This window comes from Galendromus occidentalis, unplaced genomic scaffold, assembly GCF_000255335.2.
Source record: "Galendromus occidentalis unplaced genomic scaffold, Mocc_1.1 scf7180000075584, whole genome shotgun sequence".
Classification (NCBI taxonomy): Eukaryota; Metazoa; Arthropoda; class Arachnida; order Mesostigmata; family Phytoseiidae; genus Galendromus; species Galendromus occidentalis.
This window is the reverse complement of record NW_003803574.1, coordinates 1-128,780: the sequence shown is the minus strand read 5'-3', so window position 1 is coordinate 128,780 and position 128,780 is coordinate 1. Positions and strand designations below refer to the sequence as shown.

The window sequence follows — 128,780 nt, the reverse complement described above, 5'->3', positions numbered from 1 at the left end:
TTTCGCTTCTCGCCTTCGCCTGCTCTCGATCGGGTGACGGGCACGCGGGAAGTCCCCGACCCGAGCTCGATCGGATCGTTATTTTCCGAGCACGGATCATTGGTGGCACGTACGAGCGAATCCGACGGCAACATTCCGTCAGAGAAGAGCGTGTCCCCTTCTAATGATCGGGACCTGCTCTCACCGGAGTCTCTTGATATTCGTGTACCGAACGCATGCATAATAGGCATCTGCAGCTACTTCCAGATAGCGACCCTTTCTCCGGGCTGATTGAAAGTCGGATACATCTGAGGTCAGCCGAACGCTATCGAGATTCGAATCACAATGTCACACGACGAGTGATCACAGCGACCAGAAAATAACACCCGTCCACCGCTCGATCGGGGATCCATGTATTCTGCTACGCGAAAACTTCTGCCGGACAGCAGAAGAAGCTCAGGACTCAAAGCTAAGTCCGGCACCGAGAGCGCGGACGATGTTTCCCGGCAGAAGATCACGCCGGTTTCTGCCTATGCAATAACCCGCTATAGTGTGTTCTGGATCATTGAGGACGGCGAGGCTCGGTCATGGGTTTGTACTGTGCCTGCACGATGCTCAACGATCCAGTCGAATATACGAATGATAATTAGAGTTGCGATATGAGAGGACACGTCCTTTTTTGTCCGCTTTGAACGCTTTTTGGAGTTATTTCAGAAATGTCCGCTTTCCGGAATTTTCAAAGAAACACCGCTAAATTCAATGGAAAAAACTGAATTTCTGCGCTATTCTTCCGCCGAGGTACCGAGGTCTTGGCCGCACAAGGGTGAGCCAGAGGCGCCGGGGGCTGGGTCGGAAATTTTGATCTCAGCAAATTGTCTCTGAACGATCGTTTGGGCATCGAAGTTCGGTCGAATATTGCTTATTAGGAGATTGGTTGGAGAGTCAAATAAATTCCATGGAAAGGGCAAAAAACATGGTAGTGTGTCCGCTTCTGATGTCCGCTTTCTATCCCGATGTCCGCGCGGACATTGTCCTTTTTTCGGGAAATAAATGTCCTCTCATATCGCAATTCTAATGATAATCCACACATTGTAAACCGTTGACTATCTGTGTCGGAATCTTGACTGTCCAGGGAGACTCGGCGGGACACGCAGTCTCATTGAGACGATCTGCATTCGTACGTATGTGTATCGACCGTCCGTATTTCGGATGCGGAAGAAATCTCCGACGTGCCGGAACTCGACACCGACGGAGTCGCAGAGATTTCTGCTTCCATTGAGATGGGTCGAAGGAAACTTCTGTAGATCGGTGTGTGGTAACGACATAGGTCGGTATTGCGCTTCATTACGTATTACGGTTCATGACCACGACTTCAAGACTGGTTCCGAGAGAAGCGCCATCGCCACCAGAGTCGGCTTCAGTCATCACCTTCCCAATGGCCGTCTCTCTTCTGGAAGGCATTTGAAAAAATTCCCCGACGGGCCAGAAGTCAGCTCTTCTCCCCAGAATGGAAAAAATAGTGCGCAGGTTACGCAATCGAATCATAAATTACCGGCAGTAAATGAATGAAGTTTTTCTGGGTATCTCCAAAATCCGTTCCGATAATTTTTGTTTCGGAACCTGTTAGGGTTGTCATCCGCACCGGAAGGCTTGTCAACCTTCACCTTTCTCGAGATTCGGCTCGTTCCATTCCGGTCGCACAGGTACGTTATCTTTAGACTCGGAACCGGCACTGAAGATCGTTCCAACGCTCTTACCGAACTTTGAGCACAGATCTGCTCAAGTGGAAAATTCGGAGACCCATGGCAGCGCAGAGAAAGTGAGAGTGTTCGCGTGAAATAACTGCTGGCCACCGTCTCGGATCGATGGCTCCAGGGCGCGAGCAAAGTAATTCTGACAAGAGGATTCCGCTCGCGCTTCCTTTGAAGCTCCTCGGGCTCCATCTCGGGTTTGCCCGTGAATATGACTTCCACGGCTAATGCCAGACTCGATATCTGCCGAAGAGCTTATGGGGGAGGGCGGGAGAGGCGAATGGAGATCGAGGCTAAGCTGGCAATTTGTCGTACCCGCGATGGATTCTGAGAATTCGCAGCTTGTTGACGGCTTTTTCGATGAGAGGAGGATTTCCATGAAAGATAATGGAGGGATGAAGAAAGAGCGAAGATGGCTTGGAAGTTCGGCACTCCAGGCCCTGCATGTCCCTTTGGAGAATACCGGAGCCGTTTGGGACGCTCATCCCTCTTTTATGGATATCGTCCGAGCGCTTGTTATCGAGGCGCATCTATTCACGGCCGTTGGGGAGCCATGATATCCACAATGAGAATCGAGGATCACGATCGAGGAGCCAAAGCAGCGCACGGCATCCCAATACCACCATATACGCATTCCTACGGAGATTGCCCGTGGGGACCAGCGTGAAAACTCCGAGCTCAAGGCGCCGACACTTTTCCCGGCCGATTAAATTGTTTGTGGTCTATGTTCCCGAGTCGAATTCGACACCGAGCAGCTAGATGAGACTCTGCATCGGCAGCTTAGCGTGTCTCATTGCGCGTATCTCCGACCGGCACGGCTGACAGCTTTCTGCGTAGAATTCTCCGAGTCGAATCGACAGTGTATCCTCGGTAGTCTATGGGGAATTCCCCTCCGCGGGAACTAGGAGTCGATGTACGCCGACCAGATCTTACAAGCATCAGATATGCCGCTTACGCGGTTCCGGTCGAGTGTCACTCGTTCAAGGAGGGAATCCCGAATACATCGAACCCAAAGGGCGGTTTCGAGACAGGCTGACTGGGGCGGGTCGGGGACAGGAGGAAGAGCCTCGGGAATTGCCCTGGAGGGGCTCGCCAGCGTACATGAAATATTGAGGGGCCGAGCTATTGACGTCGTGAATGATCCTCTAAATTATAATTCATCCCTGAGAATCGATAAGGTTCTCCGGGAATTTTTCCAGCCCAGACGTCAGATCTGCCCCCACCCGTCTTGGTCCTCCAGAATCATCGATTGAAATTCCTTGTTCCTCTTTCCTCGTTCCTGCAAAACTTGACTGACGTCACAGAATTCAAAGGCTGCGCACGGACCTCATGCTCTTCGGGGAGGGGGTTCCGAGTTTTTCCAGCCTAAGGACAGTCACCGATCGAATACGAACTCCTACCGAGGCGGGGGACATCGGAAATCTTCAAGGCTATTCAAGAATCGGAATTCACCCTCTTGATGGATGTCAAATCGACACCGAATGCTCCCCGACGACGCGCGGAGCCAATATCGAATCCAATTCATCCCAGATCTCGTCGGATAACAGAGTCAATCTGCGGTGAAAGTTTCGCGCGGCATGGCATTTACCCTTCGACTCCTCCGACAAGAGCGAACGTGAGCACGATTCCGGGACAGATTTGAGTTTAACGATGCCGGACAGAGATCCGAAGAAAGATATTCTGTGTTTTCCCTCGTATTCGCTTCGATGGAGTATCATATAACGCTCCGCTGGATTCCGTCGTAATTCCGAGGACTTGGCCGAAAATCCGGAGATTCCGTCAATGTCGCTGAGATGGTCAAAAAAAGAATCGCCACCGATATGGCCCCCAGTTCGAAGCTCATTTCGCGCTGACGGACGTCCCTGCGGTCGTCGCTGACGTCACCGGACGTCTTCATGACATTTCCGAAGTTTGGATGGTTTTCTCGAGCACGGTGGCCGTCGTTCCGAAGCTGTAAGTGCATGCATTCACGGCGGTACCATCGCCGCGGCGGATTTCCAGCGCCGACTTCATTCACAGCTGCTGCCCTCAACGAAGTGGACGCTATGGCCCTCTCCCTATCCCCTTCTTAAGTAGCGTTTCGCATTGAGCTGCAGTACTTTGAGTTGTGCGTATCATCGGTCTTCATCTTGGTCCTCTTGTTCTCCGTCAACGCAATGACAACGCTCAACACAAGTGCGACGGCCGCGTACTCGGCCTCGGAGATGTGGACTTACTTCTGGCAGATGGGCGACCAGCGCATCATGCATTGGGGCCTGATGGGATCTCCGCTCAAAGTGCTCTCGGTAATCGGATTCTACCTGCTCTTCTCGACGAGACTAGGCCCGTATCTGATGAAAGATAGGCCACCGATGAACATTCGACCGATTGTGATAGCCTACAATGTGTTCATGGTCCTCGCGTCGTTCTACTTCTGCGGACTTACAGTGTATTACGCCTACTTCAAAGCGCAGTACTCGCTCATTTGCGCCGGAAATGATTCGTGGACGAACCCATGGGCTCACAAGATGTTCCATTACGGATGGTGGTACCTGATGCTTAAGGTTGGCGAATTGCTCGACACGGTCTTCTTCGTATTCATGAAGAAAGCGACTCACATCTCGTTCCTGCATCTGCTGCATCATTCACTCGCTCTCTGGACCGTGTGGCTGGACTTGAACCTCGGCATCTCGGGCCAGGTGGCTCTGTTCCCCATCCTGAACACGTCGGTTCACGTGGTTATGTACACCTACTACGGACTCTCAGCTCTGCCCGTCCATATGCGGCCAAACCTCTGGTGGAAAAAATACGTCACGCAGTTCCAAATTGTGCAGTTCTTGATGCTGATGATCCACGGGGCCGTCCCCCTGGTCTATGACTGCAACTTCCCGCGATACTTCGCCTCCCTCATGGTGTTCGAGGCCGGTCTTTTCGCGTACCTGTTCAGCGACTTCTACGTAAAAACCTATTTGAAAGCGTCTCCGAAAAAGGTCGAATAGTCGATTGTCGTTCCGACGGGAGCGGAGAGAAAATATACAAAGATACGTCGTTGCGTTGAGATTATGTTTCCACAGCTCCGACACACAACAATTTAGGTACTCGCTAGAAATGTGTTTCCCACTGTAATCTATTTTATTAAAATGCCAGTTCGGTTTATCTCTGCGTTTTCTCTACGTCGGAACCTAGCAGCGTCGGAGGATGCGGTTTCCAAGTCCGATGACGCGCTCGACCGCGAGTCGACCGGGGCTCATCTCGGCTCCGACCGGATAGCGTATTGAGCGATACAGAACGTCGAAGCCCAGTCCCGACGAATCCGCGACTCTGTTGGAACCAAGTTCTGTTCTCTTGATTTTTCTCGCTGACCCCTCGGCTCTAGGGTTAGTCTCATATCAATCCTCGGAAACGCGCATCGAATGGGCAGTCTTCGGCCCGGAGCATTTGCATCCCTGCGTTCTGATTTTCCATCAAGTCGGCTTCGAAGACGAACAATTCTCGGGAGACACTTGGTGTAGAAGTATGTTTTTCCAATGAAACTCGGGGGAAGACACCAAGCAGTACGTCACGACCTTGATCTCATGTAAATGTCGTTAAGTAAGCAACAACACGGCAGTGTCGACTTCACGAGGGAGTACCCGTGTGACACGCGGGCCTTGTCAATGAAAAAGCTTCAATCAACCGTTTCGAGCCGCGGGAACCAAAGTTCTGTTTGACGAAACCACTCTTTTCGCTTCCAACTGGGACGATTCTGAGCGGATCATCCGAGCTACTCCCATGGTTCGATCGCCGCCGCACGGCACGCACGAGTTTCCGTCCACCGATGTTCCGTAAGACGGGCGATCTAATTTGTTCACAGATTGAGAATGCACTCGACTCCAGAGCTGAAACCCCCCCCCCGCCCCCTCAGCCCCAAATCAGAGTGCAGCGAGCCAGAAGCCAGAACTTAGATAATGGCACGGCGGGACAAAGTTCCAGAAGTTAGCCTCGAGGTCCTCCCCCCTACGGGTGCTTGAATCGCCATAACCCCTATCGGGGCAATCTAATCGGGTTAAAAACGGTAGACTAGCTATCAAACATCCTCGATCACGAGAACGGATCGAAATAATCAGGATCGGCTACTTGACGACCTCTCCAGAGGTCGCGAGCGCGGTGTATCCCGGGCATATCGGGTACAAAATCCCTGCGAGAATTTTGTGCCCGGCCGAATGAATTTTTCTGTTCACCTCAGAATGCATAGCCCCCAGCTGTCGCAAATGACGGCATTGAATCCTTGATCAGAATTTCATGTCCGGCTCATACTGATGTGAGAAGCGATCAAGATGACCTTTTCCATGACGTGTCGTCTCCATCCCCAGGAAATTAAAGCTCGTCCGAAATGTTTGCTATGAACATCTGTGCATATGCAGCGGGCTTGTCTGCATTGAGAAGAGAGCTCTTCTTCCCTGCGTTAAAAATTCACCACGATAGTTAGTGCGTATCAGCCCTTCTCGATCTCTGTGTTTACCTGCACAGCTCCGTTCCGGCTTTTGTTCCATAGAGCAGAGCTTCAGTGGGCTCGGGTCCGTTGCCCTTCCGCGAGAATGACGCGTTGGTGATTCGATTCTCTGCCGCCTAGGTAGCTAATCAAATAAGAATTCCCACGCCATGCAAGCCCCCCGGCAATCATGGGCATGGGAGACCTCGGTCCAGCGCCGGACGATTCCCGTCCCCCTGCAGAGTTGAGATGTCTGTTCGGCTGAGGACGTCAAGTCCACTGTTCCGGGTCGCGCACCGCCGAGTGCCAGATTCGATCGAGATGGAGGCGGAGTGTCACCGAGTCGTGAGAGACATCGTGGGACCTGCTCCTTGTGATTGCTTCGCGCCAGCGACATCAAGTTTCCACCACGGTGGAGCTCGCATCGCGGCGATTAGAGCCGTAGCTGCAACATCGCTCTACCACGTTCAGTGGACATGTTGCAGACATTATTGCCGCTCGTAATAGTGCTCGCGTGGATTCCCGCTCGTACCTTCGAACATATTCCGCAAATGCTCGCTGAATCTAGGAGCGGAAGAGCGAGCTCCTTCGCTAATGTGGCTCCTCCGCGGAACCCAGCACACGTCTAACCTTTTGTGAGGGAAAAACTAATAACCCACCTCCATTGCACCCAGCAAACGGTGTGCGTGGGCTTTGTTTTGCAGACACCAACATACTTGCGAGTGCGCCGGATCCCGAGTGGGACCGCTCAACAGCCTGGCGTTCGGTTTCCTCGTCCGATGTCCCCGTGGAAATGAATGGGGACGAATTTTCTCGTCACTAAACCAGAATTCACGTACAACAAGTATCGGTTGGAACTTTTGCCCTCCGAGGCCAGTGCTGGCAGGCAAAACGAGTCGCAGTGTCTCCTGCAGCGAATTCATCAGTCAAAACCTCCCGGGGCTACCGGGGACAAAAACAGCAGAAGCAGAAACAGAAAGGCGTCTCCTGGGGTAGAACCAGCCTCGGTTTCTCATCCAATCCCAAAGAGAGTCCCCGTCTTTCCATTTGTCCGATGCGTCGTTGAGTTCGAGTCGAGACAAACTCAGGGAAGCCGAGAGCAAATAAAGCGAGAATAGAATTCAACAGAGTCAATGATTTCCGCAGAGTGCGTCGCTGGACCGCTCCACATTGGACCGACTTTGCAACGCGCTCGGCCATGACCCACTGGTTTGTAGGTCGCCAGAGTGAAGAAGCAGGAAGCGTCGAGCACGTTTCCCCGAGAGTTCGACCACCCAGCCGCACTGCCCGATCAGTGCCTCACGAGAACGATCTGCGAGAGAGTCCCGATTATCATCGCAGAGCGAGGAAAACACAGAATAGTGGGAGCTTCTTCCTCAGCCAAAGAGGCAGAGCTCTTTCTCTATACGTTGAGCAAGGGGTCCTGACTTCCGCTCGAGCGGATTGATATGATTCGTGTCCGCTCGCGATCATCCGAAAGTCAAGAGGAGAGCCGACCGGGAAGAGGATCGGCATACTGTCTGTATGTGATAATGAGATTCCGTAAGCTTGTACAGAGCAGTATTGTAAGCATTTCCCTTGGAAGAAAAGGAGCGAATTTCCCGAGAAACCGGGAGGTCCCAGGACCCCCTGGCTCGAAATGTGCTATGACGGTCAATACGATAAGTTCATTGTATTGGAAATATTCAAATCGACTGCCGGATCTACCGAGGAGGGAGCTCATTCTATGAGATGTGAGTCGGGATCATCATGAACGTCTAGATGAAGTTTCTCTCTCGGATGAATATCATTCCGAGCAATTCCCCCAAAGCGCTTTCGAATTCTCGCAACTTCATTCGAAAGAGACAGAATCTATTTGCATTGGGTGGCTCGAGGGTCGATCACCGATTCGAGCGACCAACTCACGAGGGATCTCCGACCAAGCTTGCCGCGAAGGGATCACCGGAAATCGAATCCCTGGATTCCCACGACAGCTATAGCTCAATACGAAGCAACGCGCCGTGCGGCAGATGCGATGAGATGCCATTCTGTTTTTTGCGTATTGATTTGGAATGTCTTTCCCATGTCCGATGATATCGATACCGTGTCAACGAGAACGCTCATCGCTGAATTGTTCTGAGCTATGCGCTCGTTGTCGCTGTCAGAGAGAGAGGGAGAGGGAGTGGGAGGGGAGGGGGGCGGGGGCTATCGGACCCTCAGGAATGTTACTGCTCCTCCGCTCCACCCAGGGTTCGCTTTCTTCCGTTTTCATCGGAGGATCTCGCGATCGTTCCGGATCGAATCCTTTTGGTTGCGTAACTTTTCGCCTTCTGCAGTAATCTTCTGATATGATTCGCAGTAACCTTCAGATATTTCAGAAAAAAATTACAGCGCACATCTTGAGCGTTTCATCTTCTGGCTATGTCGATAATAATCGGTGGTCCGTTTCCGTTGATAGCGACGATTGTGGCTTTTTGAATTATTGTTCTCAAGGCGTCTCTCCCACATGTCGGATGGAATTCTGTCGAAGCTCTTCCAGTATTGATCGCAATCGAATCATTCGTCTGGATCCGAATCCTGATCAAAGAGCTTAATCGTCGTCGTTGTTCTATTCCTAAATGATTTCTTCTCTGCATGACATGAAAGCTCTTCACAAACGATACTAAGAGCTGGTGGCTGCGATACAGAATGCTCAAAGCTGCGTCACGAATCTTATTTTTTGACAGCATAAAGCCAGTGAACGTCACTGGCCGGTCCGAAAAGAGGGTGTATTTCTGATAGGTTTGACACCAGACAAGGGTCACGGCGACCTTGGCTCCGCGTCAACTTCACAGTCGTCGTGAGTATCCACGGATTCGACGATGGTCATTCTCCACCCTAAATGCGGGGAAATCCCGAACCGAGTACACTCTATTCTCCCGATCGACTCTTTCCGTCTCGATCGCTTCCGAAGCCCGTTCTATGGAGAATTTCGGCGAAAGTGTCGCTCAAAGTCAAAACCAGATTTTCTGCCCTGCTGATCCTCGAAGTCGTATGCTAGGTATTTGATCTTTGCCGGCGAGTCTGCGTCTGACAGCCAGAGGCTGGAGGCTCTCGTGGCGACAGAGAGGTAATTCCTCTGATAAGAATACATCGGGAGAGAGAGTCGTAAGATATTGCTGTGGAGCGGCTGTTTTGCATGCGTCGCTGCATGCCGCTGCCTCCGGAGTCGTCGCTCGTAGCAGATCGTGTCATTCGACGGAAAAAATCTATTGACTCTTGTCGCTTTGCTACCGTCTGCAGTATTTGAACAGCGTTCGATTCGCAGAAAAAGAGCTCGCAGATTGCAGACCCCGATGCTGGACTGACTACATCCGTTCTTTTGTAACAAGTAAACCTCCCACGGAGCCGATGATGAGCTAGCGGTCCGTGCTAGCCATGTCCATCGAAGTATGTCATCCTGTGAGCACCGTGACCATACACATGGACACGGCATGGAGGGAACGATGGGGGATGGAGCTCCCCAAGATGCTTGGTCGAACGCCGAGTTCCCCGTCGAGTCTCGAGTCAGGATGGAATCTCGAAGGAATAATGTCTCCAAAATGGGCTTCTGGTAAGACTGATCGTAATACAAGGGCCCGGCTGTTCATCTTTCGCTGACATCTCGAGTAGCAGAAACGATACCATAGTTTCCAGATTGCAAGAATCGATCGAGAGATCTGAGTATGTTGCCGCTCCAAGCGCAAACATCGGGAACCTCGGACTAGAGCGGGATTATCCCCAGCGAGATCACCCTCTCGACGAGCAGTGCAGGCGCTCTGCGTCCCACCAAAAACTCGCACATGGAGAGGTCACTCGGCGAATTAGAAGTATGGCTACATGTATCGGAAGTAATGGGATCCATTGGAGAACTACCCGCTTGTTTGCACTCCTCCTCGGAAGACACTTCACGATCGAGGTCCATCCGTAGGTCACGTGTCATCGTGCCTCGTTCAGGAAGAGATGTGACGTCACTTTTCGCAATGGAAATTCTGAATCGATGTTTCGAGGGATGCCGTGACCCGAGACTCAATTACCTGGGCTCTCGAAGAAATTCTCCGAAGAGCTCGTGGGTTTCCGCGTGCTAATTGTTGCATCCGCCGAAAGCTACTTCCAAAACATGTTTCGACATGGGTTTCGCTCGATTCACGGCTTCGGCGTTTATCTTCTGCGGATTCCCGGCCAATCATCTGACGCCGGCATCAGCCGCTGATCCGTTCGGATATCAATTACGCAACTCTGTAAGGTCTATGTCAGGAAGCACAGAATGCTTGCTACCGCTTCGATGTGCAGTGCCGCAGAAAGCTCGGCCGAATGCAAATGACGTGGCTCGATGACGGCATGTTTCGGAAGGAGATCTTCGGGCTTCAGAATTCCGGTCAATACTCGAGACGTGCGGAAATGACGATCCCATGTGGATACTCACCGCGCAGATCATGATGAAGTTGTCGAGGAAACCGAATCCAATGAATGGGAGGCCGTTGTGAAAGATGATTGCCCTGAGTTGAGCGGCAGTGGGAGGTTCGTGCTTCTCTTGACCTGCAACAGGGATAATGTATCCATATTCGAGCCATCCGTTCTAGAAACATAAGCATCAATCCTTCCGCGATCCTCCAAGGTCGCTCAAAACATCATTTGTCCGGCTGAGAATCTCATTATTCAGGGGTGTAATTTTCCGCTCCTCCGGAACTGCCGAGTCCATTCGTAAGCCCCGGAGGCGACGAGGAGACTCCCGGATTAGAGGCGGAAGTGGGGCCCGCTCCTCTCCCTGACCTCTTTCGTAATTTTCAGTGGAATCGCTGCCAGATAGACGAACAACGGATCCAAAGGACGGCAGACAGTGTATCGCGAGATGACTCAATATCAGCTCGGCCACGTATCGAAGTCGACTTCCGGGAATACATTGCGTACAAAGGGCGACGAGAAACGGTAATCTTATCGGAGAAAATTCGAAAGTAGTCTTTATCGTCCGAGGAGAGACTTCCTCTTCTGCACATATGGGGCGCTTCCGCAAAGATTCGGTGGAGAAATTCAACGTAAACGTTCCATTAACCGTGACCAGAGGCTGTTGTCCGATCAGTTGGTGGCGAAAATTATCTCAGAAATTCTGTGCAAGGGCTATGATGAAATCTCTTCCCGTAAGACGATTAGCGATAATATCGCGATTAATGTCCGAAAACCCGTTCGGAAGTCGGATCAATAGCTAACTACTGGTCTGATAATGGGAAGTCGTACTTCGTATCAAGTTGAGCAGAGCATACTGTGAATTTTTTTTTCGGCCGGCAGCTTTTTGTGAGGGATCTAGCGCTTCGCGTGGTTTGTCTTAAGTTCACAGCGAGCCCGGGACAGAGGAGGACTCCGGAGGATGCATCGACTCCTCGGTGCGCAGAGGAAGGTATACGACTGAATCGCTAAATCGGCTGAGCATGCCCAGCATCTGACTCAATCTCCTAATAGGGGAATCTCTCCCCCTAGGGGGCTGCGGGGTGAGAGAGCTTCGGATCTGACCTGACGTTCAAGAACACAGTCAGTCCGAATTCGGGCCCAGAATCCGATCGGAGCTACAGCTCTTTGATCAAGCAAGTTATTAGAAGCTCGGCCTCACTAGAATCAGCCCAAACCGAAGCGAGACTCTTCACTGATAGATAGCCTCGGAGGCGATGGAGGGTAGAATCAGCGGGTATCAGCCGACGTATTCACGCCCTGGTTGAACGGTGGGGGAATCATCAAAGGTGGAGGGAATGTGATCCTATCGATAGCCCGGAGTGGGCTCAATAATAAACCTGTCGAGAATTTTTACGAAAACTTTCCGAAACTCCAGGAGAGCGCCAAGACGTCAAAGCTCTTGCAAATGGGGGACTCATCATTCAGCAGATTGAGCGGAACCGGATACCGCTGAACGATGTTTTCTCTTTTTCCAGTCCGCTTGCTGGATCTGGGTCTCGATCCTGAGGGAACTGTATTGCGTCTAGCTTCGGTGAAACTATTCTGATACAGCCTCCGCGGAGAGGCTCTAGCATATGCGTACATCTTTCTCGTGCTCGCTCATATCTCCCCCTTCCTCCTCGATTCTTCGACAAGGATTCCGCGGGCAAGCTGAGGTTCCCTATTATTTCTCTGAGCGAGTCCATCTGAGACCGCGATGTGCTGCGAGTTTAGAATCCAATGCTTAACTCTCCCTCCGAGAGATGAAACACTTTTCCCTCTCCGAGATACCGACGCGAGAGAGCTTCGCTCCCTATCGGGGCTTGCGTCCTCCGTCGAGAGTCTAAGAGCTCATTTCGTGAAAATGAGGACGGGAATTCAGAGGAACAATTCTCTCAGATCTATTGGCTCAGACAATAGAAAAAAAAACAGCGGGAGAAAAATTGGGCATTTCCCGAATCCCCATCTCTCGCTCATGCCTCGGGAGACCGATATCCGCCCCGATTTCTGGTTCGAAGTGAAGCACAACTTTTGCAGGTCTACAATCGAAAACTTTATGTCGGAATCTAATCTCGGCGAGAGCTCGTTTTGGCAGTCTGCTTCGGAAAGACTTCCCTTCTGGGAACGTATGGGTAGGGAATTCCAGGCGGCTGAGACTCCCGTGATGGAAAATGCTCATTAGGATAATTTTGGTTCCCTGAGAGAACGAGCTCGACTAGTGAGCTTTCGAATATTTATAAGACTCAAGAATTGCGAGCTGGCCTTATTGCGGATCGGGAAAAGTTCGTTCTTTCGGAGGGCTCATGCGAGAACGTTGCTGGGCCTTCGCCCTCTGCGCAAATCCCGCTGGGAAAGCGTCACCCGCAAGTGTTGTGCAAAGAGATGAAGCTGTGAGCTGAAAGGGGCCGGCCGCGAGAGAGACTTTTGGCAATCATATCATCAAGGGGGCTAACTCAGCGTTCCGGCCTTAGCTTGAGTTTCGCTGCCTCTCTTGAAAGCGCCATATATTGCTCGGGGAGCGTTGGATCAAAGCCAATCCCTACAAGTGATGATTGCCGGATTCATTTGCTGTTTACAAAACATCTACTGGACCCGCCCTCGGAGCTTGGTGATTGGTGACTACGCGGAAGCATGAATAGAGAGAGGGACTCGTCCCAGGGAAGCTCATGCAATAACAGGTCAAACATACGGAGCCTGGACCTTCTATATTCGCTGAGAGACAGTTCTTGATCGAGCCTCGCTCCGGTATGCCTGAGATGTCGCATGTACATATGTATGAGAGATCTTCGTCGAGCTCATCATTCCTGTGTGATTTGATCATAGCCCCAAGGGATTTATCGATTGAGGCGGAACTTTCTCTGCATGCGAAACTTCGGATCGGCACTGAGAATCCCAATCGAGACGAGACACGCCTGCAAACACGAATGCACTCGTCCAAGATCGATTCCCCGATCGAGCAGAACAATCCAATAGGTGCCTGTGAGCAAAGGGGCACAATTAGCTCCCGGAGTTCACAGGACGTCGGCGTCGCACCGAGGAAGTCTTATCCGCCGCTCATCGAGTCCTACAAAGGAGCGCATCTCATCGTCTCAGCTTCCCTCCAGAAGCCAGGCGACAATTTGAGCGGACTCGCCTCGATAATAATTTTTCATGCTCGTCACGAGAGCCTCCTCCACGAGGCACGAAGCCATCGGCGAGGGGTCGGTGTCCAATACGTTACGCGTGACGGAAGACGATTATGGTATAGCGTACCTCCTCTCAGAAGTGTCGCTCTCAGATGAACAAGCTACTTAACGACCTTCGTATTCGGCTTAGCTCCGCCATCAGGGACGGGCAGACATTTAATGATTTGCCGTCAATATCTGCGCGCGGAGGAGGGAGGGCAATGGGAGAGATGCGGAGCTGTTCAATGTTTCCCGATTGCTCCCCAGATGACGAGCAACGGAATGATATATGGGAAAAGATTGAGAGCCGCCTAGAGATTCCATCGAATCACTCTGATCGCCCTCGCCGTGTGCACGACGCGACGCTGTCATGCCCCTCGTGCTAAACGGGTCTGCCCTCTGCCCATTGAGGCCGCCAAAGTCGCTTGCCGAGCTCACATTCTTCGAGCCTTACACGCTCCGCCACGGTGTTTCTAGAACAATCGCATACGCTTTCGCGACATTTAACGTGGCATCGTGGTCCCCATGGCGGCTCTGAGCGCAGTAGATACGGTGCACCATATCTACTGCGACCACGAAGAAGCGAGCCGACCTGGCCGCAGACATTTACGTGGGAATCTCTCTGACGGTAACTTGTGGGCAAAGGGTGGATCGAGAGCGTAGGTCTGCCGAAAGCGTAGCTCGCTTGTCAGAGCACACCTGTCAGCAGCATGAGCAGCGGAAACGAGCGGAATTTCGCACACCCTTCGCTTGAAATAATCTCGAGCAGATCTCTGCACTGGACTCGACAAAATGAGTTTAGATGGAAATACGTTTCCGAGGCGTTCTGATCTTTTTCCCGGGATCCAGCTCCCGAGAACGACTCTGCCGAAACAATTCCGAGCTTGGAGTGGCGTCCGGGTCTTGCAGAGTTACGACAAATTCTGACTTGACGGTGTGCAATAACTCGAACTGGACGTGACGAAAAACGCCGCGAATCCACCGGGCCCTCTCGTGTGTGCTACTGGGGATTGGATCTCGACTTCCGCAAAAAACGCTCCGCTTTCAATTATCCCTGGTGGGAACACCAGTCGCCCGCCTACGACCCCTCGGAGGGAGCTTGTTTGTTTGTTCCTGAGCCGCGTTCACAAGGCATCCGCTTGCCGTGGTTCTTCCTAGTCAATAATTCATTCGCAGAGAGCGAGACAAACCGTAACCCGCGGTCTTTCGCACACCATTTCATTTATGATCTGTCCCGGCGGCACCGACTGACTGTGAAAATTTCCGTGGACTTATTTCAGAGCCGTAAGGAACAGATGAAGGATTACTCTACCGACCTCGGTCGGGTAGGTTCGCGATCTGCCATCCTCTAGCTGCAAGAGCATGCGACTCGTCTACGGAACGCTTCGAGCGGTTCGGGGAAGGGTCCCGCAAGGAAAAAAGTCGTTCGAGCCTCAAGTCGCGGAACGCTTGATGAGGGATCGCGGTTTCAGTCGCCCGCTCTAGGGACCATAGGGGCGGCTGACGCAAGTGCTGAGTCGGGACAATGCTGTGTCGTTCAGCCTCGCGAAGGCTGGCCCGAGCACGTACCGATGAGGAGATTTCCGGGAAAAAAATTTACATCTGCTTTTGCGAGCCGGAAGGGCAAGCTCTCAATCGTCAGTTGAAAAACATTCCCCAGACCAACCCGGTGACTGGGGGAGCTGGTCCGACGGGTTAGGAGGTTTGGGGGGAGCACCTCATCTAAATGGTCTCGGGCGCTAATGCAAGAGACATACACTGTAATTATCCACGAACGGAAGCTCAGCCTCCTCGGGCAATGCAGCAGGCCGATTCCTCTTGCTCTCCACTCCCATCTAATTTTCGCTCGTCTGCCGGAATTGCAGGACTCCAAAGTTTCGAAATGAGGACCTAAAGAATAATGGTTATTGGATCCGGGGGGCTCACCAAAGTTTCCTAAGCGAGCACAGGTGAGCATCCGAGAAGATCGTAGAAGAAACGCGACTCGATTGAGCAGCTGCGGTGGACTGGAGCCGAATCGAGTCCATGGAAAAAGTCTCCGTCCCGTGTAGCCCCTGTCCTCGATGAAGGTCAAGAGAGCTTGCGCTGAATCGGAAACTTATCATTTCCACGAACCGGACTGCACGAATTCACTCGAAGGAATTCTCACGAAGCTTTGGTCCTCGGACGTCGAAACCGATCTTCCTCTGCCAAGATTGGAAAAGCGCTTTCACGAACTAGTGCGATGTCTCGATGTACAATGTTGTCCCGATTTTCCCTTCGAGAGGTTGAGAGAGAGGATTTTTTGGCACCGAAGTGTACTGTCACAGATACGATTTGTGCTTTGGACGCGGAACGTCACAAAAGGGAAGTCATCTTCGTTCCAGCATGAGTCCCATGGTGAGTCGTCGGAAGAAATCCGGGGGCACCGCCGAGGTCAAGCTCCTCTATTGCTCCACGATGAAAAATTCCCGAGAAACAATGCTCACGCGCAATAGACTCGCGCCTCGAGGAAGAGAAACAGTCTCATAATATTGCATTAGCTTGCGAGCTGCAATCGGAACAATGGTCTTCCTGGACATTCGGATGGCAGCCTTAGGCAGAACACAAAATTCAGCCGAATGGTGTGCTCCGAAAACAGTCAACTGGTCGTTTCTTCAGCTCCTGAGTTTTTGGGCGATATAAGACTCTACAATGGCTGCAGAATCCACCTACTATGTCGCAAACCTTCGGCTTTGTAGAGGATGGAGATGACTTTGATTAAACTTTTTTCCTCGTATTTTTTTGCTTAGGACATTTTCTGTAATCAACACGGATACTTGAGGAATCTTGCTCATCGCGAAATCTACCCTATGGTTCTGCCTTGAACATCCGGAGCTTCCGGCTTTGGTCTGCCCGTTGTTTGCAGGCGAAGATTCTCATCCGTATCCGCCGAAACGGTATTCCTGCGTCCAAGAGACAACTGCTCCGACAGATTTGGAAACTTTGGCCTCGGGTGATCTCTTCATCTCGTTCCTGCAGAAAAGGGGACCCCGAAGTCCCATTCGCGCCACACAATGTCCACCCCCACGACGAGCTCTTTTCCGGATCAAGGAGCTGAATATTCCGTTTCCGCCAGGAGCAAGGCCGGTGCTTCATGAACGAAATGACCTTGAGCGGAGGCCGTTCCCAGCTCTGCGGATAATTTGGGAACAGGAGTCGTACGGCACGGGCTCTCCCCTCCGCTCCATCATTGAACGGAGACGAGAGAACCCTCATCATGAGAATCAAGTCGAAACCAGAAAAGGAGAAATCTATCCATCCGTATTGCTCCCTCTCGTATCCCGACGCGACACGTGCGCTATGACGGAACGCCCCCCGAACGCTCCATCGCACATGAACATTGCGGGCGAGCGTTCACGTCGAGGGACCTTGACTCCAGAGATTCTTCTGCCTGCTACTTTCCGTTTCAGAGCTGTGCGCTGAAGGATTTTCGGCGGCAGCGGGCAGGAAAACGGGCGGCGGTGGCGGACTTTCGGCGATCCCAAGGACCCCCGGCGCGCCGCGGAATAGGTCGGAAGGGTCCTCAGGAATATTCACGTCGCGACCTCGCATTCGACGGGGATGGAAAACTATCGGATCGGTGCCATACTCGGATCTACTCAGAGATACTCGGATCCGGGGCGCAGCACCCAGCCCTTTTCCGTTTCCTGACAGCATTCCGAATCTTGAGCATCCAATCGGAGGAAAGTTTCGGAGGAAAGGGGCCGCCTTCGCCGATAAGCTTCCCGTGTGACACTTTTAGTGTTTCTGGACGAAGAACGAAATTCCTGTCCACCATTCGCCCCGTGGACAGACAGGCCGTCGCTCAATTTCAGGATCGTTCTTCAAAAGATTCGATTCAGCGGAAATGTATTCAGGTGAGTGGCATCCTGCTCCAGGCCGGTTTCCAATAGGGAGACCAAGAAAAAGATACTCTCCCAACGCGCAAGGACGCCTTTTTGGGGAAGGTAGGCGTTCGTCCTCGCCTCACGACAGCACACAACACGAGCGAGAGCCGGCGTTCGAGAGTGATACTCATTTCAGAAGGAATGGGGTACTGTTCTCCCGAGAGCAGTTTCCCTCGTTCCGGACAGATTCCGATCCTCACCAGATCCCAATCTGAGCACGTCTCCCGCCCATTGCTGAATTCCTTGAGGTTCGGATCGGCTTCTCCGGATCTGCCAGCTGGACTCCGGGAACTGCTCCGCCGTCGGTTTCGTCGATAGGATCGGAACCTTTTGAAATTTCGAAGTTTTCCATTCGGCCTTAGAAGTCTCGGATTATCGAGAGCGGATCCCGCCCCGTTGAGCCTCCTGCCAGACGACGCTCCCGCGAAGCTCCGGAGCGAGGGAACTTTTTCAGACCGCGGTACGAGTGTGTATCTCACGGGGTTCTGGGGTCGGGAACCTCACAGACTGCTTATCGAGAGTAAGGAGCTCGTAGAGCAAAGATCCTTGGAAGAACATCCCGCGGAAGGCCATGTTGCCATTTTATTCCGCGTTCAATTCGAGGCATGGTTCTCTCGATCCGACCCTCGAGACTTTCGTGGAGATGATGGGCTTCTTGTTCTCTACCAGGCCATTTTCCGAAGCCGTGATCGACCCTTGAAGTTCCGGAAAATAACGTGGATTCGCATGATGTTATTCAAGTGTCGGGCATTTCCTATTCATTCAAGATTTCGTCACCCTGCTGACGCAGGTTTCGGGTGGTAAGTTAAGGACATCTCCCTGCCTATAGACCGTAGATGTTCCTCCCGGGCACCGCGATAGATCACCGACGGCCTGCTTCAGAAACAACCATAAACACCCAGGGCTTGACTTCCAACTAGCGTCGGCCGCTGTTTCGCCGTCAAGGACCCTTCCATTGAGAGGAAATTATGAGCATGGAACTCCTACCATTTTCGCTCTCGGAATTCTCCACTCATTTGCAAGAAGACCCGAGAATGAAGCCGGAGCGGAACCGCGTCACTCAGGACCGGATCGGGGCGATGAATGCTTATGGCGCATCGATAAACAACAAGGAATCTCACGAGGTTGTACTTCCAAAATTAATTTCCTGTGAAACACGACGCATTCCGGAGTTTTGCTAGCGGATCCGATGCTGACGACTCTAATTGATTGAGACGCACCTCAGAGAGGATAACATTTGAGTTCCCGATAATCTGATCCATTTTACCGATTGAGGTATCTCTGGAGGGACCGAGAGCGCAGAGCCTGGCGGCAGCGGGAATACCAACACTCTCAGAGCGGCGCGCTGACTCGATGACTCTCTTATTTACTCTTTTCTCATTTCACTTCACGCTCGCAGTGAGACTGGCTTCGGTGTCACCTCTGACTATGACAGCTCGATTCGGTGCATGAGAGACATGGCACGAATTTTTGTTTGGAGGAGGCTTTCGTCATGATCACGGGCTCCGTCAGCGGATTCGACCCTGAAGCGCGTGCACCGGCTCTGGCGCGGCAGTGGGTTCGAATACCCCGGAGGAACTGGGTGCTGCGGAAAAATATTCGAATCTGCAATAACAGAACGAGATACGAACGAGCGCGCGTTCTCACCCCTCCTGAGAGCAGATCGAGCCCCACACATGTCCCTCGTCGGGTGAACCTCCGATAAGCATCTCATTACAGCCCTCCCTCTTTTTATCAACATCTACTCTCTGAAGATCTTTAATCGAGTTCCGAGAGAGGAATCCGGCTAATCAATTAGAGGGAGCCGAGCTTGATCGAACACACAGGTGAGATTGAGAGGAAGAGGTTTCACTCAATCCGCAATGGAGATATGCGGAGCGACTCGAGAGGAAAGACGCTCAGTTACCCTTGCCTCACCTTGCGCGTTCTGCGTGTTGTATCGCTGCAGTTCCTCCAGGAGGATCCTTCGCTCTTTCTGATGGAGTCGATAGATGAGATCCTTGGCTTGATGCCTTGTGATTAAAACTTCCTCGTCTTCCGGTAGTTTCTCAGAGCAGAACACAATACACGACGTATTGAAGAAACGCCTACCAGCCGGCTCGAAGCTCGCAGGCAGCGACACCGCGAGCTTCCTCAAAGCCGATAACATCATTGATGCTCGACTACACGGACATGGTGAAAATATCGCACTCCAAGCCTCTAACTCAACACAATCAGCTGATGCGACCGCGGCCTTCCCAGCAGCGAACGTTCGAACTCGGAGACTCGAAGAGCTTAACGGCGGAGAGTCTCGCAGCCGGGAGAGGTCCCTCAAGAGGAGGGTGAGGGTACGCACAGAAAACACACTCACTTATATTGGAAGGGCAAAAGGAGACACCTGCAACATAGCTCCTAATATCATCCTGCACGGTCAACACACAACGGCGGGCTGAGCGGTGAGGCGCTCGCCGTACAGCGCCAGAGATGGGTTTCTCCGAGGAACTTTACGCAAGATTCTGCAGGGAGGCTAATTAAAAAGGCTCTGGCCGAGCCTGGGAGAACGAATTCAAGCTCTCTGGTGGCTGTAAAAAACTCAAACCTTCCGCTAATAGTCGTTGCCGCGCTCATGCACCAAGGTGCGCTAGGAAGCGGTACATTTTTTTTCTCGATCAAATCGATCTCGACTCCTCTTGCTGTTTCCTTGGGAGCTCAGTGAACCATTGCGCGACATCCTGACGTAGTCTCAGGTACGTATGACAGGGATTGCTCGTGGGTCCCCATTGTTTCTCGGAAATGCGTAGGTCCATTCAGCTCAAGCTCACGACTGCAACCGAGGCTGGAGAGGATTCCTCCGGAGTGGAGGAGGCGGAGCACTGGTCGAAGCCTTAGAAATCAGACGCTCCGAGCTGAAGAGAAGTCTCCGATAAGCCATCGAATACGTACGACTCAAAAGATGATTCATTTGATGATGTACATCGGATCGACGGGGATTTAGAGTTTGATATGATGAATCATACGGCTCGATTTCTGCTGCGACCTTGTGGGATCCGATGTGTCGACTCGAATCTTCCAGGTCAGGTTACAGCGCCGAGTTTCAAGAATTTAGATCTTATCGTGACGTCGCAACTCTTGGATGTTCCAGAGAGAGCTGACAGCCAATCATCTTATACTAGCATCCAATGCGAAAATTTCGGAGCAAAGTGGCGCGCGAGAGCATCAATTATTTTCGGATGACTTGGGATGACGGAAACTCGGACGGGAGCCCGGGCGAAAACCCTGACGGTGTGCCTCGCCAAAACCCAGGTCATTACCCTGACCGAGACTCTTCCCGCAATGTTGCGTCTCGCCTCCGCCGCATATTGTCCGCGAGACGATTCGCGTGATCAGACTCACAGGTCACTAGACCGTCCGTCATTCGTGATCGGCTTGATTGTGTTTATGATTGTTTTCTCTCTCGCAGGACCCGCTTGCGGCTCTGCTTTGGGGAATCGACCAAGGAAAACTCAGTCTTGCTTTGAGGGGTTGAGTTTTCGACTTGTCGTGATCTTACTCGGATAGAACGCGATTTAATATCGGGACAAATCGTGTGCCCCTCTTCTCATCCGAACAAATCAAATTTGCTCGGCGAGCATTCGAGTCAACATCGAAGTTGATCCAGATCAAAAGTTAGTGCGAGACAGAGACTCCATCATCGCAAGAAAATCAACCCACGAGGCTCTTGGAGTCCTGCCAACAGTGCGCAATCGTCGCTCGTAAGGTATAGCTCGAGATAGCTGGCAGAGAAGTAGCTGATCCGCGTCCCCCGACCAAAAGCTTAAACCACATCGGACAGCTCAAGGCTTGATAATTTCGTAATCCACTCCGATCGGATGTCTGACCTTCGTCAATGTTCGAGGAAACGCTCGTGAGGGCTTGGGCTCAGCATCCGTCTTAGCGGTAACCAACGCGAACGAGAGGATCACCTTCATATGTACATTGCCTCGAACAATTAAATATTGGGGTTCTTCCCCATCACGGCGCGGCTTTCAGCATTGCAGAGCTCAAAATTGGCGTTGAGTTGAGGCTTCTCAAGTCGGAATCGGACTCTAAGACTCCGAGTCTTGCATGCCCATGCGAGAGAAAAGCTCACCAATCAATTCGAATGAGGCGCCTATTCGGACCGATTCGACGCCTGAAAATGCACTCGTGTCGTCCGGATCGCGCTCTCAGGTGATGATCATGCGAAACCTCCCTAGGCGTGTGCGAGTATGGAGCTCCCCTGAATGCCTCACGCAACTGCACGTCGGCGGAGAGCGATTGGGAGTGAAGAAAAGTCGAGATTCGATTCAGCCAAAGAGGAAAAGAACGGGAACGGGTCGGTGCCCTTGGGACAGCCCGCGGTCTTGGGCCTTGGGACCGCGGCCGTCGTGAGCCAGACAGCCCTTTCATCTTGTCCTGGAATAGTGCACCATCCCCTGAGAATCGAAAATCTCTTAGACTTGACGTTGGTTGTTTTGGTTAATCCTGACTCGAAGCCTCGAGGTCTGCGTAAATAGAACCCGGGAGGATCGGCTACGCTTGCGCCGGAGCTCCTGAAGAATGAATACCGCTGGGCTGAGTAATGCGAGCTCTGGTGCCATTCCGGCTCGGTAGCTCGAGTCGGCATTCTCTAGGGGACTATGATGCCATATTTCGTAGGGCTCGTGGACTTCCGACAATTCCAAAATCGTTCACCATCTAAGTTCGCTCAGGCTTCTCGATGGTTCCGGTACCGATATTTAATCTGCAGATCAGCTCTCAGTCGGTCGGCAGCTACATTCTTGCCGTGGATTTGCATAAGATCCGTCTAGTCCTACATCCAGCGGGTGATCGCAAACATTCAGCGATACAGTCCTGTCGCATGCGGTCCCGCCACACCGATTCAGTGGCCATCCCCGCTCAGGAAATGTACATTTTAAAGCATGTCCTGGGTCTGAATGAGTCAGATTCACCTTCAGATACGTTCTCCCCCGGCGCCGATCATCGGTGCTCCTTCGCGTGTCACGGTAGGGCCATGCGGATCTACCGGCGAAGGCGGACTATCTCCAAAACATCGGGGGGCGATATCACCAGAATCTGCAGTGGTAGCGTCGATCATCATTCGTCTCCAAGTCTCAACAAGGGGGGTCTCATTCTCGGAATAGTGATCATTCTTCCCGCTTCCCACAACGTAGGTACTTCAATGCCCAGTCGTCAGTGCCCATCTTCTCGTCTTCGAGCGCTGGGACTGGCTGGAACGCATCAATTGGAACATGATTCCCAGACGTGCTCCAGGAGGCGAGGGGGGAAAATATCTTCCATAAGAAAATATCCGCCGTCTCCAAGGCTCCACGGGAGTATTGAATGAGGTCGGTGGAATGAATCCCTCCCTAAGACCGAACAGACGAGTTTTGCCTCGATCCCCGGAGGGTGGAAAAGCATACTTCCATGGACCATAGGCATATGTTCTCCTTTTATGAGGAAGTAAATTTTTAACGTGGCCCACGGGTACCTGTAGCGGTCGAATGTGGCCCACCAAAAATTTAAGTCCGACACCCCTGTCCCAGGGCACACATATCTATAGCCACGGAAGCCTAGAATGGGGAACGTGGGCTCCTCCTGAGACGCTCGGTCTAAAGAGCTCATTCTCTTTGTCCCCCTCGTCGTGGATACTAGCGGTCCCATTGGCTTCCCGGTCGCCGTCAGAGGGCATCGCGGTACCTCTCTCCGTTTTGAAGCCCATGAAGCATTCCGGCGCAGCTCAAAGAGACGCCGACCCGACTAGCTCCGAGCCGGCGCATGCAGCACGATAAGTCTCGCAGCACACGCAGACAAACGATGAGTGCTCGTTCCGCGCCTCAGCCTCGGAAAAATCCAGGTCTTATCATGGTCGTATCATGGGCGCGTGGTCATTCTCATGCCCGTGTCAATGTTGATGTCCAAATCATGCCATCGTCATGGTCATGAAGTTCCGTATATCGTTTGCAGTTTGATCCGTTCTGGATCCGGCACTCGTAATCATAGAATCCTGATTTTGGCAAAAGCTCTGAAATCAATGATAACCATTCGATCATGATCGGTCTGGCATAGCGAGTATATCGTGATATCATGATTCCATCTAGCGTTGCTTCCGGGGAGTCGGTGACAATGGTCGCCGATTTTCCCCTTGCTTGAATGACCATCGCGAGAGCATATCGACTTTCAATAAATGCGTGAATCGGACACATGACGTTGTGAACAATTTACTCTTCCCAATTTATTGCCGAACGAAAATCGAGTACCCCACAATTAGACATCAAGGCTTATGTTCCGCGCCAACCAGTGGTATAATTGATACCAACCGGATGTAGATACCAGAGCTCGCGAACAATGATTGGCTCATGAAGCTGTGAATTCTTCGGAGCCTAATTTGAGGTGCTGAAGCTTTCGCTGATTGTCCCCGGTATCGCTGACATTATGCTCTTCTCCCATGTTGCGCCTGGATGAACAGTGGATACTTAGTGCCTCGTCTAAGAAGCACAGATGAGATCGTTATCTCATGCTCGAAATCGTAGGAGCACGCCTCTCACCAATTAGGCAGATGAGGTTTGATGAGCTGAGCTCCTCTCGCCCTCCACGGCGCCGGCGCGGCATTCTCCGGTGGATTACTTCGGAGACTGCATAGGGTTGGAATAATGATAATTGGCGAGCTCCTTCCTTCTATTGTTACTCCCCTCGGAATACGCTGACCAGTAACCTTGCGAAGGCCGAGCGATCCTCTTGGAATCCATCCTCTACTCGGGAATCCCTTCGATCTCCCTCTCTCGCTTCGGGCCCGTTACTGAATCATTCGAAGGGGGTTCCGATGCAGCTTAAGCCCATGTGACGGGGACCGATCTTGAAATCCGGTGGCAGCGGACATCGCGATGATCGAGTTACTTCCTCCCGATGTACCATTTCCTTAGCAATCTACCTCGAGTTGGACAGTCAAGCGGAGAATCGATCCTCAGGAGCCCAGCGTGGGTGGGGTCCACGGAAAACCGAATTGGGAGGTCAGAAGACCTTGGAAAGTCGTCATCCAAAAATTGGACTCGAGAGGGCGCTTGAAGATGATATGTGGGGATATGCCGTTCTCTTTGAGATATCGGCTACTCACGAGATTGTGGCCCGATACAAGATGTGATGGAGACAATCTACCAGAATGTTCAGATGAATTCCTTTCTCCGACATCACTGGTCAGTCTGCCACGTGCCAGTGTGCGTATTCTTCGCGTTGATTCTTGATGGAGTCTAGGGTATTTCGCAGCCTCTATTGTATCTCGATGAAGTATCAGAGAAAAACCGCGGGGACTTGCAAAAATATGGCGGTCCGTGAAAAATTCACAGGCCCTAGCCATGACGGATCTGCGGGACGGACAACCGGAGAGCTTCGACAACACCTGCTAAAAGCATGGGTTCCGAGTTCCGGCCATCAGGGGAAATGCTAGGCACGAGAAATGGTTTCGTGTCCCTCGTACCCCCCACACTAAGTAAGAACCCTTTCTTGAGAATTTCTGCTTCTTCTGACATCAGACTCTTATCTCTCCCCTATTCCCGAATTACTTCGTTTCGTGGAGGACCCCAACAAGAGCGGCCCGATAGCAGCGCGGCGCGATACACTCTTTTGACGCGTGAAATCTTAGAACTGAAGGAGATGAATTGTGCTTAGGAGAAATCCATCGATGCTCATGCTTCAAGCATCGACGGCCTAATGAATGGCCTTCGGTGAGCTTAGCTTGGTTGGGGAATCCGAAATATTTTTAGCTGATGGAAGCCGGGGAACTCAATGAGTTTTCGAAAGTTTAATGCAAGATAACCTGATCAAGCTCGTTCATCTCTTGCTCATCCGGACGTTTGTACTTGTGAATTCTTGGATCGATTGGAAAAGCACAGTTAACTCTTTAAGGTCCGTGATTTTAGACCTAGAGAGGAGCGCACCTTCCCGCCTGCGGACCGCTTCGGTGGGGGCCGGCCGCATGAATGACTCTGACGAAGGCTTCTCAATAACGAACGACATCTACAGATGCAAGATGCCCAGTTCCCTGTCGTCACAAGAAACCTGCGGAGAATTGTTCAAGGTCATGAAATAAAAATCCGCCCGAGTCGCTTGACATCCCGTGGCTGTCGAAGCTCTCTCGCTCAGCCTTGTCTCGGAATCAAAGCACAATTGGGGGCGCGATTAGGTGGCAGTCCCAAAAAGGGCTCCGTATTCTGCTCGGCTCCCTATTACTCGGGAAACCTCAGAGCTCTCAGAAGAGCCTCCAAAGCTTCGTAGCACATCTAGAATCCGGAAGGACCATCATCGCGCCGAAGCCGACTCGCGGGAAGAAGGAGCTCCTCCCCCGCGCCAGTCGGATTTCGCGAACGGGAAGACTTTCGCGGCCCAAAATCTCGATGTTACATAGAATTCTGCTCGAGGCCTCGTCTCTATGAGTGAATATTCTGACCGCCCATTCTCAAGTTTGCTCATACTCCCCCAGTGGGGGCCCCTTCCCGGGAGCCTTGACTCATGACTCGGGCCTTGAGTCAAGGCCCTTGACCTATCGAACGCACCGTTACCCTGGGAGCTCCACGGTCATGCTCCTCCGACGGGGTGGACCCTCGAAGCCGGATGGTCATATCCCCGCTCAATCGAAGAGCTGACTCATCAGGACGAACGGATGTCAAGAAACGATCGTCGGAAATTTCCTCTGCGCATTTTGCGCTCCTCCAAATCCTCTGAAAATCACGAATGCGCTCGACGTGTCGGGAAGCTTCGCGCGCGATCCATCCGAGTTCCGTGTCTCGCCCCCCAGGTGGAGCCACCTGTCCAGTGTTTTGCTCTAGAACATTCGAAGAGCATAGAAGTCTGCTACTGCCTACGACCGTCACACATTTTCGATATACAAGGTCTCGGGACAAGAAGTGAAAATCGCGTTTAACAAACGGTGTTTTTGGGAATATCCGTTCAGTGTCACGAGGAAATATTCTGTGCGACTTTCTCACCGTAGCATTAATTTACCAAAATCCTGGTGAAGATTCGATTTTTCTGAAGAGGTAAGTCACCAACTTTCACTGCTCTCGATCGAACATCCTCTGATCAAAGCACGAAGATGCTGAACTATGGGACGCTTAGCTTCCGTCAACTTGCGTTACGCGGTTTCCCTTTTGCTAAACCGCAGACCGCTCGAAGATGTGGTGAAGCAAAACACCGTTAGGAGTGGCGAATGTCTCTTTGACGTCATTTGACGACAGTGGTCCAGAACCGCTGTTTAAGGCTGTAGGCTCGGAAGGCAGCGCGACCTACATGCTTTCTCTAGAGCTTGCCTTCAGACATCAGACTGAAGCTTCGCGCGCACGACGGACACAGTTTGATTATTTGTTCTCGACGGGTGTAAGCCCTTCTGGTAGTCGATCGAGCCACGTTCGAGACGGATTTGAATCTCAGGTGTGTCTCCAACCACGAATCGGCGGAGAAAAGCATGGACATCAGCGCCTGGAAAGACCATAGGATGGAGTTGAAGTTTATTTCGATTTCTGGAGTGGGATCCGGACGCTCAGATCGTCGGTTTCCGCGGTCGATTGAGGAGGCAGTGATCGGTCGAACTCAGATGCGGAGCCGGGATTCTAGCACGTCCCGCGCTCAAGTTCATTTTTCCGCGAATTCGACTCAGCAGAGTTCTGATAAACCGCGAGCTTTCATCGAGAGAATTCCCTCTCGTTGGAGCTGGAGCGCTTTGGGACCCGCACAGTGTACAGAGCGCCAATCTCTCGCTGGATGGAGCTAGCACGTTCTGGAACATTCCTCTTGTCAGCTGGTGGCTGCTTCGATTACGATCTTTCCTTTACACACGGAGTGCATTCCAAGCTCGTCGCCCCCGATGAATAAAGAAGTACCCATTCGGGGTGCTTCGCGGGAAGTGATCGACGACCAGTTGAACCTCGAGATGTTGTTTCTGCTGTATGTACTGCGTTTTGTGTGCCTCTGCTTCAGTCCGCCGGTCGTAGTTCTCTTTTTGGGCAACCGACTCGAACTCTGACGTCTGAGCTGTTTGGCGGGCTCTTCCCCGATGGCTGCTCGAAACAGAGAAGACACAGCGTTTCGCCACCACCCCGAGATGCTGGTCTCTCACGAGTTACTCACGGCGCGCCTCGTTGCGCAAATTAGCTGCTTCACGTGAAGCGTTCGGACGGAACGGTTGGGAACGACTTCTCGATTCTATGCTCCTCGATACCTACATGATTACTGTACCGGAATATCATCAGCGATATAATGAGCCGGATACTGTACCGGTCCGATTGACCCAGAATTAGAAACCATGAAGTGGCTCAGCGTTTGTGCGTGGGAGATAACGGAGTCGTGCCGATTCCTCCCGGAAGCTTCGGGAACGTTACCTGATTGTATCGCGGAGCAAAAATATGTCAGGAGGGATATAGGGCAGAAGCGGCACATAAATTTTCCAGAGCTCACTTATGACGCCGCTCGCTAGAGGTTCGAGTTTGTGAATGATGTTTTCTTGCCAAAATGTATCCAGAGCTGACGTCGAGGTTCCGGATCCGTGACGTTCAATGAGGTCATTGGAGGTGCTATTGACCACCTCGGCTTACAGACGGCTGGTCGCTGCTCGCCAGAAATATCCCACGAGGTTTCAGAAACTGAGTCACAGCCCGTCCTCTCTCTCCGGTGCAACGTGAACCCTTTCTCAAAACTGCAACGTTGCTCGAACATCGCTTGGCCGATATTCATAGTAGCGTACACCCCGAGTCAAGAGACAGTTTGTCGAACAAGGCGTAGCCATGGTCGTAGTGAGTTTCCAGGTCTTAGCTGACTGAGCGGGAGATCGTTTGTGCTCAAGGACTCTGCCTCTAACCGTTGTGTGTTCGTTGACTTTCAGAAAATGGGAAAAGATCTTTACGCAGTCCTAGAAGTGCCCAAATCTGCGTCTTTGGAAGAAATCAAAAAATCGTACAGACGACTCGCCTTGAAATACCACCCAGACAAGAACAAGAGTCCCGATGCGGCCGAGAAATTCCGAGAGGTAAGTAATGTAGCGATGAGGAAAGGAACTCATCCGTTCCCGCGAAGAGTTTTTATTCTGATGCGGAGAATTCTAGTGCTTTGGACTCAACTTGATTCCTCGATTTCCGCAGGTGTGCTCGGCTTACGAAGTTCTCTCAAACAAGGAGAAACGGGACACATACGATCGATTCGGCGAGGATGGTCTTCGACAGGGAGGAGTAGGCGGCAATGGTGCTGGCGGCAGAAGCGGGACCTCGACGCGCTTCTATACCTCCACCGATCCCATGTCCACATTCACTCAATTCTTCGGAACGGATAACCCCTTCGAGAATTTCTTCAATCTCGGACGGGGTGGTGGTTTCTCCACTTTCGACGATCATATGGACATTGAGGGCGATCTCTTCGGTGGTGGAAGGAATAACGCGTTTAGGTCCCAATCTTTCACCGCGGGCACACGGAGGCCGGCAAAACAAGATCCCCCAGTGGAGTACGACCTATCTGTCAGCCTGGAGGATATCCTCAAGGGTTGCACCAAGAAGATGAAGATTTCCAGGAAGGTTCTCATGCCTGATGGACGCGCGACAAAACGCGAGGAGAAGGTTCTTACAATTAACGTAAAACCGGGTTGGAAGGCTGGGACGAAAATCACCTTCCAGAAAGAGGGAGATCAAGCACCTGGAACTACTCCCGCCGATATCGTGTTTATAATCAAGGACAAACCCCACGACGTCTTCAAACGCGATGGAACAGACATCAAATACACGGCCACCGTGACGTTGAGAGAAGCTCTCACCGGATGCAGGATCGACGTGCCGACGTTGCAGGGAGGTACCGTCAAGCTCAACTACAACGAGGTGATCAAACCGACCACGATAAAGAAGCTCTATGGACAGGGTCTCCCGTATCCGAAGGACCCCTCGAAACGAGGAGATCTGGTCATATCCTTCGACATCAAATTCCCTGATTCCATCAACGAATCGACGAGGGAAATCCTCTTCGATGCTCTCCCCGCCAAGTGAAAATATCTCATATTGCTTTTCCTTGCTGAGAGCTGTGAAGAGTCAGTTTCGATGTCATAAAGCTTGCGTCCGCGGTTTGAGCCCCGACTACGTTCAAGCAGAGTCGACTGTTGTCCTTATCGTCTAGCTGAGCGGGTGATCTTTTTTGACATGATTTTCGCAATTCTCGCTGATGCAAATGGAATGTTTCAACTGGGATGCATAGATTCACCTAGATCCTATTCTAGGCGCGCACAAGTTAGACGCGCGCGCTCATTGACTATATTGTAAATATGTAAGATGTAAAATAGAGAAGTGATGGTACTTCTTTCTCTGTTTTCGTGGGAGTCCAAACACTGTCATCGGTTATAGTGTGTCTGAGTGAAGAACGATATAGGCTCACTCAATAATAAAGTGTTGGAGACCAAATCGATGGAACTTGGGAAGAGACGTGTCCTCAATAATTAAGCTGTCGTTCTAGCCAGGCGGATGGATCACCGATTGTGTGGCTTGTATTTCTCGTCTTGAGTTATTCGACCATTCGTTTTAGCATTACGAAATCCCTCATGCATTTGTTCCTTGCCCCGACTCGAAGCTCGCCGATGCCAAGGGCGCCCCGTTGACGATTCGCAGTCCAGATGTGAATGTTCCTCTACTCATCGCTGTCGCTTGGTCCTGTAGAGAGTTGGCAAGTTTTCCGAAGTCATCGCCCTGTGCCGCTCTGACGTGCAAGCGAGCCAACGAGTGAGGGCTGTACGTGTTTCGATAACTCCTACGTACGAACCAGTTCGTGGTGGGCGCTGCATGGAATACTACTTGCGAACGTCGCTACAGCGCGACGCTCACTGCTTCAGTGAAAATCTGCATTCTTCTTCTTCGGATTTATTCCATACGACTTGGACACAGAGCCGTGCGCGCTCCCGAAGCGGCTCGAGACACGATGTCGGCCCTCACGGGACAACTCTCCGAGCCCGTAAATAATTCCATGAGCCTGAAGACAGTGCAAGGGGGCCTGGCGGACTCCAGGGACCAAGGTCCCTCATGACAGCTTGTCTCTGTAATCTGTTCGATATGGCTCCCACGATCCCAACGGAGCGAGATTTCACCAACGGAAAAAATTACCCATGGACTGATGATCAAACCCGAAGGAATACCGTGGACGTATTTAGTTCCTTTTGCGCTTCGAAAACTGCGGGGAAGTCCAGCGGAACCCTCGATGCGGGGGATTCCCTCATCGTTTGGCGACACCGCCCGGTGGCTTATCATCAAGTTCGAGGGGAGTGACCCGACTAGGAGGAGGATCCTCGAGATCCGGGAGAGTGCCGGTCGTATCTGGCGGAGCCAGCGACCCATAGAGATTCCTCAAAGATCGGATTTCAGACCCGCTTGACGTGACTTGGGGGAGGACCGGGGCGGAAGAAGGAAGGGAATCTCTTCCTGTCCCTGGAAAAAGGAATTTATACGTTTCTGTCCTCCTCAATTCGTTCGATCCGACGGTGTGCCTCCGTACGTTCAGCCAGTCAGACAGCCTGTCTGTCACTGAATGAGTCAGGAAGAGAACTGTGGGCGTTCCCCACTGAGATCTTCCAAGCAAGAAGCGGTCTATCCGTTGTACCGTTTTCTCACGGCGATCTAGGTCACTGTGGCGCAACAAATGTGACTCCTTATCGATGCACGTCGGATGGAGAAGTGCAAGTGTATTCACGCACGACTGCATGAATGGCGTTCCCTTTCGAATTTCTCAGTCCGTGATGCTTCGCCCGAACAGATGTTCTACAGAATCCGATTTACGGTCACCATGAACGACCCCTGTTCCGAAATCTCACTCCTTTATTCGATCGGCATAGACTCATTCCGATCTCGGAAAATAAAGATATTCACAGTTTGATAAAAAGGACGATCGGTGGACCAAGATATGATCTCCGTGTTAGGGCGATGGAGTCGCTCTTGATATTATTTACAATCTTTCTCCTCATCCTGTTTCGTCGATTCTGTCGGCGTCATTACGGTCCCGTTTTCGGTTTTTACGTCTTTACTCTGATGCGCGAAATCGTTCTTCTTGACTGTCGCGTACCCGTTGGCGATCGATTCTCTGTTTAAGGATCCCGAACTACTCGCGATCTGGAGGAGCTCTCGTAGGACCTGAGGGAAGTCCCGCCTGGATTAGCATCTGAACAAATTTCCGAGCATGAATCAGCATGCAGGCATCGAAAGATGTAGTCACCTCATTCTCTTTCTTATAGTGGGCCACCTTCTCCTCGGCGCAGTTCGAATTGTTTTCGTCAATGTCAGCTGCGAGCCGCATCACTTCAGCCATCTCAGATATCTTATCAGCCAACCGGTGCATGTCCTGGGGAGATGAAAACAAGTTCGTGAGCTCATTCTTATCTATGCTCGGCTTGAGGTCCGAATGCGTGATCCGAATGCGGACCCGTCGGTTCTAAGTCGGGTGAAACCTCACCTGGGTTGAGTTGAGCTGTTTCGCGCAGGCGTGTTCCACTTCCCGGTTTTTGGTCAATTCAAGAACTTGTTGCCTTCAATGATACGAGGGGTTAGTTCAAAGTTTTCATAGGAATTCTCATGACACGCCGAGCACGGATCGGAGAATCCGGGAGTTATCCTTAGGGAGTTGCGCCCACAAATAATGATTGCCGAGCTCATTCTAGGAGATCTCCCCCGACCTCCGATGCCGATCTTGGGACTTTTTTAAGGGAGTTGCTCCCGAGAAAAGACCGCCTTTGGCGGCGGAACTCTGAGAGAACTCTCGAGAGGGCTGACGAATGTCCCAAAGCTGTATAAGCTCACGGATTTGGTGATTCAGAATGCAAGCGTGGACGAAAGCCGTAAAGCAATGTTGGCCACTAGAGGGGTGCGACGGTACTCCGTTGATGCTCCGAGACTTAGCGAATACGAGCGCCAGCGTCGGAATTCCGGAAGACCCACCTATATTTCGACATGACCATCTGCAGGGTACTCTGATGCTCTTCGAGGGAGGCCACGAGCTCCACATTCTGTCTTTGAAGATCCTGGAAGAGGGGAAAACCAGTGATTGGCTCCAATCAACTAGCTGGACATCAATTGATACTCTCAACAGCATCGGGGTCGAGCTCATCGAGCACTGGAATGGTCGACAGCCTGTCGAGACAGAGCGACTCACGGAAGATGAGAGCAAATTCGTCGCACTCTGACCGACTGAAAAACTGAAGACTTGTGGCGACGGAGTAGGAGGACTCCCGTAGCATCAGAACTATGCTATTTGATTGTTTCATGAACGAAAATATTGGCCTTGAGTCGGATCGGGAGCACTTACCTTAATTTGGCGGTTCTCTTGCTGTATCGCAGCAACTAGAGCGCTCCTCGGATGGGATGGTTTCACAGCGTTTTCGATGCTTGCGACTTCGTCATTATATTCCTTCATGGTTTCCAATTTCCGTAAAATTGACATTGCCTTGAGGAGAAAGGATCGGTCAATGACAGCGACAGTTAACGCGAGCTAATGGGCTCAATGCATAGAATTCATCCAAACTTACATCGGTGTGCAAATCCTGGAGCGTTTCATCGTCTTTTCCCAGGTTCAGAACCAGCTTCCGGGCACTTTCCACCAGGGCGGACATATTCTGCGAAGTCTCCATTCTTGATTTCTGAGACTGGGTGCTTGTTTGAAGCTTCGATATCCCTCAACCTAGTTTCACCCTACGGAGATTCAATATTCGACGCCGAGAATACCGAACACAGGTGGATAGCGATCACATTCCCTTCGGAGCGTGGGGGTCCGAGGGGTGGCTTAAAGCTCTCACAAGCACATGAGTCGAAGTAGAGAAGTTTCTTCGCAAAGATCTCTGCTACGCAAGACCGGGAGTCACTGCACACGGAGAGGCTGTGGTCACGGCGGAGGGGTTGTCCGAAAGGAAACCAACCCTCAGAGTCTCCAGAGGAGTCTGGTAGTATCCTAGGCACCAATAAAATGGTAGACGCCCAGCGTACACATAATTACTGCATTTTGCCTCAGCCTGGATTTTGGTCAGATGATCATTCCCACACTCGGCTGTCGTCGCATCAAGAACGCGATGATTGATCCGGAGGGAAGCTTCTATGGACCTCCGAAATCTTCCCTTGCAGCCGATGATGACCTTATCGGGTTCATTCAGTCCAAGGAGGGATTACGAATTGTGAGCATTAATTGCACATTCCTTCCCGCCTGATCCCGTCAGCCATCGAGTCGAATCTCAGCAACGTTCGAAGTAGGGTCGATTTATGAGGGACCGCTCATAGAAGCTTTGTATTGATGATAGCCTGTGCAGAAACGCAATAACACACAAGGAACCGGTGCTCGACGACGGCACGGGGACGCTCCGTCATAAGCCCCGGGAAGCGTTTCTCGAGGAGGCTCGTGGTAGAATCTCCGGGCGGTAGGGTCATTGTCTGGGTTCCTCAAGTATTTCGGCGAAAAAATTCGACATTCGACGTCGGCAGCTGCAGGAGACACTGCGACTGGCAGTCGACTCGATACGGACAGTGAGATAGGAAAAATCTGGAAGGCTCGCACGGTGGATTCTATGTCGAGTCTATGAGGGACTTTCCGAGTTCTCAACGAGATGAAACTTTCTGGCCCCTGATTCCATCATAGTTCGTGGTCGTCCGTCGTCGTCAAATCCTGAAGTCTGGAGCGATGATGACATTGATCCGTATGGGCGTCATCAAACGAATCGGGCGCTCCGCCCCGTTCAATCAGGGCTGAGCTAGGTATAACTGTGTTCTTCGTCAATTAATATCATTGACGCGCTAGATTGCAGCATAACTCGCCTACAGCCCAAGGTTTTTCCGCTGGCTGAAGTTTCCGTCCGAGTGAGTGGCTTGTAACTTCGTATGAAAGGTATATCATACCGCCCTGGCTCCGTGGAGCAGCGCCCGAGTTAAGCCCTCAGTGTGTTCTGATTAGAAAGTGCCTAGATTCAGAAACCTGACGAAGAGTCAGTCTGGTTTATCGAGCGATGGAGTCGGGACAACCGGCACCATACCATCATGCCCTTTGAGAAGCGATCAGTGATTGCGCGATTCGCCATGAGCATAACCTTCCCTCGGGAGGAAACGCTCCCCCGCCAGCATGATATCCCTTATAATCGCAGTCTTGTCGGTGTGATCTGCGAGTCGGAGTGAATCGCGATGCGATTTCCCCGGCCGACGATAGATTTCGATGAAGGTACACACTGACTGAGGCCGCCCGATCCTACTCGGGTAAAGATCGTCGACATCATCGTCGTCGCTCTACTGCTGCTTGTGCCGACGGATTTCGTCGTCTTTCCGAAGGGGGGATCTAACTCGAATGCCGATGGTCCCTGTTCTCAATTTCGAGGAACCTTAGCGCGCCAGCGAATTCCCATGCCAGATCGGAAATAATTTCGGGAAAAACACATTGGAGACTGGAGAGTGGAGAGAGAGATTTTTGGTAAAACCGTCTGCTCGGTGTCGGCTGCTCGTAGCAACGGCGGCCACAGACTGTGAGAGAGTGCATCGAAAAGAAGAAGAGGAGAAAGTAGCAGTTGGCTCGTTTACCTACTCGCTTACTGGTTAAGTCTCGAGAGCTGTTGACTCGGAATAGGATAATAATTTTTGTATCGTGTTGTAAATTGTGTGAAAGCCTCGCTGGCTATTCAAGTTGGAGTTTTTCGGTGGACGATTCCGAAGTTGAAGGAGCCTGGGTTCGAGCCTCAGCTGTTCGCTCGTCCCTTCACGCTGACGTGAGCTCGCAGCAGAATCTCTCACCGAAGAGCGAAAAAGATTTGTTGTTGCACCCGAGAGGAGCTCTGGCTCAAAGTTGCTCCGATTTTTCCGACCTCCAACGGTACAGGAATATGGCAGACGGCAGTCTGGTGAAGAGACCCACGAAGGGAATTCTCAAGGCCAGCGGAAGCTTCGAGTACCACGATCAACGCCGACAGTAAGCTATTTCATCTGCTTTGCTGAAATTCATACAAATATCGATCGAATCCCCATTCTCGAGTGAAGAATCTGCACTCATCCAATCCAGAACGCGTCGACCAACAAAGTAGGAAGCTCTATTGTCGTGATCTAGCGTGTAAGTGTCCAGCGGTCGTTGCCCGCTTCTTGCTCGCAAAACACGCCGCCGCTCTCAAGCTGGCCGTCTATCGATTTCCGAGTAGAGATTTGGAACGGCAAAGAGTTTGAGCCGGCAAGACGATTCGGCTTCCTGCTCATGGTTGCACGCGGCTGGTGGTCGTCGTCGGCGGTACGGCGCGGCGCAAGCGACGTCGACGGTGGCGAAAACCGTACGATATCCACAACTGCAGATCATATGCGCATTCGTTACAATCGGACGCTGCGGTTGCGATTTTGTGGGATGGCAGTCCCATTGCAGGATCAACAAGAGGTGGGAAACAGCTCAGGTCACGCTAGGGATACAAAGTCGGAATGAAGAACATTCGGAATCGCATTCATCTAATGATGATCACGATCCGAGAGGGCTCCCGTCCTTTCGGCAGCAGACTCGGTGATGGGGGGCATCTGCAACTGTGTTTGCATACGACGGCCATCGGTCGAATCACGATGTGCATCAAGTCCCGGATCATCAGCAGGCGAGGGCATTCCACCGATCCTGGCGTCTAAGTGAATTACGTTGCTTATCAGAAAACGAATGCTCATCGGATGAGCAGCAGCAGCAGCAGCAGTGCTCAACGAGCCGTGGGGGTTTAATTGAAATGAGAGAGGAGGTCTTCGTTCGCTGTTAAACACAGAACTGACACCGGTCCCTGCTTTCCAGGAGTACTCAAGACATCAAATGGGATGAACAGAATATCCTCGCCACATACCACCCTCCGGATAAAGACTACGGTCACATGAAAATCGAAGAGCCGAAAACACCGTATTCGTATGACGGAGTTGACGGTGTCGATGGGGAGGAGATCGTTCCCCGTACCGAAGCTATTGATCCAGAGGTCGGTATTGAACCTACTCCGCTTTTGGACTCGCTCTTTCCGTCGTGATGGATATATAGTACATGACCCCGTTCAAACGCTGCCAGAGTCAAATTAGATTCACAGACACGCCACTCGGCGGCCGAACTGGCAGCCGCGACATCTATCCGTCCAAGGCTCCTCATCAGCCTCCTAAGCTGATAATCTCCTTGTTGTACATCTGCACTTCTTTGATTGCGGATATGTCTCTCATGGCTGTTGAGAGACGAGCGGGGAAGAACCTCATCCCGGGTCGCACTTGTGATGTGATGAATTCGACTCTCGATGAGTCGCTCCTCTCTCTGCGGCCAGCTAGATCGACTGTTCGGGTGCTGGCCGGCTATGGTTCAGTGAGAACTACTCCTCTAATAGTCTGGCCCCTCAAGCATGAGGGCCTGATAGTTGCATAGGACGGAAATATTTCGCGCGGTCGGTAACGAATAGTGGCGATCTCGAAAACGAATATGCAGGATTCTTTGACTGCGGTTTGTCAACAGTGACGAATAAAACATATTCGGGTCACACATTCGGGTCTACAGTCCGACGAAGCAAAATGAGCCCCTCATGTTTCCCCGTTACCATGAGCCTTCTGGAGAATCCGAAACTTCAAGGGTACACACGTACATGCCTTTTTTTGGTAGAGGATACGGTAATGACCTGGCCTAGAGGACAAAAACGTGTAACTTCGAGGACAGCTTAGACACGATAACTATAAACCTCCAGCAACAGACACCGCAGAAAAATATCCGACGGTTACAATATCAGTTGGATCATCTTCTTATTTTTATCGTCCAGGAACTCGCCGAAAAACTCGATTCCGAGCGGCCGCGGTCCCCAATCGATCGGGATACGCCTGATGAGCTTCTTACCGAAGAAGAACGAGTAAGTTAATCCCCTACGATGCACTCCTTCCATGCGGTACTGGGTTCATGGAACGGTCCTGTCGGGACCGGATCTCGCTGAGCGAGAGTCGGACAAGCTAGATCATGAGATATCGTCATTACAGGTTCGGAGAAAATCTTTCGAAGAGAAACGTCGCAAGCACTACAATGAGTTCGACGCCGTCCGGAGAATGCGGGAACAGAGGAAAAATGTGACGGCAGAAGACGATGAAGATTCTGAGATGGATGAATGAATCGAATTAAAAATTTGAGTACATTGAATCATTCGTGAGAACGCATCTCCAAGTCGGAGTTGCAGTTGGATGGGCCCGAGGGTGGATCCCCATTGTTATTTACGGAGATTCGTTGATCCTGTGAGGAAAAAGCCAATACAAAGCTCGTTTGGGTCGAACTCATGTTGCTACCGACACCTCTATAGTTCAGAAACTCAATCACTATGCGTCCATCGAGCCGGTTCTAAGCGATTATATAAGGAGGGCTCCATGTAGTTCATGTAGTTCCGAAATCTTCCGCTCCCCGCTCCCCCGCTATCGTAGATAAAAGAGAACAATCACTTGGCCCCTATCATCAACTACAACTGTTCAAACAATCCATCTTAGACGGTGCTTCCCCTTCTCACTCAGTTTTTATAGCGCTCGGTTCGTTCGAGTATTTCCCGAAAAAACTCCATTTAAGCATAATTTTGGTGGGTCTGCTAGTTCTCCGTCGCTCGTCCGACGACATTGTTTTTCTCTCCTCCCGGATGCCCGAGGATGAGTTCTATCATTTACTCAAACCAAAAACATGGAAACGACACCAAACACGCGTACCTTGTGCGGGCAGAACGCGGAGCACTAAGGTAGCTTATGACGACTGATCATTGACTTCGAAGGTTCTGACAACTACGTCTGTGATGTTAATGATGACTGAGGGTGATGGTGTAACCATAATAGCAACGATCGGAAATCACGTTCCCCGGTGGCAGTCGGCTGCCAAAAAATCCGCCGATGTTAAGAAAGAGAATTTCACATCCTCGTCATCGCCCAAAGTAAGAATCGCGAACAAAAAAATTGGAGAGAGATGAAAAATCTGGAGAAATACAGTGAACGGTCTTGTACGAGAAATCGATATCGTCTCTTCCTTCCTCGCTTTTCCCTTCCCTCCCCCGCTCGGTGGCTCGAAGCCGATCGCCGGAATGTCGAGTGTCGTCATGCTAAACGCACGATCGAGGGAGCCGATCGCTTCCGATAGGCGTCTGCCAGAGTCATTTGGCTGGAGCTAGCGCTTTCCAGACGGAGGACGCGCGTCCGTATACTTCGCGCAGCAACCCGATAGTGGCCTTGGATCACTAAACACTACATCTCAGACGAGACTACAATACGGGCTTCCGTCATCTCGTCATCAATTAGATCAGGCTATCGAGATGATGCCGAGAGAATCATCCTTCCATTTTTGTCGGCAATAGTCCTGAAAGGCCTGCGAGACATCGGGGGAGCCCCGGGACTTCACGCATGTCGACGGCGACAGAGTTCACCTCGATGTGGTTCCCCGAGGAAGATGATTTCCTATCCGGATGCCATCATTTGCAATGATGCCTCCTCCAGCCCCGATGTGCACACAGGGCCCAGCTCCGACAAAGATCTGCACCAGCCTCTTGATTCGCCCCTCCGGGACCCCATGATAAGAAGACCTCGATCGGAGCACGAGCGTTACATGAGCGATCAGTCACCGGCCTCTGTCTGGAAGCGGACAACTCGAGCGCTTAGGCCGCCCTGTTTCGCGTGCCGTGTGTCCGCCGCGGGGTCATTCTCCGGAGATTGGAGGCGAGAATCGCCGAGATCGCGAGTATCGAACCGCTGATGATAATTATTTAGGGCTTTGTCGGACCTCTATCCGGCTCCCCGCTCATTCCAGATGGGAATCTCTCACCGAGAGGCCCTGAAGCATTCGTCGATCATCCATGAAATTCGGATCGCTCCTGGGACAATCGAAAACCTGAAATATCTGGTCTCTGGTTGTTGAACTCCATTTAGGATCATCTGATGATCGTCGGTTCCGAATTCCCATGAATCCCTGAATTACGAGCAACTCGCTCTACTAGATTCTGAAATTCTAGAGCATCGCACATCTCTGTACTTGGAAGTGAGGCGCTCGGGTAGGATGGACCATTGGTTGTTTATCTATATATACTTTCCAACTTGCTCCTCTGGAAGCAGTTGGGAAATAAAATCTTCGACATCTTTGTTGAGGATCAGCACCGCCCTCTATTTGTAGAACTCGTGTTCGCACTCGTCCTTCTTCGTGTTGTTCTTGTAGGCTTTCTCGAAATCTTTCGGCAGAACGACGTAGCGGTTTTCACGAACAGCGTGCATACCACCCTCCTGTGGGAAATACTTCATGTATGAGATCGACGAACGAATGATTCTCATTCGGAGAGAGCGGCGGGCGATGTCGATCTCAACCTGACAAGTTCCACCTCAGGCATGCGTCAAGTCAAGCATTCGTACGAGGGGTATCGTTCTCACCTGACATATAGCATTGATGTCGGCTCCCGAGATCCTGTCGGGCCGCGCGACGTAGTCCTCGAGATCGACCTCATCCGAAAGATTCATTCTCGATGTGATCGTTGAGAAGATGAGCCGCTTCTGTCGGCGGTCTGGCATGGGGAATTCAATTTTTCTGTCCAGACGACCTGGACGCAAGAGGGCGGGATCCAAAGTGTCAGCTCGATTGGTGGCCATGATCACCTATAATAATGGATATTGTTCAAGTCCGTAAGATTATTTGGCGATCATGTTCGAAGTATTCGCCGAGTTTCCACGTCTCTTCCCCTCTCGATACCTTGACGTTCGTTGTCTGGTCGAATCCGTCCATCTGGTTTAGAAGTTCGAGCAGAATTCTCTGCACTTCTCTGTCGGCTCCGGTCTGGGCATCGAATCTCTTCGTGGCGATGGCATCGATTTCATCGATGAAAATGATCGCCGGTGAGTTCTCCCGCGCGAGACGGAAGACGTCTCTCACCATTCGAGGACCTTCTCCGAGATACTTCTGCACGAATTCCGAACCGACGACTCGAATGAAACTCGCCGTCGTATGGTGAGCTACAGCCTTGGCCAACATAGTTTTTCCGCAACCGGGGGGTCCATACATGAGAACGCCTCGTGGAGGATCGATTCCGATCTGCTTGTACAGTTCGAAGTGAGTCAGAGGCAACTCGACGGCTTCCCGCATCTCCTGTTTCTGGATGTCAAGACCTCCGATGTCCGCGTAGGAAACTTCAGGCTTCTCATCGGGACGCAGCATCGAGATCGAACTGTCGGCTTCCGGCGGGAGAACGTCCACGAGAGCGTTCGAGTGCTTGTGTAAGGCCACCGATGCCGACGGCTTCAGGAGCTCTCTATCGATCGTGCTCAGGATCCTGACGTAGTAGTTCGAGCCGGTAGTCGAGCCTACGATGCCGGTGTTCTGATCCACAGCCTCGAGGAACTGTCCGATGACCAGCGGCACACTCTGGATGCGTTTAACCTGCGAAGGATTGTAGTCAGAGCTTGAGGATTGGTCGCTTGTCTTCTATCCCTCTTTGATCGAGCCTGCTCGATTCCTACGGAACCCCTGCTATCCGTCCGAGAGACATCGAGTCTGCCTGGGTGCTCACCTCCTCCTGAGCGTGAAGATATTCCTTCTTGAGATTACGCTGCTCATCTTTGATGTACTCTTCCTGAACTTCCAGAAACTCCAGCTGCCGCTTCAATTTCATGTACTTGACGTAAATGTCTTCGAGCTCGGCATCGTCATTCGCTGACTGCACGGGATCAACCGCGGCAACTACCTGCTCTGCAGTCATTTCCACTCGGCACAAGATTCAATTTGCGGAACTGAGTGAAAAAATTGCTCTGACACCTATATTTGAGATGCCTCGGTGATTCTGCAGAATTTATGTTCACAAGCGGTATATGTCAACACTACGTTGCAGCTTACCCGAACCGACTTATTGACACGTGAGAGAGCGGGGCTCGCCTCCATCGGGAGGTCTTTAGGAAGATATGACCGACACCCGACGACGGCATCGCGAGCTCATAGAATTCCCATGCTCTCATTTTGAATTAATGTGAGCTAATGATATCGATCCTGAAGGACCTCGGGACTCCCGAGGTCCTCCTCGGGAGTCGATTAGAGAGAAGCGAGGGCGGAATCGATGCTACATGGGACAGACGCTCGCAGCGCGCATCATTTTCGACTCTCTTATCCGCGGGAACACCGGTGCGCATCGCTGCTTCAATATCCGACGGCTGTCCGATACTCAAGACCCATTTTGAGCCTGAGCGGTGGGTAGAGTCTTCGTCCTCATCTTGTCCGGATCGACCACCACCGTACTACGCTCATGGGAGGAAAATTGCGTGCGTGAAGGGAATGAAATGCAGTCATTTATCTCATCCGTTGGCTAATCCGTTCCCGCTGTGGGATATATTCACATTCTATCATACATGGGCACATGGTTAGAAAATTATTACGATTCGGCAAAAGCTCCTCAGTACAAGTAGACGACGATGAGCAACATGCATATGCATGTCAGAGCCATTCCGCCGAAGAGAACAAAACGATCTTCGGTTCCGCGTTTCTCGATCAGTCGCATCACAGTATTGCTCAGTCCCAAATTATTGACCACGTCCAACATTCGTTTCCGGGCACTTTTCAGGGTGGATCGTTGGTGTCTGAGGTTTTCGAGCACGCTCCCTCCGTGTGCGATCAGGTCATCGACGCCTCGATTCGCGTTCTGCGCGCTCGAATGGAAGTTCAGCATCCTGTCCATGTCTATGGTGGTATCTTCGTTGGCTCGAAACGTCCGATGCAGCAATTCCTATAATGAGAAGACTGGTAATCCTTTTGATTGCAGAAACATCGAAATCAAGGAGTCAGAATTTGAATCTAAGACAAGCTCGAGGGAGAAGTCTCTGGAGTTCGATGCGAAGGCGAAGTCAAGCGGAGGGTCTCTGCGGGAGTGTCCGATGATGAGCCGACGAGCTCTCGAATGTCTCAAAGAGAGATACTCACATTCCTGTTCTTTTCTTGCATCAGTCTCTCCTCGCGTTTCCGCCGTAGGTTCTCTTGAACTGCTTTCAGATGTCGCACGTCATACTTCAGCTGATCTACTTTCAACTTAGCAACATGACGGCGCGAAGCCGGCTCCTTGTGGACGAGGATTTCGAGCCTATAAGGGAGGATGGAATCGCTTCTGATTAGCCCACTTTAATTTTCAAAGAACCATAGATATCGCTCTTGCGAACGCTCGCATCTGCCGGCGCTCCGCATCAGCGAGGAGCAAAAAGTTTCCCCTGGTCGTATCGAATGCTCCTCTTCCTAAACTCTATCGAGCCATAAGCGGTCTCTTTCCAGCTGCTCGAATGCAGCTCCGTCGGCTCAGAAAGCTTCCGGTTCCCTCTGCTCGGAACAGGTGTCAGCGAAGAATAGCTTCGCAAATGATGCAATCAATGTTAGAAGAATCACACTGACCTGTCACAGCTCGTGAAAATATTCTCCATCTCCCCCTGAACCAGTCGATCGAATTCCTCCTCATTTCCCACGGTATCGAACCTCTGGAAAGTACCGTTGAGTTTTTCGATGGTCAATCTCGTCCGGTGATAGAGGTCCTCCATCCTGCTCCGACGCAAGTATGTGGGAGACAAGTCTCTAGTCGGAGTCTTCCTCTGGACAGTGGGTTCGGAGTATGGGCGACCGGAGCACAGGCCTGATCACTGATTCTCGATGGGTAGGAACATCATTTCTCTGAGTAGAGAGGATGGATAAATGACGTGGAGCTCGACGAAGGAACGATCGGCATGAATTGTCCCAGACACGCGCTGCTTCCCGACACAGCGATCGCTAATAAGGCGCGACACCGGCTGGCTGTGCGGAGAATGGGAAACGCTCGCTCGATGACGCCCATTCACATAATGATCCCCGCCTGATGAGACGGAATATCGGATGCTGCCATCCTACCCTCAACTCTCTCGAGTCTGGGATCAAGAAAATGGATCGCGTGTTGCAGAACGAGCCTAAGGTTGTACCCCATAGGGAGAGTCGGCTTATTGAATCGCTGAAGGCAAGGGGCCGGAGCTCGGCCCCGGAAGCACTCGGCACCGGGAAATCAAAACTGACGAACATTCAAGCGTTCAGCGCCCGTGGATACGAGCGAAGCCTCCGAATAGAGAGAGCGCCACCTTGAGAGACGGCGTCGTTTTTCTCGCTCCTCCCTCCTTACGACTCCACTGCGAGAAGCCCCGAGAGTCTGGGTGCACTAATCGATGCTTCGACAGCTCCCACGACAAAATTCGCGAATATTCCCTCGAACTCAAGACTTCTGACACTCCGCATCTCCGGAGCTCTCCTTGGAGAGCACATCGGAGCCGCAGCGCCCTTCCTCGATGTTGAAAAAAGAGAAACTATCTCATGATTCAAGATTTCCGAGCTGAGCGAGCATACCTCCATGAGCAGTTGGAGGATATCTGATCTCAAGCCACAAATCAGGAAATTCACATTGCTTAGGCTGCGGGGAAATACTCTGAAGTTCCGCTTGATCGATTAGGCGGGGAGCGTCCGTGAACTCATGATTGCGACGCCGCGGCAGGGTCACCCCGACAACTCGACTCCGGGCCTCTCTCTTTGCACGTCATTCGATATTCCTGATCTTTTTCAGTTGTTCCTCGACCTCTGTGATCTCCTGCTTTGGGAAACTCAGGAAGCATCTAGGGAAGATTCAGTCTCGGGAGCACCATGTCTGAATACCTATAACTCTCAGATAAAAAAGAAAATTAGAGACACCCAGGAGAGCGTCTGAAGACAGGACATGATGCTGAAATCAAGCCTAGAAGTTTACCGGCAAGGCAAGAACAGCCTCGGTATCCAAACCTTCCTCTACGGAAACCGAAGAGGGGACACTCTCCTGGCCTCGGCCAGAGCGGGAATGTTACCAACGAAAAGCCGAGGTAGGTCTATTGACCCACAGCAGGAGGACACCTGCCCCAGATGCGGAACATTTGAAGAGACCGTAAAACATGTGATCTTCGAATGCAACGACGCATACTACACGGACGAAGATTTCGTCTCAAGATTAGGCCTCCAAGAGGAAATACAGGACCCTTCGATCGTGACAAAAACCAAACGAATCCCAGAAAAACGGGAGAAGGAGACCAAAGATCTGCTTAATAGCGCCTGACATGAAAGGCTGATGCGCCATCTTGTAATATACATAGAAGACCCATCTAGGTCAATAAATTACCATAACCATTACCATTACGATAAATCCCAGCTTCCTCGGGCATGATCTCTCTGAGGCCTCTAGGCGAGCCACGCCTTTGCCCCTGGGCAGAAGCTTATTCTGCAATTAATTGAGTCCTAGGCTTTCGAGGATCCCTCGGCCAGTTTCGTTCCAGCTCTTTCATACGAGTCGGATGAAAGCCTGAGAATCTGTGGGAGTCATTCAGAAGGTGTTAGAACGGTTCTCAAAGCGACGCCGTGCCGCGGCGAATACTGCTATCCGGTGCGTAGGAGCATCTTTAGTGCATGACAAGGAAGCACGAGGCGTGTCGCGTCATTTTTCTCCGAGACATTTGCCGTCTCGGAAGTAAGCAAGAGCTTACCTAAACCGACGTCACGTCAGCGTCCGACAACATTTTCACGCTTTTGGATTCGGTGCTTATAGAAGGAGAAGCCTTCTGAAGACCGGATTTCATGTGTGAGACACTTTTCCCGACACCGGCGTCTGTGCTTGTTCTCCGACGCAACAGAAGTCCCGCAGATGCGGGCTGGGATTCTTCTTCGTGAAGAAGGTTTGCGTGTCGAGCATTTCCCCCCTACGGAACCAACTTATGTCACACCTACTTGGAACTCATTGCGTAAAAGTCTACAAGATTCACCTCCGCCGGCGGTAGTTCGGTGATCTTACCAGGAGCGTTCACAAAACTCCCCCCACTCGAGTTCACCGTCCATCGGTTGCGGACAGTTCTCGTCCCGGACGTCAGACCGACCTGCTCGTGCCTGAGGTCTGCTTTCATGATCGAGCCTCGAGCTCAGGTCTGAAAGCCGCTATTGACGTTTACAAGCAAGCGCGCGATGAGCGCTTCCGATATGGCAGAGTTTTTGCTATTTCTCATTTTCCTCGGGCGCTGATAGGAATTCCCGGAAGTAGCTCCTCCGGATCGAATTGAATCGAATCCTTCCTATCACATATCATCTTTGAATTTTGATTGGCTATTCGCTCCGGGAACGATGGGATCTGAAAGCAGCTGTTCTGATACGATTTTCGAAAGTGAAATCTGGGACGGAAACGTCCAGGGGCGCCAGACTGCCGCTCGCCCTGGCAGACACCACTGCTCCGACCGGACCTGATCCTGGGTTCCGAAGAGCGATCTCCGGAACGGACGACCCTGCTGAGGACTCCATCTCAGTTAGTCAGAGGTCTCGCACAGCTGGGTTCCAGCTGAGCGTTTCCGTACACATAGAACGATCACACAGGGTACGGGAAGGGAAGCATGGAGCCTGGGAAACTAGGGACACCCGTACTCTGGTCTCACAGGTTAGGTAAATCCCCTCTCCATATCCGTGGGATGGGAAATTATTTATCGATCGATCTATGGAGGGAAACTGTTCGGGAGAGGGGCAGAATGAGTAGGCAGATGGTTCCAGAATGAATTCCTTTTGTTGCTTCCTTCGAAGTTCATGGCTTGGAAAAAGATCTTCAGAGGTCTCGATAAAACGTTCCCGGCCTGTAACTGAATGGGTCAACCTATATAAAGTGACTGCATGGCCTGGCACGCTCCACCCAGAGCGAAATGTCAAACTTAATGCAGCTTGAGACTGTCAGGGAGAAATTGTGGCCGGATCGCGATCGATTGCAGTCGGAACAGCATTCGCAATACAGAAATGTCATCTTTGGAGTCAGTAAAGCGTTCTCCCCTCAAGGTTTTGTTATGGGGAACAGCTTCTGCAGGAAACTAGCCAAAACTTGACGGATCGATGGCTGAAGGGCGTGCTAAGCAGAATGATGCCACACACCAATGAGTCGGCTTTCGACGGGATCTTCTACAATCGCTGTGTAACGAGGATCGACTTGAGCGGTTTAAGTCACACTGACCGCAGAATAAATCGGAATCGCCAGCTTGTAACTGCGGGAGGAGCGACCATAGGAGTTTACTCAATGAAATGGGGGAGCGATAGTTCCCGGAGCTCTCGATTGAACTCCGTGGCGAAGAGGAGCGCCGAAGTACTCTTGATTTTCGAAGCCTGGAGGTCTAACTTAGCTCCAGAGAAGGAAAGTTCGGCTGAAGCTTTCTACGGGCCAGATGGTCCCGTCGGTTACGTCCGACGGGCATGAGTCGGTGAGCCGCAGACTGAGCTAGAATTCTCCTCCATGCAGCATGCGGAACCTTACATGCAACCAATGAATAGGCTCGAATACACTGGATGACTCGTCGAGATAGGACTCGGGGGGGCATCCGATTTCCCGCCGCGTCACTCACGACATCTCTGACCCGCACAGCCTCGAGGGCCGTGAGTTCTCTCCTCATGAGCCGCGATCTCTCCTCTTTAAGCCCGAGAGCATCTCTCCCGACGTTCGGTGCAGAGTGCAGCGACAATTTTAAGAACCTTACGGGAGCCCAAGCTCGGAGTATTGTTTCTTGACGGAAACTCTCGGATCAAGAGGGCTCTCGAGAAGGTAATTCCATAAACTTCGGTGTCAAGATCGGCCAATCATGTCTTTTCTCCTTCTTCCCATCCGTTGCTACGGTCTGAGACCCGAGGACAAGGAAGGCACAGATAACTCTTCTTCCGACAAAGAACGGACTCTCTCTGGACTCACTCCTTTCGATCACAATACTGGATGTGCGTCTCGCCCGTGAATTGAAGCTGTGCTCCAGGTTAGACCGAGAATAATGTCGAGGAGGGCATCCTCTGTTCGGGAGGACACTCTCCGACAAGCGGGCAGCATAACATGTTGCTTGACAGGAGCAGGTACTCAATGAATACAGCCTTTTCTTCGTCAGTTGTCGGATCGGGGATACAAGCTGTCGGCCTCTTTCGCAAGTCAGGCCGAACCTCGCTTCGATCCGAAGCCGAGCCGAGAGTGGCCCTGATTCTGCATCGGAGGAAAAGGAGGATTGGTTGGCGTAGCATGGGACGTCAGAGCCAACAATTATTGCATCGCACTCCGTTCTAGCCTCGAGGGGTCTTGTTAGCGGGCAGCTTCTCGGGTAGCTTCCGGAGCCGAATCGCAGTGAAGTGACGTCTCTCCTGCGCTCGCTGATGATCTCCTCTTTCTCGATAAAATGTTAGTCCGGGACCTCCCATTTCTTAGTTCATGAGTTGCGAGCAACTCCGCGGGACATTCTTGATCGAATACATGGAAGTTGATTTCGGAGAGTCTGCGACGTACGCTGTACATTGCACAAAGATCACCGACCACCGGACGCTCGTCGGTCCTTGCCTCGCCAGAGGCGGATCGCGAGAGTCCCCCGGAACTCCTCTGCAAGGTCCATGGAGAGGGGTGCGTACACTCAGCGCTTATCCGGATCTAATGCAGCTTTGTCTGACTGAGCCGTATTCACGTCCCTTCTCTGATATTACAGAACTAGAGTATCACGGCCTGATCAGCTATGATGAATTACGAGGACTCGCCCAACCCCGAGTCGAGAAAGTTGCAGAGCGGTACGAACTTCCCGCTGACCAGCTGAGGGGAATCAGACTTCCAGTAGATCGTTTGAGTGAAATCAATTTTTATATCTGCTGAATCTGTTGAATCACAGACTTCTCCTCCTGCGGGCCTCGCCCTTTCCGTGAGCTATAAAACTTCCCGGTGGAGCACCGAGGCTCCATTGTTGTTCCCAGGTCTCGCAGTCGCGCACAAGACCGACAACATGATGCACACGGTGTTGAGGAGTGAGCCATCGTTTCTGGTGTTTCTTGTGGTGCACACGGTCCTATCGTGCTCCAATCACTCTAATTGCGTCAACAGCTCAATCCAGGATAGAGTGAGCAGTTTGACACATGCGAATTTCACATCCGAGAAGCCTCGAGTACGCAAACTGACATCGTTCGGCCAGACATTGGCAAACATCATGAAGGATAGTACCTCGCGGCGGGGTCATAGGATACATTCGATCAGTGAGCAGAATTCACCGGGAAACGATGCTGACAGGGACGATCTCGGTAAGGAGGCCGAAACCCCAGTGTTTCCCTTGTCTTCCACGGCCGCATCCACTCACAAGCTCATGAAAGCTGTTCATCCGATCTTATTGTCGTTGCTCGGGACGCAGGCGGTGTCGACGAAAGGTGTTCTGGCAACTACACTTCTTGCGAAGCTGCTGAAGAAATACTTGGAGGAGAGAAATTCCCACGGCGACAATCGTCGCATATCACGGAGAAACGGTCGAAGTTATTTGGATTCCGAAGCTATCGTACTCTTCATCTTGGGCCTTGGCATCGGGTCGATAATGGGACTTGGGTCGGTGTTGTTGCCGCTCGGTTTCTACGGCGGATACGGCGGCGGTGGTTACGGCGCTATCCCGGTGAATACGCAAGTGACCGGGAGGAAGCGGAGAGAGATCGGAGAGAAGTCCGATCTGAAGCTCAGAGAGATCAGCGAAAACCTCAGGGAGGCTCTAGAGAAATATGCTGAAGGTGATTAAGTAGTTTCCGCGTGCGTCATCGGTGTATATACTGCTGTTCCATTCTGTGATATAATAGTCTTCGAATTTCTTGTCATAGATCGAAGGGTGTCGGATTGATTCATGTTTGAATGTAAAGAGCTCGGAACATTCCGATTATTATTTATTGGAGAGAGACAGGTGAAATTCCTCCATATTTATTCCTAGGGCTGTGTGAGGCGTTCTCGTGGACCACCCCGAGAACTTCCGGTCTAGGCAAGGAACGTCAGATCGAGCATCCATTCTCGCGCTTTCACGATTCCAATATGTCAGCTGGTTACTGAGAATAAAAAATATTTCCCGGGGACTGATATTTCCTTTCCATGGAGTTCGCGCGAGCAGACAGTGTGGCTCTCGGCGAATGGTTCCGTCGAATGCTTCATGCATTGGTGAAGCTCGTAGATTTGCTTCGGAGTTCCGACGACCTCCCCAGCATCATCATTGTACCCTCTGCTCGATGAATGTATCGGTCGCCTGTGTAACTCCGGAAGAAGAAAAAATCGGGCATCGGGAATAATTCTGATATTTCGACATGTGTGACGAGCCGCGGAAAAAAATGCGGAACTTTTCCCAGAGGGGAAATCGATTCCTTGAGCTTCTCGACGCAGAAACTTCTAGTGGTTCGGAAAGCTTCGGGCTTGCGAAGTGTTGTTCGATCCACCAGAACCAGACGCGATCATTTCTCCAGATGTCGCAACCGATTCGGGCGTCACGACATCTGGCTTGGGGACTGGATTCGTTCTCCGGGGACCTGTTGAGTCGTTTGGATCCGTCTTCATTAGTTCGGGAGGCAACATTTCTCGGAGATCACGGTCTTGAGATCACTTTCAGATGTCGCTTCCGACGATTTTCTTGCTCCACCCCAGAGCACGAACAGTATTCGAGCGGTTATCTCCTTCCACCGAGAGCTTGAACATCGGCGACATCTGGACCGCCTAATTCTAGAGGGGTATACCGCCGGATCCCGCACCGCTGGGCGGTCTCGATTGGTCGACAGAGTACGAATAGATTCGGAGGCGCTTCAGGGAATCGGAGGAGCTTGTTCACACTGCGAGGTGTGGGCTTTATTATTATCAGCGCAACACAGTTTCTGTCGCTGGGATGACGGAGAGGTCCGGTGGCGTCGTACTGACGGTATGCAAACCCAGAGATTTCACCCAGTCTCGAAAATGGAGGGGATGCGGAATTAACTCACGGAGTCTCGTCACGAGAATTCAGGATGAATATCCAGCGTCGCAGTCATTCGGAGAGCAACTTCCCCGACTCCTTGCGGCTCGCCTCGTGAAGTGATGCCCAACGCGTCACAAAATCCGAAGGGGAATTTTCGCTCCTCCGATGATACGGATACTGGGACGAAGCTTCTATGAGGCTTCCGTCGGAAGCTGCGACAGCACCAGCTGATCGGAGAAAGCTACCGGTACGATAAGATTCCAATATTCTAATTTCTTGACGGAATTCCCCATGTGAATCTGTAGAGACCAGCGGAGCTATTCTCCGTATGTGAATGTGTGCGGAAGTTATTGAATTGCGAGGCGGATGACGATGGCGACACAAACCGTGTCCCTCATCAAGTTCAAAAGCAAGTTGACGAGCATATTCTTCACGAAAGATGCGCCGATTGAAGTTCATTCCGAAGAGTACGACAACTTCTGGAAGTTCCTGGTGAAGTTCGAGAAACGAGTCAAAGATCGAACAGAATCATCAGGTGAGGAAGCAGGACAGGGTGATCGAAGTAGAGTATTTGGCCGGAGCCGCCAAACGATAGCTGATTCTGGCGGTATCTCTCGTTGGACGTCGAATCCGCGCACTACTTCTCCAACGACAAAATATATTACATACTCCCGGAAAGCATATGTCACTCCTCTTATGTCACTCGGGGATGGGGATAATGCTCAGCTCCAGCTGCTAATCGGCGCGGAGTTGACTTCGGCTTGAGAGATGAGCTTGTTCCGGGAGAGTCCATGGAGAAGCGCTGGGAGGGTGAACCTAATTTCGAATTCTGATCGAACATTCGAAAGACGTTCACCCTGCTCGAGCGGATGCTGTGGCTGGAAGTGGAATTAGGGTCTGGATGTCTCATCGGGGACTGTCCAACAAAGATTCGAAGATGCGGTCAGATCATGAATCAACTTTCAGATATTAGCGATCAGGGAACTTGTGACGCTTTCCGTTTTCTGTGCTTCCTCTGATAAAGCGGAGAGGCTTTCGACCCTCCGACGGGATTCTCGATTTTAAAGGAATCAATCATCTCTCGCAAAATATCGATGGCGTTTCTCCAGGTTTCAAGGATGACAAGAAGCCGCCATCGGTGCCTTGTTGGGATAAATCGACTTCGGATTTATTGCACCGGATCGTCATCGACCAAGATGAAAAATGGGTACTGACCGAGCGGGACATCGAAATAACTCGGGACGCTCTGCTAACATATGTAGCGTTTCTGAGGAAACAAGAAGAGAGACGTCGCGAAAAACTCAAGCATTTCCAAGAAGGCTTACCTATCGCTCAATACCGACAGACCTTAGTCGCTTCATTGAAGACAAACCAGGTGAGTGGGCACAAATCCTGGCTTCAAATGCCAAGGATTATTCCACGAAATGTCGGAAGATGCTCTCGGCCGAGCAGCGATGTATCGATTCTAATAACCTGCCTCCATAGGTCATCCTGGTGGCAGGTGACACTGGATGTGGGAAATCTACCCAGGTTCCCCGATACTTGCTCGACGAAGGATATGAAGGCATCATAGTAACGCAGCCCCGAAGATTAGCGGCCATCGCTCTTGCATCCCGGTGAGCGACCCTAGTTGAGACTCCAAGGCCCACGTTCAATCGCTCCTTTCCAACTCATTTCTCGACTCTTATACAAGAAGTCTATCCAACAGAGTGAGCTTTGAGACGGGTACGGAGATGGGGAACCTGGTCGGCTACCAGATCCGTTTCGAGAGGAAAATCAGCAAACACACGAAGGTTCGCTCATCCCACTCAGTCGGTCAGTCTCATGCTCGAATAGAATGATAGGCCTCAGGGCATCGCTAATTCAGCCATCTTCGCGTTCCAGCTGACTTTCATGACCGAGGGGCTCCTGCTGCGATTGCTGTCCACGTCACCCTCGGAAGTCATGAGTAAACACAAGGTCATCATCCTGGATGAAATCCACGAACGTCACATTTCATGTGATTTTTTGCTCGGTTTGGTGAAGTGCCTCGTCGCACAAAACGAAGATCTCAAGGTCATCCTCATGAGTGCCACAGCGAATTTACAACTTTTCTCAAATTATTTCGACAACAGTCCCGTGATCGAGGTGAGTACGCCACCAGCTCTGGTCGAAGAGGCGACCGATCAAATCTCCCTCAGGATCTTATCAGTCCATCGGAATAGAGCAGCCCGGCCCTGCTTGCGCAGTGTTCTCTTGGAATCTGGGCTTGTTAGAGCCGGATTCGTTGCCTGATTCCGGCTCGCTTCTCTGCCGCGATGAATCGGGTTTGAGGAAGAACTCGTCGGGGAGAAGGAATCTTGAAGAGCGGGAACTTGGTAGATTGGTGAAATCGAGTCGGAACTGCTTCGAGCCCTGACGGAGTCCGCGATTTTCGTTTCGAAAGCAACGGAAATACAAAACGTTTCGTTCGGTCGGAAAGGAGGAAATCTACCAAAACAATGCATCTCACACCGAGCCGTCAATTATGATTGCAACCGTTGGAGGACGCGCCAACCGCGAACTTCCCCCGCCTCGCACCCGTGAACTTGACGAGAATTCGCTTGGCGATGGAGGAGAAGGCTCTCCTCGTCCATGTCCGCCGAGTATTGCATCAGGCCGCAGACAGTCTACGAATCTCTCGAATTTCATGAACTTGAGTCTCGGAATAGGGGCTTCTTCTTCCTATCTGCGAGAGGCGAGGAGAAAACGTGGTTGCCCGTGTCGATGTCGATTTATTAGTGCCGTGTTGAGCATCCATCGGTCCGGGATCCTGTCAAGCGTAGAGCGCGAAACACGGTGCAGTTCTCACACATGGAGCTCCGACGATGAGTCAAAGTAAATATTGGATATTTTTGGAGAACAACGATTTCATTCCCCGATTCTGATCATTCCAAACCTGGCCGCCAATGGATCCAAGCTCAGAAATTAGTCTCCTAGAAAATGGAGAGACCCTCAGAGGACGATGGACGATAAATGGTCGAATCGGAGGTGGTGGATTCGGACAAATCTACGAAGCCTTCGACGAAGTCAACCGGGAGTTCGTAGCCGTCAAAGTTGAGCCGCGAAACGCTTCGAAGCCCGTTCTCCGAATGGAAGTGGTTGTTCTGAAACGACTCCACGGTTCTCCCTACTCATGCAGCTATCTCGGCTGCGGACGTACAGATAACATTAATTATTTGGTGATGCAAATGCAAGGGAAGAATCTCTCGGAGCTGCGGCGGGCCCAGCCAGCTCAGAAGTTTTCCGTATCCACATCTCTACGACTAGTCTACGAAGCCTTACATTGCATCGAGGCCGTTCATGCGGAGGGTTTCCTGCACAGAGATGTCAAACCTTCAAACTTCGCAATTGGCGCCTCGAGCGCTACATCGAGAAAAGTTTTCATCTTGGATTTCGGTCTCGCGAGACACTTCATCGATAGTCAAGGCAGACTACGGAGCCCACGGAGCAGCGTCGGGTTTCGAGGCACGGTTCGCTACGCATCCCTAAACGCACATCGAGAGAAAGAGCTTGGCCGGCACGACGATCTCATCTCTCTGTTTTACATGGCGGTCGAGTTCTTATTTGGTAGCCTCCCGTGGAAACGCCTAAAGGACAAAAGCCGCGTGGCAGCCTTAAAGAAGCAATATACGGCGAACTGCTTACTCGGTGGGAAATTCCCGGAGCTCGAAAGCATCTACAATTATCTAGAACAGTTGAACTATCATACGAAGCCAAATTACGAAAACGTCAGAAAAGCCCTGTGTCGGTGCATTTTGAACAACAAGGTTCGGTTCGACGACCCGTTCGATTGGGAACAGCAAGACCAGCAGTCGAGCTACTCCTCGAGTTACTTCGAGTCCACGGACGGTGGGGTTGGTGAGGGAAGGGCACGCGGTTTCGACTCTCATGGGAACGAAGGAAAGTTAACGAATTATCGTGAGCCAACCCCCTCAGAACGAATGCTGATAGATGAGAATCCCTTGAATGACGCCGAATAAATATCGATGACAGCCTCCTCCTCGAATGGTGAAGGATATTGCCTGATTATTTGATTAGACGTTGCTGATCACTCTGTCTCTCTGAATTGGATTCGTTCGATTCTTTACTGACTGGGGCCAAGTACAGAGTCACTGTCCCCGACTCCCGCCATGGTTATTCCCCGACTCCCGCAAAGGTTATTCCCCGACTCTGACTGCGAGACCTTCCGTCGGAAGAAGACGAGCTCGGGGAGCCTCTCTGACGGAGTAGTAGCCAGTGAAAGATTCCCGCTCGTTCGGATTCTCCGAGCCTACAATTCACGGGACACGGGGAAGCGTCAAGCAAACCTGACCGTTGATCGCTTCGCATCTCCTCCGATTCCTGACATCGATTCTCATAATCTCGTCCCGAATGCATTTTCCCAATGATCACGAAACAGTACATATTTCCTGATACAGGTTCCAGGGCGTCTCTTTCCTGTGGAGGTTAATTACATTGCTCCGGATCGTGACAAGGACTCGGGACTCTCCAGGAAAAAGTCTAAAATCGATCCAGGACCCTTCGTCAAGGTAAGACAAGCTGTTTCCTGTCCACCCGTCCACGGAATCAGAGTGCTACGGAATCCAATAATCCCGGAAAGTCGGCTAGAGCTCTTGGTAGATCTGAGTTCGAAACGACGGCTCCCTCTCTCGCAGGTTCTGAGTTTAATCGAGCAGACTGTGGCGAAAGGAGAGAGGGGAGACGTTCTGATATTCCTCAGCGGCGCACAAGAGATTTCATGTCTCCAAGAAGAATTAGAGGGGCGTGAAGGTTGGATACTCCTGCCCCTGCATTCCGCATTACCAATAAAACAGCAAGATAAAGTTTCCTCGCCGCGCCAGATGGTGAGTTCGATACCCCTCGCCAGTCTGGGGCGATTGTCTTATTCGTTTCGCTCGGAGTTCGACTCTTCCAGATCGTCTCTTGTCCAAGCGGGAGAAGCCGGCACTGACGACTCTCATAACTCGCTCGATTTCCCAGGAATGCGCAAATGCATACTCTCCACCAACATTGCGGAAACTTCCGTGACCATAGACGGTATACGCTTCGTCGTAGACTCCGGGAAAGTGAAGGAAATGACCTATGACGCTTCGTGCCGAATGCATAAGCTCAAGGTGCGTCACGTCTCGATCCAATCAATACGAAATGTTTCGGTTTAATAGAATCGTCTGCCATAGAATCCGTGACCCTCACCGGCTTTCAGGAGTTCTGGTGCTCGAAAGCCTCGGCGCAACAAAGGAAAGGTCGGGCAGGGAGAACGGGTCCGGGCAAATGTTTCCGACTGTACAGTGAAAAACAATTCGAAGAGATGGACGACTATAGCGAGCCCGAGGTTCGTCGTGTGCCGCTGCACTCTCTTGTGCTCCAGCTCGTGCAATTAGGCCTGGCCGATGTCCGGTACTTGTTCTTCTCGGTTTCGCTCCCGATTTCCGCTATTTGCTATGGTAGCTCCGCAGAATTCCGAGATGACACGTTTTCTTCCGCTTTACAGACAGTTCCCCTTCTTAGAAAAACCGGATATGGAAAGTCTGGAGCATTCCATATGTACGCTTGTCAGACAGGGAGCTCTAGCATCAGACGAAAAACTCACGGCCATGGGGAAAATCCTCGCCCAACTACCCGTAGATCTCAGCGTCGGAAAAGTGAGTTCCGATTTCGAGCGGGTGTGTTCGGTCTCCGCACTTCTGCCGAATCACTGAGTGCATCCATCTTACGATGAAATTCGATTACCGTAGGTTTTGCTCCTCGGCTGCATGTTCCGAGAGCTCCTCGAAGCTTCGCTAACTCTGGCAGCTGCTCTCAGTATACCGAGCGCCCTCTCCCAGCAAAGTTTCCGTGACTTCGAAACAATACGGCGAAGAAAGTAAGAATTCCCCTTCCGATATGGCCCCGGTGTACCTGCAAAGCTTCTCCCATCTCGAACACTACGGAGGCGGCGCGGATTGGATGACTCCGGGAGGTTGTCGCAGGCTGGCTAGAGCTAAGGTAGGCTGTTCCATCCTTCAGAGATCTCGAAGATGATCGTGGTGATCCTTTTATGATCGTGCGAGTCTACCACGAATGGCTGCAAGTAAAACTCGACGACAGAGAGTCTTCTCAAAGATGGTGCCGGAGGAGGGGCGTTGAGGAGCAGAGACTCTACGAATTGACAAAACTAAGGGGACAGTTTTTACGGATCCTGAAGGTAAATCTGAAAATCTCGTTTTCCTCTCAGAGACTCCCTTCAGGAGTGAGCTGACTGATTCGTTCCCCTAACTGTGTTGAAATCTTGTAGGAAGCGAAGCTTTACGATATTCCCGAGGCGTCTATGTCTTCCTCGGAGAGGGCCAGACGGCATGGGGAAGTTCACCATCTGAGAGATCTCCGCAAGGAAGCTGTGGTGCACGAGAGGAAGAGTCGGAAAAGGAAGCTCAATGAGGAATCAAACGTTGACGATGAAGACGACGATGCCTTGGACGTGAAAGATATCGACTTCAGACTCGCACAAGATGGTAATGTTCCCTCTGAAGGACCTCGCTGTTTTTTCCCCGAATTCGCGTAATGAGCGGTGCTGTCGTCTCTCATCGAGCGGGCACGAGCCTTAGAGCCCAGCTTGATGTTCCAGCCAAGACGATGCGACGGTTGCTCCGGAAGAGCTCCGAGCTCAGTACCTCGGAGAGGGCTACGCTGCTGTGGATCTTGACGGCTGGACTGTATCCTCAAATTGCTCTGAGCGATACCCATAACAGCTACAAGAAAGACGCCGATCAATTATTCCATACCGACGCCAAAGGTAAACCAATTTTAGCTCGGTGTCGAGCCAAGGAGCCTCTCGGGAGCCCTCCTGCAATTCTGCAAGGAGAAATCCGAACATTGGAAAAGCAATGATGAGCATTTATAATCGTGAACTCCTCGAATAGGTTTCGTCACCCTGCATCCGAACTCGGTGCTCGCTCTGAATCCTGACGTCCTCCGACTCGATGACCTGGACATCGAGGCTATCGAGGGAGGCTTGAGTGTGTCGTCGAAGCATCAGATGCTGGCGTATATGTCCCTCCTCGAGACAACAAAACCCTATCTCGTAAATTGCGTCAGACTGCCTACTCTCCAGTACATTCTGCTCCTGGCGGGTAAGATTTTGAGCCGCTCGCAAGCTCGAATTTCATTCCTCAGCCACCAGGAGCGTCGTCTGAAAGTTTTTCTATTCTAGGAGAGATACACGTTTCCTCCTGTCTGAAGAGGATGGCTTTCGACTCCATGGTGGAAGTTCGAATCTTCGAATCTCCCGAGACTTGTCAGCGCCATGGTCTGCTCCTCCGAGTTCTACTGGCGCGCCTCATGTTCCAGAGGGTGTTCCAGAGGATGCTGCAGGAGAGCTCTCAAGAAGCGGCTGAAGGAGAAGGAGGTGTGACTTTCGAACGAGATATTTTTTCGGCTTGTTCCCCCGCCCACCTACAACATGTAGAAAGAATGATGGAATCTATTCAACCCTCAGGTGTATCGAGTGAAACACGGCGGTTGTCACGTCGTTTGCTGAAGTATGTGGGCGAGGTTCTGCTCAATTTCAAAGATCTGTGTTATACACAGAAAAGGTTGCTGCCAGCTGACCTGAAAACGCTCTTCGTGAACGATCCGCTCAGCATTTGTGGGTTTCTCCGATTCGGGAGGTGAGCTCATCGGTGACGAACAATGCAATGCAGATTCAATGAGTCAGAGTTTCATCTGTCGAGAGGAATGACTGTGACGTGGGGACCCTCCTTCCAGCCTGGAATCTCTCGATGACTCGGATGTCGGAAAATCTTCAGCAAGCTCTTCGATTCCGAAATTCTCTTGTCCGATCTGCGATGAGACTCACGGCACATTTGTTTCATGTGCGGCGCACCTGGAATTCTGTGTCCTCGACGACAAGAGCTCCCAAAAGATCACAGCGGAGGAAGCTTCGGAGTTGAATGAAGGATATTTCTGTAAAAACTGTCAGAAAGCGATAGGTAGCGATGCAACCTTCGATATCCTCAGGCACAATCGAGAATGTCTAGGGTAAGACTGAGAATTCCCTCGTCGTCCGTCACTCTATCGACGTCCCCATCCTCGTCTTCACAGATTCCATTTGAGCTGCCAGTCAATGTGAATAAACCTCGATCGCCCCCAATCTCGGAATGCGAGATCTCCTCATTCGTCAGGCTCGATTAGAACACCCAAAGTAGAGAAGATCACCGACGCGGGAACGAGTTCCGATATCGAAGATGCAGCAGCCTACTCGATGAAGGCATGGTATCGGGCGCTACAGTGTTGCAGATCAGTTCTCTCAATCGCAGATTGGACCGGGAGCTTATCAGAGGCTTCAAATTATAAACCCGGAGAGGCTCTTCGCTAGAGTCACTGACGAAGCATCTCCGATCTCCAGGAGCAATCGCGATTAATACCGACGTACTGAAAGCTCACGCTCCCCGAGCCGAGTGAGGGAGCTGACCGGCTCAGAAGAGAGAAAGGAGAGCCAATGCGGATTCGGACTTGAATCATACGACGAACCTATATTCGTCGTGTAACGAAGAACGATTCCCGAACGGACACCGAAAGTATGATAGCCTTGACAATTCACGGTAACAAATAGATGTTTTATTGTAACGGGGAGCCGCGGACGAAATTGTTGATCATTGTAAACCGACGTTGTTCTGAACCGTCTACTGGAGGTGGTGCTTTACAATACAAACCGTGTTACCCCGGTCGCCACCCCGCACCCCCTTGCGGGTGCACGATTCCAGTTGGTTTGAATCGCGGTACCTAGGCCGTAACAGCGGTAACAGCCTCCGTTTTCGAGGGCTCGTCGAAGTTGTCGACAAGGTCGGGCACATCGTCTTCAGCCTCGTTGCTACCATCCTTATTGTCACCACCGGCTTGCGCCGTCGCCAGCTCCTTCAAATGTGTCAGAGATTCGGGTCCCAGTTGCGACAGAATGCCCGGCAACATTTCCGTGATGCGGCGATGATCAGCGTGTCCAGAGATCGCGAACGTGTTGTGAGGCAGTGAGCCTTGCACTTTCGGATTGTTGAAGTGGATGACCGTTCCGTCTTCTTTGATCATATTCACCTCCTCGATTCCGGGGATATTGCTAACTGTGAGTTTCTTGAGAGAACTCTGCAGCTTCTTCTCGTCGGTGTTCGCTGTGCGGTGCACAACCTTCTTCTTACGTCGGACGGCACCCTGGGGAGGGAAAATGAGCTTCAGTATAGGCAAGTTCTTCATGAGTTTTGTCAAATCTCGATAGTTTGGATACTCCTGCATATTCGGCTCGTCGAAAGACTGTACTCACCTTGCCTCCAATCCGGACAGTGTCGGCGAGCTTTTTGAGCTTCTCTTGGTTCATTTTCTGAAAAAAAAAAACAGCATTCAAATGTTTGTTACCGATCGGAATCCCCTTGTGGAAATGAGATTCTCCGATCACAGGTACCCGGTAAGGAAGTACACGCGGTAAGATTGGCATGCGTTCGCGCGGGACTTTCTCCACTTCCCAAATCCGAATTTCTCGAGATTCTCGGTCAGGCCGCCCGAGCAAGTCAGAGCATGCGATTAAAAATGTCCGCACCGGAGATGCGAGTGCGCACGCTTTGCAGTCGGGCGGAGGCGAGGACGCTCCGTTCGGAGCGAAGTGCTCCTCATCGGTGCTTCACCTAACTCCTCGAGAGCAATGCTCCCGAATGAGCATCCGAATTAGCGATGTCAAGCTGGGCTTTCGGATGCTCGATTTGAATAAGGGGGCCGCACTACGGTCGAAGGCTCAAGCCGAATAAGGGAAAACGCGATTCTCCAACTCGCATGGAGTGATCGTGGATATTCCCAGTCGGCGAGCGATGAAAGCTCCGGAGTTTCCCACCGAAAACCGCTCCGGTATGGAGTACCTCGACGGCCCATTACTCGGGGGAAAAATGCAGACGAGGAACGCGACTCCGCTTTCTCTCGCGCACGCGGCGTGGTGGTTAGGGTTACTTAGCAAGTTTCGAGCTTTGATTGAGATCCAAGACACGAGGAATTCGAAGAGGTGAATCAGGGGATTCATACCGGAGATCCTTGGTTTTAGATTAGGAGCCAGTAGCGCAGAAACCGAAGATAAGTCGCGCGAGAAGCGAGCCGAAAGGGACTTACGCTTGGGTGGTGCGTATGCTGCCTGGAATGGGCCGCCGCGAAAAAATGGAGAGTAGCACGAGGTGGTGTTTCGAAAATATTGTTAGACCGCGGAACCCCTCCTCAATGAAAGGAAATGTTTCTCCGACAGAAACCACGGTGCTTGAATGGGGGAATGGAATTTTCAGTCCGCCGTCATGAAGAATTTATGCTCTTGGCTCTCGTTACCCTTCCAGAGATGCCTTCTTAATCGATTATTCAACTTTTTACCCGAGAGCAGCGAACCGCCCTCGTCCGCTTGACGTCTGCTAAGCTTTTGCTCGGAACTCGGAACAACACACAATATGGATCGCCTTCGTATTTGTTATTGCGGCTGCCCGCAGGCAGGAGAGGCCTGTCACTCGAGCGTTCGATAATCTCTCCTCCATCTGACGGAGTCGGCGAGCGGGCGCTCCTAATTACGGTGAGATTTCTTTATCAATCGCTGTGTTGGTTCTCGTCGGGATATCAAGCTCTGGCACGATGATCAGAGAGTTAGGACGACAAAGATTCCGAGCACGATCGTCTCCAGATAAGGGATCGACTCTCCGCAGCCAAGCGCGCCTCTGGACCCAAATGATTTTGGAACTTAGGACGATCGTATGACGGGCTATATTCTGAGAGTCCGAAATGCCCAATCACTTATCGGTGATGTACAATTACCGTTGAGTGAGAGAGGATTCAGGTCGGAGAGATGAATCTGTGACTGAGGATTCGAATCTCACTGGCTTATTCGATATTTCTTCCGGTCGGACGACGGCTCGCGGCTTCATATAGCTCAGTGCGGTGGCGACATTGAGTCAGAGAAGATCTAGCTTGAATTCTCCGGCACCATTTCAGAAAGATGGAGCAAGCAGCGGATAAAATGTTCAGCTCGACTGCAGACTTTCTGCGAACGGAGTTGAACGCAGCTGTCGACGATTTCCAACTGCTACAAGCGATGAATAAGGCCGCTTTGCACAAGTATAAAGATCTGACGAAAACGACGCAGGTAGGGAGCCAGTCATATGATGTGTCGCCCACTAACCCCCACCCCGCAGGAGGCTCATTCCAAACATTTTGTTGCAGGTGATTGGAGGCGCCCTTGAGGCCCTCGAAGATCAATATAAGGATTTAGCCCCTATCCTCGCTCAACTCGACGATATCGAGGAGAACGTCAACAATCTTGAGCAGGCAGCTTTCAAATTGGATTCATTCTGCAAACAGCTAGAACAGAAACTGAAGAGTCTCGAGACAAAGTGATCGATCGTGATATGTCGACCTTAAGCGTCGTATATGTTCAAAAGTGTTTATATATACTTCTTCACCCTCCTGCGAGCAGTAAATACGATTTCCCATGACTCATTCTGTCGTGATTTCCGAGTGTTGATCGGATCTTCAGTTTTGGTTTCTGAGCTTGATCACCATAGGGGGAGAAACACCATGTGTTTCGTGTATACGAACTCAACGAGCAGAAGGTCCGCCTCATCATGTGACAGAACTAGAGCCCATGGTCTATGATCATGGAGGATCTAGAATCTAGATCGTTTCGAATCTGTTTCAAAGGTTCTGCTTTGAACAAAAAGGACGCACGTAAACGAAGTTCACGACAAGAGCACGAAGAGCATTCGCGCTCCGAGGGGAAGGAAAATGATTACGGAAACCAATCTCGTTCCGATTCTCGAACACATTCTGCACAGCTCTTGCATCCGAAGTGTACCGAAAGGCATCATGGAGGAGCTGCATTGGTCAATCGGGCCTCCTGCCGTCTTCATCAATTATGAACCCGAGATACTTGATCTGCTTTTGTAGGAAGGAACATTTCTCCATCCGGATACGGAATCCACCTTTCTGGATTTCAGCCATAACTTTCCGAGACTTCTTAGATGCGTGTCTGGCTGTTCGTCCATTTTCCCGATCGCTCGCTGTCTTAACGCCGCGTCCCCTTGGTCATTCAGAGCAGAGATGAAAATGAAACACTTCAGGTGTTCCGTCGTGAAAGTATTTTCGTCCATTTCGGCCCTCTCGAATCTAGTATTCACGACGCCCAACTGATCCGTGAGGGTCCTGCCCTCTCTTCGCGTCTGGAAGAAATCTATACGACGCGAGAAGAGCGATACTGTGGGCTTGAACAAGAATCGCAGGACCTGTTGGGTTTGTTTCAACGGGACCTCGTAGATATCGGTGGGCAGCATATACGTTCGGAACTGGGAATGTTCATTATCGCCCAATTTGTCGATAATGATGGCTGGTTTTTCAGCCTCCGTTAGGTGGACGCCGTCCCTTTCGATGACTTTCCCCCATCGGTCAATCCAGTTGTCAAAGTACTCGTTTGCTTCTTCGTTATGACGGAAGACGGGAATCAATCGGTTCAGATTCGCCTTCACCTCAGTCTTCAGCCTTTCGTCGAGGATCGCTGTTTCTGCCATTTCGAGGTTTCTTCTAGTCCTAGGAGTGACCCACAAAAAATCGTCTCTCATACGTTTTCTTCCGATGGCCTGCTGCCTGTTTGGATGAGCTCTGTCCGACTTCCGGACTCGAGCCCTACGGTGTCTAATGTCACCACCATTTCCGTAAACTACACGACATGTACAATAACCAATATCGTTGAGTGGGAGAGGAGACAGCCCGGAGAGATGAATCTGTGACTGAGGATGCGAATCTCACTGTCTCATTCGATATTTCTTCCAGTCGGACGACGGCTCGCGGCTTCATATAGCTCAGTGCGGTGGCAACATTGAGTCAGAGAGGATCTAGCTTGAATTCTCCGGCACCTTTTCAGAAGGATGGAGCAAGCAGCGGATAAAATGTTCAGCTCGACTGCAGACTTTCTGCGAACGGAAGTGAACGCAGTTGTCGACGATTTCCAACAACTAAAAGCGATGCATAAGGCCGTTTTGCACAAGTATGAAGATCTGAAGAAAACGACGCAGGTAGGAAGCAAGAATGATAGTCATATGATGTGTCGCCCAATACCCCCCACCCCGCAAGAGGCTCATTCCAAACATTCCGTTGCAGGTGATTGGAGGCGCCCTTGAGGCCCCCGAAGATCAGTATAAGGATTTAGCTCCTATCCTCACTCAACTCGACGATATCGAGGAGGACGTCAGCAATCTTGAACAGGCAGCTTTCAAATTGGATTCAGACTGCAAACAGCTAGAACAAAAACTGAGGAGTCTCGAATCGATCGTGGTATCCCGACCTTGAGCGTCGCATATGTTCAAAATTGTTTATATATACTTCTTCACCCTCCTGCGAGCAGTAAATACGATTTCCCATGACTCATTCTGTCTTGATTTCCGAGTGTTGATCGGATCTTCAGTTTCGGTTTCTGAGCTTGATCATCTTAGGGGAAGAAACACCATATGTTTCGAGTATACGAACTTTACGAGCAGAAGGTCCGCCTCATCATGTGACAGAACTAGAGCCCATGGTCTATGATCATGGAAGATCTAGAATTTAGATCGTTTCGAATCGGTTTCAGAGGATCTGCTCTGAACGGAAAGGACGCACGTAAACGAAGTTTACGACAAGAGCACGAAGAGCATCCGCATTGCGAGTGGAGGGGAAATGATTACGGAAACCAATCTCGTTCCGATTCTCGAACACATTCTACACAGTTCTTGCATCCGAAGTGTACCGAAAGGCATCATGGAGGAGCTGCATTGGTCAATCAAGTCGGGGCTGGACAGAGATACAGAAGTTTGACTGCGCAAAGCGATTACTCGCTGCCGCCGCCGTCATTCCCGAGGCGTTTTCTGATTCGCGACTCCTCATTGCATTGACCGCAGACTCGACCCGAATCCTCAGCACGGTTCAGCACCCTGTCGATCGCATCGGATTCTCCGGACTCGAAGCATTCGAACGGGACCCGTCTCGGACTCGCATTCCGTATTCTTGACGATATGGATCGTGGAGGAGGAGGTAAGGGGGAATGCTGTGCTTGTTTTATCATTTATTATATATCGATTGATCGATCGATCGCGATCCTCTCTATTTACAACAAAGCTCGTGGTGGGTTTCGTGACTCATTGTACAGCCGGATGGTATTGCGTGTACGCGTTCAGTGGCCCCATCCCAAGCCCATTCCTCGCTGAGTGTGGGTGCTCTGTCGGGCCTTTTGGTATTCTTGATCGAGAGTCCGGAAAAGCTTGTCCTGTGCGGCGAGGACGTCCTCCCCCTCCGCTGGCTTGACGCTGACATCCGTCTCCTTCATGCCCATCAGTTTCCTGAATTTCGCCGATACGGAGCCATCATCACCTAAAATCAATAAAGCCCACGGTCAGTCAAGCGGAAAACCGACGACCACCCTCTCCACAATGATTTTCATCCCGACCGCTGGATTCGCCCGTTCGCAAATGAAGGCTGTGTCACCTTAATCCTCGGATCCTCGTTATCGACTGAGCGCTTCGGTGGTGAGCTGCGCCAGCGGGAATGTCTTACTTACCACAGATGAGATCTTCGTTCAGTCAGGCCCTTCGACGGCTCGAATATCTGCCCAGTCGCCAAGACAACAATAACAAACTGGTTAAAGTAATTGCTCGATTGGCAGCAAAATTTCCCTCTCTCCGGAGAAACAAAACCCGAGGGAACCCAAGGATTCCTGCTGACCCAGAAGCCTCACCTCTAAATGTAGCTTTCGCCCAGTGCTGAACGGATCCCGGACGCGACTGCTCGGGCGAGCTTTTGCTACAATCCACAGCTGGGGCCCCGGTATCCTCTGAGGTCTCTGAAGGTTTCGCCCAAAGCAATTTCCTCTGCTTTATTTGATCGACGATCCTTGATGTGCTGACAGGATTCAGATTGGGCAGCTCTGATGTTGTGGGCGCATCTGCGACTGGAATCCCGGTCGGAATGCCTAGAAGAAAATTGAGATCCATTAGCGGATTCCAGCTCGCTCTTCGAAGCTCCGTTTGATGATCATTGGGTCGCTGAGGATTTCAGAAGTCGTGCATGGCCGGCTCACTCACCTAATTTCTGAGCTCTCTCGAGGAACTTGTTCTTTTTAGGCGACGGGTTCCTTTTCCGGTTTCTGTCCCGTCGTCGGTCGCGATCAACGCGCTCGTGCCGGCTTTCCCTCCTACGGCAAACCAAGGATGAGTGAGAACCGATAAAATTGAAAAGCTCTCGTGAACGGGAAAGGAGTTTCCAGAAACCCGAGAACTTACCTGTGATCTTCACGAATTCTCTCCCGACTCCTATCCCGGGTGTGGCCGCCTGTTCGGCTGTATCCAGGAGATCTGGATCGCGATCGACGTCTATTACGAGACCTATCTCGCGAGTGATTCCGGTGGCGATGGTCTCTGGAAGCAGAGGGAGAAATTGAAATCTGGAAGGAACCTACTTTTGGAGCCAACTTGTTCGGGAAAACTCAGTACGATGGATATACCTTCGTCGTTCGTCACGCTCGCTGTCGCGCCCCATTGCTCTCAGGTCTCAACAAATCGAAGGGACTCCTTGATGAGCTATTTTCGGAGCGCTCCTGACGAACGTCTCCCACAACTCCCAGAGACGAGCTCTAGAAGGAGAATATGAACGAGACTAACCTCCACGGCGGCCGCCGCGGATGTAAACACTCAATGTTGTATGCTGTCCGCTAAATTAGCGGCCGCGCGCGAGAATGAGTCGGAGGACGAGAGCCCAAAGATTCAGGCTCTTGCCTGGCTTATGAGTGTATGAACAAGTCTTGAACTCTCCGAGCAGAGGAGAGATCGCTCACATCCAGCGAGATCTTCCGCGGAGCGGCTCAATAGTTGTGGAACGGGAGTGCAAGGTGAAAAAAACGACGGAGCATTACGGAAGCCGGGACGGATGGTTTTGCGCAAGCGTCAAATCCAGCCCGTACGATGGAACAGCGTTTTTCGTCCGGTATCACTCGAGCGATTGTACGACCTTGAGTTTTTGAGTGCATGTATGGAGGAAGATCGCGAGATAAAATTCTCCACAAGGATGAAGCTTGTCGACAGCACAAAAAGAGAAAGGAGACAATGATGTCGATGATCTTTGCTGAAAAATCCGCTCGGTTCCTCTTGTGCTCACTTCATCCTTCGGACATTTGGCCGCATTGAACTCCGGATTTAAGGAAGGCTCTTCCAAGGGACAGAAAACGTCGGATCACCTCAAATTACATTTGGATCAAATCAGATCTGATCTCAGTCTGGATCTGATGCTGAACCTAGGTTATATGACGAAGAATTCCCACACCGCTCCTCCTTTTGAGTCGGAGCGTGTCGATTTCCGACTTTCCGGGGTTCTGTGGGGAACGCGCCCATGTGTACTGGAGTCCCTGGCCAAACGATTCCTCCCGCATACCTGCATAGGTTGCAGGGCACGTGCTTTTGATGCAAAGCGGAGCGGATCTATTAATTTTCCCTTGAAAGTATGAAATGCGTTACGATACATGGGATACGCGATACGTACATGATTAATCCATTAGTGGCAGCCTCATGACTGCCCCCAGTTAATCGACTTTGTTTCGCTAAAATGCGTCATGTAGGATATTCCACCCGTACCTATAAAGACACTGACCATGGCTTGAAATATTTGCCTGCGAATGGTCAATTAGAAATTGATTGCTTCCACTCAAGTAAGCTTTGGGTTATATGCCTCGGGACCTCAGTCGAGAGGCGGGCTCATTCAGGTCAGGCGAACGCAGGCTTTTCTGTGCTCTTGACAGCAAACGAGTCGAACAGGTCGATTCGGGAATCAACCTTGTTGCAGAATGACAGATTTCGACGCTGCTTGTCCAACAGATGACGGGCGGCGGTCTGTGTCAACGAGTTGCTCTCTTTCCTCGGACGGCCGACTCCCTGTTGTTACTTGGCTTTCCGTTGCCGACAGAAGCTCCACGATCGGCATTAGGCATGAGAATTGGATTCCGCGGAAGAATCCTTCTCGAAAGCTACGAAGGAATTACTGCTGCGCTCACCGTGAACTTTTCACCGATCGTCATCTGCAATGCGCGACCGCATAAGGGGAATCGTGGAAGCCCGAATCCGTGGGAGCTCGGATTTGAGGGGCAGAGGGAAACAACAAACTGTCAGATGGACGGGGCGGGTAGGGAATAGGGACCTCATACCCCTTCGTATTGTTCGCTCGAATTACAGCCGACGCCTTTTCAACTCACACAAGTCGACGCTCCAGTCACGTGTCGCCTGCTGTGTCTTCTGTTTGAAATAGAATATACGCCTATGGCGTGCTCCATCAGGGTTGCCGGCGCCGTTTCGAATTCGTCTTCCAGACGCATCAAACGCTCGTTCAGGATCCTTTACTCAAGCGATAGCTTTGGCGGGGCCCGTCCAGCTCGGAGCAGGAGCCTACCCGCCCTTTCACTTTCTTCCTCTTTTTTTCAAGAACTTGATTAGCTCGGAAATATCCTGATAGTACCGCTCAGGGCGCCATGTCGAGCCCCCGCGTCGTGCGCGCGCCGAAATTGCCAAAGTGATCCCAACTACTCCGTGGGGGAACCGAGGCATTTTAGAGCCAGTTTCGGATTACATATCATTTGGAAGCTTCCACGCGCTCGTCCGCCGGGTGGTCCGCAGGGGGAGAATTCGCATCGACAAATAAGCAGGCGACATCGATTCTCTTCAAGGGCACCAGGCTGAGGGCCGAACAGGATCGGTCCAGTTTCTTGACGAGAGGATCGCTCTGGTGCGCTCCGAGACCCAACGATTTGACTTTCCAGAGACATTGATTGAAGAAAAAATTTCACTCTTCAAATGGGTCGAATTCGTGCTGAATGGCGCGGACGGTGGCTACTTCGAAAGCCAGCTGGAAAGTTAAGGAAGAGAAATTTTCCCCAACGAAGACGCGTGGTCCTTCAACATCCGCGACATTCCACAATATGTTTCTTTCCTCTTATCGGAGAAAAGGAAAGATGCTAGGGGACTCGAACTTCACAGAAAGACTCATCCATTGAAATCGAGAACTCCTCTCCCTGATTTATTCGTGACGTCGATCGGAACAGTGTCGAATCGTTTTCGATGATGGGTCTGTTCTGTTCCTCGAAGAAGGTGGAGAGCATTTTTTGGCTTTCGAAAGCTGAGGGCTCCCACTCAGTGAGCGCAGCGACTCTATTCGGGATCCCCTACACCCTATATCTAGAGTTTCTTGTCTGCCGAACTGTCTATCGCTTTGAAGAAAGTGTCGGATTGCATGGTCCAGAGCCATTGTGGAATGTGCTCCATCGCCCAATACTGTAAAGAGAATGAATAGTGCTGCGGAAAATCATTTATGGCTTTCCCCATTTCCAAAAGCCCTGAATATCTCACCAAGCTCTAAGATTGTACTGGCGAGCTCACCTGGAGGCCATGCGACCAATAGCCCGTAGTGCGCCTGGTGTATCCGACGGTGCTGATCGCCGAATCGACGAAGGTTTTCGCGTCGGGAACGACGAAGGAAGGCGTAGACAAGACATCAGAGAATTTCACCAAGTTCGTTGAGACGTAGGATGGAGTCAACGTTTGCACCTCGATGCCTTGTGATCCATACTCGACAGCTAGAGCTTGCGAGAACAAATCGACGAAACCCTGTGGCAATTTCCCTCGTTAGATTTGTGGTTCACATACACATTGGGACGAGCTCGTGTCTAATCCTCTCTCCGAATCGGCTCTCGCGTATTTGAGAGCAGCTCTCGTTTACCTTGGATGCAGAGTACACAGACATGTATGGCAGCGGATAGAAAGCTGAAAGCGACGACATGTTGACGATCAGACCTTTTTTCCTGAAAAAGGAGAGAGAAGCTGGTCACGATCCATCCCTAATGGGCAGTTCGATTTACATTAGAGACATTACGCCGTCTGCTTAGTCACCTTCGCAGCATCTGTGGCAAGACCATGAAAGTCAGCATCATAACCGCTTGCATGTTGACCGTGATGTGCTCCTCGAGCTTCTTCAATGGCACGTCGCAGAACCTGAGAACGGAAATGCATTGATGGGCTTCCGAACACGTCAATCATCGTTGGCTGACGAAAATTGAGAGACGAGAGGAATGGAAGAAACAGAGCGAGTCAGAAGACTTACCGCGACGGTTGGTCATACATGACACCAGCGTTGTTCACCAGAATTCCGATTTCGAGGTCTTCGATCTGGGACCGGATCTCGCTGAAGACCTCGGCACCTCTGGCTAGATCGGCCACCACTACCCTCGTTAGGACATTGTGGGTATATTCTAGGAGTAGAGAGGGTTCGGTCAGGCTCTGATGCTTCTCTGCGGGTTAGAGGGGCATCCAATGGTTTGAAGGAGCTTACCGAGTTCTAGCTTCAGAGTTTCCAACTTCTCCTGACTCCTAGCGACAAGGACAATATTGATTCCTCGGGAAGCCAATGCCCGCGCGTATTCCCTACCGATCCCGTCGGAGCAGCCAGTCACTAGAGCCCATCTCCCGTATATCTTCAAATCGGTCTTCCAGAAGCGAGCCAAGAAATGCACCCTGAAGGCTTCACATAGACGGACAGAAAGGCCGCCCGCAATTTTCCCGCAGTAGAGGAGGCCGAGGAACGCGAGGTACCTCTGCGAGTTAGATTTGATCCCCTGGAATCCGCGATTAGCATTCTGAATGGGGAGTCGTTTGCTTTCGGCTTCCACACTGTTTCATGACGGATGACGAGCCGATATCTATCGACACTCGGTCTTCATCGTAAGGAGACGGTATTGAGCTCACCTTTCTCATGTCCCTCAGGAGTTCCATGACGAGTTTCATCGTGTCTTGATTTCCGCCCGACATCGTGTAGAAGTTTTCGATTGCGACAGTCTCTGGAACCTGTAAATATTCCGAAATCGATGGAAAAAAGTCTAGGGAATTGCAAGGGAACTAAATTTCCAATTTCCAAATGCGTAAATCGTTCACCTGACTCGGATATCGGAGTACTGAGCGTGCTCTGAGGCTGTTTCTGATGCTCACAAGGCTCCGTCCCGAGGCACATCTGAGTTTATTTATCGGGTTCGAGCTGCACGAGAGCGTTCTTCACGGCCTGTGCGCTGGGCGGCTGAGCACCCATCGGGCGTCGGAAGGTTGGGGGTCGGATCTCTGATCCCGACTGACGACCTCGGAGAAAAGTACGGGGTTCAGCCCAGGCTCGCTCAGAGGCATCGGGTTCTCAAAATCCGCTTCAATCCCATTCATGCGGGATTACTTTCGACGGGGATTCGAAGGGGGATTGAAGCTATCTGCGAGATTTCTGGTGCCTGCTGAAAGAAAGGGGAAACGTCCGAGGCTGTTGAGGAACTCCTCGTTTCACTCGACTATTGTGACGTAAGGTTAATTTCTAGTATCTCTGGAGACGGTATGGATCGACTCCTGTGGCGAATAGCCATTGGTATTTCTAGGAGGAATAGTTGCGGGCGGCGTCCGGGACGGCGGCGGGCTCGTCCGCCCTCCGTTGTTCCAGTGCTCGAATCACACGGTGCACGAGTTCGCCACCGGTGGGGGGAGTGACTGGATCCCGGGGGCGAAGATCTAAGGATGCTCTCTTCTCGACGCAATATCCGAGTTCCAATGGCATGGCGCACCAGGAGATGTCGCGCGCGTGGACTCCCGATCGGGAGGCAGGCAAAGATCATCGGATTCATTGTCAACGCCTATAAGTAATCTTTGGATTTGAGAAGCGTTCTCAGCGCCATAGACCGCATGCACCCGTTTCGGCGCAACTTCTGGTAGAGCTTCCGCCTGATTCTAGAAAGCTGTGCGATCGCTGCAACCGGTGCATTCGTCTGCTCAGATTTTGGGCATGGGGAGAGTTTTTCGTGTGGGGTTTGCTGGAGTGGAAAGGGCCGCACACGGAGAGTCGAGTCGCGCACGTGTTCGACCCGTTTTGGCGGGCGAGAGATGAACGATCGAACGAGAATACATGGAACTATGGAGGCGACCGAAGAAGCTTTACTCTAGGACAGATTATTGAGGTCTCCGCCGTCCCGAGAAAGTCGTCATTGCGAGCTCCACACGCAGGATGTTCGATCAACTGAAGCGAATGAACTTGACGAACCGTAAAGTGATCGAGAATGACTCCTTCGTCAGATCGATCGACTTCAATGGGTGAGTCGGAATCGATCGCAAAGGGAGCCCACCATTTGACACTTGCCAACAATGATGGACCGAGATAAGGAATTCCTGTCGGGTCACGCTGGCGCTATTCACTATATACGCGCGTGCTCGAGTCATTTGCGGAGCCACGATTGATGGTAATCTCCCGAATCTGACACTCGGAGCAGAGACTCAGCAACGTCACTCATCATCCATACCTCCTTCCTTCAGGCATGACAGTCTAAGCGCAATAGTCGCCTTGAAACTACAAGTTCTCGATGCTCTATCGCTTGTTTCGAAGAGAGAGTTCACTGTGAAGAAGCTGAGCGTGGTGAGTTAATTTAAGATGGAACAGGGCCTTCTGCGGTTGCGATCACAGATTTCTGCACCGTAGGAAGAAGCTTGGACATTGGTCACATTTCAGGACAACGCTCCCTCCGGCATTCGGTACGTCAATCCGAATTGCTTGATATCAAGCGCGGCCGACGGATACATTCGGGTGTGGGATGAACGAACTGAAGAACCCGCCCTGACTCTGGCTAGCAGTGAGTTCACTACATGAAGCTGAGTTCGCTCCATAAACAGGCTCCACCGAGGCGAGAGCTTTGACCTGGGGGAGACTGACAGAGCCGTCGGCTTTCTGAATACATACATAGATAGGAAACTCCATGAGCGAGAACTGGGATTCAGACGATTCGGATCTCCGATAGGTTTCCCCATTTCTGATCTATCTTTCTCGATCCTACACCCATTCCATTCCAGCCACACGACCAGAAGCCAACGAGGAATTGAAACCTTTGCTCTGCTGCGATGCTAGCTTGGACGAATGTACGGTGGCTGCTGGGAGCGAGGCTGTCAAGGAGGATGCTTTCGTTCTGTTCTGGGACATCAGGATGTCGAAACAGCTCATGGGCGGATACTGGGACAGCCACAGCAAGGATATCACTCAAGTAGGTGCTGTGAATTCTATCCCGTGAAGCTCGCACGAATCAGTGCTCACTTTACTAACATTAATTTTCCTTCCGTCTGGAGGTGAGGTTTCATCCAGAAAAGAAGTTCGTCCTCGCGACGGGGGCAGTCGATGGTCTCGTGAACGTCTTCGACCTCGAAGAATCATCCGAAGACGATGCCATCCAATACACCTTGAATGTTGAATGCGCCGTCGTAAGTCGTGGAGGTCGCAGCGCCGTTGAGATCGAAAAACTGTGTTGGGTATTCTCCTCCCACTGATCCATCTCAAGGCTGACGGATCATTCTAAGGATCGCTCCTCCTTCAGGACAACCTTTCATGGCTTCCACAGTCATCTCAGGGAGTCGATCGTCTAGGGGTGACGACCACAGAAGAAGAGTTTCAGCTGTGGGAAGCCGAGGAAGCCGAACCTTCCTTGAGGCACAACAGGGAAAGTCTTCAGAAAGGAAACATTGACGTAAGCTCAAGCTCCTTCCAGCATCCGAACACCATGAGAAACGTATCGAACATGGTACTTTCAATGCGAAGGTTCTCTCGCAGGTTTCTGTCGACCACATCGTATGTTCTTGCAACATCGATTCCGATATCGGTTTCATCTCATCAAATAATGACGGCTGTGTCGACATTTGGAGCGCTACCGGGGTACACGTTTCATCCCTGGGGAATGGGTCTCAGAAAAAATCTTCCAGACACAGGGATCTCGTGAAAACCGCCGTTATTCACGCAACGGATGGATCCTGTACCGTATGGACGTCCGGCGATGACGGCATAATCTGTAGGTGGCTTTCGGAGACGAAGCAGATAGACGCCGAGCATAATGAAGACAGAAAGGTTAGTTAAAGATTCTCATCGGCCCCTTTCCCTGTCGGTTCCCTTTCTTTAAGAACAAAATCATCCTTGACGCTTCCGATTCAAACCCCTCTCTTCCGCAGATGGAATCGGAGCCGAAAGCGAGGATCAAGAAGAATCGGTCTAGACCTTACTGATGAGCGCCTGTACATAGTGTTCCCGAGTATGATGACGCTGATCAGTCGAGCTAATGGGCTTCTTCTCGCCATATACACATGGAAGGCCCATCGAACGCGAAGCTGGATACACAGACGCGGAGGAGACGGGCTCTGAGCTTCTGACTGATTGCCCGCGAGAGCAGATCCTCTCCGATTGAACATTCTCCGAAGGATTGTGGAATGTCAATGTTCGATGTAGCCCAATATATTATTTGTGCGCTTGACGGGACTCGTCTCTATTCCAAGCTTTCATTCTGAGGTTGTCGTTCTTTGTGTGTGTGTGAATATAGCAGGAGAGTCCACTCCTGACCGTAATCGCCGTGCCCCGATAAGTTGTGACAAGCCCCATGGATTACGAATCAGAGCCGGCGTTCGAAGATTCGAGCGCCATCCCCGAGATAGATGTGTCTGGCGAGCAACCCTCAGGCGCTGCCTTGTTGGAGAGGAGAAAAGAGGATCTTCGCGAAGAAGTTGCGGCGCTCAAAAAGCGATCAAAGGAGTTCGCCGAGTACCTCGCAAATCAAAAGCCACGCGCATCGTCCGGATCGAACGACGAGGAAAAGATCAGATTTGTTGATTACGAAGTGAGGAACTTGCTCTATCTGAAGAAGAGGCTCGAAAAGAAGATAGGGTCAATCGAGAGCTTCTCTGATGAGGACCGAATCCGATCCGAAATTAAAGCCGAGATGGAGAATGATTGGGCAAGATCGGAAACGTCCGCGATCGCTTTCTATCGCAGGATTCTCCGATTCCGCCTGAAAAATGAGATTTTCGATGATGAGGAACTACCCTCCATCGACAATCTGAAGGAAAGACTGAACGAGTGTTTCAATTTCTTCATGGAAATTAATCGTCTCCGGGAAAAACTGTGTGAGAAGTCGATTGAGGATTTGGACTCGTCCAAGGAGAGGATAGAGTACAAACAAAATTTCAGACAGTACATGAGGCTGATGTTACAGTACTACGAAGTTCAGCTCCACAGAGTCCGATCAGTCACCGCGAGGCTCAAGAAAGCAGAGGATTCGGAATCCTGAGGTGTTCTTGGATCCCTCGTGGAGACGGGCCCGAAGAGTGTGCAGCGAGTCCTCTAATAAAAATAATTCACTAAGGATTGCTTCGAGTATTTCTTCTGGGAACTTCTAGCGCGAGCACCTGTCTCTCGCGTGTCAGAAGGAATCGGCGCGGCTAGGCAAGGATTTCATAGATGACCGCAGCGGCATCGAAAATGCGATTAGCGGAAGCATGGGTTCGACCTTGTAGAGAACCTCGGCAATATTATAGGGCTCTCGCTTCCGATCCCGAGGACTTTCAACGAATGACTCCGAGCGACACGGACAGCAGCGAATCCCGAGAAGAGGAGCCACGCTTATTCACAGATAGCCACGAGAGCCTCCGGAGGCTCAGGGAAGGAAATTTCCGATTCCGCCGAGCATCCGAGTACCTCTTCAAAAAAACGGGAGACAGCATGAGTCCAACCCAGACCTGTTCCGAATCATGAGGTCGGGCCATGCGAGGGAGGAGCGGTCGAGATGTGGACTCCGGGTAGTGCGTCCGCAGCACTCGAGCGAGAGTGGATCCCCGAGAGACAATTGGCGAGGCCTCTCGGGAGCCCTCGCAGTAATTTCGCGATGGGTCTTCCCCCGTCCAACGTCGCCTGCGTGGATATTCAGTCAGTACGATCCGGGTTTCTCGCGGACTCTCGCATCAGCGAACAGAATTTTCGCCTCTTGCAAGCTCACAGAGTTCATCCTGTCGAGACGGCGGATATGGAAATCTCTTGATCGTTCGTCCGCGCGTTTCATGCTTTTCCTGCGTCGGAATAGAGCTGCGTGATCCATCTCTCCTTCTCAGAGACGCATCGGAGACTGCCTGATATCCGCAGGGGAAGCTTGTTCGACGTCGCACGAGGTGTAAGTTGGAGAATCGCAACGCTCCAAGTAGATTCGGGCTCATATGCATATCCGCTTCGAACAGTCTGACATGCTTAAAGCGAGACAAAAATTACATCCTGCTAGAGGTGAACTGATCGGAGAGATGCTGCCGGCAGAGAATGGGGAGTCAGCTGTTTTCCAAACACGGCGGTTCTTGAAGCAGAGAGCTCCGTCCATATCACGATAATATTGGAGGTCTCTTCGATTCTTCAGGGAGCTCGAAGCTAAATACAAATGGAGGTACTCCATCGGGAATGGAACAGATCCGCCCTCCATTTCATCGCAGAGGCTTTGATTTCGAATGGTTACAGTTAGGTTCACCGCAGCAGACGATCGTCTTTCCCTCCTCTCACTGGGCATATCGCGACGATGGTGCTCTCTCATCAAAACGAGTCGTCTCTAAGCCGGTGATCATCTCTCGAGTCGGAAATAAGACGTGTGTGTCGGGAAATCAAATTCCAGCTGGCGCTTCCTGAAACAAATCCGCGAAGATCACGCCGTGAGTTCTGTGGAGAGAGAGGCGGAGTCCGTGATCTTTGAGGTGATTCTGTCGTCGTCGGTGCAGAGCACTGGAGGGAACCGAAGCATCACCAAAAATATCGCCATCGGTCCTTGGAATGCATTGCAAAGTCCGCCCGGTCGAAGTTCGGCAACTCTTGGCAAGATACTACTGTTTCTAGGAGGATACATCGGAGCTTTAAAGCTATAGAGCGATTGTCGATCCTCAGGTGGAATTTCGGAAAAGTTTCCTGATTCAATCGTCTTGCTGCTCGTACACTCAAGATGATGCTCAGACGCGTACTGACAATGAGCAGGCCTCTGGCTATGCAACAGAGAGGCACCCATTTCTACGGTCTAACAGAAACACATGAAATGATTCGGCACACATGCAGAGACTTCGCCGAGAAGGAACTGAAGCCGATCGCTGGTAAAATCGATAAGGAGGAGTTATTCCCAAAAGAACAGGTGAGCTCCGGAAAATAAATTTCGAATCGCTCAGATTCTCGGAGAAGAAGAGAAGGTCTACTCCTATCGATGGTTTTCACGACGCCTCATTCGTGTTCCATGTCATTCAAACGTATGACTTGATGGAATTCTCCAGATTAAGAAACTTGGCGAACTGGGAATGCTGTCGATGATGACACCAGCGAAATATGGAGGGGCTGAGCTCGACACTTTGTCCTATGCGATCGCTATGGAAGAGATCTCCCGAGGTTGCGCCACAACCGGAGTCATAATGAGTGTCAACAACTCGTTGTACATAGCCGGCATCCTGAAGTTCGGAACAGAGGAGCAGAAGAAGGAATGGGTCACGCCATTCACAAAGGTTAGTATGATAGTACTCAGAGGTCAGATTATGCCACATGAGGACATTTGCGATGAAGTCGAAATTTCTCTCCACGTCAGGGTGACCACATCGGCTGCTTTGCACTATCGGAGCCCGGAAACGGTTCGGACGCTGGAGCTGCGAGCACCACAGCGAGAGTCAGTGGAGATAAAGTTGTCCTGAATGGGACCAAGGCCTGGATCACCAACGCTTTCGAGGCGGAGGCCACTGTCGTATTTGCCACATTCGATAAGGCGAAGAAACACAGGGGTATCAACGCGTATCTAGTTCCCATGCCAACGAATGGCCTCTCACGCCCTAAGAAAGAAGATAAGTTGGGAATTCGGGGATCCTCGACCGGACCCTTGATTTTCGAAGACGTTGAGATTCCGGCAGCGAATCGGTTGGGCAAGGATGGCGAAGGGTTCAAAATCGCGATGACCATCTTGGATGGTGGTCGAATCGGTATCGCAGGGCAGGCTTTGGGAATCGCCCAGGCGGCCCTGGATTGCGCCATCGAGTACACCGGCAAGCGAGAATGCTTCAACCAGCCTATCCACAAGCTACAAGGAATCCAGTTCAAACTCGCGGACATGGAAATGAAATTGCAGTCGGCGCGCTTATTGACCTACCAAGCATGCTTTCTCAAGGACCAGGGCAAGAAGTTCACCAAGGAGGCGGCGATGGCGAAGTGTGCCGCCAGTGAAGCCGCCACGTTTTGCGCTCATCAGGCGATTCAGATTTTGGGCGGTATGGGCTACGTAAGAGATATGCCCGCCGAGCGACATTACAGGGACGCTAGAATCACCGAGATTTACGAGGGCACGAGTGAAATCCAACGAGTCGTTATAGCGAGCAACCTCCTCAAAGAATATGGGGTGGTTTGAACAATAGGCAAACTTGGACTGTGGCGATAGCTCATTCATGATCGGAGACCCTTGTAGATCTACGAAAAGCAATGAACTCGAATAAAAACTTCGAAACTTCCTCTACCGCGCGTTCGTGGCGAGATATACCCGCTGCTTACTCTATTTACTTCTCTTTCTTATCTTGGAGCCATGTCTAGATCCGTATATTGAGCTCGAGACGACTGTGATGGACTAAAACTTAATATACTTTATTAGGACTGCTTCTAATGAGTTTTAAGCCATTGTTTGATTTCTTCCATCTCCTCCTCGACCTCCTTGATGTACGGCTCAAGGTAGTAATGGTCAGCATCGTAAGACGTCCACTCTTTCTCCGGCAGCAGCGTATGAGTCAAGCTCAATTGGAAGGCTCGCACGATGCGGTAGTTCCGCTCGTCTTGCACCTGTAATGGAAACTCATGAGGGAACCGCGTCGGGAAAAAATCTAGTCCGAAAATCCCCTGACCCTCCATCCGTCCATCCTCCGGATCCCGAATGTGTCAACTTGTAGAGATTCCGAGCTTCGACCAGGTAACTACTGTTCCCAAGGATGCCGACCAACCTACTTTCAAGGGCTCCATCTTCCGGAGACCTATCAGTATATTATTCAGCTGTTAATCGTAGCAAAGTGCGTTACCCGAACTGTTTCGCGACTTCTTAGAGGCTTTTGATACCATGTATTCTTTCGGGCCCCGAACATTGGAACACCGCGGGTCAGCCCGGAAGAAGTTACGTTCTGCGAACTCCCGCTAATCTCCGTAGAAGCTTCCACTCCCGACGGTATCCGGATATCTGGGCGACAGGACGTTTTCGCTCGGAACTTCACATCAAGGGCGAAAGGGCACGAGGCTAGCTCACCTTCTTCGGGAGACGACGCACGGCTTCATCAATCAGAGGTGAATCTCTCCACATATCATCGTGCAGGCAGCCCAGCCGGTGGTACCGGTCAGCCTTGTAGAGTACTTTCTTCAGATTCTCGGGCAATTTCGAAGTGAGAAGTCGGATCAACATTTTGCCTTTTGGCAGCTGCAGGGAGAGCCCTCACACCAAGGAGAAACAACAACAGAAGAGCGGAGATGCGGCTCAGTACAGCTGTTCGGGTGGCATTGGCGCGCGAATTCAAAATTTCTCCACGATGAAGGCGGGTTGTCGCTGCCTCCATGGCGTGACTCGTGACCGAATTCAAAGCGAGGTCCACTGAGCCCACGACTCCCGGAAACCTCGGAATCTGCACGAATCTCCAGCATTGGGGCTTCAATTCCAAGTTCCCCTCCACATGCCGTCTTCTAGAGAGGAAAGGCGTGGAAACTTGATATTGCTCCGCCGACGGAATTTATTCAGTGAAGCGTTCACTCACTGCACTTTCCGATTCGCTGAAGTATGTATATTACAAATAATAGCCATTTAGATGCTTCAACGAGTCTCGAGGGTCTATTTTTTTGAATAAAACGTTTGTCCGGCAACTTTGAAAGCTCGTGCATATTTCAGGAGCAGGGAGTTGACGTTCTGCAAAGTCAAATCTTCGATGTAAGGCTTGATTTCATCTAGTTTCCAGGCGTTCTTCAGACGTAGTAAAGCTTGCAGCCGTGCTGATTCTTGCTCCGGAAGATCCCAAAATGATAAGTAATGTATCGTTGCCCTGGCAGGGTTGGAATCATCACTAGTGTACGAGATCCCGTACAGACAGCTGAGATCCGGATCGAAACCTTCGGGTAAACTCTGTCTCCAAGTCTCTACAAAGTCAGTCAATTTGAAGCTCTCGCCGTTGCGCAACAGAGCTTCGGCTTGAGTTCGGCACACTTTATCCTTATCCAGGCAAGCTCCACCAGGCTTCAGATACATGTTGAGTATGCTTTCGACGATAGATCGGGGCTCTAGGTCGGAAACTTCGCTGACGATCGTTTCGACGTTCAAATTTCCGAGATCCATGGAGTTGCTCTCGATTGACGTGAGGATGAACTCCAAGACGCGACACTTATATTCGAAGTCGAGTAGACGGTATTTGCCTCGGTGGGGGATCGCACCGATGGATGCCAGCATCGCCTCAAGTTCTCCTCGGGAAGATTGCACAACATCCAACAAGTCTTCGAAGGAAGTCTTCGAGGATTCTGACTCATCATGCTCATCGAGAACCTCTCCGCGGTACATGCGGCGCTCGAGGATCCTGAAACGATGAGAAACGGTGAGATATGGTCTCCGACGCGACGGCACAGCCTAACTTCGACGGAGAAGATTGCGCTGACTCATCGGACGGGTCGCGTACAGCAGTTACCAATTTATTCTCGAGGAATTCGGCATCTACCGGATCTTACCTGTGTAGTTTCCTTGCCGACGGCTTCATCTGTTTCGGCTCCCAATAATGATGAAAAGTTCTGATGACTCGCTTCGACTCTAGTCCTTCGCTTCCCGGGTTTTCTTTACTCAAGATCTCCAAGTGAGGGACCACGAGCAAAGAATTCGAAATCTCGGCCTCACGAACGGAGTATGTTCGGGACTCTGCAAAGAACCAATAAGAATTAGGGATTCCTTGCCGGAGCCCTCTGTCATCGATTCGCAGCTTCTCTAACAGTAGGCTGGATTCGTGCATCGGGATCGATCTGACGTCAGTCTGCGAAGAAGCGTACCGAGCGCTTACCGGTACACACTACCAGATCGTCCTCGGCTTCACCACGTATCGTCAAGTTTTTCCCGAGTTCTTCCATAAGATGAGAATCCATCTCAATCAGTATGAGATCACTGTTGTCTTCAGGGTGGAAGAACAGACTCTGACTGAGAGGCGCCAGATCCTTGCGGGAGAGTTTCGCCAATTCCAACTTCGCTTCTAAATCCTCTGCGGTCCTTTCCCTGGCCATGCTGAGTCCCTGGACCAGTTTCAGACACCGACGAAAGTAAGGCGACAATCCTCTGCGTGGTATAGTGAATGTTCATCCACGTCCCTAGGCACGGCAGCCGGACAGGGTTTCCATCACAGACGCGCGATTGAGTGCCGGATGCAGGATCGGCTCACGAGATTCCCGGGCTGGAAGAACATTCGATTACCGGAATGTTTTGGAGCAGTTCTCACTTCATGCGAATTTCAGGATCCAGAAGCAGGAGCGATACGATCATTGAAATTTTGAGTTTGACCGCGCGAAAAGCGCGCCATTTTCCGGATGGAACATTTTCTCATTCCAAGGCGACCTGTCGCTCACGTCAGGGTGCAGATGCTTCTGAAAGTCACCACGCTCGACTTCTCCGAGTCCCATGCAGTGTTCCTTATCGATTTTACGGGGGACTTCAACCGAAAAATTCTCGCAACAGCGCCCTCTAGCGAGCAATAGGCGAAGGTATTGAAAAGTTGCTCGAAATTTCTCGATAAGTTTGCCGGAGTGTCGCGACTCGTGTGCGTCCCTCGACTTTCCTCAGCGCGTATTTCCCTACGAACTATCATCTCAGGTAGGTGAGCTCGATGATCGGGTGAAGCATTCTGGTACAATGGATACGGAGAGGAAAATGAGTCTCTCGCGCGCGTGTTCCCGGTCAAATCCCGGAACCGGCGTTGTCAGTCACGGTGGGCACGACAGCGTCCAGACTCGCGAGAGCCCCTGAAATTGAATCCGGCTCCGGGAGCCCTCATCAGTATATGCTCGTGAATCTCCCGAGACCTTTACACATTTTGTCGTATATTTGCCTAAACCTAGTCCCCGAGCGCTAGAAGGCTCCATAGAACCCAGGGGACCCTCGAGCGAGCACGATGTCGGAGCTCGATCGAGGCATTCGATCGAAATAACTCTTGAATATCCCTCCACCCCTGTCGAATATTGATAAGTTTTCAAAGAGAGCTCTACCCTCCGCCTTCTGATGGATGAGTATCCATTTTCCCCACCCAAAACGTCGAAGTCGTGAAGGACACCCGGAAGATGAGTGTCTCGAGCTCCTCATCGGAAAACTGAAACTCTGAGGTATTTTTTGCCTCCTTGCAGCAGTGGAGATGGCAACCCCGGTCGACCTGACTGAGGAAAAGGATGGAGGAGTTCTCAAGGAGGTTCTCCGAGAGGGAGAAGGCGACTCGTCGCCTTGCGAAGGTTCCACTGTGTACGTCTACTACCACGGAACTCTCGAGGATGGAACAGTTTTCGACAGCTCCAAGGACCGCGGAGAAGAATTCAAGTTCCAGTTGGGAGTCGGCCAGGTCATAGCTCGAACCTCCTTACCGCAAAGTGTCATGATTCGATAATTATTTGTGGTTTTCCGCGCAGCCGTTGGCTGAAGTGTCGCTTGCTCCGCAGGTGATCAAAGCCTGGGACATCGGTGTCGCTTCGATGAAAAAAGGCGAACTGTGCCGGCTGACCTGCAAGTCCGAGTACGCATACGGCGAAAAAGGATCCCCCCCGAAGATTCCGCCGAACGCGACTCTCTTCTTCGAAGTCGAACTTCTCCGCTGGTCCTTCGAGGACATATCACCCGATAAGGACGAATCCATCCAGAAAAGAATCATCACCAAGGGGGAAATGTACTCGAACCCCAAAGACCTCTCGGAGTGCACGCTGCACCTCAGAGGGCATCACAACGGACAGGTATTCGATGAACGCGATGTGACCTTCCTTGTAGGGGAGGCGGTTCTCAAGGACGTCCCCGAAGGAGTCGAGATAGCCGTTCAGACAATGAAGAAAGGCGAGAAAGCTGAGATCATCTTGAAGGGCAAGTACGCGTCCGGTCCGAAAATCCCCGCTGATCTCAAGGAAGTCTCGTACACCGTGACTCTGCACAATTTCGAGAAAGCCCGAGAGAGTTGGGAGATGGATCTGGATGAGAAGCTCGAGACCGGTGAGAAGGACAAAGCTCGAGGCACCGAGCATTTCAAGGCAGGTCGCTTCAATCAAGCTCTGAAGTACTACGAGCGGGTTCACGAATTCATGAAGAACGAAACTCCGACTGACGAAGAGAAGCTTGCCAAGCGGAATGCTCTTCATCTGTCGGCGCTGCTCAACATGTCGTTGACTCATCTGAAGATGGATGAGCATCTGAAATGCATTGCCAACTGTGAGGAGATAATCGCCATGGATGGTAAGAACGTCAAGGCGATATTCCGTCGCGGTCAGGCCAAACTCTCCATCAAGGAGTACGATGATGCCGTCGAAGACTTCACCAAATGTGTGGAATTGGAACCCGACAACAAAGCTGCGCAGTCCCAACTCCGAATCGCCAAAGCTAAGCGGAGAGCTCAACTGGAGAAAGAGAAGCATCTCTACAAGAACATGTTTGCCAAGCTGTCTGAGGCGGGCGCCGATGACAAGGAGGAAAAGCCCGAGGAAGGAGTTTGGACGAACAAAGAGAGTTCCGGTGACTCCAAACCGGAATCGGCTTGAGCTCCTCCCAGCTCTCCGCAATTCAATCGAATGGAAGTTAAGCATGATGGAGCACCATGAGGATGATGAATTTTATAGAGGCGGGACTAACGAGGAGAGAGGAATTCATTCCATGTAAATAAATTCCTGTGCTTCATTCGAAATCTGAGATCTCATTTTTTTGACCGAACTTCCGTTCGACGACACACAGAACCGAATGAATATCCGAGCCGTCAGCGAGTCCCCGCGGCTAGGCTCTTGAGTCTCGAGCGTTTGTGGTTTCACGCGAGCATTCACGAAAACGATGGGGAATCTCCCAATCAGTAGACCGAGCTCGGGTTTCCGGCGAGCTCGATAATTCCTTTTTCGGATTTCAAGCTCATTCCATTCGAACGCTTCGGGATCGGAGCGCGCTCGCGCATACCTCGGAGCTGACTAAAGACCTCCCGATCAGTAGCGTGCGGCACTCTGGTGTTTTGACGTTCTCGAGGGACGATAGGATGTTGTGGCGGCAGAGGTTTGAACGTTCGACTCTTATGGTGCGGACACTGTTTCAGGATGTCTCTGGATCAGCGATCGATTCCTTAATGGGATTCACGAGTTCATCGGAGCGCATGTCACTGACAGAGAGCTAGGAGCATCAACTCGGCGCGCTCGTCCTCGAGAACTTCGATACAACTCTAGAGGATAGGTGGGTTGACCATAGGCTGGACATGAGCGTGATCCCGACGCGGTACTCCCACGGGAACTTCTCACTCGGGGTTCCCTGTGTCCCTCCAAGATGTGGGTCTTAGCCTCCGGTCGATCCCAGCGTGATTCCAAGCGATCATCCAGCCGGGGGATGGGCTCTGACAGGGAGCGAGCATGTGCTCGAACAGATCGCCAGTTTTCCAGAGGTTTCTTCCATTCTCCAGAACCCTCCCATCCAGTTCTATTTATAGACTGCACCTCCTTTCCCTCTCTGCCGGGAGAAGCAGCGCGAACCCTGTGCCGGTCACTTCCTTGTTTGAGATTTCGATGTTAGCTTCGGAGGCTCCCGTCATTCGGAACACAGAGTTCTTGCTCGGAGTACTTGTGACGTCCTGAGCCACCCGCGGTCGACGAGGATTCAAGGAATCGCAGGCGGGCATCGTTGGGGGCTACGCAAAGAGATCGATTCGAAGAATCGAGGTGTTCTTCGACAAGGCTGGGAGACCGTCGTACGTTTCTAGAAATCAGTCCGTGTTCTTCCTCGAGGGCGCAGCTCGTAACATCGATCTGGTGACTTGACATGAGAACTTTCTCCCTTCTAGACGAAAGAAAATGGTCACGATGAGTGTGGACGAGCTAAAAGAGGAGGGCAATCAATTGTTCCGTCAGCAAGATTATTGTGCCGCATTGGAGAAGTACATGGAAGCCCTGAAGATCACTACTGAGAGCGATTTGCCCAACAAAGCAGTGCTACACAACAACAAGGCCATGGCGTACTTGAAACTTGACAGGTATGCAGCTCCTGGTGTACGAAGTCTCTCCTTATTTCCACAAAGAATATTTGACATCATTCTCGGAGCCATCAGTCAATCGAGACCTCTAACTGCAGGTTTTTGTTTTTTATTTGAAGGTTCGAAGATGCCCGGGAAGAGGCTTCGACTGTCCTCCTGCTGGATCCGAGCAACGTGAAGGCGCTGTTCCGAAGAGCGCAGGCATATGACGCTCTCGGGAAAACGGATCTTGCGTTCAAAGATGCGCGACAAATCCTGCATTTGGAACCGAAGAATCAGACCGTCCTGCCACTCCTGGAACGACTCAGCGCCAAACTCCAGGATATCGCGAAAGAACAATCTAGCACGAAGAGCAAAGCTGAAAGCATGCTTAACGTTATAAAAGATCAATCTCAGCCCCTAGACAAGAAGATGGCAGCTGTCAACAATCTAATTGTCATATGCCGAGAGAGAGTCGGAGCCGATATCATAACGAAGCTGCAGGGTGTTCAAACTCTGCATTCGGCCATGAAGAGTTTCAAGAACGAGGAATTCAATCACGCCGGTGTGAGAATATTCGGAGAAATCTGTAAACGGGGACCTGACCAGAGCCTCATGGTTGTGAAGATTCTGGGTAAGGAGTCGTCGAATGCTGATCTTCGGCGATCTAGCGATTCGGAGTCGGTGTCGAATCCGCTTCGAATTGCGGCTATTCTCATGAGAGATCCATTACCATCTCCACAGGTTTGCCCTACCTGCTGGACTTTTTCTGCTCAAAAACGCCAGCTTTCATCATTTCCGTGCAGTTCATGGTTCAGCAGATCATGAACTCCATATCCGGAATGACATTGGAGAATAGCAAAGGCGACAAAGCTATAATGAAGAAGTTCAGCAAAGAAATCGACTCGGTTTGTATCCACCCAACTGCTGCCTTCGGTGAATAATTCTTCCTCTTCAAAGCCTCAACACTCGTTTTCTTCATGGAATCCTCTCCCTCCCAGGTGATGCTGACGCTGGTGAAGACCGTAAATTCCCGAGTGATTTCCGGCATTGGCCGTGACGCGATTCTCGAGCTGCTCACGAAGAATGCCGATTATCACGCGCTGGATTGGGGTCTGAAACTGGTCCAAAGCGACGGCCTGTACCGATTGATGGACGTCGCTTCGGAGTTACCCGAAGTTCGGTACGAATCATCGATGGAGGTCACATCGGAGACGAAGCCAAAAGTATCAGTCTGTCTCGATCGTCTCTGGTATTGCATGGATCACGACGCGGCGAAAGATCTCTACCGCGACAAGGTCATGAGCTTCGTTGACGAGAAGCTGACTACAGGCGACGCCCTGGAGCCGAAGGTGGGTTCGCGAACTCCGACTCCCGCGCTGAAATGACGCCCAGGTTCACACTCTAAATTGATTCCGAGCGAGAAGTTACATCCTGGACGCTGTCTCTCCGTCTTTCAGATTCGCGCTACCGCTGCCATAACGGCCTTGCTCCTGGGTCCTCTGGAGGCGGGAAATAGCGTTCTAGCCCGATCCGGGGTCGTGGAGATGATGATAGCCATGGCGGGATCCGACGACGAGGTTCAACAGAGAGTCGCCGCCGAGGCACTGATCGCGGCGGCCTCCAAGAAAGACAAATGCACTTCAATACTGTCGACGGGTACGAGCATCCTCAAGAATCTATACAAGAGTCAGAACGAGAACATTCGTGTTCGCGCCCTCGTGGGATTGTGTAAACTCGGCAGTTTCGGCGGCCACGACGCGGCCATGAGACCTTTCAGCGATGGAGCATCGCTGAAATTCGCTCAGTCCTGCAGAAAATTCTTGGTACGGTTCGCTCTCGGAGAGCTTGCTCCCTGAGGAGTGGTGGCTCGTTTATATCTGCGCGCAATATCCGAGATCCTCCGCGAGATGAACCTTTGCATCGTTCTGCTTCTTGTTCTCAGGTGAATCCGAGCAAGGACAAAGACATACGCAAATGGGCTGCGGAGGGCTTGTCGTATTTGACGCTGGACGCGGACGTGAAAGAGGACCTCATCGACGACAAAGCTGCGCTCACGGCTCTGATAAATCTCGCCAAGGAGCTCAAGAGCACTGTGCTTTACGGTGTTGTCACTACCCTGTGCAATCTCACCAACAGTTACGAAAAACAAGAGGTGGGTGTTAGCTCCGAATCTGTTCCATAATGGATCCCCGCACGCTATAGTCTATGCATCGCAGCAGCCTCCGCTTATTATATCCGTCGTGTTCCGTATCAGGTTATCCCCGAAATGATCGAATTGGCCAAATTCGCTAAGCAACACATCCCTGAAGAGCATCCTCTCGACGCGAAGGAGCACGTCGAGAACCGGACACGCATCCTGGCGGAGAACGGAGTCACGCATGCCCTCGTGGCTCTGTCGACGACAGATTCAAAGAATTCTCGAGAGATAATTTCGAGGATTTTCAATGCAATTTGTGAACTTCCGGAACTCCGCGGAATCGTTGTGCAGCAGGGTGGGGCGCGTTGCCTCCTGCAGCTGACTCAGAATAACACCGCTCCAGGGAAGGTGATCGCGGCTCAAGCTCTGGCCAGAATCGGTATAACGATCAACCCCGAAATCGCGTTCCCGGGACAGCGAGCCTACGATGCCGTGAAGCCGCTCATGGATCTGCTCGATGCCAGCAATACCGGCCTTCAGAACTTTGAGGCGTTGATGGCTCTGACGAATCTGGCGGCCGTGAGCGATTCGGTCCGCAAGAGGATCGTCAAAGACGGACTCAATCCAATTGAACACTATGTTTTCGAAGATCACGAGCAGCTCCGCAGAGCAGCTACGCAATGTCTGCTCAATCTTATGGTTCTGGAAGAGACGCAGAGAATGTTCGAGCACGGAGAGAGAGTGAAATTGTTCACCTTGATTCTCGGCGAAGAGGACATGGATACTAGGATGGCCTCAGCTGGTGCTCTAGCAATTCTCACTTCGAATAGTGAAATAGCGTGCGCAAAGATCGTCGGAGTGCGAGCGTGGGAGGACATAATCGGAGCCGCGTGCCTTACCGAAAACGTTGAGCTCCAATACCGGTGAGTACTTTGATGATGAAAACGATCGGAAATGTTCACCTGCGCGTAGATCCGCGTAGTAGCGCTTGGCTGCTCGGTGCGGGAGCGATTGCGGTAAATTTTCTGATGTCATTCAAATCTCATTTACAGTGGCTTCTGCATCCTGTACAATCTGGTCGCGTATAGGAAGGATGTGGCTCTTAAAATGGAAGGAGACTCGAAACTCTTCCAAATGTGTCAAGCCGTGGAACAGGTCGGTCAAATTGAAGAGAGAACGAGGACCTTAGTTCAGGAGATCTTGAAGAAAATCCAGGAATGGAAAGACAACAAGGACGATCCAGCCAACGAAGCGAAAATTCCCGAAGAAAACCGAGTGGAGTAGATGACCGCGCTTCCCGGAACGTCCTGTTCATAGAGGAAAATCAAACCGAGGTGACTCGCAAGCCCAGGGCTATGGTGTTAAGGACGACCTGAGCAGGCCGAGCCTTCTTTTCTACAAAATAGAGCATGAGAGCTGTAAATAAAAGTGAACGATTTTCTCTCCAATCACTATCTTCATCTCTGCTTCCGAATTCTCTTCGGGAGCCTTTGTTTCCCGATGCAGCCCGGCCAAATTTCGCTCGAGGGAAGGACCTCAACGTTACATTCGAGAGCACCATACGAACAATATTCAGCGAGTACCTTTCCGATGCTCTCGTAAGAGGGAAAGAGGGAAAGGAAGATCCTGACTCAATCGCTCTTCCTCAACGAGAGCTTCCAGGCCTCAATCGAGCACTCTCTCCTCCGCTGCCAGCTTAGCGAGGCAGGCCTCATCAAGGACTCCAGGCAGGGAGCTTAAAGCTCTTCGACTAGTTCGCTGGTTCACGAAGCAGCGGAGGTACTGATCGCCTCCTGGAGCTTTGAAACTCCGAGCCGGGATACTGAACGCGCTGAGCTCTTTCTCTCGTTGATACTCTCCTTGGAACAATCTACAAGTGATTCGTTCACACCGGAGGTTTCTCCTTGGCTTCGACCTCGACAGATGATCTCCCGGTGCCATGAGGCTCCCGTGATCCCTTCAAGCTTCCGTTGCAGTGCGTCGAACTGGTGAAAGCCTCAGCTCCCTTCTGAAAGGGGAATTGCTTCCTGAAACCATGGCTCGGCATCGAGGCTGAGGGATAGAATTCGATTTTACGCCGAAGCGCGCTCGCCAACGTCCGAACTCCGAAGCAGGTCCTCGGAGGTTTCTCAAAAGCCAAGCTTCCCCGAGCCTCCTGGCGTCCAGCTGTGGGAGAGGTCCGGTAAGGGCATCCCTCAGAGCATCCGGGAGGGAATCCGTATCGACAGAGCCCTCAAATTGATTCATACAATGCATACATTTTCGATCGAACATGACCAAAGTCGTATTCGGACGACCGTCAGTGAGCGACGCTGGGGTGCCCTGAAACTTCGTGGGACCTCTCCGCGGTACCACTTCGCGGCTCCTCTTGCCTCGAGTTGACAGAGCTCTCTGTCGGATGACGACGCATGTTCTCTAAATTCTCCCTCGTGGAATCGAGATCGCATTCTATTAGAAGAGTCGCGAAATCGTTTTTTTATCTGCGACGAATAATAATTGGAACGTCATAAATCCGAAGTCGGCGGGGACGTTTGTCCGTGGAATATTGGAAAACCCTTGAAGAGCGCTCGGGTGCCGGAGAATTGCTGGAACGAAAAATTGCTCGTCCTCGGTCATTCGTTCACTTACGATTGGAGCTTCTGTCGCCCCCTTGATACTGAATATATTCGGAACGCCATGAGAGGCCTACCGTTGTCGGCGTGACGTGATTCCAGGCACACGGAGCTAGGAGGCAGACACTTTCACAGATCCGAGCACTGAAGCCCTCCGAATTTGCTTCGACATCTGGCGAGGCTTCTACGGCACCACTAGAGTGGCACCATCCACGAATTTTAGCCCTGAACTCCGAGATAAGATATGGATCTCGATATGGCGACACAACTATATATTCTAATGGGGAAAAAACGTGGGGTCGCTGCCTTCATGCACGCGCCCAGGGCGCGAGGGACAAGCGAGACCTGAGCCGGCGAAGTCTGGAATATTTCAGGAACTGTCCTGGTCAGGGCTACCGGGGTTAGGGAGCCACTTGACAAGCCAACACGGAATATATAGCGCTCTATGGCCTCTGATCCAATCCGCTCCACGGAATACACAGATGGCCTGGTAATCGAGTGCTTTTATCGAACGACGAATCTATAACAGAATTTGACGGTAGTGACACCTGGACGCCTACAGATCAAGACAATCGGTAGACGGCGTCCCAAAACTATAAGGATTGTCGCTGCCTGGAATCGAAGACGGTGCCGGAAAACGATCCCGAAATTCTTCAATCATTGTAAGTCGAGTTAGATAGTCGCACATGTCTTCAGGCGTCCACCCTAGTCCGTAAGAACCGACAGAACGGAAACGCTCCACTCCGACCGCTTGGAGCATATGATTCGTATCTCAGTTGTCTGGCGTCTTCGAGATCAGAAAGTGTTATGAATATTGACTCCATGAACAATTTCAGTCTCCGAAAATTGAAATGTCGAATCACGGTCGTTAATTCGCTTGCCTTCGGATGGCCCTGAATCGCAAAGAAGTTTCGTCTTCGGAGAGAGTCCTCCAGCCTATAAAGTTGATCTCGTTGAGGAAAACCGCGTTCAGACGGCGATTGCCGAATACTCGCCCTTGACCATGACTTCTGAAACTTTAGCCATGGCCGTCGTGCCCCCAGAAGGTTCGTTTTTCCAAATCTTTATTCGTGATCGAGCCGTCCCGGCGTCTCGAAGGGCTCGAAAGAGCAGGATCTGTGGACTTAAAAGTCAATCGCCTCGAGAGAGAGGGGGTAATCCGGTCCTCGTAAAGTCATTTCGGCGTAAAGTAAAGAACCAGAAAGGTCATCAAAGAACTCCTGTGGTCTACGCTACAGCAGCTGCACCTACTGTACTCCTTGAGACTATCGGCGCTTGCGGAGACCGGACATGTTTCTTCCCTGGATTATTTTCTAGAACTCTTCGGTGCTCCTCCTTCTCACTGTCGGCTGCCCACCCTCTGCGCCACGATGACGAACGATGGAACGATGGACGAAATGCGAGAATTCGACGACAATCAAGCCGGTAAAGAACTTTATGAAAGCTTACATTCGAGCGAGGGCGATCTCTTAGATACGAATCCTGATTTCCGGCGTCATGTGATTTGAGGACACGAGAGGGTCCTAAGCGGGCTCGAGCGTATTCTCCGTGAATTTTTCGGATGGAGACATTCCACGGCCGCCCATCGATTAAAATGCCACATTGAGTCGGCCTCGGAGCTCCCGCGAAAGGAGTCCGCACGATCCCTCTTTGATATCGCAGTCTAGCTCGCCCTCGCGGGGAGCTGGCCGTGTTACAGCGCACGCGCAAGACAGCGTAACGCGAAAATAGCAGACGCTAAATTCCGTGTGTGTTAGCCTTACGCTGCTTCGATGTAGTTGTATCCAGTACACTCGAACTAGCCAGGGAATGTCGTTCAGTCGGGGAGAATGACGCGGCAGTGACGGAGGAGGCCGACAATGGAGGGGGAGGAGCAGGAAGGACTCCTATCCGGCGAGATCCGAGGTACCGAAGTTTGGGGTGTCTTCGCCATGCAATCTAACTGCTTCTCCTCAGTGCACTGGGTCTCTCCACGATAGTAGAACTGTGAAATTTTGACTTCCGGAAACTGTCGAGGTCTCTCGCTTGTTATTTCATCTCAAGTTTCTTCCGTGCCATCGTCGGAGTCTGATGAGTGATGAGCTATCGGTGACGAGCATTTCTTTCTTCTGTTGCAGAAACTTCGACCAGGGAAAAGAGACGGAATTTGATAGCTTTCTGGTGAGTCTGTCATCATCTGCACACCGCCGACGCTGGAACGTAATCTTTATGCATGAGTTTTGTGATGAGCTCACAGATCTTTAAAGAATCAATCGATTCAAGGCTCTTAGGGCTCTGTAACAACTTCGGATATGTTGTCATGTTATCAGCGGCCGGACACATATTGGGGGAAGGCTCAGGCTCGAAGGACGGCAAGTGCAAACCCTCATCGGCTGGGGTGAGTTTGATTTTCTTGAGCTGAGGGACCGCTCCGAGCTGATTTAGGCTACTTCTTAGAAGGATGAGCTTCGAAAGAAAGAATTCTTCTCCCGTCCTATATCATGTCTTCGTATGGAGCTGCTTTATCGTTCTGAGCAGACGTACATCAGCATACCTCAAAAATCGCTTTTCAGAATGTGCTGCTAGCCAATATTCTTCCAGCGTTGATAATCAAGATTATCGGACCTTTCATCAATTTGAAAATACAGTGAGTCAATCTGATTGCCATCTCCTCCCGACTCGTCGTGAATGATGCTACGGAACGGTCGGGAGGGAGACCAAGTACCGTCTATCGCTCGAATCCCTCACCTAAGTCTCAAAAAGGGGACCGGAGAGTTACTTCCGAATAAGTCTTTGAGAGAATCACCCTTCCCTTTCCCCAACCCGTCATATCGCTCGAGAGGCCTGTCTGGCAAGACTCGAATTCTTCCACAAGTCCCCGATAACATTTTAGCTTTCAAAGAATTAACATCTATCATTCGTCTCTTCAAGCCTGCAAGTTCTCTTGGTTGTTATCGTCGACGTCGCGAGTTTCGTTTTGACGTCGTCAACGAACCCGGATGTCAAATGGATAGGCTACAGTGGAGTTGTAGCTGGATCTATTGGGAGTGGACTCGGTGAAATCGCCTTCTTGAAGTATTCATCTCACTACCAAACGTCAGTTTCGTCAGTCGAGTATCCGTCAGGAGCAGACTTCCGAGTAGGAGCTCCGATCCAACGACTCAATGCCGATGGTTGCTTAGTCGGCGAACTGGAGGGATATTTACAGCCTCGAATTCTCAATTTATGCGCTCTGTTCCACGCAGGAATGTTGTGTCAGCATGGTCGTCCGGTACAGGAATGGCAGGGGTCGCTGGCGCAGGAGCCTACGCGTTGATGATATTGAAATTGAGCGATGAGCTCACTCTCAGGTTGATGATAGCGATCCCGATTCTGTTGGCTGTTTCGTAAGTTCAGATTATCGTATTTCGGAACGATCTCATTCCATAGACTACACCGACGTCATCGAGCCCGAGTATTCAATGTACTACGGAGGTGACCAGGTCAATAATTTTGGAACCTTCCAGTTTTTGGGTGATCCTCGAACATCCTCGGGAGCCCAGCAGCGAGTCCCATGAGAACATCGCCGAATCTTCCAGCGTGTGCTGCGTTCCCAGTTCAACGCAATCTGGTCCCACATTGTCTTTTTCGCAAAAACTCAAACTGATGCAGCCGTTATTGAAGTACATGATCCCGCTCGGATTGGTGTACTTCGCAGAATATTTCATCAATCAGGGACTGGTGGGTGCGAATCTCTGAATTCGGGGCCCTATGAGAGATCATTTTGCGTTGCTCACTAGCCTATCCTCCGCAGACCGATATCATAACGTTCAACATCTACACGCCGAATACCCAGTACACTTGGTACCAAACGTGCTATCAAGTTGGCGTTTTCATATCTCGATCATCTGTGAATATTGTTCACATACGGCATCTGTGGATAATGCCGATTCTCCAGATCATCAACGCCGTCTTCTTCACGTTCGAAGCATTCTTCAGCTTTATACCCTCGTTCTGGATTGTAGTCGTGTTGATCGTGTACGAAGGATTGCTCGGAGGAGCGAGTTATGTCAACACATTTTACAAGCTTTCCCAAGACGTGAGTTGCTTGATTTGCCTCGTGAACCGCCGAGCACTTGAATGCTTTCTCACAATCATCGGCCCGAGTAAGAGGAGAATCTCATCATACCTGTCCCCACTGTAATGAACCGTTTCTTACCCTAGGTGGCACCTCAATACAAGGAATTCTCGATGGGGGTCACGTCGCTCGCGGACTCGACAGGAATTACTCTTGCCGCCTTTGCCGCTATCGGAGCGCACAACTTGATCTGCGATCATCGATATCCGAGATCTCACTAGATTTCCGCTAATATTGTAGGTGTCGATCGGAACCAGTCATGCTTTCGCGAGATCGGATAGTATCCCAAAGAACAGACGCTTTACCTTTTTAGACTGAACCTTTATTTGTATGAATCCGAGATGCACAGCTCTGATGCGCATTTTGTCACAGAGATACGCAGCGTAGAATCGAGTGCTAAGTTTCAGAGAGAATAGGAGGATTAAACACTAGTCCGGCCATGCATAAATATAATTAACCTCGGGATTCCCATCCGTTGCGTCCGCTGCATGGAATCCAATAAATTGAAGAGTTTCGAATCACGTGCTCTTAGAGCGTCACCTTATATATGACTGAGGCGTCATTACATTCCGAGAAGAGTTGCGGTCCATCGGTGTGCGTATGTCTTCTCAGAACTTCCTTTCAGCAGAGTTGTCGATTGCTCTGAACATCAGCTGAGAATTGATGCTCCATAGCCACTGTGGGATGTGCTCCATCGACCAATACTGTAAGCGATGGGAATCAGCTCAGGCTCCGGCGATTGCTTCGGACGAGCGTCTTACGGTCGTATGTTACACGAACGGGAAGCTAATTATCTGACACCTTACCTGCAGGCCGTGAGACCAGAATCCGGTGGTCCGTTTAGAGTATCCGACGGTGTCAAGAGCTGAGCTCACAAAGCGTTTAGCATCGGGAACGATGAACGATGGCGTCGACAAGAAGTTCGAGAATCTCACGAGATTTGTGGATATATAAGATGGAATAAGCGATTGCACTTCGATGCCTTGAGAGCCGTATTCCACATTTAAACCCTGTGAGAACCAGTCGACGAATGCCTGCCGGGGGAAAGCCGAAAATAATCTCGCGCTGCTATCGTTCACGCTTTTAGGCCCCATGGATCCTCTACAATTTTCATTATGATATCATTCTTCGTGAGAGAAGATCCACAGAGGCGCTAACCTTTGACGCTGAATACACTGTCATCAACGGGAGGGGGTAGAAGGCCGCAATCGAGGACATATTGATGACCAATCCTCTCTTCCTGCAAAGCGACGGTTTCTCAGAGGAGAGCTCGTTTCTATCTGGATATCTTTCGGAATGAGAGTCATGCGTAGATTCGATGATTCCCGGATTCGCCGAACTATTCACCCGTCTGCTGAAAATCTCACCTAGCAAGCATTTGCGGTAGAACCATATAGGTCATTAACATGACTGCTTGCATGTTGATGGTAATGTGCTCATTCAGTTTCTTGACCGGCACGTTGCAGAATCTTCCGAAAAACGATGAGGTCAGTAAAATTCCTTCACGGAGGGTTGGCATTCTCATTCGCTCGGCAATGCTTACGAATTTTCGAAATTCCCTCAAGAGAACAATGGATAGAACTTACCGAGATGGTTGATCATACATGACACCTGCATTGTTGACGAGTATTCCGATCTCGAGTCCTTCGATCTGCGGCCAAACGGTATTGCACACCTCGAAGCCGTCGGAGAGGTCAACGACAACAACTTTCGTTTTGATTTTGTAGGTTGTTTCTGCGAGAACATGCATCGGCGATAAGTTTCGAGAGGTGAGCGGAGCCCACGAGCTTTTATTTGAGCTATGAGCGTGGGGAATTAGGTTTTTAGAACTCACCGAGCTCGTTCTTGACAGCTTCCAATTTCGTCTGATTACGGCTCAAGAGGACAATATTGATGCCTCGAGCGGCCAACTGTCGCGCATATTCTTTCCCGATCCCCTCGGTACAACCAGTGACCAGAGCCCACTGTCCATATTTCTTCAGATCGGTTTTCCAGATCCGGGACAGCATGTGCACTTTGAATGCTTCGTATACTCGTGACGTGACGGCGCATCCCAGTTTCCCACAGTATAGGAATCCGATGAGAGCAAGATAGTTTCTGTACCGGTTCGCTGCCAAGACGGCCTCCTGGAATGCACACAGTTTTGCTCATACCCTCCAGAAGCGGGAAGTTTCGGTAGGCCGCACGTTCCGGAGCCGCAAGCGAGAAATTTCCGTCTTTATCTGTGAGCCAACTCTCGCGGAATGAGGAAAATCCTTAAGAGAGTCGTCAGACCGCTTCTCGTCGTCCGAACTTGGGAGAGGCAACTCGAAACGACTTTTTTTCCGGAACTGAATCACCATCTCCGAACCAAAAATAAATTGACCCCCTGCGTGCATGAAAGTGATGCGAGGGGACGAGTCCGAAGTTCAATCGCGTTGAAATGGACTAATAAACACCACTTCCGCTGACCGAATGCACTGTCAGATTCCGATTTTAGGATATTTGATAACTCTCTAATCGACGCTCAACGTTACCTGAAGGAGATAGAACGCAGAGTCAACGGCTGCCATCTTCACTCGCTTGCTCAGAGAGTCTTCGGACGGCATAGCTGAGTTTGTTTCGTGCGAACAGCTGACTACGAGCCGACCTGTTCTTGAGACGTTTGCGGTGCTGTTGTCAGTGACCCCATAAGAGCGCCAGCGGGGCCGCACCAGCGCCACACGTCAGCGTCGTCGTTCGTGGCGGCTGGAGCGGTGGGTAACTCACGAGCGAGGGCTTCGAAATATTCGCCGGTCCTCTCCAGAGGATCTTCAAATCTCTCCACAGGAGCCTAGCAGCATAGAACAGGGCTTGTTCTCTGCCAGAAGTCAGCGAGGGTATCTGCCGTGGCAATCAATTTCCGCTCTTACCCCCGGCGAGCTTATAAGACGTTGGAGATCATGAATTGAGACAGAGACTTTGTGACTCCTTCCTGGGGGAGACAGACACGCCGGATCGCCTCCTTCCGGGTCTTCCAGCAGCTACGATAAAAATAGATTGGAATCTGATGAACGGGGAATAGGAAAGCTTGTACTGGCACAGAAGATTGGTCAGTGAGATAGGGTCGAAGGCAGTAGGGTCGTCTCCGCTTGCGCTCAGCGTCACCAAGGCGAATCTGAAGCTCAGCCACCACACTCGTGGAGAATCGAAGAAGCACTCGGGTAGAGTTTCCACAAGACAGTGTATTTATTGATTGAAAGGTTGCTTCTTATACTATTGTCTATGAGAAAGGGGAACCCCTGTCGAGGCGCCGATCCGGCACCCCTTCTACTTGATTGATGAGCACACCCCCGCACACTATGGGTCCCCATAATTGAACACTGGGCTCTCACGAGCCGAGCGCTTTGTCGGCACTTGTAGTCATGCCCAAGCGTACGCGGAGCTGCTCTGATTCTCAACTCCGTACTGTTTCGCAAACCGGGGCCAATGAGACGTTCACGGACCTCGTGATCGTTACAATTCGGGTCGGGGGTTGCGAATCCATCTGACTAGGAAGTTGAGCATACAACCATCTTGATTCGATATCAAATATGTTATTGGACAAGCTCAATGAATATTGGAGACGACCTTCGAATTCTCTCTCTCTCGGTAGTTTCCTCGAAGAACTCTCTCGTTTGGAATCAGATCTGCGGAAAACAACAATTATCGGCGATAGTAGACGCGAAGACATCCTCGTCGAGTAAACCAGTGACCTTCCCGGGGAGAACATCTGTTATTTGCTCTTCCCGTTCCCGCCTTCCTCAACGCGTGTCCTGACCATATGAGGGAGGGAAAATGTGTTGGTTCGGTTCGAGTCCTCAAATGACGGTAGGGTTTGGGCTCGGAGCCTGTCGATCGAGTTGACTTCACTCCTCGGAACCCTCCGATGACTGTTCGATGAGTGCAATTTCCTCTCGCTTCTCGAGTGCGTTCCTAAGCGTTCTGCGACGAATTCGAGGATTATCACGGGGGTGGAGAAAGCCAACGGGATGAGTAACGTTGCAAAGACAATCACTACATCTTCCAGTGACATGGCTTCCGCTTTGTCCACTCGTTGTCTGGAAGTGTACCGGAGAGGCTGAGGTCAAACTTCGATCTATATCAGAACAATTGTAAGTAATCGCACGGCAGATATTGCTGCTCCCAGAATTCCCTACCACCTCATATTGGTTGTGAGACAGCCCATATGTCCGGGGAATAGCAGATGCTTGCGAATATATTCCACACCCATGGCATTTGTCCATAAAATTCTGCAGGTTCGTTTTTTTAGGTGGATTCAAAGAGTGTATCCTCGATCCTATCTTGGAATGGAGGCGATTAAGGTCTTACTTCATCTTGATGGCTTCTCGCCACGTCGAGTTCATGTCTTTCCTGGTATACCAGGTCCCATGCAGGAAGGAGATGAATTCTCCAGCGAAGTAATAGAACTCCGGGGTCGTTGTGCACCAGTGACCCACGCATCCCGTCAGAGATGCCTGGTCCGAAACGATGACCTGATCGAAACATTTGAATTGAGCTTCGAGTTGGCTCCCGGAAGCTTCTCCTTGAACTTGTTCGTGCTCGGGCATAAATTTCTGCTCATTCTTCGCTTCGAAGCTCGAAGCGAACTCACGGCTTTCCGATGCACAGTCTCTAGTCTAACGGACTCTGCATATAGCTCGGCCGCGGTGACGCCCCGCCCGCGTTTGTTAAGAACTTCGTTGAACTTCCGTCCTCGCTCTCCGGGTATGGACTGCCGGAGAGAGGGAATCGAGATCCGCCCTCGAAGAAATCGTTTTCGAAAATGCAATGAGGTGACGAGTCCCACGCTTTACATAACGCTCCAGGAAGAGAGCACCTTGCATACGCACGTGTAGGATGGTGTCAATGATCATGTTCCTCGGATAATAGATCGACACCCTCTCGTCGGCGATCAGATCTTCGAGGGAATCGATCCTGCTCGTCGGAGATTTCACCGCAGTGTTCGCTTTGAGCAGTCCGGCGAAGGTCTGCATGACGATGAATGCGCCCAGAATCCACGGAGCAAACAGCAATCGGTGGAAGAAGTCGCGGTGCGGGAGGGAACAACCTTCGAAAATAGAATGGAGTTCGTTTTAATCAGAGATGAATTTGCGAACGCTGCCGCTGCTGGGTAGAGGAGGAAGAACTGACTTTCCTGGAGGAGACATTCGACGAGCTTGAGCAGGTATGAAGAGAAGACGGTTTCTTTTCGATGGTCTATTCTAGCCCGGAACGAGTCCCGAAAGCTCATGAGGGACGAAAGAATCAATGGACACACGAGCAGCAGCGCCCAAACATACAGATCGATCGTCATCATAAAGTTGGCGACCTGGGAACACCCGTCCGTTTATTATAGGGGGCGGAGATGAGCTCGAAAGAATATGCTGATGAGCATTTTCCGCGCTGGGATTCGAGAGCGAGACCCTCTCCGGAGTCAATCGCTATAGGGCCAACCTCCGTAACGAACGCAGTTTCCATGCCACTCAAAACCGCAACCCGGGTGAAATGCAGCGCCGGCATGACCGCGAAGTGCCTGAAGGGTTGCTCCTCCGACACGAATGGACCTACGGAGGTGATCTCATCGTATGATAGCTGAGAACAGGGAATGCGTATAGCCTCACGGACTCGACATACTTATATTGATGTATATTGATCTCTGGCTCCCAAAAAGTGATTTTCCGCGCAGGCTCATGGGATAGTCCGAAGAAGAATCTCCCTACCAAGACCTAGGTCGCTTTTATTCTGCTGGAGCATGAGGAAGCCGCCATTGAAGGTTTCGTTCGGCAGAGGCATCCCACATTCCCCGTCTTCCCCCGTCGAAGCGCTAAGGAGAAATAATCTTGGCCTTGGTTTCTTTTGCCGCCTCGAATCGATCTCCCGCATACCTGCATTCCAAGGACACTCAAGGAAAAGAGACCTTGCTTCAACTCACATGTAAGAGAGGTTCAATGAAGCGGTGATGTTCGTGAAGAGTCCAGCCATGAGTCCGTGGAGGCGAGTTTCTCCGTTTGCGCCGGTGTATCTCATCACGTAAGGATGAAACTGAAATCCGGAACAGGACTCATTCCCATCCCTGATCATCCCCGAGGTAACGACAGGGGGAAAACTACCAAACAATGGGAGAATCATCTGGTCTCAAGTCACGGACCTCCATGAAGACCACCCGTATGGTTCCTTGAAATTGCGGCATCCTGTCGGGGAGATGTTTCTGCTCGGACTAAAATTCACAGGGGCTGCAGTCGAATATCATTTTTGTGTCTTAAGGGCAGGAATCTGCTCTACCTGGAGCTACGTAAAACCACTTTCGTGTCGCTCCTTATCGATACGATGTCATCGACAGAATGACTCTGATGAAAAACTTCAATTACTCGCTGATAATTAATCCATGCTCGGAGCTCCAGATTCACTAAGGATCGCTCCTAAAAAATTCGAGTAGAGATCGAAGCCCACGACATCCGCATTAGCGATTGAGTTCCTCCGAGATGTTTCCGATTGAGTCGATCTTCGGGAGCACTGTTCCTTCAATCGATGCAGAAGTCGCTCCGTTGAAATTCATGCGGACTACATATGTCTTTATTTGTCTTCTAATAAATTACAGGTTGTGGGCGAAAAAAAGACAAAACACTTTTCCTCGAGGACTAGACGGAGTTTGGAATCCTTTCAAAAATTCCGATGAAAACGATGAGCGAGTAAAGCTCTGTGACTTTCTTCATCCGAGCATCTTCCACACTGCTCTCAACATTTGAAATGGTGTTTTATTCGGATCGCAGGCTCCTTTCCAATCGTCCATATTCAGATTGAACAAGGCCACTCCACCGAATCCCATGTCTTCGACCCAGCGAGACTGCAAAATTTTGGACGGGTTCGAGATCGGAAGAGCCGTGATGCATGAACGGGATTATCCTCAACATTTCCCAGAGGGAGAATTTTTTCTTGCTGCCGAACATATGATCAACGATACCTTGATAGAAACCGAAACGGTATCATCGAACGAGATCCAATTCGTGCCATCAGTGGCGAAAGGGACTTTCGCGTTTGAGTCCATGTGAACTTGCAGCGTTCCGTTAGAGACCATAGAACAAATCTGCAAAAGGGGGAATTTTTCACGCGATTCATGATCGTACAGCTGCGTGATTTGTGGATACAACGGCTTTGTCGATTGTTCTCTGAACTCCAAATTCTACTGAAGAGCATCGAGCTTCGACTCGCAATGTTACCTTTCCGTAGGGTACAAAACCTCCGTCCATTCCTGGACCCAGCGAGAGACCCCCGATGGTGTTCTCCGCATCACCCACGGAATCAGCGAAAGACGAGAAGGCGCTGATGGATCCTGGAGCTACCGCTTGAGCACCCAGAACCGCGTTCTTGACGTCTGTGAATTCGCCGTTATGCAGCGCGTGATTGAATTCTTCACTTCCGGAGACCTCGTGACTCTGGTGATCTGCGACAATGAAGGAATCCGGAGAAAGTTTCTCTGTTTGAGAGGAAGTTTCATCTCGAGAGTTTCCCGCGGTGGACAGTGGAGTTCGAAGGAAATTCGTATCTTGGTCCAACTGAACAAAATCAGGGACATGCTGTTTCGAGGACTCTGCTCCATTCGAAAGGGGAGCTGAGACGCTGTAGTCTCCCCGGACCGCGAGATTCTCGTTACCCAGCGACGTGGGATCCCCGATTCGTTTCTTGATGCTTTGCGAAGGGGCGACGTAACTTCTACCGAATAAGGGCAAACCGATGACAACTTTCTCATGAGGCATGCCTTCCTGTGTCCATTTCATTCCTGTGGCAGCCACACTCGGACCGGATGATCTGCCGAAGCGACTGCTCGAGAAGAACCTTGACATGAGTCCTTGGGGAGAATACATTCAAATCGAGACAGCCGTCTTATTTTTGGACGGGTTCCAGCTCGGATGTCGCGCGACGGATTCGGGAATACTCACTCGAAGAGAGGTGCGTTGTGCTCCATAATACGGAAACCGCTGTGCTGCATTGCGTAATCATAAGCCATGACGTTTACCCAATCCAAATGTTTCGCCAAGCGCTTTACATCGTAACTCTTCGAAATCATTTGCGGCATCGCGGAGACGGTGGCGGTCAAAATGAATTTCTTCGAATCCTGTTTCCGAGGGTGGAAAAAATGATGAGTCAGAGACACATCCTGCTGACTGCATACCAGAGCATCGAAAATCCGCCGAGGAAAACCGGAGATCTGTCTTTCCTATACTCGTTCGAGATTTGCCAGTTTTAGTCACCTCGTCTTTATCTTTCTTGTTCCACGGTTCCATGTAGTCCCTGAATTCCTCCACTAAAGTTGCCATGTTTCCTGCGTCTTGGGGGCTCACCGCATCCATTCCGGGGAACTCCCAGTCCAGGTCGATCCCTGCCAAGCCATATCGACGGACGATTCCCATCGACGAGCGTATGAACCTGAGGATACGACCCGGATCATAATGGTAGGCCGAGATTTTGGAAGAATTTGACATGCGGATTCTCGCTCACTTTAAACGATGCGCTTTGAGTCCCGCCATCGGTGAGAACTCTCCTCTCGATCTCCCAGACACACAGAGGAGAACATTAGGGGCGGCTTTCTTCAGATCTCCGAGCATCTGTTCCAGCCGGTTGTCGTCCGTTTGGTCCATGGGAACGACCACGTTCCCATGCTCGCCCATCTGAGATCAGGATTCGATAAGCAGGAAAGTTGAGTGTCATGTTCGAGTCGAGCAAATATCGCCGGGGTGTCAGCTCTCGACCCAGACCATTGAATAGATCGCGGAATTAATTAGACTGACCTTCGCATGTGAGAGTATGATATGAGAGCACATTCCGGGCTTGATCTTCGAGGGTTCAAGGATATCCTCGGCTCCCTCCCGCGGCAGCTCGTAGTAACATACACGTTTCATTTCAGTGAATTTCTTCTTACGCTCTGGAAAGCACTCCATTCCTCATCGACTATAGAGAATCAACGTGGTCAAGATTCATTCCTCGAGCACGACTGTGGTCGAGACTGAAGATGAAGAATTTTTTCCGTTATCGGAGTAATTAGTTGCGCCTTACGATGCGGTTCGACGTAGGCCTCTATCCCTTTCCGGTACTGTTTGTACATTCCTTGATAGCCGTTATAGTATCCAGTGAGTCCAAGCATCATGAGAGCTCCTCGTCTGTACTGCCGCCGACGGAATTGCTCGACATCGAGCGGGTTCATCTGTGACCACATTTGCTGCATCCCGCTTTGGATTTCGTTAGGCAGCTGCGAGAAAAGTGAGCTGGGTCTGGGAAGGTTCGGCATCATCCTGGAAGAGCGAGACCATGTGATTCGGAGAATGTGGTGCGCTCACTTCGCAGCCCAGGCCCAGAGTGAAGGCCTCGATCAGAACTCTAGGGGTTCTATTCCGCTATTGAACTCCCTGTGAGCTCGACGGATTGACCAGAAATCTTGGTCTTCGAACGTTCCTGAGCAGAGCTCAATCGATTCGGGAAAGAACCCGCGCATGAGAAATGTACGTTCTTGAAACTCTGGCTCCAGACCTTCGGAATGCGGACAAGCCGCGCGAAGGAAGCGAGAATCACACGCATATCGTAGCTATGTATGCAGCGGAATCAACGGCGAATTGGCGAAGTGGAACGAACACACTTTCCTCTTCTCTTGGCAGGCTCGCCATAGAGATCATGATGAGAAACCTTCGTTACAGCGAACTTTCATCACGACGAACATGCGTATTTGTTCGGTCCCGCGAGCTTCGTTGTAAGGGGATTTCACTCTATGAGGGTGTTCAGAAGGTTCGCGAGGAGCCTCACCGAGCTAAGAATGGTTCTCTCGAAAAAAGGGCGATTTCGATTTCCGGGAATGACTCCCTTTCCCCAAGCACTCCGAATGACATCGAATCAACTGCTTGGTGCGGAGCGACCCAGAAACTCGAATATTTATCGGGAGCATATCTTCTAAACCCCTCCCCCCGTACTGATGAAGCCCAGCCAATAATGATCTAAGATCAGTCGATATTTCGACAGAGACGGGATTATTTACTCTACGATTCGGTGGGGCCTGGGAGATATCGGCGAGGATCTCTAAAGGAGCGTAGGTCAAGCAGCGGCTCCTTTTCGACAGAAATCTTTCTGAGGGCGACGCGACGCACAGTGGGGCCAAATCGAATTTTAGGTGGACAAAAGTCCATGGAGATCGATCCCGGAGTTTTGATCGGTTTTGGGTTTGAAAATGCTCGTAAGACTCTGAAAGTCGCGGGGGAACCATGATTTCCGCAGTTTCCGCATCCCCCAGCCACCCCGGCACCTGCGAGAATAAACTTGATTTTTTCATGTTTTCGACGATTTTCATGAATTTATCCCCCCAATCGGTGATGCTCGGAAATGAACATACTTAGTGCCCTCGCATTGGGGGGAAATTATTTTCTGCGCTCAGTTCCTATCCTGATCTCGCAATCCCGCATGATTCCGGTCGAGTCAGCCGATTCTGGACTTGCTGGGAAGACTTTTTCGCCGAGACGAAAAAGTTCGTAAATTCGTTAAATTCTCGATGTCAGAAATGCAGTGTCCCCAAGTGTCCTCCCTCTGATTTTCTTTCTTGCGGGGAGTTTCGGACCTCTACTGGCCGCAGGAAAAAATTGAGGCGCGAAACCCAGCGGTTCTCGAATACTGTCCAGCCAAAGTTGGGAGCTGATCTCGTGGATCGGGACCATTCTCATGTAGCTTTTCGAGTCCAAATCAGCACCAAGAGATTGACGTCCATATGTCGGAGGCGATTGACGTGTTCTCCGTTCCGAGACGTAGGCGTCGCGTCTTGGCGCGGCGTTGATTCATTCCCAGAGTTAAGTGGAGAGCGACACTGTTTTCCAACTGCTGGTGCTGATTTGGATTCGAAAAACTACATGAGAATGGTCCCCATCCACGAGATCAGATCCCAACTTTGGCTGGACAGTATTCGAGAATCGCTGGGTTTCGCGCCTCAATATTTTTCCTGCGGCCAGTAGAGGTCCGAAACTCCCCAAAAGGAAAAAATCAGAGGGGGACACGTGGGGACACCGCATTTCTGACGTCGAGAATTTAACGAATTTCCGAACTTTTTCGTCTCGGCGAAAAAGTCTTCCCAGCAAGTCCAGAATCGGCTGACTCGACCGGAATCATGTGGGATTGCGAGATCAGGATAGGAACTGAGCGCAGAAAATAATTTCCCCCCAATGCGAGGGCACTAAGTATGTTCATTCCCGAGCATCACCGATTGGGGGGAGAAATTCATGAAAATCGTCGTAAAAATAAGAAAATCAATTTTATTCTCGCACGTGCCAGGGTGGCTGGGGGATGCGGATAATGCGGTAATCATGGTTCCCCCGCGACTTTCAGAGTCTTACGAACATCTTCGAACCCATAACCGATCAAAATTCCGGGATCGATTTCCATGGACTTTTGTCCACCTAAAATTCGATTTGGCCCCACTGTGCGACGCCTCGTCGCATCGCACTCGCTACAGCCCGTGAAGACACGTACATTTCGGGGGCTAGGTGGGGATCTTTAGAATCAATATCAGCAAAGACTGGAGCGGAAGACCTCAAAAACTCGGGACTCGGGGAATCTCCTAGCCCGAGCAAACTCGGAATACAGCAGGGCTCTGCGGCGATCCCAATTATGGGTCCGGAATTTCCATCCCATTTCAGATTGTGAGCGACTCCTGCCATAGTTCAAGAGACCGATTCACAAAGGCAGTCACGGGGATCGATTTTTTCGAGTATTGATCACAATGATCCCTGGAGTTCAGCCGATGGCACTCCGCTTTCCACCATAGCTGCTTCTCATTATATTCTGATAATCATTCAGCCTAGAGACTTACTGTTGCCATTGTTCCCACGACGGTATCGAAGCGTAGACGTCACTGAATGCCGGCATTGTATCAGCCAGGTACGCTCCTAGGTCCGCGAAAGCGGGTGACTGAAGTATTCCGAGAGATGGTGAAAAACTCATGGTGGGCAGGTAAGACGCTAGCGTCGCCATGCCCGAGCTCAGAGAACTCCACGAGGGCGCCCATGCCTGACGATTCAAGAGTGCTGCGGGCGGAAGATGCTCAGATGAATGAAGCGGAGCGGCTCGACGGAAGATATTCCACTCATAAAACACTTGCTAGGTTGTCTACGAACCGGCGCGGAGGCTTGGTTTCGCTTCCACCGTCGAGGCGGCTGGAAACAGTAATATCGGTATCAACAGATGCATACTGATTAAATGAAACCGCAGTCGGAACCACCTCATATCGAATCACCACCAGGTTTAATGTGACGAGCCGTGGCTGACATGCCCCAAGCGCTGAGGAAAGGGTGCACAACCCTTCAATCGAAAGAAGAAGGATCCAAAACTGAAGCCGTTCACAGTGGCAAGAGCATCAGTCCTTTTTTGACGTCACTCGGATCGTCCCATTCGGAGCAAAGTAACGGTATTAAAGTGTTCTACCTTTTTTTGGAGAAACACTGATCATATCTCGGTCTGACCGGATTTCTGAATTTTCCCTGACATTTAATGCGCTACTTTTCGTGGGGCATCCAATTCGTCTGAGGATTAGGAGAGTGCTCCCTGATCTGACTGAGGTGACCGAATGCCACCGTTCGTTATAATGCTGATTCATTCGTTTTAGGAATCCTAATCCGTATTAAGGATGTGATATCATAGAACGGGTGCGATGAATCTTGCATTCAATACGACCACCACTTCTTCTGGGTGCAGTCCCGTAGGTACCGTTGTCAAGTCTCCGGATACGCATCGCGTGATGAATGCTGATGAGAAACGCTAAGGTGCGACCGGACTAGAGACGGTACGGACCATTCGAATTTCCCAGTTTATGGCAAGCGACCAGCAGGAAGGTCAGACGCTTTTGAGGGATAATGGAAGATTATAGGTTTAGTGCATCACCCTTTCGAAAAATTCACGGCTCCCGCTAGCGACTACAGACATAGACTATGTACGTCGAAGCGAAGAGCGGCGGGGATTTCTCATTGGCCGGCTACGGATTCTCATTCTCTGGTCAATCAAGTCAAGAATAGACGTGGTACTGGCTCGACTGTCTGAAAAGACATAGAAATTACGTATCAATAATTAAGGGCGGTCAATCTCTGTGTCGCGAGAATCAGTTCATTACGTTATCTGATGTTCAGAAGCAGGAAGCGGTCAAGTCGCTGACGTGTTGATGTCCACCTTTCCTTAGACTTCGGGCGATGCTCCTTTTATTATTTCGGCGAAGATTGGAAAAATCGGAGAAAACGACACAGTGCAGGAGCCGTATCCTCACGAAAGGGCAGAATCATTCGGAAAATAATTCATCCCGTTGAGACGAAGCTAATCCCTTGCTCGAGAATTCCGCTCCAATATTTCTTCTCCAGGAGCGTCGAATGAAATCATTGATCGAACAGAAGTGATATATTCTTCTTCCGGACATTAGAGGCTTGCTCGTCTCCAGTCGAACTGAATTCCGCGATGACGTGCAAGTTAGGTTTCCTCACCCGAGGCGGGAGTTCGATAATGCTGTAGGACCGGACCCTCTCGATTGCTGCTTCGATTTCTCCGCAGGCATTGATTGATTCAGCTGATGGCGGTCATTACGATTCTGCGAAGATCTCCGTTCGGGATAGGGCTCACGATGCCGGTATTCGGAAGCGTAAGCATCCGGAAAACGCTAAGAGACATCCTCCGTGCTAGCGGACAACCCTTTTCTTCCCGTCGAGCAAGGAGTCCGAACTCGACTACTGGTCTCTGAATGACGGCAAAACCCTTACTCATCGATTCGTTCCAGCATCGATACTCAAGCCGACTATATCCATCCGGGTCAGGTATAGATGAATCGGAGAATCGGCCTTATGTGTAGCTTCAAATGACTAGATTAGAATGACTACAGTATATCCAGATTTCGAGGAATGAGCCGATGCAACCGTGTAGGCGGCCGGGATCGTTTCTACTATCGAGTCAAGAAAGCGGACTCCCAGGAGCCAGGATAAGCCCGATGTGCCACTCTCTGATCATGCCTCAGGCAAGGAAGCGAACGAATGAGATCGCATCGCGGCGTAAGAAGAGGTTCACGATTCAGGGGGGCGGGAGGGGGCGCTGTCCTAGATTCTGGAATGCCAGAGGAGTTGGCTCGCGGGAGGCCTTGCGAGGGAGGCTCTGCCCCGGAATTCTCCCGATAGTTTTCTGGCGGAGACAACTTCTTGTCCTGTTAGGGAATTGGATCAGAATCCGATATTCGCACAAACCTGTCACATTTTCGCATCATAATAATTTCTGATGTTCCCGGCTCGAAGCCTGAGTTTTCCGAAATCCGCGGCTTCCTTTTCCAGCAAATTCATGCCACCTAGAGCTCAATTCTCGGACAGCGCCCCTCAAGCAGAGTATCCTTATTCCTCCGGATTGAAAATCGCGAATGACAAGGCCCTCTGCTCCGTATTTCGGGCATCACGCTACGTACGATATCACGTTTATCATCTTTTTGCCATCCGTATCGAGCGAAGCAAGCGGGCAGGGATGCCCCGGGACTAGAAGTTGGGGAAGGATCGTGATTACCATGGTCCGAGAAGCTGCCGCGCGTGTGACTCAGAGCAAGTAACTTCGTCCATCAGATATGATCGTGGATCTCCTCTCGTCCTGTAACCCGGGCAGCTTCCCGCGCTCATCTACTGCACTGAGATGAAATTGGCTGACGACGGTATATCGGCTCTCCCAGGAGCAACGGAGGTTGTCCTCCGGCTCTGGAAATCTCTGAGATTCCGTCCGGGTAAAATCTTGACATCTTCGTGGATTGACAGGGAGAATGTTTCGCGCATCTAGCTTCCCTTCTTCGGCGCTACCTCGACCGCGTCGTGGGCAGAGCTGCGCTCCAATAATCGGTGGCGAGTATGGAGTCTCGTGCGAAACGTAGAACATGGGCCATTTTACTTCGCCGGAAAACATTCCCATCGACCCTTTCTTCTCTGTATAGAGGGTCGAATGATCAGAGTTGCACGCCTCGCCGACGGAATCTCTCGTCTATAAATTGTGAGCTCATAAAGCGCCAGCTCCGCTTTTTAGAATGGGACGTGTACCTCGAGGCGGCGATCCACGAAACGCCAGAAGCAACAGAGAATGATCCATCAGGTCACATCGAAATTCTCATACGCTCGAAGACAGAGAGAATATCTGCCTACTCCCCCGGCGAAGAGGACCATTCCTTTGAGCTTTGAATGATGATTGACGCTTCATACAGGGTTACGCAACTGAACTCAATTATCCGACGGAACCGAAGTCCGGCCGAAAGCACGAGAGCAAACGTTCACCCAGAAGATTTATCGCATTCGGAAATATGCAAAGCTCTCCTGGAAAATCCGAGCAACGAATTCGAACCGCTTCGCATGTCGCTCCCAACCCGGAAAAGTAAGTCGGATTTTGGGTATGAAAATGATTCCGGTCCAGCATGCCCTGTAGCGCTATCGGTGCCATGAGGAGAGCTCGCAGCGAGAAGAAAAAAATCAAGTCTAGACTGGAGCGGTAGAAATGAAAATCATCCCCGTGAACCGCAATTTATGATAATTTTTTAAATGGTCCTAAGGCGTGTAAGAACATTCCTGGTGTCACATCGCAGAAATAGTTCGCACTTTGATTCTATGGATCCGAAATTCTTCCCTCCGGTGACTCGGCGATGATCTGAGAATTTGCAGCCAACCGCCACCGTGTTTTCTCTGAGGAACAACGTCTTTCTGATTATTTTTGGATCAGAACCGTTTGCTCGATGATTCTTGCCCACATCTATGGAAAAGTCGGCTGTCTCCCTGCCTCGCTGCCGCTCAAAGGGAAGGGACGAGAAAAAGAGAAGGAACACCGTACGAGATAAATATCCGGCATAATTTATTATATTGCACCTTTGACCGCTTCGCTGGATGATGCGATAGAAATATAAATATGATGATTGAAAATAAGACAGTGGCATATGATCTCCTCTCAGTCTAATTGTATGACGATTATGAGTGGGTACAGCACAGTGAATCCCGCGATATAAGAGTTTCCGGCGTCACCAGAACCTTAATGTCAGGAATGAAATATTCCGTGGTGGAACCTGATGGCGTGTCGCTTACGACGTGTGACCAATAGCTCGGACCTCATGTAACACCTCGCGTCCCCAAGTCGAACGAAGATTGGTATCGGTATATCCCCATCCTCGAATTATTGTATGCGACTTTTCTACTCATTTCTGTTCGCGGCGATCATTCGTTTGACGACTGATTTCGAGCTGAGGATTCCGCGACCAGTCTCTGTTGTACAAATTTTCCGTGGAAATAGAGACTCGGTAGACCGCGAGGATCTGCAGAAGAGCTCAGAATACTTGCGATTCACACTGTGGACTGCGAATGCTGTAACGTGGGTTGAGCGACGGGTGGTGTCCGATGGAATCTTGGCGGAGCGTGAGGAGAAGACGGTGAATCTGTGGCAGATCCTGTACGTGGTTTCCCTGCGGCCACATCGAGGGAGAAAGTCGGAGGTGCGGTGTCTACGATGTCCACTCCTAAATCAAATGAACGAGCGGAACGTGAGGCTCCGACAAGCCCGGCGGAGTGAAATTGTATTTTCCGAAAGAAGCTAATGCAGATGTAATTACAATAGACGAATTCCGGAAGCGTTACGATTGTAACAAACCTTTATTCGACGGTTTCGAGAGCTTCAGTACGGACGGAGCGAAAACCTTGCACGCGAATTCCTCGAAAGTAGTTGGCTCCTTGAAGTTACTGCAGATGTTTTCGATAATTTCTGACCGCACCTCGTAATAGTTGCGGAACATCATCTTCAGTGAGTTCACAGCTCGGTCAGCATTAATCGCGGTTGCACGGACGAGCGCCGGGAGGATTCTCTGATCCACAATCGCACCGTCGAAGAGTGGTCCGAAGAATGGCACCTGCAATCCCGACAGAAGGGGCAAGGGTTTGTGTGAGATGCCTTCGTCGTTTTGTCGCGAAATGCTCGATGTCAGCTTGCCTCGGAAGCCGCGCGGATCGAGTTTCTTACGTCGGGTTTGGCGTTGATCTGCACTCGGCAGAGGTTGTCGGGCATCGGGTAGAGAACGATGAAGACGTCTCCGAACTCTGTTGCGATGATTCCCCGACGGTACTCCCGCTGATGCTCGCTCCATACCACATGAACCTGGGCGAAGGGCACGTAGGAACATTACCGATTGTCTCACGAGGGCCTGCCTGCGCGCCGCCGCTCGAGACTACTATGATCGAGGCTCTGAATCCCAGTCGTGTAAGATACGAACCTCATCGTTCCCGAGGTGACGCAGTTTTTTCGTCATAGCTTCTTTCTCCATCGCCGGGATCCTTGTGCTGACATGAAACAGTACCTCAATGAACGAATTGGCAAAATACGGTGCCGTCAATCCCGTACTTCCGTTTTGATCCAATCCACCGCGGTATCCAGTGTGAGTTCTGAGATCGATATCCCAACCCAGACCTGTAATCATAAGCCGCGTATTACTTTAAGCTTCACTCATGCATGCTCCCTTGAGAACGCTTACAGTGGAATAAAATTACTGATGCCGTACCGCGCACGAAGTTTTCGAACTCGGGACTTCCACTTTGATTCATCAAAATCGAGTTCTTATCTTCTTGGCCTGCCCCAACGTATATCACGGCGATTTTATGAGTCTCTCGCGACCGTTGCTGATCGAGATAACGGACCTCACGGAGAAGCTTATCGTTTTTCTGCAGAAGGGCCACTGTAGACCTTCGCTCCCAGCCGAGGAAGTTGAGCTGGTTCAGGAGCAGTCTGGGGGAAGGAGAGAGGGCTCGTGAATCATTCGACTAAGGGAATCCACCTTGTTCGGTTTATCTCGTTGACTGGAGGAGCCCTTGGTTCCATGGAATCCAACCTAGAATACTGGAAGGGTGCGAGCGATCCGTGTTGTAGTCCAACATTGCCAGAAGAGGTGCCATTGTGTTGTGAGGCGGTCTCAGCATCGCAAGGCGGCATCAGGGCTTGAGCTCTTTGACTCGAACTCCATCGAAGCTTCGCCACTTCCTCCTGTTCCGCCTCGGCGAAACCGAGTATCTGCGGAATGAGCGAATGTTCGATAAATCTCGAACTCCCCAAGACTGTCGACCGATACTCCGCTCCAGCTCTCGGAAATGATCTCGAGTACCGACTCTCACCTCGTTGATTTGATCTGCTTCCGCTAGACTGCTCTGCTGATTCAGCGCTCTCGGCGGTGATGTTAGAGGCAGCTGTGTAGCGCATTCCGGTGAAGTCGATCCGATGTAACGGAGCATCTGGATAATGAGAGTCATTCATGAGTTTTTTCTTGGAATACTTTTCCATGGATCTTGACGTTTCCGTCTCGCAGATCCCGCCCTTGGTACCTTGTTGAGGCTCTCCCGGGCGGTTCCGTCGTCCACGCACACTGGGAACCTGCCAGCGGGTCCCTCGAGTTCGCTCGTGGGTATGCGGAGCGGAATCTCTGGTGTCACGCAAGATTTCGGGGAACCCGCATAGAACATGCATGGATCGGGGGAAGGTCCCGGCGGGAAGGATCCGGCTCGACAGCCGAGTGGACCGTATACTGTTACGCACTCCCACGAGAACTTTCCACACAGATCTCTCACTATGACTCTGGTACGAGCCTTGCCGGTTGTGAGATCAGAAGACTTATCCTGGAAAAAAATCAATCTGCATTACACTCTCTCCGGAAATGTCTGTCTCCGGAACAGCCTCGACATGTATCCACTGCGCGAGGAGCTTACGTTCGGTGGGATTTCGATTAATGAAACGATGCTTGAATCGTTGACCGCGAAGAATTGTATGTTGGGAGCGTTGAAGGTCTGTTTCGAAATCTCAGGAGCTTCACTCAGTCCGGGAACATCATCATTCTCGATGGTCAAGCTCGATGGATTTGTAAGACCCACAGAATTCATCGGAAAGTGTCCTATGTTGTTCATCAAGTGGCACAGGATCTGCGGATGGGAATCGAGTCTGATTCGTGCTCGCGCACAAAGAGCTTCCATCCTCTCCAGACGAATGGTGGATAAGATTCCTCCAGCCCTCGGCAACTCGAATCCGGTATCTGAATTCTACGCCTGAGTCCATGTGGCCCGGCTCTCCCTCTATGAGGCAAGAGAGAAATGAAGGAAAAACGAGAAAACTATCCAAATGAATGCCCTGTAACAAGCACTAACCGCTTTGGCGGCCAGTTTAATCGCGGAAGTTGCTTTTTGCTCGCCGGCGTATTTGGCTTCTTGATGTTGAGGATCGCTGAACGAAGTCGTCAGGGGTGCGTGCAGTGATCTCTGGATCTCGATCGGAGACTCTAGAGCGGATTTCGCCTTGGAGATTTTCTGACTTGAGAATATTTTATCCAGCAAGGCTCCGGTCGAGTCCATTGAACTCTCGCTCTTGACTCCCTTAATTATAGAATCCAACGCCGACAGAGTTGAATGAAGACTCGATGGTTTCGACTTCGTCAGTTCGTCAAGCGGGATCTTCATGGACCACTCAGCGAGGCAGAACATGAGCGAAATTATCAACTGCAAAAGAACGAAGGAATTGGGTTTTCATTCGGGCTCGTTGGATAGTCATGAAATGCGCATGCATGAGCAGAGGACAGTTGTTACGACTCACATTGGAGAAACTTTCATTGAGCTCCTGATTCGGGTTTTTCGGAGGATAGATTTCACCGAGAACCGCGGCCACGCTCTTGACAATGATCTCGGGAATATCCGGCAGATCCCGTATCATGTCGTCAACGAATTCCGCTAGCAACGAAAGACATTCGGCGGCCGTTTGGCAAACGGTATACTGATTGCATTTCGAGAACTTAACACCTTTCTGATTGGGCGCTTGTGGCGAAGGTTTCAGCGATTGAACCAGAACTCTTAAGGCAGGTAGGAAATGTGCGTGTTTGCTTCGATACACCAATTGCTGATAACAATATACAGCTACAGCCGAAATGGCAGTACAGCGCGCTTGCCAATCGGGGTCACCCTTTGCAGCCAAGAGCAGTTTGTCCATGACCGCGGTCTCCAGATTTTTGAGGTTAACGAGTCGATGACCTTGATGATAGGTCGAGTCCAGTGTCTGAAGGTCGCCGTAGATAGTGCCGATGAATAGATGAGCGCCGAGGGTCATCACAGCTTCCGCCCTGGGCATCTGAGGAGGAGAAGAAGAAGAAGAGAACGCCGTCAGTGATCTCTCGAGCTTCGCAATTCTGTGGTCTCTCGCTCCCGATACCTTGCTTCCGGTACTAACGGCTTTGAGTGTCTGTTGATCCAGAATTTCTCCTGATGCTTGCACGAAATCCATGATGAGCAAGGAAAATCCAGGAAGCGTGGTCCCCAAGAATCGAGTACCACTGGCTTTTATGATGCAGTTCTTAACCTTCTGATTATCACTGGTCAGACCTCTGTGCATTACGTCGTAAAGTCTGTGGGGATGTGAGAATTCCTTGAGAGGATTCGGAATATGGACTCGTCTTCCTCCGATACATCGGGATAGCGAGCTCGCCCAATTCCACGAGTCCCATTGCGCTCGCCTACCTCGTGACATATTCCGCACTGAGGGGAATGTCGTGCGTTCTGAAGCTCAGGTCACACAGAAGCTGGTAGGCGATCAGTTTGCCTTTTTCATATTCATCAGACAGCATGGTGGCTTCGAAAAACCAGGGCGTCAGCATATGAATCGGCGGGATGAATTGAGGAGGCGTTGGCGAACTGAGATTATCCTCGGAGACGCCTTGATTCTCTCGCACCTTAAATCATCATCCGAATTACGCCTGAGCATGATGTGGGTCGCATGGACTCAACTACCAGGATCAAATAATTTCCTCACGGACTAGACAGGGTTCTGGAAATACCTTGATCAAAGTTTCACAGAGATCGGCGACTTGTTCCATGACTTTAGCGTGAATAGCTGGGTCTCTGATGTTGTTGACATTCCCCAGGGAACATACCATACGGCGCCACAAGACTACGGCAACTTCAGGACACCAGCCTTTTTGAGATCCTCCGGCGAGGACGCTACGACCATCAGGATCTGGGGTTTCTCCTAAAGGCGACAGGATTGGGGACGTTTCGGGAAATTTCAATAAGGTAGATGCCCAGCGCGAGAGCTCGACAAACCCTCCAGCTCGGAAGTTTTTTTTTTAATTCTAAAATCTCACTGAATCATCGATAACACAGCTCGACAGCCAAATCGTTACAAAGAAAGTGATAGCTATTTCGGGGTAAACCGGGGGCGCTGAATCCGAATTTCATAACAGTTTTTCTCCATCAGGTCTAGTTTTCCCGAAATTTCGATTTTTCGATTTTTTGCCATTTTTCGTCTTCAAAAAATTCTAGCTCTGCCCCTGAGTGGACTAGATCGATGAAACTTTGGTGGCGGATAGACCTCGGTTGGGGCTACACCTGGCCGAGTTTTGGTGCAATTCGTCGCAGTGGTCTCTGAGCTAGAGCCATCGGAAACTAAAAAAAAGAAGAAAAAAGTGGGAGAGGGACCTCTTAAAAACGCACTTGACGGAAAAACTAGGACCTTTGAAGCGGTCTGACCTCGACAATTCGATAGAGGAGGCTTTTACGAGCATTTTGAGACCAAGCAGAGCAAAATCGGTCGATCCGTTCAGTTTTTATTCGCAAAAACATTGAAAATTTCAAAACGCCTAAAAGTCGGAATTCGTCTGTGCCGACTTTTAAGCTTCGAATACATAGCCCAGAATCTCCGTCCCGTGAGCAGACAGAAACTGCTAGCGGGAGTGCTCAACGGGCCGCAGATCCGGGGACTCATGAAGGACCCAAACTTCATCGAATCGATCAACCCGAAGGAAGCCGCCGCCTGGGAATCCTTCGTCTCAGTCGCCACGAACTTCTTGGCGAACACGAGAGCTTCCAACTACGTGGAGTTGGTGCAGAGACTTGTAGAAAGCTTCCGCATTCTCGGATGTAGAATGAGTATCAAGGTTCATTCTCTCCACGCCCACCTTCATCTATTCCCTGAGAATTTAGGGTCAATGAGCGACGAGCAAGGCGAAAGGTTCCATCAAGACATCAGCACCATGGAGGAGCGATACCAAGGGAGGTGGGATGAGTCTATGATGGCAGACTATTGCTGGAACCTCATGAGGGAAGCCCCTGATCGACCACATTCCAGACAATCGCTGACGGCTCGATTTGATGCGGATTGATCGACCTCGCTGATTTTACGGAAGATTCCAACGGCCCAACGGTCGAAGCTTCTGCTTAAAAGCCGGAACAGGCGAATTCCGACTTTTAGGCGTTTTCAAATTTTCAATGTTTTTTGCGAATAAAAACTAAATGGATCGACCGATTTTGCTCTGCTTGGTCTCAAAATGCTCGTCAAAGCCTCCTCTATCGAATTGTCTAGGTCAGACCGCTTCAAAGGTCCTAGTTTTTCCGTCAAGTGCTTTCTAAGAGGTCCCTCTCCCACTTTTTTCTTCTTTTCTTTAGTTTCCGATGGCTCTAGCTCAGAGACCACTGCTACGAATCGCACCAAAACTCGGCCAGGTATAGCCCCAACCGAGCTCTATCCGCCACCGAAGTTTCATCGATCTAGTCCACTCAGGGGCGGAGCTAGAATTTTTTAAAGACGAAAAATGGCAAAAAATCAAAAAAGTGAAATTACGAAAAAACTGGACCTGATGGAGAAAATCTGTTAAGAAATTCGGATTCAGCGCCCCCGGTTTACCCCGAAATAGCTTTCGCTTTCTTTGTAACGCGAAAAAAGTTTTTTTTGTCGAGCTGTGTAATGGACCCTTTGATGATTAGTCCTCAACCACTGCATGCACCCACCAAGGAACTCGTCGTCTGCATCCTTGTTCTCCTTGGAATCGTCCGCAACACTGTCATCTGCGGATTTTCCTTCACACTTGTTCTGATTGTTGTTAGTGGCAGTATTAGCTTCTTCGAATGCTAGCATGTGATGGCTTTCCCTCAGAGCGCTTTCACCCTGTGAATCACATCGGACTAGATCGAAGCGCGAGCTGACCGATGCTCGGTGTTCTCCGAACTCTGAGGCGTTCGAGCCGGTTCTTATGAACACCTCTTGGGTTAAATGCATCGGGATGGCCGCTGCATGAGGGTTAACAATAAGAATGAGCGAGTTTGAGATTCGAGTCGTCGCCGGTGTATTCATTGTAGTGAGACAAAAGGTTCTGGGTGTCACAGTCGCAACGACGCCGAGGGGGATCCGACGGCATGACTCGGCGGGGGTGGGACCGCAGTTAGGGACCTCCCCCATGCGGAAGAGGTTCGAATTTGCGAGAGGCTCGGGCCACCGCAGTCGGACCCCCGTCCCATTACCGTAGGGTAAGCGAACTTCCAGAATTATTGGGGCATTCGTATTATCGTCTCATAGCGAGATGCCTACCGTTTTCTGACGATGTGCAGTCCATCATTTGATTCAGTTGATGGTCTTTCATTGAGCTGCTCTCCAAGGCTGTGCTCGAGGCGGCAGGTGAGGTATTTGTCGACTCCTGATGTAGTGGACAACCCAGGTTTTTCACCGATGGGTACGACCAGCTCCTCGTCGGCTGTTTCGAACGGAATCGTAACTGACGATAAGTGTGCAGGTGGGAGTCCGACAGTCGTCGTTGGAGCTGGCCCGTGTACAGAGAGGAAGACTGTGCGAGCAAATCGGGCGATGATTTCTCTGCGGAGTTTGACACAGAAGCTCAGAATATTAATTATGATGGGTTTCAGATGGTATCACTCGTCGAGATGGGCGTTCCATGCGATATGTATGTTCATCGGAGAGAGCCAGAATTGAGAGGGCTTTACCGGTCTTCCCATCGATATCGGTCGAGCTTTGCTGCTGCCGACTTTGAGGGGTTCGGATTTGAGGCGTTCCCTCGGATATTCCTCTCACATTGCCTTTGAGGTTTCTTCTTCTTTTCGTTTGTTGCTCACTGAGCCTAGCTAGGGGTAAATTGTCGAGATCCAGGCCGTAAACGCGGGTTGTCAGGATCCTTGTGAGCGTTTTCATGGTTTTCTGAGGGATGGAAAGAAATCACTCGAGGAATCAATGGAGCCCTCAGGTGGGAGAGCCTGCACCCGATAGGGATATATATGCCCTAATTGCCTAAGAGTGAAGCTTCTCCAGAGCGTATCGCTGCTCTTGTTGAGATTCTACGGGCGAATGAGCGTATGTGAACGAAGTCATTGGTAGAAATGGCTCGGGCTCGAATGAGGTATTTTCTTCTACTTACAGCCCATTCGTCGATCAGGGGTTCCCAATGTGAAAGAGTGGATAGCACCCGAACGAAGCCGTTCCAGAGGTCGACGCATATGGTCGCATGAAGATTGGCCTTGATCCACGTCACGATCAACGTTTGAAAAAGGGGAGGTGCGAGTTGCCGTCCGAGAGAGTCACCGGATTTTCGCGGAACGTCATTAGATAGCACCTGCAATTGGAAGAACGGAACTCTACGTTGATGACTTCACGAAAGTATCCGTATTCGTATATGGTTGCGAGGCTTTTCCCCATGCGGCGTACACTTTAAAGACTGCCGGTTACCTGAGACGTTACGTGTAGAATCACATAGAGCAGTTGTTCCCAGGTTGCTCGCTCCATGAGCTTTTTCATCACCATGAATCGGTATATGTTAATCACTCGCTTGCATAGGTCAACCTGTTCCTCCAGAAGTTTCTCCTCGCTGACCGGGAGGGACAGCAAGAAGAAGTTGGACGCGTTCGTGATGAATACTTTGTAAAGGTTTTGCTGGCCACAAAAGACCGGGTTTCGAGGCTGCTCCGAAGAGGGCTGCTCGATGAGGAAAGACGGAGGGTCGGGGAGATTCATGTGAATCCATTCGCGATAGACTGCGATCACCTAGTGGAGAGAATCTCGGAGATGAGGCATCGGGGTTGCAAGAATATGGACGCGTTCGACTCATCCCCAATTGTTCTGGGCGGGAACACTACCTTTTTCGTTGTCTGTGTTTGGCCGAGCGGTGAGACGAAACATTGGCGGAAGATCTCGTGAACGAAATCCACATTTGCCGGTGTGGCGTAAAGGACGTTCCTCACGACGGCTCGGTGATAGACGCTCAAGAAGTCGGTGTCGGGAAGAACGGGAACCGACTGAAAACAGAGTTGAGCATCTCGGTTATTTCAATCCCAGCATTCGATAGGATGTCGGAGACAATCGGCGAATCTCAAGCACCTTTAACATGTCGTCGTCCATGAAGCTGCTCCATGCCGAACGCGCCGCGTAATACGTCCACGGATTTTCCATCCTCTGAGCGTTCCTGGTTGCTCCCGCTTCACGTTCGCCCTTTTGCGGATTCACGTATTGTACCAAGAACTGAACAACCAAGGACTGATGCTTCGATAGCAGCACAGAATCGCTGCGCACCGCGGCCGGAAGGTCTGAAATTGTTTCTGGACTGTTATACTGACTCTCTAAAATCACATTTCGCAGGAGCCGATCCAATTTCAGATGTTTGCTTACCAAGATTAGGTTGATAAAGCGAATACTTGACCGACATGTTCGGGAACAAATGTGGAATATATATAGCTCTGAACTTGTCCAACAAAAACGAGAAGCAACGCTCGTATTGACGAACCCCATTCACAATAATTTGGTCCCACTGAATCTGCGGGAAGAATGCATGGAGCCTCAGGTCACGGAACATCACGCAGGATAGGCAAATATTCGGAGCCCGAACCTTCGATCTTGAAAGATGATTTAGGGGAGGAACGTACCTTCGTGACCTGCGTGACCATGACTTGCAACATGAATTCGAGAAGAGCTGCGCTCTGGTCTTCCGGCTGAATATCCCCCGGAACCGGGGGGAAAAGGTGAGATTGCTCACCTGCCACGACGGGTCCTGTGGAAGGGGATGAGTCAAAAACGCCACAGCGAACTAATATAAAAGAGACCGATAGATTAGGGGGTTCTTGAGGCGAATCGTATTAGGCAAATAAAACGCTCGTCAATGATGGATACTCGAATCTCCGTAAGCAATTATTACCGATTTCGTTCTCCAATGTTGTGTAGAAAGTATAATCTTTCGCAGGGTGCGCACCCTCCGGTGGAGGGCTCCGAGGTCTTTGCAAGGGTCCTGGTATCAAGTTCGGTATCAGCGTTGCGAACATTATATCGACTTCCGCGGGTGCTGCTTCTCGCAGAATTTGATACCAGATGATGAAAAGACGGATAGCCTCACAAATCGTCTAGAATTTTCAAGCATAAAATCATTCTCCGTATGACTATTCGAGTTGTTTCGGTCCTACAAGAAGGCGGACTCACTTTGTGCGAGTTCCCGTGGTGGAGGAGCTTTTTCATCACGATCCTGATGCTGTGAGCCTGCCAACCTTTCGCGATCAGCTCGGGTAGAAGGACAAGAATCTTCTCAAAGAGGTATCGAACATTTTCAAACTCCTCCCTCTGGCTTTTGTGCACTGTATGGGAGGAAAAAGCAGTGGGATCGAATGAGGAGCGATCCATCGGGAGCTCTTTTTATACGAGCGATTCCATCTCTGTGGGATTGTTCCATAAGAATGATTTGATATTCACCTCCTCTGGAGCGAATGTTCCCTTCCACGATGGAAAAGGCATCATGGAAGATGAAGTAGACAACAGAATAATTCGACTGGAAGAACTCCTTCGCCTCATGGTTCTCCACATGCTCTGAAATGGGTCGCTTGATTTACGAATGTTCTCCGTAATGCTCACCTCCAGCCGTCACACGGACTCTCGCTCTAAGCCATCAGTGAATTCCAGTGAATCATTTGGCATGAAAGCATGTAGAATCACGGGAAGCGTTTGCAGTTGAAGGAGCAGGAACCCCAAGGATCTGACATTTTCGACATCTACAATGAGCAGGAGCATTTCCGAATTCAGAAACTCCCGAAAGAATCCAGAAACACCTGACTTCGAGGCTGTTTATGTAATTCCGACCCGGAGTCGGTTTCCCACTGGGACCGATCACATAAAAAGACGGTTTCCGAGGCGAGTCCCGTCACCACCTGCTGACCCCGATCAGCTGACTTCATTCACACGTTCGAAACGCAGAACAGTAAACTCGATCAGGGTCTACTCTTCGGTATGATCCGATGGTGGAGATAATACACTGGATATCGATATTAATTCGTCGCTTGATATGGCGCTTCGGCTGCACATCCGAGGAATCCACCGGCGGGCCGACACCGACTCACCCAGAAAGGTGCGGATATGCTTCAATCTGTTGAAGGAGTCTCTCTTTGCGTCGAGGACTTTCCCCTGAGCTTTTTTGACATTATCTATGTTTCTGTCTCGTTTGAACATGGCTCGATGAGCCCCGCGGGGCGAACACGGCAAACCACGAGCACCACTCACAGTGGACAAGAAACTTCCAAGGATTGCTGCTATTCGGAACAACTATGACAACAGCCCCAATAGACAGCCTGTGAGATGACAGCAGCCACAACAATCGCGTCGTCTGCTCTCGTATATTTACGGGCACGAACCGCCGCCCGCGGCTTCTCCACTGGTGCCGCAGTCGCTCCGGTACCGCCGTTCTCGAAGCGGTCGTCGCTGAGCTGTAGCGACGGCCAGTAAGCTGTCGGTGTTCGCGATTTTTTTCTGTGTCTCTCTCTCATAAATACTTCGGGCCCGCTGGGGTCCACGGACATTCTCTCGGATCTATACCGGAGCGGTGCGAGGTTTTCCAGCCGGGCAAGGCTCACATTCGTCACATTGGTCAACAATTGTTCACATTCGGAGATCACGAATACATTTAGTGTGAGGGCATCCGAGTCTGCTGCGCTCGATTTGCCCTGGGAGTCCCGCTTGTTGGCGACTTGATGTCACACGGCTCCCGACGGCTCTTCAGCTTAGACTGCGCGAGAATCCAGGGTCAACTGTTCCGTTCGGACAATGGGATCCGGCAGAAAAACCGGTGCACTGACTGCGTGAAGAACCTGACCCATCTGACGCACATAATTTTCTCGGTGTCGCTACGATGAGTCTCCTCTCAGAAAGTTCACGAAGATAGAAAGAAGTGAGAGTTAGAGGCTAGAACGAGGTCCGCAGGCCGCTCAGTCGACACCGCTGGAGGGGGAATAGCAGTCTTTGCTACAAAATTGGCGATTTGCGACAAAGAAGCGCCGCGATATCCCGACTGCGAACGGCATTCCGGCTCCGGGCTCAATGATCATTGATCATGCATGGGCGGCGGGAACTTCGAACAAGTCGTCCTTCGAGACGAGAATGTCCCGCCCATCCCGGCGCCGCGCCGGCGTCAGGAACACCGACCGACCTGCAATTGAGGTGTAAGGATGAACTCCAAGGCGGAAACTCTGAAAGATGCCCGTATAATGAAGGAAGGCCTTCTATACGATATACAGAAATAGTCGGGGAAGTGCTTCCTTGGCCCTCGCGTGAGCTGGAACTTTTCTGCCGAAATATTCTTCGCTAAGTACCATCGGACCGGGTCACACTGCGAGCAATGAGGGTACTTGTTCCCTAATGGAATTCCCTCTGTGCCGCCTCGATAACTTGGAAATGCCCAGGCGGCTGAGGAAATTCGTGCATACGATCGCATGGAAGTGAGCTGTCGAAATCGACGAAAATTTTCATCAATGAAGGTTTCTTTTCCACTAGAAATATATACGAAGGATCTACGGATAATGCCCTCCTAGAAGCAGGTCATATGGTGCGGGCGGACCCTTTCGGGGGCCGACGTGCCAAGCATCTCGAAGTTCTCGTCTCTTGAGTCTCCCCTCGTCCGTTAGTTTTCCCCCCTGGAGCAAATCTGAAATTTGACTCTTCGTTCCCAGAGGCGACAGGCGTCAGTTGGCAATTCGAAGTTCTTGATTCGAATCCGAATCGCAGCCTGTCTCGCAATCGGCGTCGCATGTCAGACAAGATTGCCAAGAAACCTAAAAACCGGCATGACGCTTCAGAGGGTCTTCATTCATCGATTTCTCCGATGTAAGTGCTCTTGAATGAGTGTACCATCCGCCTCCGATACGTCTCGAACACAACATTCGAGATGAGCCCGACCGGATCCTGCCGCAATCAGTGTTTCTTGGGCCGGTCATGATGGTGTCTTATTACTCTAAGAATAGATCGTCGAGAGTCCTCAGATAGTAGACGTGTTCCGCGTCTACGATCCGAACAGCTTCAAAGATGACGCAAACTTTCCATAGCTGGATTTCCCCAGAATTCGTGTCGGATGAGGTGATTTCGGCCACCGCTGCACTCCTGACGCTCTACGCCGAGAGGCCGTCGGGAGTGATAGGTCGGCGCTTTCCTGATTGCTCAGTATGCCACCCGAAGGACCTCCGCTTGAAAGATAACCTCCAGATCATTGGTGTTTATAATATCCAACAATAAGAGCTATTCGACGTCAAAATAGCAGGGGGCTCTTGAGTGATGAGGGCGGAAGGCCAACCTTAATCATTGTCAAACAATTGTCAACCGATGGCGCCTTTCTTAATGAGAAAGAAGCCAGATGTGTGTATCCATCCGTCCATGCACACACCGAGTACCTCCTCGATGGCCCAGGTCTTTTGCCCAGGATGAGCTTTACGACCACCGGCTCATCAAGCAGCGAGGTGGGGGGACGCGATGATTGCGCCCAACATGAAGGCTCGGGATACTCGTCAGATAAGTGCGGAGCGCTCGTTCATCTCATCGGTGCTTGAGTGCTGCTTCTGGTCGTTGAGAAGAGAGTTATCCCTCCATTCAATGACTGTCAGACAGGGCATTCAAACCCTATTGGGTTTGGGATTATGCATGTGGGAGGTCGAGGATGGAGCTCGCGTTAGAGGCTCAAGTTGGAGCTGAATGATCTACGCGCGGCGCTGCATGTTGCGGAGATTCCAAGCAAAATCCGTAGCAATGACTCAATGTCCGGGGGCAGTCCAATTAATTATTATTCGAGAATGTTGCAATAGAGGAACGGAGAAAGTTCTCCCGATCGTCGTCGAAGTCAGCTCTCGGAAATTGACATACTTTTCCGTGGTACTCCCCCGAGGGAGCGATCAAGTCGAGTTTATTCAGCAACAAGCGAAGAGGATTATCCCGCCATGCGAGGCGTAGCTAATTATGGATTCGCTTCTCCGATTTTCTCGATGCAGATCTCTAGCGGTACGCGGAGACCCCTTGTGCACGTCTGGCTAGATCGAGAGCTCAGCGAGCTTCTTGGTAATGTCACCCATCGAAAACCAGTCATCAGTGTACTGCGAAACGCCCCTCTCGTTGAAGCGTTACCGAGATCTACCGAGAAGAGAATACCTCAGAGATGACCTGACTCATGGAGAGAGCTGCTTCAGAATATTCTGGCTAGAGTGACGCTCCTTGAGATTTCGCGGGGGCATTCACAAGAGGAATGGGAAGCCCTAGACTTCTCAACCAATCGACTCTAGAGTTCCTCCCGAGCTATCGGATTAAGGCGACCCAGAACATGCTGGCGTTTTTCCTCCACCTAATTTGTTCACACACAACATTAGGAATCGCTTCGGATCTGGACCTCTTCGGAAAAGCGTCCCGTTTTGGCAGTACGATTCATCGCATCGTATATTTGCTCGTCTACAGAATGACGGACGGCGGGAACGTTAGCTTCGCACCTTGCACAGAGCACCCTTTCGCTCCGGACGGCCCAGCAGCGCCATCACTTCGCCATACCTACCACCAGTCAGTCGAAACAGCGGCAGAACCATCTGAGTGCTCGCTGCGAGTTCCTCGATACTAAGACGGGTCGACCCATCGAGAGAGACATTTCCTTTGTTGATGGTGTTGTGAGGCTGGCAATAGGTGATCAACGGAGTCTATCTTTTCTACTGAGCATCTCAGTGAAGGAATCATTCAACTTGTGAATAGGAGCGAGCTGGCGTATCGCTTCTCCGCGTATGAGCCAGCGAGCGATCGGGCGAGCCTGTCAATCAGTCGTAGAATCCATCTACTGCGTGAGCGGGATTGTGGCGTCAGCTCGTATGTTACGCAAATTCTGTGAGCTCCGAGTTCGGTGAAGGAAGCGAGTTTTCATCGTGCAGGAGTAGCTCGTCAGTGTTTTAATGTGACTTATTCGTGGCTTCACTCCGGGGGCTGGAATCGCTGAGTTCATTTTTTTTTGAGGTAAGAATCCGCCGAATTAGAATAGAACAGATCAGTCCAAGTCTGGGAATAAGCTCTTCGAGATCATTTCTCCTCGAGAGCCGGAGACGACGGGTGTTCTGTCGAGCCAGACGCTATATGGGCGTGATGATGATCTTTCGATAAAGACTACGTCGTTTCCATTCGTGTCGAGAGTGTTTGGATCGTAGAGTTCGATAGGCAGTGAAAGCGACATCACAGTTCGTTTGAATCGGACTCCGGAAGGAGCGCATTGAAACTACGTCATGTGACACGAACCGCGATGATTCACTCGACAGCCCCGTGAACATCAACACGCTCTCTAGTGAAGCGTCCTCACCTTAGGGACGAGTGGTTGATTATTACTTCGAAGAGGCGATATAAAAAAATCCGTGGCTTCTCCGCGAGAGAGGTCCTTCTGATCTCTTTTCGAAACTGCGGATCGATTAGTCCATCTCACAAAGCACGACTTCCGGTCAGAATGAGCTCGGAGTGTCCAAATGACGTTTAGTCCTACGGATTCTTCTGTTTCTCTACGGAAAAAAAATTGGATCATGTCGATTCGCTGGGGTTCCAGATTTTTCCAGTTCGTGTTTATATCGCGAAGTAGCCCCCGAATGAGAAGCGCCAAGACGGGTGCGTTACCAGTTCCTTCTGTCGTTTTCGAACACAGGTTAGATATTGTATCATGCGTCCCAGTCATTGAATGACTCAATACCTTGAAAATATGGGGCTTTCCAAGATGTCGATTTCTCACGGCCCTCTCCTATCCGCGCTTCGATTCAATTGGAGATCCGAGCAGCTTTTTGACCGAAATTCGAGCCGGACTCCGTGGACTAGTATCCATCGATCGAATGATGCGAGAGTGTGTCGTTCCATCGAATTCTGTCTGGCAACGAGTAGGATCCCCTGGCTGCTCCCTAGAGCGACTCCACGCAATAAACTCGCGAGATAGGAAGTGACGTGAGTCGAAACACTTGTGCTGCTTCACGACAGACGGGAATGAACGATTCCCTGAACAGAGGGAAAGTCCGGAAAGGTATTTACGGGATGGTCGTAAGATATTCTAGACATCGCGGCTCGTTGCCGTCATAATGCGAGCTGGCAGCCGCGGAAGCGCATCTGTTTGACAGAATGACGTCGTTTAATGGCCATCGAGCTCCGTACTCTCCTTCCGAGCAGAGAACGATGCACCGGAAATTGCCAGGCCGATTCGTACCCAATGAGAGAAGCGTCGATGGCGATCTCTCACCTTCCCAGAAGGGATGGGATGGCCATGAAGGAAAAATAGAGCTTTTCGAGCCTCCTTTCCGATCCTACCTCTCCGGACGTATTGAAAATTGAATCTCACTCTGTCATCGTATCGCTTCCGTCTTTGGGAAGTGCATACTCAGTAAACGCTGACTGAAGTTTCCGTGCAGCCTGTCGTCCAGCGATAAGATCTGAGGAAACCCAAGCCCGAATTCCAAAGATCTGCCGTCGAAATCGGAAAAGTGAAGCGCGAGAGCTCTACGCTGGTCCATTCCTCCGATGAATACCTGGACGAATCAGTCAGCAGGAAGCTCGTCGGGCGGAGTCGTTCGTGTCGGTTGGATGATGAATCAACTTGATGTTTACGATGGCATTCAATCGGGACAGGCCGGTAGCCGAGAAACTGCGGAACCGACATGCGGGAAAATTGACCGCCCACCCTCCGACGTATGATCTGAGCCCGCTCCTCGGATTCTTGAGCAAACTAGCTCGGCATTGACGCAGCTCCCGCGGCTCGAGAATGAAGCTGCTCGATAGATAGGGCCATAGATAGAGTTGATCTAGCATCGAGATGACACAAGGAGCGAGCCCCTCTAGACTCGACAGTGGACGGAATGTTCTCCCCAAGTGGATCGCCAAGTGAACCGATCGCTTTTTGACGGTATGAGGGGCAAACGCCCGAGAGCTCGTCCCAGATCATGTTGGAATCCATTACAGTCGCTTGATCTTCGCCTGGGAGACGGGCTTGGGGTGGGACAGCTCCATAGTCCACTCGATCCGCCGGTCCGAAAGTATCTCATTCAGTCCGAGGCGGTGTGGTGAATTTTATCGATTCGATCGCCAAGGCCCATCCGGTCGCTTGTGACACGAGCGGTCAAGTACGGGGCCTTACACACCTGTTTTGATTTTGCTCGGGCTGATTCTTACTCGCGCAGTGAGGAGAGCCCATTAAGAAAAGAGGTAGGTTGGCATTTGACTGTTGTGAGAGCCTTCATCTCAGCTCCGGCATATCGAGCTTCTACGCGAGGACCCTCCCTGCCGCCCTCCTATGGCGACTTTACCTTGAGATTCCTGGAAGGCGATGGCCAGCTCAGGTCTAGACAAAGCTATCGCATATAAATTGCAGCCTACCGAAACCTGATATGAGCCATCGGAAACGCGAGCGTCGGCGAGCTATCGCTTACTCACACATTACAGAGAGTATGTCCCGCCGCAAAAGTCACCAGCCAATAAGTAGATTCTTGTAAAGAATATTCGTACCGTGCGCGTTGGGTGCGCTTGTGTGGCGCCCTCGCTCTCAAGATAAACAATAAGATAACAACAAGTGTGCTAAAAAGGAACTTCGTCTCGTCATGATCACGATTCCCCTCTGAATACAAACCCAAATAATTCACATGGTGCCGTGGCCAAAATCCGTATCTGACCGAGTGTAACGACAACAAGGTACGATCCGAACCTCAATCAACGCTCGAAGTAATCAGAGGCCGGAAAATCATGGCGACCCCCGAAGATTCCGAGCCTTCCAGAGAAAATGTCGACGTGAGAAAGGAGCTGAGGACGCTTAGACAGCGACGGACGATCCGACGAAACAGAATCAAGACTGAGATCGCCGGTATTGAAGGTCTGAGCGACGGAAACCCGAAGTTCCGCGACGATCAGAGTCCCGACGTTCTCTTGGAGGTGATGACACAGCATCTCTCACGCGTACGCGAGTTCACCGAGCAGGTTTGTGGGCTGCTTGATGAGGAAGATCTGGAGAGAGAGATCACCGAGTCCGAGGCGTTCGAGGCGGAGATTGATGCCGTTATCGCGATGATTTCGGCTGTGGCAAAACGGAGCGCGAATTCATCGGCGAGCGCCGAACAGACATTCTACGGAACACCGCAGGGCGTGCGGCATGTCCGCTTTCGGCCAGCCTTCGAGTCCACAATGATTCCATCGGCGACCAACAGGCAGACTCCCGGGACTCCGATTTCAAACGACAGTTCGAGCTCGACGAGCGTTCACCGAGCCGCCGAAGAGAACATCGTCTCAAGACATCCCGTCGAGAGGGCCGGACCGGCGCCTTCGAACAGTGCATTCGTGCCGACACCTGGCACGATTGCGCGGCTTCCACGCGAGCTGGATATATCGCCTGAAGTGTTTTCCGGCGAGAGACTCAAATTCCGCTCATTCATCACGCAGTTCAGGTGCTTTGTGGGCAAGAGACCCGACGCCACTCCGATCGAAAAATTGATGATACTTCGTAAATATCTCCGAGACGAACCGAAAGATATCGTCCAAGCCTTGGAGTTAACCGACGCTAATTACGAAGTTGCCATGACCCTTCTCGAGAACAACTATTCCCGGGTTGACACCGAGACTCAAAGGCTACTCGCCGAATTACGAAACCTACCGAAGATCGCGAAAGCGTACGACTTCGCGTGTCTGCGAAAGTTCTTGACGTTGATTCAAGGACACACAGCCATCCTCACAGCGAATGGTATTCCGCTCATCTCATACGCTCTGACGTTGAAATCATCGATGGAATCGGCTATGCCCCCCCGAATGCGACAAGATTTCAAAGATGAACAGCGTATGGAAGAGAAGTTCACGCGCTCGTCCGAAACAATGCCGGAGGGAAGACCCGATGCGATAATCGACAAAACCGTCCTCGAAGTTGAGAAACTGATGAGATTCCTTCGTCGGCGAGTACAGGATCTGGAGGATAACAAGTACCTCGATGCGATCACAAATCCGTCCGAGCACAAGAAATTCGACAGTCAAAGGAAACCGATGAGGGAACGTCGCCTCGACGCTACAGTAGCGGGAGTTTTGGACAAATCCCAACGAAGCCGCTTCAAGATACGTCCATGCCTATTTTGTAAAACAGAAGAGCACAATTCCTCTCACTGTCAAGCTGAGCTTTCGCTCGAGAAACGAAGAGAAATTCTGCGAGACCAGAAACGATGCCCCAGCTGCTTCATGTCAGCTCATCAAAGTCCGAAGGATTGCCGCGGCCCGAGATTCCCGTGCGCCAAATGCAACTCGAACCAGCATTATGCACCGATGCACCCGAAACCGACACCGGCAGCAAGCGCTGGGATCGGGGAATGTCCGCCGGTCTCGACTCGACGAGCAACGCGCTTCTGTGGACATCATCC

The 128,780-nt window shown here is 51.0% G+C and overlaps 24 protein-coding genes across 27 annotated transcripts in view; 12 read left to right on the top strand and 12 right to left on the bottom strand.

Annotated features, from left to right (window-relative positions):
• LOC100906677 (transmembrane protein 65) overlaps positions 1–19,928 on the bottom strand; it is a 28,507-nt gene extending 8,579 nt beyond the window's left edge. The window contains exons 1-2 of the mRNA XM_003737637.3: positions 19,592–19,928; positions 10,604–10,716 (exon numbers count right to left, since the gene is read on the bottom strand). Coding sequence (XP_003737685.3) covers positions 10,604–10,716; positions 19,592–19,826 — 348 coding nt within the window. The 5' untranslated portion in view covers positions 19,827–19,928. The remainder of the gene's footprint in view (positions 1–10,603; positions 10,717–19,591) is intronic.
• Positions 3,829–4,859, top strand: LOC100903915 (elongation of very long chain fatty acids protein 4). Its single transcript, XM_003737619.2, has one exon. It carries the CDS (start codon positions 3,887–3,889, stop codon positions 4,706–4,708), a length of 822 nt encoding a protein of 273 aa, XP_003737667.1. The 5' UTR covers positions 3,829–3,886; the 3' UTR covers positions 4,709–4,859.
• A 6,598-nt stretch (positions 19,929–26,526) lies between the features above and the next one.
• On the top strand, positions 26,527–30,116 carry LOC100903677 (dnaJ homolog subfamily B member 4). 2 transcript variants are annotated; one of them, XM_003737617.2, is made up of 3 exons: positions 26,527–26,703; positions 28,542–28,685; positions 28,798–30,116. In XM_003737617.2, exons 2-3 carry the CDS (start codon positions 28,545–28,547, stop codon positions 29,683–29,685), a joined length of 1,029 nt encoding a protein of 342 aa, XP_003737665.1. In that variant the 5' UTR covers positions 26,527–26,703; positions 28,542–28,544; the 3' UTR covers positions 29,686–30,116. The 2 variants fall into 2 exon arrangements, with proteins under 2 accessions (XP_003737665.1, XP_003737666.1); XM_003737618.2 differs by lacking the exon at positions 26,527–26,703 and adding an exon at positions 28,277–28,452.
• A 1,364-nt stretch (positions 30,117–31,480) lies between these two features.
• On the bottom strand, positions 31,481–33,737 carry LOC100903534 (FGFR1 oncogene partner 2 homolog). Its single transcript, XM_003737616.3, has 6 exons — positions 33,195–33,737; positions 32,975–33,112; positions 32,608–32,690; positions 32,126–32,198; positions 31,889–32,014; positions 31,481–31,806 (listed from the first exon to the last, which is right to left on the bottom strand). Exons 1-6 carry the CDS (start codon positions 33,294–33,296, stop codon positions 31,618–31,620), a joined length of 711 nt encoding a protein of 236 aa, XP_003737664.1. The 5' UTR covers positions 33,297–33,737; the 3' UTR covers positions 31,481–31,617.
• A 1,412-nt stretch (positions 33,738–35,149) lies between these two features.
• LOC100903390 (protein phosphatase inhibitor 2) lies at positions 35,150–37,909 on the top strand. The gene is made up of 4 exons (XM_003737615.3): positions 35,150–35,602; positions 36,443–36,617; positions 37,431–37,517; positions 37,642–37,909. The coding sequence occupies exons 1-4, from the start codon at positions 35,517–35,519 to the stop codon at positions 37,768–37,770; spliced, it is 477 nt and encodes a 158-aa protein (XP_003737663.1). The 5' UTR covers positions 35,150–35,516; the 3' UTR covers positions 37,771–37,909.
• Positions 37,910–39,677: 1,768 nt separating this feature from the next.
• On the bottom strand, positions 39,678–41,460 carry LOC100903246 (26S proteasome regulatory subunit 6B). Its single transcript, XM_003737614.1, has 4 exons — positions 41,172–41,460; positions 40,358–41,041; positions 40,042–40,263; positions 39,678–39,897 (listed from the first exon to the last, which is right to left on the bottom strand). Exons 1-4 carry the CDS (start codon positions 41,358–41,360, stop codon positions 39,781–39,783), a joined length of 1,212 nt encoding a protein of 403 aa, XP_003737662.1. The 5' UTR covers positions 41,361–41,460; the 3' UTR covers positions 39,678–39,780.
• Positions 41,461–41,926: 466 nt separating this feature from the next.
• On the bottom strand, positions 41,927–43,344 carry Membrin (golgi SNAP receptor complex member 2). The gene is made up of 3 exons (XM_003737613.2): positions 43,028–43,344; positions 42,569–42,725; positions 41,927–42,374 (listed from the first exon to the last, which is right to left on the bottom strand). The coding sequence occupies exons 1-3, from the start codon at positions 43,168–43,170 to the stop codon at positions 42,045–42,047; spliced, it is 630 nt and encodes a 209-aa protein (XP_003737661.1). The 5' UTR covers positions 43,171–43,344; the 3' UTR covers positions 41,927–42,044.
• A 7,413-nt stretch (positions 43,345–50,757) lies between these two features.
• On the top strand, positions 50,758–58,470 carry LOC100906531 (probable ATP-dependent RNA helicase DHX34). Its single transcript, XM_029111608.1, is given in 19 exon segments — positions 50,758–50,962; positions 51,522–51,760; positions 51,871–52,001; positions 52,094–52,178; positions 52,270–52,512; positions 54,825–54,935; positions 55,062–55,227; positions 55,230–55,250; positions 55,387–55,520; positions 55,610–55,803; positions 55,898–56,048; positions 56,142–56,269; positions 56,413–56,590; positions 56,681–56,897; positions 57,011–57,178; positions 57,306–57,515; positions 57,596–57,790; positions 57,881–58,052; positions 58,150–58,470. Coding segments are annotated over 19 exon segments (3,225 nt in total). The 3' UTR covers positions 58,427–58,470.
• Positions 52,967–54,406, top strand: LOC108864334 (tau-tubulin kinase 2). The gene has a single exon (XM_018639758.1). The coding sequence runs from the start codon at positions 53,313–53,315 to the stop codon at positions 54,384–54,386; it is 1,074 nt and encodes a 357-aa protein (XP_018495274.1). The 5' UTR covers positions 52,967–53,312; the 3' UTR covers positions 54,387–54,406.
• Positions 58,471–58,977: 507 nt separating the features above from the next.
• On the bottom strand, positions 58,978–60,564 carry bic (bicaudal). Of its 2 annotated transcripts, none has more exons than XM_018639765.1 (3): positions 60,526–60,564; positions 59,696–59,752; positions 58,978–59,586 (listed from the first exon to the last, which is right to left on the bottom strand). In XM_018639765.1, exons 2-3 carry the CDS (start codon positions 59,747–59,749, stop codon positions 59,167–59,169), a joined length of 474 nt encoding a protein of 157 aa, XP_018495281.1. In that variant the 5' UTR covers positions 59,750–59,752; positions 60,526–60,564; the 3' UTR covers positions 58,978–59,166. The 2 variants fall into 2 exon arrangements, with proteins under 2 accessions (XP_018495281.1, XP_018495284.1); XM_018639768.1 differs by having other exon boundaries at positions 60,522–60,554.
• Positions 60,565–60,867: 303 nt separating this feature from the next.
• LOC100906242 (biogenesis of lysosome-related organelles complex 1 subunit 2) lies at positions 60,868–61,785 on the top strand. The gene is made up of 3 exons (XM_003737634.1): positions 60,868–60,967; positions 61,384–61,534; positions 61,612–61,785. Exons 2-3 carry the CDS (start codon positions 61,388–61,390, stop codon positions 61,783–61,785), a joined length of 321 nt encoding a protein of 106 aa, XP_003737682.1. The 5' UTR covers positions 60,868–60,967; positions 61,384–61,387.
• Positions 61,786–63,308: 1,523 nt separating this feature from the next.
• On the top strand, positions 63,309–63,729 carry LOC100906096 (biogenesis of lysosome-related organelles complex 1 subunit 2-like). The gene is made up of 2 exons (XM_003737633.1): positions 63,309–63,455; positions 63,541–63,729. Exons 1-2 carry the CDS (start codon positions 63,309–63,311, stop codon positions 63,727–63,729), a joined length of 336 nt encoding a protein of 111 aa, XP_003737681.1.
• A 734-nt stretch (positions 63,730–64,463) lies between these two features.
• LOC100905949 (arginine/serine-rich coiled-coil protein 2) lies at positions 64,464–66,065 on the bottom strand. The gene is made up of 5 exons (XM_029111658.1): positions 65,912–66,065; positions 65,691–65,825; positions 65,493–65,602; positions 65,147–65,380; positions 64,464–64,782 (listed from the first exon to the last, which is right to left on the bottom strand). Exons 1-5 carry the CDS (start codon positions 65,944–65,946, stop codon positions 64,586–64,588), a joined length of 711 nt encoding a protein of 236 aa, XP_028967491.1. The 5' UTR covers positions 65,947–66,065; the 3' UTR covers positions 64,464–64,585.
• A 2,377-nt stretch (positions 66,066–68,442) lies between these two features.
• Positions 68,443–70,450, bottom strand: LOC100902384 (inactive hydroxysteroid dehydrogenase-like protein 1). The gene is made up of 8 exons (XM_018639787.1): positions 70,374–70,450; positions 70,188–70,286; positions 69,775–70,057; positions 69,547–69,694; positions 69,336–69,437; positions 69,166–69,247; positions 68,826–69,053; positions 68,443–68,720 (listed from the first exon to the last, which is right to left on the bottom strand). The coding sequence occupies exons 2-8, from the start codon at positions 70,248–70,250 to the stop codon at positions 68,625–68,627; spliced, it is 1,002 nt and encodes a 333-aa protein (XP_018495303.1). The 5' UTR covers positions 70,251–70,286; positions 70,374–70,450; the 3' UTR covers positions 68,443–68,624.
• An 854-nt stretch (positions 70,451–71,304) lies between these two features.
• LOC100902814 (WD repeat-containing protein 89) lies at positions 71,305–73,742 on the top strand. The gene is made up of 8 exons (XM_003737611.3): positions 71,305–71,558; positions 71,778–71,877; positions 71,971–72,091; positions 72,309–72,496; positions 72,579–72,710; positions 72,824–72,973; positions 73,057–73,347; positions 73,449–73,742. The coding sequence occupies exons 1-8, from the start codon at positions 71,473–71,475 to the stop codon at positions 73,500–73,502; spliced, it is 1,122 nt and encodes a 373-aa protein (XP_003737659.2). The 5' UTR covers positions 71,305–71,472; the 3' UTR covers positions 73,503–73,742.
• Positions 73,743–75,839: 2,097 nt separating this feature from the next.
• Arc42 (Activator-recruited cofactor subunit 42) lies at positions 75,840–77,786 on the top strand. The gene is made up of 4 exons (XM_003737610.2): positions 75,840–75,953; positions 76,183–76,420; positions 76,557–76,781; positions 76,862–77,786. Exons 2-4 carry the CDS (start codon positions 76,238–76,240, stop codon positions 77,666–77,668), a joined length of 1,215 nt encoding a protein of 404 aa, XP_003737658.1. The 5' UTR covers positions 75,840–75,953; positions 76,183–76,237; the 3' UTR covers positions 77,669–77,786.
• LOC100902527 (peptidyl-prolyl cis-trans isomerase FKBP4) lies at positions 77,047–83,172 on the top strand. 2 transcript variants are annotated; one of them, XM_029111575.1, is made up of 4 exons: positions 77,047–77,061; positions 80,997–81,121; positions 81,649–81,857; positions 81,955–83,172. In XM_029111575.1, the coding sequence occupies exons 3-4, from the start codon at positions 81,657–81,659 to the stop codon at positions 83,032–83,034; spliced, it is 1,281 nt and encodes a 426-aa protein (XP_028967408.1). In that variant the 5' UTR covers positions 77,047–77,061; positions 80,997–81,121; positions 81,649–81,656; the 3' UTR covers positions 83,035–83,172. The 2 variants fall into 2 exon arrangements, with proteins under 2 accessions (XP_028967408.1, XP_028967409.1); XM_029111576.1 differs by lacking the exons at positions 77,047–77,061; positions 80,997–81,121 and having other exon boundaries at positions 81,347–81,857.
• LOC100902961 (cytochrome b-c1 complex subunit 7) lies at positions 77,883–78,750 on the bottom strand. Its single transcript, XM_003737612.2, has 2 exons — positions 78,545–78,750; positions 77,883–78,090 (listed from the first exon to the last, which is right to left on the bottom strand). Exons 1-2 carry the CDS (start codon positions 78,695–78,697, stop codon positions 77,914–77,916), a joined length of 330 nt encoding a protein of 109 aa, XP_003737660.1. The 5' UTR covers positions 78,698–78,750; the 3' UTR covers positions 77,883–77,913.
• On the bottom strand, positions 79,118–80,538 carry LOC100905654 (sister chromatid cohesion protein DCC1). The gene is made up of 3 exons (XM_003737630.1): positions 80,322–80,538; positions 79,999–80,182; positions 79,118–79,850 (listed from the first exon to the last, which is right to left on the bottom strand). The coding sequence occupies exons 1-3, from the start codon at positions 80,536–80,538 to the stop codon at positions 79,118–79,120; spliced, it is 1,134 nt and encodes a 377-aa protein (XP_003737678.1).
• A 1,143-nt stretch (positions 83,173–84,315) lies between the features above and the next one.
• On the top strand, positions 84,316–88,030 carry unc-45 (unc-45 myosin chaperone). The gene is made up of 8 exons (XM_029111571.1): positions 84,316–84,494; positions 84,614–85,107; positions 85,218–85,381; positions 85,475–85,825; positions 85,934–86,299; positions 86,419–86,628; positions 86,731–87,536; positions 87,666–88,030. The coding sequence occupies exons 1-8, from the start codon at positions 84,316–84,318 to the stop codon at positions 87,895–87,897; spliced, it is 2,802 nt and encodes a 933-aa protein (XP_028967404.1). The 3' UTR covers positions 87,898–88,030.
• A 2,400-nt stretch (positions 88,031–90,430) lies between these two features.
• On the top strand, positions 90,431–93,634 carry Cln3 (CLN3 lysosomal/endosomal transmembrane protein, battenin). Its single transcript, XM_003737606.2, has 9 exons — positions 90,431–90,650; positions 91,343–91,385; positions 91,488–91,602; positions 91,778–91,851; positions 92,136–92,300; positions 92,450–92,590; positions 92,711–92,924; positions 92,998–93,282; positions 93,408–93,634. Exons 1-9 carry the CDS (start codon positions 90,596–90,598, stop codon positions 93,540–93,542), a joined length of 1,227 nt encoding a protein of 408 aa, XP_003737654.1. The 5' UTR covers positions 90,431–90,595; the 3' UTR covers positions 93,543–93,634.
• LOC100902245 (inactive hydroxysteroid dehydrogenase-like protein 1) lies at positions 93,622–96,013 on the bottom strand. Its single transcript, XM_003737607.2, has 7 exons — positions 95,838–96,013; positions 95,156–95,447; positions 94,908–95,055; positions 94,689–94,790; positions 94,480–94,561; positions 94,128–94,355; positions 93,622–94,025 (listed from the first exon to the last, which is right to left on the bottom strand). The coding sequence occupies exons 1-7, from the start codon at positions 95,907–95,909 to the stop codon at positions 93,930–93,932; spliced, it is 1,020 nt and encodes a 339-aa protein (XP_003737655.1). The 5' UTR covers positions 95,910–96,013; the 3' UTR covers positions 93,622–93,929.
• A 1,633-nt stretch (positions 96,014–97,646) lies between these two features.
• LOC100905362 (uncharacterized) lies at positions 97,647–99,511 on the bottom strand. The gene is made up of 8 exons (XM_003737628.1): positions 99,470–99,511; positions 99,254–99,363; positions 99,042–99,145; positions 98,776–98,885; positions 98,473–98,650; positions 98,172–98,389; positions 97,934–98,053; positions 97,647–97,814 (listed from the first exon to the last, which is right to left on the bottom strand). Exons 1-8 carry the CDS (start codon positions 99,509–99,511, stop codon positions 97,647–97,649), a joined length of 1,050 nt encoding a protein of 349 aa, XP_003737676.1.
• Positions 99,512–109,664: 10,153 nt separating this feature from the next.
• Positions 109,665–120,594, bottom strand: LOC100905215 (ral GTPase-activating protein subunit alpha-1). The gene is made up of 27 exons (XM_029111598.1): positions 120,486–120,594; positions 119,845–119,958; positions 119,578–119,729; positions 119,300–119,501; positions 119,031–119,155; positions 118,777–118,921; positions 118,489–118,694; positions 118,248–118,406; positions 117,841–118,155; positions 117,533–117,727; positions 117,105–117,315; positions 116,695–116,976; positions 116,118–116,396; positions 114,170–114,360; positions 113,853–114,064; positions 113,566–113,740; positions 112,939–113,466; positions 112,497–112,844; positions 112,065–112,274; positions 111,684–111,974; positions 111,477–111,593; positions 111,197–111,375; positions 110,870–111,093; positions 110,585–110,778; positions 110,335–110,469; positions 109,969–110,224; positions 109,665–109,837 (listed from the first exon to the last, which is right to left on the bottom strand). Exons 1-27 carry the CDS (start codon positions 120,592–120,594, stop codon positions 109,665–109,667), a joined length of 5,727 nt encoding a protein of 1,908 aa, XP_028967431.1.
• Positions 120,595–128,780: the final 8,186 nt, after the last annotated feature.

Bases quoted from the DNA above. Each gene is read 5' to 3' on its own strand.
- LOC100903915 (XM_003737619.2), top strand. From the start codon at position 3,887: ATGACAACGCTCAACACAAGTGCGACGGCCGCGTACTCGGCCTCGGAG.
- LOC100903677 (XM_003737618.2), top strand. The intron at 28,686-28,797 runs GTAAGTAATGTA...CGATTTCCGCAG, and splicing joins CGGCCGAGAAATTCCGAGAG to GTGTGCTCGGCTTACGAAGT.
- LOC100903534 (XM_003737616.3), bottom strand. From the start codon at position 33,296: ATGGAGACTTCGCAGAATATGTCCGCCCTGGTGGAAAGTGCCCGGAAG. The intron at 32,199-32,607 runs GTGGGTCTTCCG...GTATCATTGAAG, and splicing joins ATGGTCATGTCGAAATATAG to GCAACAAGTTCTTGAATTGA. The intron at 32,015-32,125 runs GTGAGGTTTCAC...TCATCTCCCCAG, and splicing joins AACAGCTCAACTCAACCCAG to GACATGCACCGGTTGGCTGA.
- LOC100903390 (XM_003737615.3), top strand. From the start codon at position 35,517: ATGGCAGACGGCAGTCTGGTGAAGAGACCCACGAAGGGAATTCTCAAG. The intron at 35,603-36,442 runs GTAAGCTATTTC...CCTGCTTTCCAG, and splicing joins TACCACGATCAACGCCGACA to GAGTACTCAAGACATCAAAT. The intron at 36,618-37,430 runs GTCGGTATTGAA...TTTATCGTCCAG, and splicing joins CCGAAGCTATTGATCCAGAG to GAACTCGCCGAAAAACTCGA.
- LOC100903246 (XM_003737614.1), bottom strand. From the start codon at position 41,360: ATGACTGCAGAGCAGGTAGTTGCCGCGGTTGATCCCGTGCAGTCAGCG. The intron at 40,264-40,357 runs GTATCGAGAGGG...CCATTATTATAG, and splicing joins ACCAGACAACGAACGTCAAG to GTGATCATGGCCACCAATCG. The intron at 39,898-40,041 runs GTGAGAACGATA...TATTTCCCACAG, and splicing joins ACATCAATGCTATATGTCAG to GAGGGTGGTATGCACGCTGT.
- Membrin (XM_003737613.2), bottom strand. From the start codon at position 43,170: ATGGAGGACCTCTATCACCGGACGAGATTGACCATCGAAAAACTCAAC. The intron at 42,726-43,027 runs GTCAGTGTGATT...CCTCCCTTATAG, and splicing joins ATTTTCACGAGCTGTGACAG to GCTCGAAATCCTCGTCCACA. The intron at 42,375-42,568 runs GTGAGTATCTCT...TTCTCATTATAG, and splicing joins TGCAAGAAAAGAACAGGAAT to GAATTGCTGCATCGGACGTT.
- LOC108864334 (XM_018639758.1), top strand. From the start codon at position 53,313: ATGGATCCAAGCTCAGAAATTAGTCTCCTAGAAAATGGAGAGACCCTC.
- bic (XM_018639765.1), bottom strand. From the start codon at position 59,749: ATGAACCAAGAGAAGCTCAAAAAGCTCGCCGACACTGTCCGGATTGGA. The intron at 59,587-59,695 runs GTGAGTACAGTC...TTCCCTCCCCAG, and splicing joins CTGTCCGGATTGGAGGCAAG to GGTGCCGTCCGACGTAAGAA.
- LOC100906242 (XM_003737634.1), top strand. From the start codon at position 61,388: ATGGAGCAAGCAGCGGATAAAATGTTCAGCTCGACTGCAGACTTTCTG. The intron at 61,535-61,611 runs GTAGGGAGCCAG...ATTTTGTTGCAG, and splicing joins ATCTGACGAAAACGACGCAG to GTGATTGGAGGCGCCCTTGA.
- LOC100906096 (XM_003737633.1), top strand. From the start codon at position 63,309: ATGGAGCAAGCAGCGGATAAAATGTTCAGCTCGACTGCAGACTTTCTG. The intron at 63,456-63,540 runs GTAGGAAGCAAG...ATTCCGTTGCAG, and splicing joins ATCTGAAGAAAACGACGCAG to GTGATTGGAGGCGCCCTTGA.
- LOC100905949 (XM_029111658.1), bottom strand. From the start codon at position 65,946: ATGGGGCGCGACAGCGAGCGTGACGAACGACGAAG. The intron at 65,603-65,690 runs GTAAGTTCTCGG...GGTTTGCCGTAG, and splicing joins AGAATTCGTGAAGATCACAG to GAGGGAAAGCCGGCACGAGC. The intron at 64,783-65,146 runs GTGAGGCTTCTG...TATTGATTTTAG, and splicing joins GGCGAAAGCTACATTTAGAG to GTGATGATGGCTCCGTATCG.
- LOC100902384 (XM_018639787.1), bottom strand. From the start codon at position 70,250: ATGTCGGGCGGAAATCAAGACACGATGAAACTCGTCATGGAACTCCTG. The intron at 69,248-69,335 runs GTGACTAAGCAG...CTCCTTTTTCAG, and splicing joins TTGCCACAGATGCTGCGAAG to GAAAAAAGGTCTGATCGTCA. The intron at 68,721-68,825 runs GTGAGCTCGCCA...TTCTCTTTACAG, and splicing joins ATTGGTCGCATGGCCTCCAG to TATTGGGCGATGGAGCACAT.
- LOC100902814 (XM_003737611.3), top strand. From the start codon at position 71,473: ATGTTCGATCAACTGAAGCGAATGAACTTGACGAACCGTAAAGTGATC. The intron at 71,559-71,777 runs GTGAGTCGGAAT...TCCTTCCTTCAG, and splicing joins AGATCGATCGACTTCAATGG to GCATGACAGTCTAAGCGCAA. The intron at 72,974-73,056 runs GTAAGCTCAAGC...GTTCTCTCGCAG, and splicing joins TTCAGAAAGGAAACATTGAC to GTTTCTGTCGACCACATCGT.
- Arc42 (XM_003737610.2), top strand. From the start codon at position 76,238: ATGATGCTCAGACGCGTACTGACAATGAGCAGGCCTCTGGCTATGCAA. The intron at 76,421-76,556 runs GTGAGCTCCGGA...GGAATTCTCCAG, and splicing joins AGTTATTCCCAAAAGAACAG to ATTAAGAAACTTGGCGAACT. The intron at 76,782-76,861 runs GTTAGTATGATA...TCTCCACGTCAG, and splicing joins GGGTCACGCCATTCACAAAG to GGTGACCACATCGGCTGCTT.
- LOC100902961 (XM_003737612.2), bottom strand. From the start codon at position 78,697: ATGTTGATCCGACTTCTCACTTCGAAATTGCCCGAGAATCTGAAGAAA. The intron at 78,091-78,544 runs GTGAGCTAGCCT...TTTCCATTACAG, and splicing joins TGCGTCGTCTCCCGAAGAAG to GTGCAAGACGAGCGGAACTA.
- LOC100905654 (XM_003737630.1), bottom strand. From the start codon at position 80,538: ATGGCCAGGGAAAGGACCGCAGAGGATTTAGAAGCGAAGTTGGAATTG. The intron at 80,183-80,321 runs GTAAGCGCTCGG...GGTTCTTTGCAG, and splicing joins CGATCTGGTAGTGTGTACCG to AGTCCCGAACATACTCCGTT. The intron at 79,851-79,998 runs GTAAGATCCGGT...TCATCGTTTCAG, and splicing joins TCGGCAAGGAAACTACACAG to GATCCTCGAGCGCCGCATGT.
- LOC100902527 (XM_029111575.1), top strand. From the start codon at position 81,657: ATGGCAACCCCGGTCGACCTGACTGAGGAAAAGGATGGAGGAGTTCTC. The intron at 81,858-81,954 runs GTCATAGCTCGA...CTTGCTCCGCAG, and splicing joins TCCAGTTGGGAGTCGGCCAG to GTGATCAAAGCCTGGGACAT.
- unc-45 (XM_029111571.1), top strand. From the start codon at position 84,316: ATGGTCACGATGAGTGTGGACGAGCTAAAAGAGGAGGGCAATCAATTG. The intron at 84,495-84,613 runs GTATGCAGCTCC...TTTTATTTGAAG, and splicing joins GCGTACTTGAAACTTGACAG to GTTCGAAGATGCCCGGGAAG. The intron at 85,382-85,474 runs GTTTGTATCCAC...TCTCCCTCCCAG, and splicing joins TCAGCAAAGAAATCGACTCG to GTGATGCTGACGCTGGTGAA.
- Cln3 (XM_003737606.2), top strand. From the start codon at position 90,596: ATGACGAACGATGGAACGATGGACGAAATGCGAGAATTCGACGACAAT. The intron at 90,651-91,342 runs GTAAAGAACTTT...CTTCTGTTGCAG, and splicing joins ATTCGACGACAATCAAGCCG to AAACTTCGACCAGGGAAAAG. The intron at 92,925-92,997 runs GTGGGTGCGAAT...TATCCTCCGCAG, and splicing joins ATTTCATCAATCAGGGACTG to ACCGATATCATAACGTTCAA.
- LOC100902245 (XM_003737607.2), bottom strand. From the start codon at position 95,909: ATGCCGTCCGAAGACTCTCTGAGCAAGCGAGTGAAGATGGCAGCCGTT. The intron at 95,448-95,837 runs GTAACGTTGAGC...TGTGCATTCCAG, and splicing joins CTGCGTTCTATCTCCTTCAG to GAGGCCGTCTTGGCAGCGAA. The intron at 94,562-94,688 runs GTGAGATTTTCA...GTCGCTTTGCAG, and splicing joins CTACCGCAAATGCTTGCTAG to GAAGAGAGGATTGGTCATCA.
- LOC100905362 (XM_003737628.1), bottom strand. From the start codon at position 99,511: ATGCCGCAATTTCAAGGAACCATACGGGTGGTCTTCATGGAG. The intron at 98,651-98,775 runs GTTGGCCCTATA...GGGTGTTCCCAG, and splicing joins AAACTGCGTTCGTTACGGAG to GTCGCCAACTTTATGATGAC. The intron at 98,390-98,472 runs GTCAGTTCTTCC...CTATTTTCGAAG, and splicing joins CGAATGTCTCCTCCAGGAAA to GTTGTTCCCTCCCGCACCGC.
- LOC100905215 (XM_029111598.1), bottom strand. From the start codon at position 120,594: ATGTTCAAACGAGACAGAAACATAGATAATGTCAAAAAAGCTCAGGGG. The intron at 119,502-119,577 runs GTGAGTCCGCCT...TGAAAATTCTAG, and splicing joins ACCACGGGAACTCGCACAAA to ACGATTTGTGAGGCTATCCG. The intron at 118,407-118,488 runs GTGCTTGAGATT...CTCTGTTTTCAG, and splicing joins TGGACGACGACATGTTAAAG to TCGGTTCCCGTTCTTCCCGA.